This window comes from Somniosus microcephalus, chromosome 4 (genome assembly GCF_052327205.1).
Source record: "Somniosus microcephalus isolate GS21.2 chromosome 4, FLI_Smic_1.0, whole genome shotgun sequence".
In the NCBI taxonomy this organism is placed as follows: Eukaryota; Metazoa; Chordata; class Chondrichthyes; order Squaliformes; family Somniosidae; genus Somniosus; species Somniosus microcephalus.
In genome coordinates, this window is record NC_140990.1 from 54,886,234 (window position 1) to 55,028,577 (window position 142,344).

General features: G+C 50.5%; 3 protein-coding genes and 1 pseudogene across 3 annotated transcripts in view; 1 reads left to right on the forward strand and 3 right to left on the reverse strand.

The window, feature by feature from the left end:
- The first annotated feature begins 2,387 nt into the window (after positions 1 to 2,387).
- LOC147118928 (uncharacterized) lies at positions 2,388 to 4,043 on the forward strand (annotated as a pseudogene).
- A 22,995-nt stretch (positions 4,044 to 27,038) lies between these two features.
- On the reverse strand, positions 27,039 to 77,167 carry LOC147118929 (uncharacterized; the record flags this gene model as incomplete). The annotated part of the gene is made up of 4 exons (XM_085983998.1): positions 27,039 to 27,872; positions 29,437 to 29,487; positions 44,791 to 45,240; positions 76,745 to 77,167. Coding segments are annotated over 4 exons (1,740 nt in total), but the record flags the coding sequence as incomplete, so codon positions are not given.
- Positions 77,168 to 78,344: 1,177 nt separating this feature from the next.
- On the reverse strand, positions 78,345 to 86,687 carry LOC147118930 (uncharacterized). The gene has a single exon (XM_085984654.1). It carries the CDS (start codon positions 86,589 to 86,591, stop codon positions 85,359 to 85,361), a length of 1,233 nt encoding a protein of 410 aa, XP_085840780.1. The 5' UTR covers positions 86,592 to 86,687; the 3' UTR covers positions 78,345 to 85,358.
- Positions 86,688 to 142,144: 55,457 nt separating this feature from the next.
- Positions 142,145 to 142,344, reverse strand: part of LOC147118931 (uncharacterized) — a 56,431-nt gene continuing 56,231 nt past the window's right edge. Inside the window, exon 5 of the mRNA XM_085983999.1 lies at positions 142,145 to 142,344. This exon is cut by the window's right edge and continues 1,090 nt beyond it. Within this exon, the coding sequence (XP_085840125.1) occupies positions 142,175 to 142,344 (170 nt within the window). The 3' untranslated portion in view covers positions 142,145 to 142,174.

The window sequence follows — 142,344 nt, forward strand, 5'->3', positions numbered from 1 at the left end:
TGGCCATTGGATTTGGTGTCTCAGTGTAAGTGGTCCCTGGATTTGGTGTCTCAGTGTAAGTGGTCCCTGGATTTGGTGTCTCAGTGTAAGTGGTCCCTGGATTTGGTGTCTCAGTGTAAGTGGTCCCTGGATTTGGTGTCTCAATGTAAGTGGTCCTTGGATTTGGTGTCTCAGTGTAAGTGATTCCCCCCATAGAGTTGGTTCCCAAGGCCCCGCCCCACATAGAGTGGGTTTCCTCATGTGGCCTGCTGGGTCAGGTTATAAAGAGACCGCGCGCTGTTCCTCCTCCAGTGGGCAGTGGCTTGGGGCAATGGGGCAGATATTTAAATGGACCGTGACCCCTTTACTTTGCATATTTATAGTTAAAGGGACAGTCTGGTTTATCTTGGAGTGTCGGAGCACTTCACTGACGGAGCTCCTGTTAACAGTCGCTCCCTTCTGTACTCATGCAGTGATTGTAAACCTGTCTATTTTAGTGACTTGAGCTTTTCTAAAATGTCTCACTACTTTTTGCTTGTTCAATTTTGAAAGACTTCAGAATTTTGCAGTTTAATGAAGGTTTCCTTTAAAGGTGGAGCAACATTCCTTTCAAAATATTCTGTTCTAACCCTCCCCCAAATTTTAAAACACTTTGCACAACAGACTGGGAAGATCCCAAGTTCAGTCCTGTTAGTTGATCTCAGCCAAGACAGCACAGGGGTGATAATTGGCCTCGGTACCACTGGGCTAAATAAGAGTAAAAATCCCCCGCGGCAGAATGTGTCCAATCAATGACCACAGGAGCCCAGTGCGCAGGCGCAGGACCAAGCTGTACTCTGAGCATGCGCAGTGCGAGTGGTGGCTGTAGTGTATGTACTTGGCAGAAGGAACTATATTCTGCAGCCCCTGTATACTGCAGTACCAGTAGTGACCACCCCTGTATATAAGCCTGTGTAATAACTTTGCATAGTTAGTTCCAGTTTGTCTCCACTCAGTAAAGACCTGTTATAACCAACTCCTGCAGTCCGTGTCTCAATTACACACGGACATAATAGTGGCGATGGTCTGAAGCGAAAGACATGCTTTTAGCAAGCACTAATACTCTTTTTCTCCAGTTCTGACGAAAAGTCTTCGACCTGAAATGTTAACTCTATTTCTCTCTCCACGGATGCTGCCTGGCCTGCTGTGTTTTACCAGCATTTTCTCTGACCCCGACGCACTCTTATTATTTCGGATTTCCAGCATCCGCAGTATTTTGCTATTGTATTAGTGTTTGGTGGAATGCCCACCTTGAAGAAGTTCTGCTCTTCTCTTCGACGGGATTTCCGTTTGTCTTCAACCTTGTTCCTGCTTTGTTCCTGCTTTCTATCCTATCACTGACCGCCCCCTTTTCCCAGCCCCTCCATTTCCTGCTTTTTTCCAGTTCTGACGAAAGGTCTTCGACCTGAAACGTTAACTCTGTTTCTCTCTCCATGGATGCTGCCTGGCCTGCTGAGTTTTTCCAGCGTTTTCTCTGACCCCGAACGCACTCTGTTGTTATCTTGGCCAGGAACAAAGAGTGGGCGGGGCTTCAGGGTCCCTGTTCCCAACCGGGTCTCAGTGCCCGGGAGATGGAGCATCCTGGGCAACAGGTTTTTAATCACCTTCACCCACTCCCAGGCCGCATGTGATGTTTGCGGCATAGAGGAGTCCATGGGCCGTGTATATATTCAGTGTGAGAGGTTGCAGCCCCTGTATAGTTACCTGAAGGGGCTGCTCCTCAACTCTTGGTTACACTTTAGCTCCACACTCCTAATCTTTGCCCGCCCGGTGTGGAGGGGGGTGGGTAAGTTGGACGAGCTTCTCCTGGACCTGCTCTTGGGCCTGGCGAAAACAGCAATTTGTAGGCCCAGGATGGACGGGGCCCATGAGGGGTCACTCTGGCTGCCTGCCTCTCTCCCGTGGTCTTGTCCCTGCCCAGGTGGCCCTGGAGAGGGAGCAGGCGGTGTCCACCGGTTCACTGGATACCTTCCTCGACCGGTGGGCACCTCGGGGTACAGAGTGTCTCTCAGACACTGGGAACAACATTCTGGTTTAATTGGGAAGGTTCCCTTTGCTTTTGTTGGGACTTTGTTGCTTATTTTGGCTTCTTTTAGTTTGATTGGACCACATGTTTGGGGGAACAAGAGAGGAAAGAATGTTCCATAGGAGCTGGAATTGTCTGTTCTGAATTTCTATCCTGTACTTCCAGTGATGACTTTTGTAAACTCCTTTTACAGGGTGTTAGAAGGGGAGGATTTACAGACGGGAAACTCAAACCAAACATCACATCAAGATCTGACAGAGTCCCTCCATTCATCAGGACCTGAATATCATCGGCCTTTGAATGTGGAAGGAGAAATGTTTGTTTGTTCTGCCTGTGGGAAAAGATTTCAAACATCAGTGTGACTGGAAAAGCAGAGACACACACACCCGAGTGAGAGTGTTCCAGTGCACTGACTGTAGAAAGAGCTTTGACCAGTTACACAGCCTGAAAAAACATCGCACCATTCACAGCGGGGAGAAACCGTACACGTGTTCTGTGTGTGGACGAGGCTTCAACTGATCATCCAACCTGGAGAGACACAAGGACACCCGCACCATGGAGAAACTGTGGAAATGTGGGGACTGTGGGAAGGGATTCAGTTCCCCGTCCCGGGTGGAAACTCATCGGCGCAGTCACACTGGGGAGAGGCCGTTTGTCTGCTCTGTGTGTGGGAAGGGGTTCACTCAGTCATCCCACCTTCTGACACACCAGTGAGTTCACACTAGGGAGAAACCGTTCACCTGCACTGTGTGTGGGAAAGGATTTGCTCGATTGACCAGCCTCACTGAACACCAACTTGTTCACACTGAAAAGAGACCCTTGAAATGTTCTGAGTGTGGAAAGAGCTTTAAAAGCAGGAGAGATCTGCTGACACACCATCACACACACGCTGGGGCGAGGCCGTTCACCTGCTCCATGTGTGGGAAGGGATTCACTCGGTCATCCAACCTGCTGAGACACCAGCGAGTTCACACTGGGGAAAGACCATTCACCTGCACTGTGTGTGGGAAAGGATTTGCTCGATTGACCAGCCTCACTGAACACCAACTTGTTCACACTGAAAAGAAACCGTTCAAATGTTCTGAGTGTGGGAAGAGCTTTAAAAGCAGAAGAGATCTGCTGACACACCAACACACTCACACTGGGGAGAGACCGTTCACCTGCTCCGTGTGTGGGAAGGGATTCACTGATTCATCCACCCTGCTGAGACACCAGCGAGTTCACACTGGGGAAAGGCCGTTCACCTGCACTGTGTGTGGGAAGGGATTCACACAGTCATTCCACCAGCTGAGACACCAGCGAGTTCACACTGGGGAAAGGCCGTTCACCTGCACTGTGTGTGGGAAGGGATTCACACAGTCATTCCACCAGCTGAGACACCAGCGAGTTCACAAGTGACTGCGGGGGTTCGCTTCTGCAATTATTGCTGCTGTTAATCACATCCAGGGCTGAACCATGTTCATTCTGACAGTTGGGGTTTGTTTCTGCTGATGAGAATAACTCCTGTAACTGGGCTGGAGTTTAATATTCTGGATAAATGTCAAATTAGCAGTGTGTCGAGTATTTGTTTCCTCCAAGATAAGAGGAGACTAATTGATGTCCTGTTACCGACTGTTCCATTTTTGGGCCTTTTCTCCTTTCTAACTCCAGATTATCTCAGTTCTAACACCTTCAGTTACTCTCAAGTCCCAGCTCCCCACACCTTCCAGAGAGCCTGTAATAGAAAATGACTGAAGATTTGTCCCAGTGTTATCGAAGGAAAAAGGCTTGTATTTCTATCGCACCTTTCACAACCTCAGGACGTCCCAAAGCACTTTACAGACAAGGAAGTACTTTTGAAGTGTAGTCACTGTTCTAATGTAGGAAATTTCTGCACAGCAAGCTCCCACAAACAGCAATGTGGTATTGACCAGATAATCTATTTCTCAATGACGTTGATTGAGGATGGAAGGGGATGTGTAAAGAGATGGTCTGTGTATGGAGATGTGAAACAAGGAAACAGTGGCCTAGAAATTCAGTATAGCCATGTTTGGGGCGCTAAAGTCGGGCGGCCGCTAAAGTTTGCGCCCGGCGCAAAGTCGCGCCACCTTCACCGATATTCAGTCGCATCGCCCCAAGAGGTTGCTGCTGCGCTAAAACAGGCGATGCACGACTATCATTAGGCGCTAAGCCGGTGGTGCTGAGCGATACCCCCGAGGCCAGGCGCAGCGCCGGTGCGGCGAGTTGTTGATTGACGGCAGACACTCTGGCGCCGGTCAGCTCTTAAAGGGGGAGGGTGGATTTGTTTGCCTGCCACGCCCTGCACACTGCAGCCCTCAACCTAGGCCTGACCACTTCAGCTTCACCTGTACAACGCCCAGGGCTATGGAGAAGGCCAGGGAGAGAGCGCAGCACTTCAGCGACGGTGACCTGAGGGTGTTGGTTGGCGGAGTGGAGCGCAGGCGCCATGTTCTGTTCCCAGAAGGTGGCAGGAGGCCGCTGCCCAGCGCCTACCGGAAAGCCTGGAGGGAGGTCTCAAACAGGGTGTCTTCCAACAGCGTGGTTGCCAGGACTCCTGTGCAATGCCGGAAATAGTTCAACGACCTCACTCGGGTTGTTAGAGTGAGTACCCTTTCCAGTGTCCTCCTCATCCCTGCATGTGCACCTCACTTTATGGGCAAAGGGACCTGAAAGCCCTAATGGCCAGCCCTCATCCAGCAGCTATGGGACTGTCATGAAAATCACTTGCACATTCAGCACTTTACACACTGTACAAGCTATTCGACCATGGGAGGCAGTGCAGACAAGATCAGGGCTTCACACTGTCAGGGCTATTCCACCATGGGAGGCAGTGCAGGCGAGGTCAAGGCTTGACTCTGTCAGGGCTATTCGACCATGGGAGGCAGTGCAGACAAGATCAGCGCTTGACACTGTCAGGGCTATTCCACCATGGGAGGCAGTGCAGACAAGATCAGGGCTTGACACTGTCAGGGCTATTCCACCATGGGAGGCAGTGCAGGCGAGGTCAAGGCTTGACTCTGTCAGGGCTATTCCACCATGGGAGGCAGTGCAGGCAAGATCAGGGCTTGACACTGTACTTAGAGGCCATCCTTTCTCTTGCAGGCCAAGGTGGCGCACAACCGGCGGAAACGAAGTGAGACCGGGGGAGGCCGTCCTGACGTAAAAGAGCTCTCCGACCTCGACCAGCGTGTGGAGCGCATTATGGGAGGCCGGCTGATTGGACCCGTCGCCAGTGGAGATGCCGACCCTGTTCTGGGCACCATGGTGAGGGCATCACCTTTTTGACCTCTCTCATTCCACTTGCGCCTCAGATCAGCATCCTTTGCCACTGTCCGACCAATGCAGTGAATGGCAGCACTCATGCCTCCCTCGCTGCCGCCCTGTCCTCACTCTAAAGCTACTCTTGTGCCTTCCTGCTTTCAGATGGTGAATCGCCAGGTGAGGAGGCGGGCCCTCAAGCTGCCACTGTCAGCGCTTCGGAATACGAGGAGGAGGAAGAGGAAGCCGGCCCATCAGTGCCACCCTCAGCCGCGCCAGCCCATGGCGATGTAGGGGACACGTCTTCCCTGGAGGGGAGCCGGGGGGAAGGGTCGGAGGAGAGTGAAGCTCCGGGGCCCAGCGGCCTGCAGCAACGCAGGAGGGGTGGGGAAGCTCGGCGGACTTCTCCCCAGAGGGTGAGTGCGGCCTCCAGTCCTGCGACGGTCAGCACAGAGGAGGTGCGGCTCCTGGAGGAAATGGCCGTCCAGGCTGAGCGTAGGCACAATGAGCTCATGGCTGCAGTGGCAAGGATGCCTGACTCCATTGAGTCTTTGTCAAGGAGTGTGCAGCAATTTGGAGCAGCACAGGCCAGGAGTCTGGATCAATTCAGTGCAGCACAGGCCAGGAGTCTACAGGACTTCGCGGCAGCACAGGCGGCGTCGAGCCAAGTGCTCAGTCGTGCCGTCCATTCACTGGCTGTTGTCATGCGGACACAGACCAGGGCCACACGGGCACTAACTGCTGCCACCCTCGCTGGATCAGCCAGGCATCGCCAGGGCACTCGCCGCGCAGCAGCAGCCCAGCAGTCTGTTCTTCAGCTGTTTGCTGCGCATGCTGCAGTGCTGGCCCGTGCGAGTGCCACTGTATCAGGCGACCAGCGAGCACCTGCGATCTGCCAGGTTGGCACCATTCCTGCAGCCGACACTGCCACTCCGCCATTGCAGCTGCCACGAGCCGCTGGACAGACTGCTGCCGCCCAGCCAGAGTTGGAGCAGTCAGCAGCCGGCCACTCCAAGGCCAGAGCTGGTGCAGGCCGACCCCCAAGGGCATCTGCCGTCTCGCCATCTGCCCCTCAGCAGCCTTCCCCCAGCCTTGCTGCAGCCACTGGGCTCCCATTGAGGAGGAGCTGCAGGGCGGGCAGGGGCCAGGCAAGGATGCGAAAGGCATCGCCCTCGCAGGGCAAAAAGTAGAAGGTATGCACAAATGCCTGGTGCTTTTTGTAAGGCCGAGATTGGTGCAGTTGTGTTTTTGTAAGGCCGAGACTGGTGTCTTTCTTTCTTTTTGTAAGGCCGTGACTGTTAGTTTTGTGTTTTTGGAGGGGGCTTCTCCACATGAGGTTGTAATGTGGGAAGGGAAGAGGTTTGCAATAAATTATTGTTGTTAAATTGCACTGTGCATGGTTTTTTTGGCAAGTCCTGGTTGCCCTGCTCGGCTGAGGGCTTGTAGAGCGGCTACATTCATCTGCTGACATTGGCACAAGCCATTCCCTGAGAGGGGGCCTAGAACCGACGTTCAATAAGCCGGCGACGGGCGGCCCTTGCACTTTCTGCCTCCCTCCTGTGCTGGTCCTCCTCCTCCTCCTCCTCCTCCTCCTCAGGTGGTCCTCCAATCTCTGGTGGCAGTGGCTGAGTCCTGCGGATAGCCAGGTTGTGCAGCATGCAGCACACGACCACGAAATGGGAGACTCGCTCCGGCGAATATTGTAGGGCTCCACCGGAATGATCCAGACAGCGGAACCGTTGCTTCAGGACGCCGATTGTTTGCTCAATGATGTTCCTGGTCACTTGATGGCTCTCGTTGTATCCCTCTTCAGCAGGGGTGCTGGGCGCACGGAGCGGGGTCATCAGCCAGGTACACAAAGGATAGCCTTTGTCCCCGAGAAGCCATCCTCGTGGGTGAGGCTGGGCCTGGAACATGTCTGCCACAGAAGTCTGGCGCAGGATGAAGGCATCGTGGCTGCTGCCTGGAAAGCGGGCATTGACAGCTAGGATGAGCTGCCTGTGGTCACACACCAGCTGGACGTTCAGCGAATGGTAGCCCTTCCGGTTGCGGTAATCCTTGGAATTCTCCAGAGGTGCCCGCAAAGCCACATGCGTGCAGTCAATGGCGCCCTGCACCATGGGGAAGCCCGCGAATGCTGCAAAGCCCATTGCACGCTGTTGCTGCTTGGCAAGGGCCATGGAGAAGGAGATGAACTGACGTCTCCTTTTGAAAAGGGCATTGGTCACCTGGCGGATGCAGCAATGCACGGCGAACTGGGAGATGTTGGAAATGTCCCCAGTAGCGGATTGGAAGGAGCCGGTGGCATAGATGTTGAGAGCCACCGTCACCTTCACTGCCACTGACAGAGACGTCCTGCTCCTCAGCTGTGGCTGCAGATCACCGCCAAGCAGGTGGCAGATCTCTGTGACCACCTCCCTTCGGAATCGCAGCCTCCGAACACACTGCTCCTCAGACATGTTGAGATAGGAGAACTGCTGGCGGTATACCCTGGGTGGGTAAGGCCTCCGTTCCTGACGCCTGTTGCCCCCTCTCCGTCTAGCCAGGACTGCCACTCTCTCACGGCGTCTGTGAGCCCTTTGGATGCAATGGAGAAGGCCAGCGTTTGCACCCATTGCAGCCCCCATTATATGTTAGCAAACAATGATATGTCAATGAAGGCAAAGACAAGTGGAAAGCTGTGGCCTGAAGCCACAAGTACCTGTCCGAGTGTTGAGCCAAAGCAGAAAGCTCTCTACGTTGGTCTCTCTGCAAAGATCCGTCTCTCAAGAAGGAGTGCTGCGAAATGGCAGCCTTTTCTAGTGCAGGAGGAGTGCCCTTTAATTTGCGCCCCCCGCGCCCCGCATCGACTGAGCACCGTTCCACTCTACCAGTCGCTAGGGGCGCCAGGCGCACAAGAGGGCGTCGCGACTGAATTTCCGGTTTGGGGCGCACAAAGGGCGTTGCATGAAGAAATGACGTCAGGACCTGCGCGCGCAGCTGAGCACGCGCAAAGACTTTGCGCCGCCGCTAAATCGTGAGTGAAGTTGGGGAGAGGCGCAGATCGCGCTGCGCCCGGCCGCTAGCCGCCTAGCGCCCGACATCTACTCCTCCTAAGGCGCTACCGGCTGGCGCAACCAACTGAATTTCTAGGCCAGTGTGTGTGTGAGACAGTGACACAGCCTTGTGGTCACAGTCAGAACAATGCACAGATATCCTTGTGGTTATGGTTTGGGCAGGGCCAGGTCAATAATGTAGTAAACAAGTTAAATATAAATGTCGCCAGTGTAGTCGCAGCTTGTTAGAACAGACCTGGGGAGAAGAGAGCCCTGAATCCACTGTATTATCTCTGTTCTCCGGATCGGGTAACTATACTCTGTCTGTATCTTTGCACTGCTGTTAATAAAGTCAGTGAAAGACAATCTGTTGTTGTGAGCTTGATTATCTGGTGTCTGAAACCACAAGACTCAAATTTTAGAGTCAACAAGATGAACAAGTAAACCCATCATGACCCAATTCTCCAGCTCTATATTCACAGGAGAAAGTCTGTTATCACACTCCTCGAGTGGACAGAATAAAGAAAGATCCCAACTCAGAACCTCTAGAATCATTTGTAAATCTCTTTCAAATCCTGACTGACATCAAATGTCAGTGTACGTTCCATGGAAGACAAGAGAGGGGCTGGAGAGTAGGGGTGAAAGAGGAGTTGGGGTGAGGGTTGGAGAGTAGGGGTGAAAGAGGAGTTGGGGTGAGGGGGGTTGGAGAGTAGGGGTGAAAGAGGAGTTGGGGTGAGGGGGGATGGCGAGTAGGGGTGAAAGAGGAGTTGGGATGAGGGGGTTGGAGAGTAGGGGTGAAAGAGGAGTTGGGGTGAGGGGGTTGGAGAGTAGGGGTGAAAGAGGAGTTGGGTGAGGGGGGTTGGAGAGTAGGGGTGCAAGAGGAGTTGGGGTGAGGGGGTTGGAGAGTAGGGGTGAAAGAGGAGTTGGGGTGAGGGGGGTTGGAGAGTAGGGGTGAAAGAGGAGTTGGGGTGAGGGGGGGTTGGAGAGCAGGGGTGAAAGAGGAGTTGGGGTGAGGGGGGTTGGAGAGTAGGGGTGAAAGAGGAGTTGGGGTGAGGGGTTGGAGAGTAGGGGTGAAAGAGGAGTTGGGGTGAGGGGGGTTGGAGAGTAGGGGTGAAATGAGTTGGGGTGAGGGGGGTTGGAGGGTAGGGGTGAAATGAGTTGGGGTGAGGGGGGTTGGAGAGTAGGGGTGAAAGAGGAGTTGGGGTGAGGGGGGTTGGAGAGTAGGGGTGAAAGAGGAGTTGGGGTGAGGGGGGTTGGAGAGTAGGGGTGAAAGAGGAGTTGGGTTGAGTGGGGTTGGAGAGTAGGGGGTGAAAGAGGAGTTGGGGTGAGGGGGGTTGGAGAGTAGGGGTGAAAGAGGAATTGGGGTGAGGGGGGTTGGAGAGTAGGGGTGAAAGAGGAGTTGGGGTGAGGGGGGTTGGAGAGTAAGGGTGAAAGAGGAGTTGGGGTGAGGGGTTGGAGAGTAGGGGTGAAAGAGGAGTTGGGGTGAGGGGGGTTGGAGAGTAGGGGTGAAAGAGGAGTTGGGGTGAGGGTGGTTGGAGAGTAGGGGTGAAAGAGGAGTTGGGGTGAGGGGGGTTGGAGTAAGGGTGAAAGAGGAGTTGGGGTGAGGGGTTGGAGAGTTGGTGTGAAAGAGTAGTTGGGGTGAGGGGGGTTGGAGAGTAGGGGTGAAAGAGGAGTTGGGGTGAGGGGGGTTGGAGAGTAGGGGTGAAAGAGGAGTTGGGGTGTGGGGGGTTGGAGAGTAGGGGTGAAAGAGGAGTTGGGGTGAGGGGGGTTGGAGAGTAGGGGTGAAAGAGGAGTTGGTGTGAGGGGGGTTGGAGAGTAAGGGTGAAATGAGTTGGGGTGAGGGGGGTTGGAGAGTAGGGGTGAAAGAGGAGTTGGGGTGAGGGGGTTGGAGAGTAGGGGTGAAAGAGGAGTTGGGGTGAGCGGGGTTGGAGAGTAGGGGTGAAAGAGGAGTTGGGGTGAGGGGGGTTGGAGAGTAGGGGTGAAAGAGGAGTTGGGGTGAGGGGGGTTGGAGAGTAGGGGTGAAAGAGGAGTTGGGGTGAGGGGGGTTGGAGAGTAGGGGTGAAAGAGGAGTTGGGGTGAGTGGGGTTGGAGAGTAGGGGGTGAAAGAGGAGTTGGGGTGAGTGGGGTTGGAGAGTAGGGGTGAAAGAGGAGTTGGGGTGAGTTGGTTGGAGAGTAGGGGTGAAAGAGGAGTTGTAGGTGAGGGGGGTTGGAGAGTAGGGGTGAAAGAGTAGTTGGGGTGAGGGGGGTTGGAGAGTAGGGGTGAAAGAGGGGTTGGGGTGAGGGGGTTGGAGAGTAGGGGTGAGAGAGGAGTTGGGGTGAGGGGGGTTCGAGTGTAGGGGTGAGAGAGGAGTTGGGGTGAGGGGGGTTGGAGAGTAGGGGTGAAAGAGGAGTTGGGGTGAGGGGGTTGGAGAGTAGGGGTGAAAGAGGAGTTGGGGTGAGGTGGTTTGGAGAGTAGGGGTGAAAGAGGAGTTGGGGTGAGGGGGGTTGGAGAGTAGGGGTGAAAGAGGAGTTGGGGTGAGGGGGGTTGGAGGGTAGGGGTGAAAGAGGAGTTGGGGTGAGGGGGTTGGAGAGTAGGGGTGAAAGACTAGTTGGGGTGAGGGGGGTTGAAGAGTAGGGGTGAAAGAGGAGTTGGGGTGAGGGGGGTTGGAGAGTAGGGGTGAAAGACCAGTTGGGGTGAGGGGGGGTTGGAGAGTAGGGGTGTAGAGGAGTTGGGGTGAGGGGGTTGGAGAGTAGGGTTGAAAGAGTAGTTGGGGTGAGGGGGGTTGGAGAGCAGGGGTGAGACAGGAGTTGGGGTGAGGGGGGTTGGAGAGTAGGGGTGAAAGAGGAGTTGGGGTGAGGGGAGTGGGAGAGTAGGGGTGAAAGAGGAGTTGGGGTGAAGGGGGTTGGAGAGCAGGGGTGAAAGAGGAGTTGGGGTGAGGGGGGTTGGAGAGTAGGGGTGAAAGAGGAGTTGGGGTGAGGGGGGTTGGAGAGTAGGGGTGAAAGAGGAGTTGGGGTGAGGGGGGTTGGAGAGTAGGGGTGAAAGAGGAGTTGGGGTGAGGGGGTTGGAGAGTAGGGGGTGAAAGAGGAGTTGGGGTGAGGGGGGTTGGAGAGTAGGGGTGAAAGACTAGTTGGGGTGAGGGGGGTTGGAGAGTAGGGGTGAAAGAGGAGTTGGGGTGAGGGGGTTGGAGAGTAGGGGTGAAAGAGGAGTTGGGGTGAGGGGGTTGGAGAGTAGGGGGTGAAAGAGGAGTTGGGGTGAGGGGGGTTGGAGAGCAGGGGTGAAAGACTAGTTGGGGTGAGGGGGGTTGGAGAGTAGGGGTGAAAGAGGAGTTGGGGTGAGGGGGGTTTGAGTGTAGGGGTGAGGGAGGAGTTGGGGTGAGGGGGGTTGGAGAGTAGGTGTGAAAGAATAGTTGGGGTGAGGGGGGTTGGAGAGTAGGGGTGAAAGAGGAGTTGGGGTGAGGGGGTTGGAGAGTAGGGGTGAGAGAGGAGTTGGGGTGAGGGGGGTTCGAGTGTAGGGGTGAGAGAGGAGTTGGGGTGAGGGGGGTTGGAGTGTAGGGGTGAGCGAGGAGTTGGGGTGAGGGGTTGGAGAGTAGGGGTGAAAGAGTAGTTGGGGTGAGGGGGGTTGGAGAGTAGGGGTGAAAGAGGAGTTGGGGTGAGGGGGGTTGGAGAGTAGGGGTGAAAGAGGAGTTGGGGTGAGGGGGGTTCGAGTGTAGGGGTGAGAGAGGAGTTGGGGTCAGGGGGGTTGGAGAGTAGGGGTGAAAGAGGAGTTGGGGTGAGGGGGTTGGGGAGTAGGGGTGAAAGAGGAGTTGGGGTGAGGGGGGTTGGAGTGTAGGGGTGAGAGAGGAGTTGTGGTGAGGGGGGTTGGAGAGTAGGGGTGAAAGAGTAGTTGGGGTGAGGGGGGTTGGAGAGTAGGGGTGAAAGAGGAGTTGGGGTGAGGGGGTTGGAGAGTAGGGGTGAAAGAGGAGTTGGGGTGAGGGGGTTGGAGAGTAGGGATGAAAGAGGAGTTGGGGTGAGGGGGGTTCGAGTGTAGGGGTGAGAGAGGAGTTGGGGTGAGGGGGGTTGGAGAGTAGGGGTGAGAGAAGAGTTAGGGTGAGGGGGGTTGGAGAGTAGGGGTGAAAGAGGAGTTGGGGTGAGGGGGGTTGGAGAGTAGGGATGAAAGAGGAGTTGGGGTGAGGGGTGTTGGAGAGTAGGGGTGAAAGAGGAGTTGGGGTGAGGGGGGTTGGAGAGTAGGGGTGAAAGAGGAGTTGGGGTGAGGGGGCGTTGGAGAGTAGGGGTGAAAGAGGAGTTGGGGTGAGGGGAGTTGGAGAGTAGGGGTGAAAGAGGAGTTGGGGTGAGGGGGGTCGGGGAGTAGGGGTGAAAGAAGAGTTGGGGTGAGGGGTGTTGGAGAGTAGGGGTGAAAGAGGATTTGGGGTGAGGGGGTTGGAGAGTAGGGGTGAAAGAGGAGTTGGGGTGAGTGGGTTGGAGAGTAGGGGTGAAAGAGGAGTTGGGTTGAGGGGGTTGGAGAGCAGGGGTGAAAGAGGAGTTGGGGTGAGGGGGTTGGAGAGCAGGGGTGAAAGTGGAGTTGCGGTGAGGGGGTTGGAGAGTAGGGGTGAAAGAGGAGTTGGGCTGAGTGGGTTGGAGAGCAGGGGTGAAAGAGGAGTTGGGGTGAGGGGCGTCGGAGAGTAGGTGTGAAAGAGGAGTTGGGGTGAGGGGGGTTGGAGAGCAGGGGTGAAAGAGGAGTTGGGGTGAAGGGGGTTGGAGAGTAGGGGTGAAAGAGGAGTTGGGGTGAGGGGGGTTGGAGAGTAGGGGTGAAAGAGGAGTTGGGGTGAGGGGGTTGGAGAGTAGGGGGTGAAAGAGGAGTTGGGGTGAGGGGGGTTGGAGAGTAGGGGTGAAAGACTAGTTGGGGTGAGGGGGGTTGGAGAGTAGGGGTGAAAGAGGAGTTGGGGTGAGGGGGTTGGAGAGTAGGGGTGAAAGAGGAGTTGGGGTGAGGAGGTTGGAGAGTAGGGGGTGAAAGAGGAGTTGGGGTGAGGGGGGTTGGAGAGTAGGGGTGAAAGACTAGTTGGGGTGAGGGGGGTTGGAGAGTAGGGGTGAAAGAGGAGTTGGGGTGAGGGGGGTTGGAGAGTAGGGGTGAAAAAGGAGTTGGGATGAGGTGGGTTGGAGAGTGGGAGTGAAAGAGGTGTTGGGGTGAGGGGGGTTGGAGAGTAGGGGTGAAAGAGGAGTTGGGGTGAGGGGGGTTGGAGAGTAGGGGTGAAAAAGAAGTTGGGGTGAGGCGGGTTGGAGAGTGGGAGTGAAAGAGGTGTTGGGGTGAGGGGGGTTGGAGAGTAGGGGTGAAAGAGGAGTTGGGGTGAGGCGGGTTGGAGAGCAGGGGTGAAAGAGGTGTTGGGGTGATGGGGGTTGGAGAGTAGGGGTGAAGGAGGAGTTGGGGTGAGGGGGGTTGGAGAGTAGGGGTGAAAGAGGAGTTGGGGTGAGGGGGGTGGAGAGTAGGGGTGAAGGAGGAGTTGGGGTGAGGGGGGGTTGGAGAGTAGGGTTGAAAGAGGAGTTGGGGTGAGGGGTGTTGGAGAATAGGGGTGAAAGAGGAGTTGGGGTGAGGGGGTTGGAGAGTATGGGTGAAAGAGGAGTTGGGGTGAGGGGGTTGGGGAGTAGGGGTGAAAGAGGAGTTGGGGTGAGGGGGGTTGGAGAGTAGTGGTGAAGGAGGAGTTGGGGTGAGGGGGGTTGGAGAGTAGGGGTGAAAGAGGATTTGGGCTGAGGGGGTTGGAGAGTAGGGGTGAAAGAGGAGTTGGGGTGACGGGGGTTGGAGTGAAATGGTGAAGGAGGAGTTGGGGTGAGGGGGCTTGGAGATTAGGGGTGAAAGAGGAGTTGGGGTGAGGGGGGTTGGAGAGTAGGGGTGAAAGAGGAGTTGGGGTGAGCGGGGTTGGAAAGTAGGGGTGAAAGAGGAGGTGGGGTGAGGGGGGTTGGAGAGCAGGGGTGAAAGAGGAGTTGGGGTGAGGGGGATTGGAGAGTAGGGGTGAAAGTGGAGTTGGGGTGAGGGGGTTGGAGAGTAGGGGTGAAAGAGGAGTTGGGGTGAGGGGGGTTGGAGAGTAGGGGTGAAAGAGGAGTTTGGGTGACGGGGGTTGGAGAGTGGGGTGAAAGAGTAGTTGGGGAGACGGGGGTTGGAGAGGAGGGGTGAAAGGAGAGTTGAGGTGAGGGGAGTTGGAGAGTAGGGGTGAAAGTGGAGTTGGGGTGAGGGGGGTTGGAGAGGAGGGGTGAAAGAGTAGTTGGGGAGACGGGGGTTGGAGAATAGGGGTGAAAGGAGAGTTGAGGTGAGGGGAGTTGGAGAGTAGGGGTGAAAGTGGAGTTGGTGTGAGGGGGGTTGGAGAGGAGGGGTGAAAGAGGAGTTGGGGAGACGGGGGTTGGAGAGTAGGGGTGAGAGAGGAGTTGGGGTGAGGTGGTTGGAGAGTAGGGGTGAAAGAGGAGTTGGGGTGAGGGGGGTTGGAGAGTAGGGGTGAAAGAGGAGTTGGGGTGAGGGGGGTGGAGAGTAGGGGTGAAGGAGGAGTTGTGGTGAGGGGGGTTGGAGATTAGGGTTGAAAGAGGAGTTGGGGTGAGCGGGTTTGAGAGTAGGGGTGAAAGAGGAGTTGGGGTAAGGGGGTTTGAGAGTAGGGGTGAAAGAGGAGTTGGGGTGAGGGGGTTGGACAGTAGGGGTGAAAGAGGAGTTGGGCTGAAAGAGGAGTTGGGGTGAGGGGGTTGGACAGTAGGGGAGAAAGAGGATTTGGGGTGAGGGGGGTTGGAGAGTAGGGGTGAAAGAGGAATTGGGGTGAGGGGGGTTGGAGAGTAGGGGTGAAAGAGGAATTGGGGTGAGGGGGTTGGTGATTAGGGGTGAAAGAGGAGTTGGGGTGAGGGGGGTTGGAGAGTAGGGGTGAAAGAGGAATTGGGGTGAGGGGGTTGGAGATTAGGGGTGAAAGAGGAGTTGGGGTGAGGGGGTTAGAGAGTAGGGGTGAAAGAGGAGTTGGGCTGAGGGGTTTGGAGAGTAGGGGTGAAAGAGGAGTTGGGCTGAGGGGGGTTGGAGAGTAGGGGTGAAAGAGGAGTTGGGGTGAGGGGGGTTAGAGAGTAGGGGTGAAAGAGGAGTTGGGGTGAGGGGGTTGGAGAGTAGGGGTGAAAGAGGAGTTGGGGTGAGGGGGTTGGAGAGTAGGGGTGAAAGAGGAGTTGGGGTGAGGGGGTTGGAGAGTAGGGGTGAAAGAGGAGTTGGGGTGAGGGGGTTTGGAGAGTAGGGGTGAAAGAGGAGTTGGGGTGAGGGGGGTTTGAGAGTAGGGGTGAAAGAGAAGTTGGGGTGATGGGGTTGGAGAGTAGGGGTGAAAGAGGAGTTGGGTTGAGGGGGTTGGAGATTAGGGGTGAAAGAGACATTGGGGTGAGGGGGTTGGAGAGTAGGAGTGAAAGAGGAGTTGGGTTGAGTGGGTTGGAGAGTAGGGGTGAAAGAGGAGTTGGGGTGAGGGGGGTTGGAGGGTAGGGGTGAAAGAGGAGTTGTGGTGAGGGGGGTTGGAGAGTAGGGGTGAAAGAGGAGTTGGGGTGAGGGGGGTCGGGGAGTAGGGGTGAAAGAGGATTTGGGGTGAGGGGGGTTGGAGAGTAGGGGTGAAAGAGGAGTTGGGGTGAGGGGTTTGGAGAGTAGGGGTGAAAGAGGAGTTGGGGTGAGGGGGTTGGAGAGTAGGGGTGAAAGAGGAGTTGGGGTGATGGGGTTGGAGAGTAGGGGTGAAAGAGGAGTTGGGGTGAGTGGGTTGGAGAGTAGGGGTGAAAGAGGAGTTGTGGTGAGGGGGTTGGAGAGTAGGGGTGAAAGAGGAGTTGGGGTGAGGGGGTTGGAGAGTAGGGGTGAAAGTGGAGTTGGGGTGAGGGGGTTGGAGAGTAGGGGTGAAAGAGGAGTTGGGGTGAGTGGGTTGGAGAGTAGGGGTGAAAGAGGAGTTGGGGTGAGGGGCGTTGGAGAGTAGGGGTGAAAGAGGAGTTGGGGTGAGGGGGGTTGGAGAGTAGGGGTGAAAGAGGAGTTGGGGTGAGGCGGGTTGGAGAGTGGGAGTGAAAGAGGTGTTGGGGTGAGGGGGTTGGAGAGTAGGTGTGAAAGAGGAGTTGCGGTGAGGGGGGTTGGAGAGTAGGGGTGAAAGAGGAGTTGGGGTGAGGGGGGTTGGAGAGTAGGGGTGAAAGAGGAGTTGGGGTGAGGGGGGTTGGAGAGTCGGGGTGAAAAAGGAGTTGGGGTGAGGTGGGTTGGAAAGTGGGAGTGAAAGAGTTGTTGGGGTGAGGGGGGTTGGAGAGTAGGGGTGAAAGAGGAGTTCGGGTGAGGGGGTTGGAGAGTAGGGGTGAAAGGTGTTGGGGTGAGGGGGGTTGGAGAGTAGGGGTGATGGAGGAGTTGGGGTGAGGGGGGTTGGAGAGTAGGGGTGAAAGAGGAGTTGGGGTGAGGGGGGTTGGAGAGTAGGGGTGAAAGAGGAGTTGGGGTGAGGGGGGTTGGAGAGTAGGGGTGAAAGACGAGTTGGGGTGAGGGGTGTTGGAGAGTAGGGGTGAAAGAGGAGTTGGGCTGAGGGGGTTGGAGAGTAGTGGTGAAAGAGGAGTTGGGGTGAGGGGGGTTGGAGAGTCGGGGTGAAGGAGGAGTTGGGGTGAGGGGGTTGGAGAGTTGGGGTGAAAGAGGAGTTGGGGTGAGGGGGTTGGGGAGTAGGGGTGAAAGAGGAGTTGGGGTGAGGGGGTTGGAGAGTAGGGGTGAAAGAGGAGTTGGGGTGAGGGGGGTTGGAGAGTAGGGGTGAAAGAGGAGTTGGGGTGAGGGGTTTGGAGAGTAGGGGTGAAAGAGGAGTTGGGGTGAGGGGGGTTGGAGAGTTGGGGTGAAAGAGGAGTTGGGGTGAGGGGGGTTGGAGAGTAGGGGTGAAAGAGGAGTTGGGCTGAGGGGGTTGGAGAGTAGGGGTGAAAGAGGAGTTGGGGTGAGGGGGGTTGGAGAGTAAGGGTGAAAGAGGAGTTGGGGTGAGGGGCTTGGAGAGTAATGGTGAAAGAGGAGTTGAGGTGAGGGGGGTTGGAGAGTAGGGGTGAAAGGGGAGTTGGGGTGAGGTGTTTGGAGAGTAGGGGTGAAAGAGGAGTTGGGGTGAGGGGGGTTGGAGCGTCGGTGTGAAAGAGGAGTTGGGGTGAGGGGGCTGGAGAGTAGGGGTGAAAGAGGAGTTGGAGTGAGGGGGTTGGAGAGTAGGGGTGAAAGAGGCGTTGGAGTGAGGGGGGTTGGAGAGTAGGGGTGAGGGGGTTGGAGAGTAGTGGTGAAAGAGGAGTTGGGGTGAGGGGGGTTGGAGAGTAGGGGTGAAAGAGGAGTTGGGTTGAGGGATGTTGGAGAGTAGGGGTGAAAGAGGAGTTGCGATGACGGGGGTTGGAGAATAGGAGTGAAAGGGGATTTGGGGTGAGGGGGTTGGAGAGAAGGGGTGAAAGAGGAGTTGGGCTGAGGGGGCTTGGAGAGTAGGGGTGAAAGAGGAGTTGGGGTGGAAGGGGTTGGAGAGTAGGGGTGAAGGAGGAGTTGGGGTGAGGTGTTTGGAGAGTAGGGGTGAAAGAGGAGTTGGGGTGAGGGGGGTTGGCGAATAGGGGTGAAAGAGGAGTTGGGGTGAGGGGGGTTGGAGAGTATGGGTGAAAGAGGAGTTGGGGTGAGGGGGGTTGGAGAGTAGGGGTGAAAGAGGAGTTGGGGTGAGGGGGGTTGGAGAGTAGAGGTGAAAGAGGAGTTGGGGTGAGGGGGGTTGGCGAGTAGGGGTGAAAGAGGAGTTGGGGTGAGGGGGTTGGAGAGTAGGGGTGAAAGAGGAGTTGGGGTGAGGGGAGTTGGAGAGTAGGGTTGAAAGAGGAGTTGGGGTGAGGGAGGTTGTAGAGTAGGGGTGAAAGAGGAGTTGGGGTGAGAGGGTTGGAGAGTAGGGGTGAAAGATGAGTTGGGGTGAGGGGGGTTGGAGAGTAGGGGTGAAAGAGGAGTTGGGGTGAGGGGGTTGGAGAGTAGGGGTGAAAGAGGAGTTGGGGTGAGGGGGGTTGGAGAGTACGAGGTGAATGAGGAGTTGGGGTGAGGGGGTTGGAGAGTAGGGGTGAAAGAGGAGTTGGTGTGAGGGGTTTGGAGAGTAGGGGTGGAAGAGGAGTTGGGGTGAGGGGTTTGGAGAGTAGGGGTGAAAGAGGAGTTGGGGTTAGGGGCTTGGAGAGTAGGGGTGAAAGAGGAGTTGGGGTGAGGGTGGTTGGAGAGTAGGGGTGAAAGAGGAGTTGGGGTGAGGGTGTTGGAGAGTAGGGGTGAAAGAGGAGTTGGGGTTAGGGGCTTGGAGAGTAGGGGTGAAAGAGGAGTTGGGATGAGGGGGGTTGGAGAGTAGGGGTGAAAGAGGAGTTGGGGTGAGGGGGGTTGGAGAGTAGGGGTGAAAGAGGAGTTGGGGTGAGGGGGGTTGGAGAGTAGGGATGAAAGAGGAGTTGGGGTGATGGGCGTTGGAGAGTAGGGATGAAAGAGGAGTTGGGGTGAGGGGGTTTGGAGAGTAAGGGTGAAAGAGGTGTTGGGGTGAGGGGGTGTGAGAGTAGGGGTTAAAGAGGAGTGGGGTGAGGGGGGTTGGAGAGCAGGGGTGAAAGAGGATTTGGGGTGAGGGGGTTGGAGAGTAGGGGTGAAAGAGGAGTTGGGGTGAGGGGGTTGGAGAGTAGGGGTGAAAGAGGAGTTGGGGTGGGGGGTTGGAGAGTAGAGGTGAAAGAGGAGTTGGGGTGAGGGGTTTGGAGAGTAGGGGTGAAAGAGGAGTTGGGGTGAGGGGGGTTGGAGAGTAGGGGTGAAAGAGGAGTTGGGGTGAGGGGTTTGGAGAGTAGGGGTGAAAGAGGAGTTGGGGAGAGGGGCGTTGGAGAGTAGGGGTGAAAGAGGAGTTGGGGTGAGGGGGGTTGGACAGTAGGGGTGAAAGAGGAGTTGGGGTGAGGGGGGTTGGAGAGTAGGGGTGAAGAGGAGTTGGGGTGAGGGGGGTTGGAGAGTAGGGGTGAAGAGGAGTTGGGGTGAGGGGGTTGGAGAGTAGGGGTGAAAGAGGAGTTGGGGTGAGGGGCTTGGAGAGTAATGGTGAAAGAGGGGTTGGGGTGAGGGGGGTTGGAGAGTAGGGGTGAAAGAGGAGTTGGGGTGAGGGGGTTGGAGAGTAGGGGTGAAAGAGGAGTTGGGGTGAGGGGGTTGGAGAGTAGGGGTGAAAGAGGAGTTGGGGTGACGGGGGTTGGAGAGTCGGGGTGAAAGAGGAGTTGGGGTGAGGGGGGTTGGAGAGTAGGGGTGAAAGAGGAGTTGGGGTGAGTGGGGTTGGAGAGGGGGTGAAAGAGGAGTTGGGGTGAGGGGGTGTTGGAGAGTAGGGGTGAAAGAGGAGTTGGGGTGAGGGGGGTTGGAGAGGGGGTGAAAGAGGAGTTGGGGTGAGGGGGGTTGGAGAGTAGGGGTGAAAGAGGAGCTGGGGTGAGGGGGGTTGGAGAGTAGGGGTGAAAGAGGTGTTGGAGTGAGGGGGGTTGGAGAGTAGGGGTGAAAGAGGAGTTGGGGTGAGGGGGGTTGGAGAGTAGGGGTGAAAGTGGAGTTGGTGTGAGGGGGGTTGGAGAGTAGGGGTGAAAGAGGAGTTGGGGTGAGGGGGGTTGGAGAGTAGGGGTGAAAGAGGAGTTGGGGTGAGGGGGTTGGAGAGTAGGGGTGAAAGAGGAGTTGGGGTGAGGGGGGGTTGGAGAGTAGGGGTGAAAGAGGAGTTGGGGTGAGGGGGGTTGGAGAGTAGGGGTGAAAGAGGAGTTGGGGTGAGGGGGGTTGGAGAGTAGGGGTGAAAGAGGAGTTGGGCTGAGGGGGGTCGGAGAGTAGGGGTGAAAGAGGAGTTGGGGTGAGGGGGGTGTTGGATAGTAGGGGTGAAAGATGAGTTGGGGTGAGGGGGGTTGGAGAGTAGGGGTGAAAGAGGAGTTGTGGTGAGGGGGGTTGGAGAGTAGGGGTGAAAGAGGAGTTGGGGTGAGGGGGGTTGGGGAGTAGGGGTGAAAGAGGAGTTGGGGTGAGGGTGTTGGAGAGTAGGGGGGAAAGAGGAGTTGGGGTGAGGGGGGTTGGGGAGTGGGGGTGAAGGAGGAGTTGGGGTGAGGGGGTTGGAGAGTGGGGGTGAAAGAGGAGTTGGGGTGAGGGGGTTGGAGAGTAGGGGTGAAAGAGGAGTTGGGGTGAGGGGGTTGGAGAGTAGGGGGGAAAGAGGAGTTGGGGTGAGGGGGTTGGAGAGTAGGGGTGAAAGAGGAGTTGGGGTGAGGGGGTTGGGGAGTAGGGGTGAAAGAGGAGTTGGGGTGAGGGTGTTGGAGAGTAGGGGGGAAAGAGGAGTTGGGGTGAGGGGGGTTGGAGAGTAGGGGGGAAGAGGAGTTGGGGTGAGGGGGTTGGAGAGTAGGGGTGAAAGAGGAGTTGGGGTGAGGGGGTTGGGGAGTAGGGGTGAAAGAGGAGTTGGGGTGAGGGTGTTGGAGAGTAGGGGGGAAAGAGGAGTTGGGGTGAGGGGTGTTGGAGAGTAGGGGTGAAAGAGGAGTTGGGGTGAGGGGGGTTGGAGAGTAGGGGTGAAAGAGGAGTTGGGGTGAGGGGGGTTGGAGAGTAGGGGTGAAAGAGGAGTTGGGGTGAGGGGGTTGGGGAGTAGGGGTGAAAGAGGAGTTGGGGTGAGGGGGTTGGGGAGTAGGGGTGAAAGAGGAGTTGGGGTGAGGGTGTTGGAGAGTAGGGGGGAAAGAGGAGTTGGGGTGAGGGGGGTTGGAGAGTAGGGGTGAAAGAGGAGTTGGGGTGAGGGGTGTTGGAGAGTCGGGGTGAAAGAGGAGTTGGGGTGAGGGGGGTTGGAGAGTAGGGGTGAAAGAGGAGTTGGGGTGAGGGGGTTGGAGAGTAGGGGTGAAAGAGGAGTTGTGGTGAGGGGGTTGGAGAGTAGGGGGGAAAGAGGAGTTGGGGTGAGGGGGGTTTGAGAGTGGGGGTGAAAGAGGAGTTGGGGTGAGGGGGGTTGGAGAGTAGGGGTGAAAGAGGAGTTGGGGTGAAGGGGGTTGGAGAGTAGGGGTGAAAGAGGAGTTGGGGTGAAGGGGGTTGGAGAGTAGGGGTGAAAGAGGAGTTGGGGTGAAGGGGGTTGGAGAGTAGGGGGGAAAGAGGAGTTGGGGTGAGGGGGTTGGAGAGTAGGGGTGAAAGAGGAGTTGGGGTGAGGGGGGTTGGAGAGTAGGGGTGAAAGAGGAGTTGGGGTGAAGGGGGTTGGAGAGTAGGGGTGAAAGAGGAGTTGGGGTGAGGGGGTTGGAGAGTAGGGGTGAAAGAGGAGTTGGGGTGAGGGGGTTGGAGAGTAGGGGTGAAAGAGGAGTTGGGGTGAGGGGGGTTGGAGAGTAGGGGTGAAAGAGGAGTTGGGGTGAGGGGGTTGGAGAGTAGGGGGGAAAGAGGAGTTGGGGTGAGGGGGGTTGGAGAGTAGGGGTGAAAGAGGAGTTGGGGTGAGGGGGTTGGAGAGTAGGGGGGAAAGAGGAGTTGGGGTGAGGGGGTTGGAGAGTAGGGGTGAAAGAGGAGTTGGGGTGAGGGGGGTTGGAGAGTAGGGGTGAAAGAGGAGTTGGGGTGAGGGGGTTGGAGAGTAGGGGGGAAAGAGGAGTTGGGGTGAGGGGGGTTTGAGAGTGGGGGTGAAAGAGGAGTTGGGGTGAGGGGGTTGGAGAGTAGGGGTGAAAGAGGAGTTGGGGTGAGGGGGGTTGGAGAGTAGGGGTGAAAGAGGAGTTGGGGTGAGGGGGGTTGGAGAGTAGGGGTGAAAGAGGAGTTGGGGTGAAGGGGGTTGGAGAGTAGGGGTGAAAGAGGAGTTGGGGTGAGGGGGTTGGAGAGTAGGGGTGAAGAGGAGTTGGGGTGAAGGGGGTTGGAGAGTAGGGGTGAAAGAGGAGTTGGGGTGAGGGGGGTTGGAGAGTAGGGGTGAAAGAGGAGTTGGGGTGAGGGGGGTGTTGGAGAGTAGGGGGAAAGAGGAGTTGGGGTGAAGGGGGTTGGAGAGTAGGGGTGAAGAGGAGTTGGGGTGAGGTGGGTTGGAGAGTAGGGGTGAAAGAGGAGTTGGGGTGAAGGGGGTTGGAGAGTAGGGGTGAAGAGGAGTTGGGGTGAGGGGGTTGGAGAGTAGGGGTGAAAGAGGAGTTGGGGTGAAGGGGGTTGGAGAGTAGGGGTGAAAGAGGAGTTGGGGTGAGGTGGGTTGGAGAGTAGGGGTGAAAGAGGAGTTGGGGTGAAGGGGGTTGGAGAGTAGGGGTGAAAGAGGAGTTGGGGTGAGGTGGGTTGGAGAGTAGGGGTGAAAGAGGAGTTGGGGTGAAGGGGGTTGGAGAGTAGGGGTGAAAGAGGAGTTGGGGTGAGGGGGTTGGAGAGTAGGGGTGAAAGAGGAGTTGGGGTGAGGGGGTTGGAGAGTAGGGGTGAAAGAGGAGTTGGGGTGAGGGGGGTTGGAGAGTAGGGGGGAAAGAGGAGTTGGGGTGAGGGTGTTGGAGAGTAGGGGTGAAAGAGGAGTTGGGGTGAGGGGGTTGGAGAGTAGGGGTGAAAGAGGAGTTGGGGTGAGGGGGTTGGAGAGTAGGGGTGAAAGAGGAGTTGGGGTGAGGGGGTTGGAGAGTAGGGGTGAAAGAGGAGTTGGGGTGAGGGGGTTGGAGAGTAGGGGTGAAAGAGGAGTTGGGGTGAGGGGGTTGGAGAGTAGGGGTGAAAGAGGAGTTGGGGTGAGGGGGTTGGAGAGTAGGGGTGAAAGAGGAGTTGGGGTGAGGGGGGTTGGAGAGTAGGGGTGAAAGAGGAGTTGGGGTGAGGGGGTTGGAGAGTAGGGGTAAAGAGGAGTTGGGGTGAGGGGTGTTGGAGAGTAGGGGTGAAAGAGGAGTTGGGGTGAGGGGGTTGGAGAGTAGGGGGGAAAGAGGAGTTGGGGTGAAGGGTTGGAGAGTAGCGGTGAAAGTGGAGTTGGGGTGAGGGGGGTTGGAGAGTGGGGGTGAAAGAGGAGTTGGGGTGAGGGGGGTTTGAGAGTGGGGGTGAAAGTGGAGTTGGGGTGAGGGGGTTGGAGAGTAGGGGTGAAAGAGGAGTTGGGGTGAGGGGGGTTGGAGAGTAGGAGTGAAAGAGGAGTTGGGGTGAGGGGGTTTGGAGATTAGGGGTGAAAGAGGAGTTGGGGTGAGGGGGGTTGGAGAGTAACAACAACAACTTGCATTTAGATAGCACCTTTAACGCAGTAAAACATCCCAAGGTGCTTCACTGTAGGATTATCAAACTATATTTGACTCTGAGCCACATGAGGAGATATTTGGGCCGATGACCAAAAGCTTGTTCAAAGAGGTAGGTTTTAAGGAATGTCTTAAAGGAGGAACGAGAGGTGGAGAGGTTTCGGGAGGGAATTCCAGAGCTTGGGGCCTCGACAGCTGAAGGCACAGCCGCCAATGGTGGAGCGTTTAAAATCGGGGATGTGCAAGAGGCCAGAATTGGAGGAGTGCAGAGATCTCAGAGGTTGTAGGGCTGGAGGAGTTTACAGAGATAAGGAGAGGGGAGGCCATGGAGGATTCCTCTGGTGCTGGAATCAAGAACAAGAGGCCAGAATCTTAAAGTTAGAGCTCGGCCATTCAGGGGTGAAATCAGGCAGCACTTTTTCACACACAGGGTAGTAGAAATGTGGAACTCTCTCCCCCAAAAGGCTGTGGATGCTGGGGGTCGATTGGAGCTTTCAAGACTGAGATGGTCGATTTTTGTGAGGTAATTGTTCCAAGGGATGTGGAATAAAGGCGGGTAAATGGAGTTAAGATACGGATCAGCCCTGATCTAATTGAATGGTGGAGCAGGCTCAGGGGCTGAATGGCCTCCCCCTGTTCCTAATGTTCCTGTGACATACTCAGAAATGCCCCGGAGCAGTGAAATCCCACTGGGCCCCAGCACATGCTCAACGGAAAGCCCAGGTCAAGGGCAAACCCAGCGTGCCCTCTCTGAACCTGGTTTGCTGCTCCCTCTGTGCCCAGCACTGCCTGCACCCCCGGCGCACGGCAGTGGAATTTCAGCCTCAGTGTTACAAGTTTCATCGGTTACAGGCTGGAGAGAGGAATCATTCAATCTGACACCGAGTCGTGTGATTGGTTCAGTCTCCACTAATATTGACTGTCAGAAATGCCCAAGAAGCAGTTTTTGACCAATATCAGCTCCCACAGGGATGAGGAATTCACAGAGTTACAGAGAGTCTGCAGCACAGAAACAGGCCATTCGGCCCAACTGGTCCGTGCCGGTGTTTCTGCTCCACACGAGCCTCCTCCTGCTCCTCTTCATCCAAACCTATCAGCAGATCCTTCTATTCCTTTCTCCCTCGTGTACTTCTCGAGCTTCCCCTGAAATGTATCCGTGCTTTTCACCACAACCACTCCATGTGGCAGCGAGTCCCACATTCTCACCACTCTCTGGGTAAAGAATTCCACATTGGATTTATTGGTGGCTGTTGTATATTTATGGCCCCTAGTTTTGGATTCCCCCTCAGAAGGAAACATCTTCTCTATGTCCACCCTTTCAAACCTCTTCACAGTTTTAAACACCTCTATCATAAGAAACATGAGAATTAGGAGCAGGACTAGGCCATACGGCCCCTCGAGCCTGCTCCGCCATTCAATAAGATCAGGGCTGATCATCGACCTCAACTCCACTTTCCCACCTGATCCACATAACCCTTAATTGCCCTAGAGTCCAACAATCTCTCTCTCTCAGCCTTGAATATATTCAAAGACTCAGCAATCACAGCCCTCTGGTATCGAGAATTCCAAAGATTCACAACCCTCTGAGTGAAGAAATTCCTCCTCATCTCAGTCTTAAATGGCCGACCCCTTATCCTGAGACTATGCCCCCTAGTTCTGGACACTCCAGCCAGGGGAAACAACCTCTCAGCATCTACCCTGTCAATCCCCTTCAGAATCTTGTATGTTTCAATGAGATCACCTCTCATTCTTCTAAACTCCAGAGAGTATCGGCCCATTCTACACAATCTCTCATCATAGGACAGCCCTCTCATCCCAGGAATCAATCTAGTGAACCTTCGTTGCACCGCCTCCAAGGCAAGTATATCCTTCCTTAGATAAGGAGACCAGAACTGTGCACAGTACTCCAGGTGTGGTCTCACCAAGGCCCTGTACAATTGTAGCAAGACTTCCTTACTCTTATACTCCAACCCCCTTGCAATAAAGGCCAACATGCCATTTGCCTTCCTCATTGCTTGCTGTACCTGCACGCTAGCTTTCTGTGTTTCTTGCATGAGGGCACCCAAATCTCTCTGAACACCAACATTTGAAAGTTTCTCACCATTTAAAAATATTATGTTTTTCTATTCTTCCTACCAAAGTGAATAACCTCACATTTCCCCACATTATACTTCATCTGCCACCTTACTGCCCACTCACTTAGTCTATCTATATCACTTTGCAGACTCTGTGTGTTCTCCTCACAGCTTACTGTCCCACCTAGCTTTGTATCATCAGCAAACTTGGATACATTACACTCGGTCCCTTCATCTAGGTCATTAATATAGATTGTAAATAGCTGAGGCCCCAACACTGATCCTTGCGGCACCCCACTAGTTACAGCGTGCCAACCTGAAAAAGATCCGTTTATCCCGACTCTCTGTTTTCTGCCCGTTAACCAACCCTCTATCCATGCTACTCAGGTCTCGAGAAAACAGCCCCAGACTGATCAGTTTTTCCTGATAAGTATATCCCCTCAGTTCTGGCATCATCCCTGTGAATCTTTTTTGCACCCTATCCAGTGCCTCTGCATCCTTTGATAACATGGAGACCAGAACTGTGCAGAGTGCTCCAAGTGTGGTCTAACCAAGGTTCGAAACAAGTTTAACAGAACTTCTCCGCTGTTCAATTCTATCCCTCTAGAAATGAAGCCCAGCGCTTGGATTGTTTTTTTAACGGCCTTATTAACCTGTTCAATCAGAAATCTCAGGGTAAACCTCTCTGAACCCGGTTTGCTGCTCCCTCTGTGCCCAGCACTGCCTGCACCCCCGGCGCACGGCAGTGGAATTTCAAAAGAAGGAAGGAATCTGTCAGCATTTAAAAGGCTTTTAGAAAGAATTCAAGGTGTTTTCAGAGAGTTGGAATCTTTCTCTGTTCTCGGGGAGTTAGATATCAGCCTTTCTCCTGTGAATATCGACCTGCCTTATAGGGCTGTGATCATCTTTGAAAGAGCTGCCAATTCGTCCCACGCCCGGCCCTTTCCCCAGAGCCCTGCAAACTTTTCCTTCAAGTAGATCCAATTCCCTTTTGAAAATTACTGTTGAATCTGCATCCACCCCCTTTCAGACAGTGCATTCCAGATCACAACAACTCACGGAGTGAAAAATGGCTCATCTCCCCTCTGGCTTTTTGCCAATGATTTGATGTGATGTGTTTACTTGTTAAATACATTTGCTGAGTGGAATTAAATTTAAAACCAGGTTCTGAGGCGTGATGCTCTATTCACACATCGAAGGTGAGAGAGATGCTGTGGGACACACGCTAAGTCCAGTAGCTGACAGTGATTAACAGACTGGGTTTTGTGTTCAGTGATCCCGGGCGTGTTACCGATACCTTCCCTGGATACCAAGGCTAGGAGAGGCACTCTGGAATGTATGGCGAGCTGGGACTTGTCCATGAGAGTAACCGAAGGTGTGAGAACTGAAATAATCTAGAGTTAGAAAGGAGGAAAGGCCCAAAATGGAGCAGTCAGTAACAGGGCATCAATTAGTCTCCTCTTACCTTGGAGAAATCAAGGACTCGACACACTGTGTGTTTGATACAAAGCTGATTTATTTGACATATCAGAATATTAAACTCCAGCCCAGTTATAGGGGTTATTAACATCAGCAGAAACAAACCCGAACTGCCAGAATGAACATGGTTCAGTCCTGGATGTGATTAACAGCAGCAATAACAGCAGAATCCAACCCCTGCAGTCGATCGTGAACGCACTGGTGTGTTAGCAGGTTGAATGACTGAGTGAATCCCTTCCCACACATGGAGCAGGTGAATGGCCTCTCCCCAGTATGAACTCGCTGATGTCTCAGATGGTGAAATGATTTAATGAATCCCTTCCCACACACGGAGCAGGTGAATGGCCTCTCCCCAGTGTGAACTTGCTTGTGTACAGTGAGGTGGGATGACTGAGTGAATCCCTTCTCACACACGGACCAGGTGAACGGCCTCTCCCCAGTGTGAACTCGCTGGTGTCTCAGATGTTGGGAAGAACAAATGAACCCCTTCCCACACACGGAGCAGTTGAACGGCCTCTCCCCAGTATGAACTCGCTGGTGTACAATGAGGTTGCAAGAATACCTGAACCTCTTCCCACAGTGAGTGCAACTGAACGGTCTCTCGTCAGTGTGAACTCGCTGATGTTGAATTAGTCCCGCAGAACTTTTAAAGCAGTTCGCACAATCAGCGCATTTAAAAGGTCTCTCATCACTGTGAACTCGCTGGTGTGATCGGAGGGCAGATGAGTGAGTGAATCCCTTCCCACACACAGAGCAGGTGAATGGCCTCTCCCCATTGTGACTGCGTCGATGAGTTTCCAGTTGGGATGGGTAATTGAATCCTTTCCCACAGACCCCACATTTCCACAGTTTCTCCGTTGTGCAGGTGTCCTTGTGTCTCTCCAGGTTGGACGATCGGCTAAAGCCTCGTCCACACACAGAACACGTGTACGGTTTCTCCCCGCTGTAAATGGTGCAATGTTTTTTCAGGCTGTGTAACTGGTTAAAGCTCTTTCCACAGTCAGTGCACTGGAACACTCTCACTCGGGTGTGTGTGTCTCGGTGCTTTTCCAGTCACACTGATGTTTGAAATCTTTTCCAAGATAGAACAGACAGAAATTCCTCCTTCCACATTCAAAGATCGATGATATTCAGCTCCTGATGAATGGAATGTCTCTATCAGATATTGGGGTGATGTTTGGTTCAAGTTTCCCGTTTGCAAATCCTCCCCTTCTAATACCCTGTAAAAGGAGTTTACAAAAGTCATCACTGTGAGTACAGGATAGAAATTCAGAACAGACAATTCTAGTTTCTATGGAACATTCTTTCCTCTCTTGTTCCCCCAAAGCTGTAAATCCCTGTCCCACACACTCTCCCTCCTCCCTGTGCTGAAATCCAAACCCATCGCACCATCTCCAACATTTCTTTCTTCCACTCCCAGTTTTCCCCCTCTCTCTACTCTGGTTGGGTTCAGTTCTCCACCCGCTGTGTGCAGGGTGAGAATAAAATCAATGAGTCAATGATTGGCTCTCCTGGTCACTGGGACCCTGAAGCCCTGCCCACTGGTCTGTCTTTCCTCTACGAAGATGGCGGCGCGTAACCCGGGCCTATCACCAAGAAAAAGCCTCACCGCTGCCGTCCGGTGGAACACAGACCGGGCCGCTGGATCTCATTCTGGCCTGAGGCCATTCTCCAACTTTATAAACCCTGCGGCGCGGCCTACCCACAGTTTATTAATCACCCGATCCCACTGCCGCCGACCTGCAGCTCTGCCCGGCGAACGCACAGAGCCTGTCCCGCGCCTGCGCGCTGGGCTTCTGACATCCTCCCCAGAAAACCTGAAAGAGGAATCTGGATTGTCCCCATCACTCATTCTTAAAGGGACAGCACCCTGTGTCTGGACAGCTGCCATTAAAGGCACAGACACAGATTCACCCTTCTCTATTATAAATAAAAACAGGAATTACTCAGCAGGTCAGGCAGCATCTATGGAGAGATGTGAGAAGTCACACAACACCAAGTTATAGTCCAACAGCTTTATTTGAAATAACAAGCTTTTGGAGCGCTGCTCCTTCGTCAGGTAAAGTGAAGAGATGCATACAGGCACAGCATATATAGTCAGAGAACACTGCCAGATGATTACAGGTAATCTTTCTAACTGCCCTTTATCACACCTCGGCAGAGAGATAATCACAGAAATCAAAGGTGTGAATGGTGTCCAAACAGTCAGGTCAGTCAGTCCAACACCGGCTTCTCCACACCTGTGGAGAGAGAATCAGCGTTAATAGATAGATCTTCCCTAACCAACTTCTTAGACTTTTTTGAAAGAGATGACATCCCGAATTAAATGGGGCGTATCCCAAATTAAATGGTGTAGTGTACCTGGACATCAAAAAGGCCTTTGACAAAGTATAGCATGAGAGACTTCTTTACAAACTAAGGTCTGTAGGTTTCAAGGTGAAACATGCATATTGATTAATTACTGTCGAAGTGAAGCTGGGTTGCAAAGGGAGGATACTGAGTGGGTTACCCCAGGGGTCCATGCTGGGAATCCCTCCTGGTCTTGGTCTACAAAGGTGACCTGGAATCATAATCATAATATAAAGCAGTTACATTTGGAGATGACACCAAGCTAGGAAAGAATGTGAATTCAGATGAGGCAAGTAAGATCTTATAAAGGGAGCTTTCAAAGAATGACCATTGGCAGATGAAACTCAATATAGAAAAAGGCAAGATACTGCTTATTATGGAAAAATGGAAATCGGTGGGATAGAACTTGTCAAGCGGGAAGTAGAGACAAACCTTAGGGTGTTAGATGAGTCACCACTCATCATTCCTAAAAGATGTGGCCCATTAATAAACAAATGAAATAGCATGCTGGATCATATTGTCAAATCAGTTCAGTTCAAATACCTAGAGCTAATGTCGAAGCTGCCCTGGTCACATTGCACTTGATATGCTGCATATAGTCCTGGTCACCGTGATATTATGGGAGCCATCCAGGTCTTACTGGCAACCCAGAAGAAAGCAACAAGCCCTGATCCACGGTGTTAGAGGGAAGAGTTATGATGTACAACTTGATCAGCAAGTCCTCTTCTTCAACCTCAAGAAGACAAGTCTTAGAAGCAACAGTAATAGAGGTATATAACATAGAAACATAGAAGATAGGAGCAGGAGTAGGCCATTCGGCCCCTTCGAGCCTGCTCCACTATTCAATGAGATCATGGCTGATCATCCAAACTCAGTACCCTGTCCCTGCCTTCTCCCCATATCCATTGATTCCTTTAGCCTTAAGAAATATATCTAACTCCTTCTTGAATATATTTAATGAATTGGCCTCAACTGCCTTCTGTGGTAGAGAATTCCATAGGTTCACCACTCTCTGGGTGAAGAAATTCCTCCTCATTTCTGTCCTAAATGGCCTACCCCTTATCCTTAGGCTGTGACCCTTGGTTCTGGACTCCCCCACCATCGGGAACATCCTTCCTGCATCTAGTCTGTCTAGTCCTGTTAGAATTTTATAAGTTTCAATGAGATACCCTCTCATTCTTCTAAACTCCAGCGAGCATAAGCCCAATCAACCCAATCTCTCCTCGTACATCATTCCTGCCATCCCAGGTATCAGGCTGGTGAATCTTCGCTGCACTCCCTCCATGGCAAGAATATCCTTCCTCAGATAAGGCGACCAAAACTGCACAGAATACTCAAGGTGTGGTCTCACCAAGGCCCTGTACAACTGCAGCAAGACATCCTTGTTCATGTACTCGAACCCTCTCGCTCCTATCTTCTATGTTTCTATGTTTCTATGCTACGAAGGCCAACATACCATTTGCCTTCTTAACCGCCTGCTGCACCTGCATGCTTACCTTCAGCGACTGGTGCACAAGGACACCCAGGTCTCGTTTCACTTCCCCTTCTCCCAATCTATTGCCCATCAGATAATAATCTGCCTTCCTGTTTTTGCCACCAAAGTGGATAACCTCGCATTTATCCACATTATACTGCATCTGCCATGCATTTGCCCAATCACCCAACCTGTCAAAATCATACTGGAGTTTCTCGGCATCCTCCTCACAGCACACACGCCCACCCAGCTTTGTGTTATCTGCAAACTTGGAGATATTACATCTAGTTCCTTTGTCTAGATCATTAATATATATTGTGAATAGTTGGGGTCCTAGGACCGATCCCTGCGGTACCCCACTAGTCACTGCCTGCCACTCGGAAAAAGACCCGTTTATTCCAACTCTTTGCTTCCTGTCTGCCAACCAGTTCTCTATCCAAGTCAGTACCTTGCCCCCAATCCCATGTGCCTTAACTTTACACACTAATCTCTCATGAGGGACCTTATCGAATGCCTTCTGAAAGTCCAAATACACCACATCCACTGGTTCTCCCTAATCTATTTTACTAGTTACATCCTCAAAAAATTCCAGTAGATTAGTCAAGCACGATTTACCTTTTGTAAATCCATGTTGACTTTGTCACTTGCCTGGATAGAGAAAGTAAATCTGGAACAATACTTTCAGATACATCTGGGCAGCAGGACATGAGGGCACAGGGTTCATGGGTGTGAAGAGCAAATTTAGGATAGACGGCAGGAAATCTTTCTTTACTCAGAGGGTGATCAACAGCTGAAATGGGTTGCCAGCAGGGTGGTTTATGCTGGGACACTGGAGTAATTAAGAAACAGATGCTGTAATGGAAAGATGGTAAGGTTGGTATTCTAGAAGGAGATTAAATGGGCTGAAGGGCCATCTTCATCCAAACCTATCCTGTGATCTTGTACAAATAAATTTTAGAATATTCCACCATGAATTGTACAAGATAAACTACTGTTTGCTTTAAATGCCAATAAGTCAGGCATCTCCTTAAAGCTGCTAATAGCCAATGTGTACCATCTGTCTAAATATAAGAACATTATAGCAAACGATTTTATGGTTTTCACAGAAAGAAATGGATGAATTGCAGAATTCAGCCTCGAAAACTCTGGTAACATTCCCAGAATCCCATGTAGTAAAAATAGAACTTGCCTTGTTCGGTCGCCAGTAGTCAGTGGTCCTGTGGGTGTTCCCTCCTCCTTCGAGCAACATTACATTTGGTTATTAGTCTCCCACAGGGCCACGATATCTGTAGCCAAAATTCCCATGTCGTCACATCATTGCCAGTCACTCTCACAGCTTGCTGTTTGAAATCCTCATAACCTCGGGTTTAGTTTGCAGCCACTTTACAAGGCTGTTTTATGTTGTGTCAGCGAACATGAAGGGCTGTATTTAGTTTATTTTATATTTGATGTTAACATGATCATTGAACTGCTTTATGCACCTGTTCCCATTAAATAAGCAAGTGTGACTTTATGCACAAAATATGGTGCAGCATCACTGATTAAATTATCTGCATTGCTCTGTGGAGGAAGGATCCCTTCCTGTCATTGTATGTCCCAAAAGAGCAGCGAGGTTCTGCTAAAACTGTATACAACACTAGTTAGGACACAGCTAGAGTACTGAGTAGAGTTCTGGTCACCACATTACACGAAGATGTGATTGCACTCGAGAAGGTGCAGAGGAGATTCACGAGGATGTTGCCAGGACTGGGGAATTTTAGCTTTGAGGAAAGATTGGATAGGCTGGGGTTGTTTTCTTTAGAACAGAGGAGGCTGAGAGGAGATTTAATTGAGGTGTACAAATTATGAGGGTCCTAGATACAGTGGATAGGAAGGACATATTCCTCCTAGCAGAGAGGTCAATAAACAGGGGGCATAGATTTAAAGTAATTGGTAGAAGGATTAGAGGGGAGGGGAGTTGTTTTCACCCAGAGGGTGGTGGGGGTCTGGAACTCACTGCCTGAAAGGGTGGTCGAGGCAGGAACCCTCATCACATTTAAAAGGTATTCCGATATGCACTTGCAGTGCTGTAACCTACAAGGCTACGGACCAAGAGCTAGACAGGGGGATTAGGCTGGGTAGCTCTTTTTCGGCCGACACAGACACGATGGGCCGAATGGCCCCCTTCTGTGCCGTAACTTTCTATGATTCCGATGATTCTATTAACGTTTCAGGTCGATTAACTTTCGTCAGAACTGGAAAAAGTTAGAGATGCAACAGGTTTTATGAAATTACAGAGGCAGGGAAAGGGGGAGGAGGAAAGAACAAAACAGAAGGTCTGCGATAGGATGGAAGACAGGAGAGATTAAATGACAAAATGGATGTTGGTGCAAGGCAAAAGGAGATGGTAAAGGGACAAGTGAAGAAACAAAAGATGGGTCTCGAGGAGGTGTGAATGGGAATATCAGAATCATCAGCAACAACTGCCATCAGAAAAAATGGGGGCAGAGGTTGTGATCTGAAATTGTTGAACTCAATGTTGAGTCTGGAAGGCTGTAGAGTTCCTGATAGAAAGATGAGGTGTTGTTCCTCGAGCTTACGTTGAGCTTCATTGGAACAGTGTAGGAGGCAGAGGACGGAGAGTTCACCGTTATAGTGGGGTGGAGAATTAACCCTTCTCTATGTTGTGTGTTTTTTTGGGGTAAAGGTAGAGTGCCTCTGCTTGCCTGTGGGAGTGAGGTCATTTTTTAAAGAGACAGTGTGTGGGAAGCGATTCACTCAGTCATGCACCAATGTTTGCACATTGATAGACCAGCTGGTTCACACTGGTGATGGACCTTTTAAAGGTCTGGACTGTGAGAAGAGCTTCAAAAGCAAAAACAATCTGCAGACACACCAACACACTCACACAAGGGAGAGGCCATTCACCTGCTCTGTGTGTGGGAAATAAATTACTCGTTCATCCAACCTGCTGACACACCAGCGAGTTCACATGTGATGGCAGGGGTTGGAAGCTGCTGTTATTGCTGCTCTTATCAAATCTCGGACTGAACCATGTTCATTCTGACAGTTCAGGTATGTTTCTGCTGATATTAATAACCCCTATAACTGGGCTGGAGTTTAATATTCTGGGTATATATCAAATTAATCAAAGGGTGAAGGGTCAGGTAAAAATTCTGCTGATTGTGTTTGCCTTCAATGGAGTTTATTTTTACTTTTGCCGAATCCTTCACGTTTTAAAGGGTTTTCTTCAAATACTGAAAACTACCACAATGCAGCTACTATCAGACTCACCGATAAATGGAAAGTTTCTCCTTCTCCACGGTTTCGAACCCTGACATAATTTTAAAGGCCTCTAACAGGTCTCCTCTTAGTCGTCTCTTTACCAGAGTAAAGAGCCCCAGCTTGCTCAATCTTGTTTGCTAGTTGCATCCTCTCTGGTGACACCTTTGTAAATCTATTCTGCACTTTCTTCAGTGCTTCAATATCCTTTGTTATACAGAGACCAGAACTGCCCACAGCACTTCAAGTGTGGTCTAACCAAGGTTCTATATAAATGTAACATTACCTCCCTGCATTGTTATTATATTCCTCTAGAAATGAACCACAGTGTTTTCTTTCCACGCTTTATGGCCTTATCAACTTGCGTTACTACTTTTAGCAATTTATGTGTGTGTATTTCCAGATTTCTTTGCTACTTTACTCCATTTAGTTTCTTACCTTCTTAGGAATAGGTGGCCTCCTTATTCCTCCCACCAAAATGAACCACCTCACATTTCACTATATTGAATTTCATTTCCCATTTATCTGCACAGTCTGCAAGCCTGTTTATGTATTCCTGTATTTCTGTGCAGTCAAAATTATTAGCTATATATCACCCAATTTGGCGTCATCTTCAAATTGCGACAATATACCTCCAATTTCTGAGTGCAGTTTATGGTAAACAAATATTTACAATTGGGGCTTTCCATAGTGGGGCGTTTACCCAGAATCCCCCGCGTGGCAGAATGTGCCCCATCAATGACCACAGGAGCTCAGTGCGCAGGCGCAAGACTGGACGGTGCTCTGAGCATGCGCAGTGCCAGTGGAGGCTTTGGGCTGATGAAGAAGAGACGGTTCCAGGAGGCGGTAGGAGATTGTGGGCTCGGGGTAGAATTGGACCCGCGGCTGGGCTGGAAAGCTGCATAAACACCTGGTGTAGGCCTCAGGCCCCGAATAAGAGCCCACAGGCCCCGTGTTTGTCCCACGGTGACAGGCCCGGCCGCCCGGGTCAGCGGGGGTCACTGGCCGCCATCTTGGACAGGGCGGGGTCACTGCGCATGTGTGGCCATCTTGGTACAGAGAGTGGGTGGGGCTTCAGGGTGCCAGTGAGCAGGAGAGACAATCATTGACTCATTGATTTTATTCTCACTCTGCACACAGTGGGTGGAGAACTGAACCCAACCAGAGTAGAGGGAGGGGGAAAACTGGGAGTGGAGGAAAGAAATGTTGGAGATGGTGCGATGGGTTTGGATTTCAGCACAGGGAGGAGGAAGAGTGTGTGGGACGGGGATTTACAGCTTTGGGGTTAAAATGTGTTATTTTGGTCATATTTCTAGATTTGCCATTTTCTGCCCACAGGGCAATCACAGTGCACTGACCAACACCTCAGTTTGTCAGAATAGGGCAGGTGGAACTGAGCCAGAGGCAGCTCTGGGACTTCATCTTCTGAGCATTGGGTTGGGAAACAAGAATTCCATTGTTTATTGGGCCCTGGCGAGCACTGCCCTCCCTCCCACAATTTTAATATTTTGATGCATCTGTCTATTTATATACTAGGAATGTTTTAATTGCTTTCACAGCAAAATGTATTTAATATTAAACCTTCACAGAAGGCAACTGTGGTAACAATGAAATAAAACTCAGAGACTTGTCAGGATCTGGCACGCTCTTCCTGAAAAGGTCATGAGCTGATTCCATCAATGATTTTAAAAGGGAGTTGGGCGGGTACTTGAGGATGAGGATCTTACAGGGTTACGGACAACAAGCAGGGATGTGGGACTAAGCACGAGTGCTCATTCTAAGAGCCAGCACAGGCCCGATGGGCCGAATGGCCTCCTTCGTGCTGTACTTTTCCATGATTCTATGAAAACTAACAGAACCAAACAAAGAAATGATCTTCCTTGGTTATTGATCATTTCACAAAATTTCAACAGAGTACTCTATACACCAACAACAATTTACATTTATATAGAGCTTTTAAAACATCTCACGGCACTTTACAGTAATGCAGTCAGACAATACTCGACACACATACTTTGTTTGTGGTCCAGTGCACTTACACAAAGTTCCTTCACAACTGTAACAATTTTATTACGGTTGCTGTGAAGGCTGCGCTCGCTCTGCTCGTACACCTGGTCTCCAAAGGAGGCAAAACAGGACTAATGCTGCCGAGCTCAGCTCTTTTTGATCAGAAAATATCAACTGTTTCGCCTCGCCAGGAAATGCACAAAAGAGGCAGCAGTGCTGATTGGCTGCCCAGGAAAGTCCTATTTAGATTAAACTCCTTCACCCAGAGAGTGCTGAGAATGTGGAACTTGCTGCCACAGGGAGTAGTTGAGGCGAAGAGCAGGGATGTATTTAAGGGGAAGCTGGATAAACACATGGGAGAAAGGAATAGAAGGAGATGCTGATAGGGTGAAATGGAGAGAGATGGGAGGAGGCTCGTGTGGAGCATAAACACCGCATGGACCAGTTGGGCCGAATGGCCTGTTTCTGTGCTGTACAATCTATGTAATTCTATGTAATAAGAGAGGAAAGAATGTTCCATAGAAACTGGAACTATCTGTTCTGCATTTTTATCCTCAACTTACAGTGATGTCTTTTGTAAACTGCTTTTACAGGGAATATCATCGGCCTTTGAATGTGGAAGGAGAAATGTTAGCCTGTTCTGTCTGTGGGAAAAGATTTCAAACATCAGTGTGACTGGAAAAGCACCGAGACACACACACCCGAGTGAGAGTGTTCCAGTGCACTGACTGTGGAAAGAGCTTTAACCAGTTACACAGTCTGAAAAACATCGCACCATTCACAGCGGGGAGAAACCGTACACGTGTTCTGTGTGTGGACGAGGCTTCAACTGATCGTCCAACCTGGAGAGACACAAGGACACCCGCACCACGGAGAAACCGTGGAAATGTGGGGACTGTGGGAAGGGATTCAGCTCCCCGTCCTGGCTGGAAATTCATCGACGCAGTCACACCGGGGAGAGGCCGTTCACCTGCTCCGTGTGTGAGACGGGATTCACTAATTCCTCCGACCTTCTGAGACACCATCGCATTCACACTGGGGAGAGGCCGTTCACCTGCTCCGTGTGTGGGAAAGGATTCATTCGGTCATCCCACCTGCTGACACACCGGCGAGTTCACACTGGGGAGATGCCATTCACCTGCTCCATGTGTGGGAAGGGATTCACTCAGTCATCCAACCTGCTGACACACCAGCGAGTTCTCACTGGGGAGAGGCCGTTCACCTGCTCAGTGTGTGAGAAGGGATTCACTCGGTCCTCCCACATGCTGAGACACCAGCGAGTTCACAAGTGAGTGCAGGGGTTGGATTCTGCTGTTATTGCTGCTGTTAATCACATCCAGGACTGAACCATGTTCATTCTGACAGTCGGAGTTTGTTTCTGCTGATGTTAATAACCCCTATAACTTGGCTGGAGTTTAATATTCTGGATATATAGCTGATTGACTTGTCGGGGCTGCAGTGTTCATTTAAGAACCACTGTCTGATCGTTCCCCTTAATTTCTGATGAGAGTCCCTGAATTATTTTACAATAAAATTATGAACTTTTACTTCAATCGTATATTAATCTTTAGTATAAAATCTACAATTCAGTGCCTGAAAAGTTCCACTGATTAACATCTCCAATTAGAAAGTGCTGATTAATCCTCGCTGACAATTCTTACTGACTTGCACATTACACACAGTGGCACCTCCATTATCCACCAGAAAGAAGGGGAATGGGAATTGGTGGAGAATCGAGAGTCCCCAAATGTTGCCCCTCCCGTCTGGTACAGCAATCCTCTCGGCACGGGAATGGAGACAAGTCCAGTTATAGTGACGGGATGAGTTAAAGGTATTTACTCAGACGGGCGGAAGGTGGGAAGTGGTGTTCCAAGGGGGTCGGTGCTGGGACCACTGTTGTTCACCATTTACATGAATGATTTGGACTTGGGAATCAGAAGTACAATTTCAAAATTTGCAGATGACACTAAATTGGGGGGGGTTTAGTTAATACTGAGGAAGACTGCGATAGCATCCTTGTAGAATTATTCAGTTGTGTTCAGTAAATAGCAGCATCTTTTAAGTTGCTTTGACTGATCACATCATTATATAGTTATGTGAAAAACAGAAATCATTAACAGCTCCCAATTTCAGAATTGTCAGATTGAAACTCAACTTCTTCCAAGTACAATCTAACATTCAAAAATTGTAATGGATGTAGGTGAGATATTAGGACTGTTGTCTAACACAATCCAAACACAGTGGCACACAGACAGATGGGCAGGTGTAGCTTCACAGCGAATCCTTTCAAGCCTCACTAAAAAGCGGCAGACTGGCAATCCATTGTTCACTAATGGAGTTGTGATCTTTGTAAATTAAGAAAGGAAATGCATGGAAATGTGTCAAAGAGTTGATTAACAGAGTGGGGCATCATCTCCCATTGATTTCTATTTCTGACACCAGGCAACAGAAAAAGGTCATTACAACACGACATAAACAGACTCTTCAGGTGTGAGACATCAGACTTCAGAACAACACGTCTGCCAGCTCTGGCCACAAAGCTCAGTACAGTCAACCTTTCAGCAGCTGCAGCCCTGATTAAATAACTAGTAGTTTAACATGTCTAGTAGAGCTTTTGTATTTATATTCAAAATAGAACAAAATCTATTTGTGACACACACACAAAGGTCGCTACAAACTTCCCTGAACTCCAACCCTCTGATTTCTGTTTTGTAGCCATCTTTCCATCCATTCTGCTGCCTGGCCCTTCACTCCACACGGCCTGACCTTGGCCATCTTGTTGATCTTACAAACTGTTTATGGATAGCAAGCTGGTCACAAAACAGGAAACAGAGAGTAGGGGTTAGGAGTAGCTACTCAGACTGGCAAAAGGTGGGAAGTGGTGTTCCACAGGGATCAGTGCTAGGATCACTGTTGTTCATAAACAATTTGGACTCGGGAATCAGAAGTACAATTTCAAAGTTTGTCGATAACACCAAATTGGGAGGTAGAGTTAATACTGAGGAAGACAAAATGCAAGAAGGCATTAATAAATTTCAGAATGGGCGTGTAATTGGCAAATGAATTTCACTATAGATCAGTGTGAGGTGGTGTGTTTTGGTGGGAAGAATAAGGAGGCCACACACTACTTGGACAAGGGGGTGAAATTGGGTTGCTTCGTGCCTCCCGCGATATTCAGCGGGAGGTTAGCGGCGGCAGTAGCCGGTAGCTCCCCGCGGCACTGCACCGCCGGCAATGACGTCATCGCCGTGCGCAGCAGCCTGGCTGCAACCTTGGGTTGTGACCCCTGACCTATCGCCGAACGATATGTCCGACAGGGTCAGGGGTCGTTCCTGCAGCCGCGGCGGTGCCACTTAAAGGGCAGGTGCCGGGCGGCAACTTTTTATTTTGGCCGACTGCCAGCACCTGCCCCTTCCCCTTTCTTCTTCGGGGTGCCGGCCGCGATCGCTCAGCCCGGCGCTCCTCTTGATCCGACACCCCGCTCCCCGGTGGTCCAGCAGGGCCCCGGTGTGCGCAGTGCTAGGCTCCTCCCCTTTAATCAGGGAGGGAGGTCTGCTATGATGCGGTGCTATGTGCCGATGGGCGTGGCACTGTTACACGAAGCGAAATTCACTGGTAGCACCTCAAGAGGGAGGGGAGCGCTTCCAGTAGCACCCTGCCTCCTGCCTGGGGCACTACCACTGAATTTAATGCACAGGGCACTAACTTTTTCGGGGCGCTAAAATTAGCCCCGGTGACGTTAGTGACCCAAAGGGGGTGCAACCAAATTTTTCCTCCTAAGAGTCTAAATGGGCTGGAGGAGCAGAGGGATCCAGGGATACAGATACATAAATCACTAAAAGTAACGACACAGGTTAATAAGGCCATTAAAAAAAAAGCACTGGGGTACATTCCTAAAGGAGCCTTCTGTTCCGTGCCTAGGATCTCTGAACCATGGCAGAGAGCGGCTGGGACACGTTTCTTACACGCCTCGAGATTAACCCACACGGGGACTGTGATGAAATATGCCATTCATCAGGCACTCTGTATTCTCTGTGTTTGATTGTGCCTGTGACTGTGACAAGCAAGGGAGTTTAGTTTCAGTTTCATTTCCTTACCTGTATTGTATTGTGTGTAGGGCTCCGCCCATACCTGGCCCCTACTTAAGCAGGCCCCAGCGTGTCTCACAGGCAGTACAGCAGATCTCTGGATGAGAGACACTTCTCCACTGTGTATTACTTTCTGAGTTAATAAAAGCCTTGCTTTGCTCCGTTAACGTTGAGTCTCGGATTCATTGAGGCACATCAATTTTATTAACTCAATTTTCAATGCAATGGATCAACTCTTGAAACCCGAACGTTTGGGTTTGGACCCGCATGCTTCGGACGTATCGGCATGATTCGGACACTGGTTTAAGTGTATGGAATTCTTCCTGGACAATTCCGCAGCCATCACAGACGCTACGGACGCTGAAAGCATGAAACTCGGAATCCTGCGGAATTGGGTAAGCCACCGGGTTTACCCCCTCATCCAAGACGCCGACACATACCTGGCCACCTGCGACATCCTAAAGGCGCATTACCAGCAGCCTACGAACGAGGTGTACGCTAGGCATCTGCTCGCTACTCGCACACAGCGACCTGGGGAATCGCTGGATGAGTTCCTAGTCACCCTGAAAACGCTTGGCAAAGACTGCAAGTGCCAAGATGTAAAAGCCGCTGTGTACACTGACGAGCTTGTTCGTGATGCCTTTATCACAGGCCTCAGCTCCACTTACATCCGGCAGAGACTACTGGAAAAAACGGGATTGGACCTGAAACAGGCTGTGGACACAGCGCGATCCCTGGATGTGGCCCAGAGAAACTCGGACGCCTACTCTTCAGCCCGCGCCGCCCACGCCGCCACGTGTGCACCAAGGGCGCCGCCATCTTGGAAGGCATCTTCCCCGCCCGGCAGCCCGACACCGTCGGGGTCCCGCTCTCCCCCCAGAAGCCCTACGACAGCCGCGACGCGTCGGGGCCCCAACTGCTACTTCTGCGGGCAGCCGAAGCACACCAGAAACCTGTGCCCGGCGAAAGGCACCACCTGCTTTAAGTGCGGTAAGAAGGGGCACTTCGGGAAGGTGTGCAGAGGGAACCCCGCTGGAAAACCCGCCACCGCCGCGTGTGCGCCGTGGGAGCGGCCATCTTGGACGCCATCTTGCCCGACCTCGTGGGGTCCGCCATCTTGTGAGCAGACAGCGTGGACGCCATCTTGTCTCGATCAGGGCCCTACAGTGGCATCGGTCACAGTGGACCAGACCAGACCGCACCCGCTATCCAAGTCAATGGTGGACGTCGAGGTAAACGGGTGCGGGGTTAAATGTTTAATTGACAGTGGCAGCACGGAGAGTTTTATTCACCCTGAACTAGCACAACAACTCTCTCTAACGGTGGTCCCTGCTCGGGGCACCATCTCTATGGCTGATAAAACCCAGACATCGACCATTATGGGTTACTGCGTGGTACAATTGTCCGTTAACGGAACTGTATACGATAATTTTAAATGACTAATCATGAAGAGTCTATGTGCGAGCGTGATCTTGGGCCTGGATTTCCAGTGCCACCACCAAAGCATCACGCTCAATTACGGTGGGTCCCAGCTGCCCCTCACAGTGTGCGGTCTGGCTACCCTGAAGGTAAAACCGCCTTCGCTATTCACGAACCTTACTCCCAACTGCCGGCCAATAGCGACCAAAAGCAGGAGGTACAGCTGGGAGGACAGGCGGTTTATCGTGACCGAGGTGGACAGGCTGCTGAGGGAGCGCGTTATTGAATGCAGCAACAGCCCGTGGCACGCCCAAGTGGTGGTGGTGAGGGGTAGCGAGAAGAAACGGATGGTGATCGACTATAGCCAAACGATCAACATGTACACCCAACTAGACGCCTACCCGCTACCCCGCATATCAGAAATGGTGAACCAAATTGCCCAATACCGGGTGTTCTCCACCATCGACCTCAAGTCAGCGTACCACCAGCTCCCTATCAGACCAGAGGACCGCCTGTACACCGCCTTCGAGGTGAACGGACGCCTCTACCAATTCCTCAGAGTCCCCTTTGGGGTGACGAATGGGGTCTCGGTCTTCCAGAGGGAGATGGACCGCATGGTCGATGACCACCACTTGCAGGCAACCTTCCCCTACCTCGACGACGTCACCATCTGCGGTCACAACCAGCAGGATCACGACTCGAACCTCGAGAGGTTCCTGAAAACCGCACAAAAACTCAACCTCACTTACAACGAGGACAAGTGCATTTTCAACACCATGCGCCTCTGCATACTAGGCAGCGTGGTGAAGAATGGGGAAATTGGACCAGACCCCGACCGATTGCGCCCCCTACGGGAGCTGCCCCTGCCCAACACTCCCAAAGCCCTGAAAAGGTGCCTGGGGTTATTTTCTTATTATGCCCAATGGGTCCCCAACTACTCCGACAAAGCCCGCCCCCTCTTGAAAGCATCCTCTTTTCCGCTCTCTGCTGAGGCCCATGCCGCCTTCAAAAGCATTAAGCGGGATATTGAACGGGCCACGCTACAGGCAGTGGATGAGAACACTACCTTTCAAGTGGAAAGTGATGCGTCTGACTTTGCCTTGGCGGCCACCCTCAACCAGGCGGGGCGGCCCGTAGCTTTCTTCTCGAGGACCCTCCAAGGGCCCGAGATCAGACACTCCTCCGTGGAAAAGGAGGCCCAAGCCATCGTGGAGGCAGTGCGCCACTGGCACCACTACCTAGCCGGCAAACGCTTCACCCTACTTACCGATCAGCGGTCGGTAGCGTTTATGTTTAATAATAAACAGAGGGGGACGATTAAAAATGATAAGATTCTCAGGTGGCGGATCGAGCTCTCCACCTTCGAGTATGACATCATTTACCGGCCAGGGGCCCTTAACGAATCACCCGACGCCCTCTCATGAGGGATGTGTGCCAGCGCCGCCGGGGATCGGCTACAGGCCCTCCACAACGACCTCTGCCACCCAGGGGTCACACGGCTGTTCCACTTCATAAAGTCCCGCAACTTACCCTACTCGATTGAGGAAGTTTGGTCTCTGACCAGGAACTGCCGCACTTGCGCTGAGTGCAAGCCTCGGTTCTACCGCCCAGATAGAGCCCACTTAATCAAAGCTACACGGCCCTTTGAGCGGCTCAGCTTAGATTTCAAGGGCCCCCTCCTGTCAGTCGACCGCAATGTTTACTTCCTGAACATTGTGGACGAATACTCCCATTTCCCATTCACCTTCCCCTGCCCAGACATGACCAGCGCCACGGTCATTAAATGCCTCAACAGCCTGTTCTGCCTGTTCGGTATGCCGAGCTACATCCATACGGATAGGGGGGCGTCCTTCATGAGTGAAGAGCTACGCCAGTACATGCTGTCCAGGGGGATCGCCACGAGCTGTACCACCAGCTACAACCCCCAGGGTAACAGCCAGGTGGAGCGAGAGAACGGGACAGTATGGAAAGCAGTCACTCTAGCTCTAAGGACCAAGGGCCTCCCTATCTCCCGCTGGCAGGAAGTCCTCCCAGATGTGCTCCATTCGATACGGTCACTATTGTGTACTGCCACTAATGCCACGCCTCATGAACGAATGTTTGTCTTTCCCCGGAAATCCACCTCAGGCGTATCCATGCCGTCATGGCTCTCCGCCCCAGGTCCGGTATTTGTACGAAGGCATGTGAGGGGCCACAAGACGGACCCTCTCGTGGAGTCAGTGCACCTACGCCACGCCAACCCCCAATACGCGTATGTCCGGCACGCCGACAGAAGGGAGGACACCGTATCCATAAAAGGCATCGCCCCAGCCGGTAACAACAACAACCACGACAACAACAGCAACAACGATCACAGCAACTCTTACCCACCCACTATCCTTTCATCACCCCCGGAAGAACATCGACCAATGGTGCCCCCACCAACTACCCCTTCAACAACCCTGGCGGCGCCCCCGGCAGAGACCCAGGAGGCCACTGGGGACACCCAGCCGACACCCGCGACACCACAACAGCTACATCGGTCACAGAGGATTATCAAACCCCCGAACAGACTAAATCTGTAGAAGGGGTGAATGTGATGAAATATGCCATTCATCAGGCACTCTGTATTCTCTGTGTTTGATTGTGCCTGTGACTGTGACAAGCAGGGGAGTTTAGTTTCAGTTTCATTTCCTTACCTGTATTGTATTGTGTGTAGGGCTCCGCCCATACCTGGCCCCTACTTAAGCAGGCCCCAGCGTGTCTCACAGGCAGTACAGCAGAGCTCTGGATGAGAGACACTTCTCCACTGTGTATTACTTTCTGAGTTAATAAAAGCCTTGCTTTGCTCCGTTAACGTTGAGTCTCGGATTCATTGAGGCACATCAGGGACTTTGCTGTCAGTGAAGAGAGACGAGAAAGACCAAAGTGCCATTTGCCCCTCTCAGTGTGGCCCTGAAGGACTGTGTCCAGGCTGGAGTTCTGTTCCTGCCGTACGATCCTCCCCCAGATTGTCCTTTCTGAGCTCCAGCCAGGTGATGCTAAACACTCAGGTGGGAAAGAAGAAAATCTACAACAATGTGTTTAACACAAAGCTGGTTTATTTGACATATATCCAGAATATTAAACTCCAGCCCAGTTATAGAGGTTAGTAACATCAGCAGAAACAAACCCCAACTGTCAGAATGAACATGGTTCAGTCCTGGATGTGATTAACAGCAACAATAACAGCAGAATCCAACCCGTGCAGTTACTTGTAAACTCGCTGGTGTCTCAGCAGGTTGGATGACTGAGTGAATCCCTTCCCACACACGGAGCAGGTGAACGGTCTCTCCCCGGTGTGAACGTGCTGGTGTTTCAGCAGGGTGGATAACTGAGTGAATCCCTCCCCACACACGGAGCAGGTGAACGGCCTCTCCCCGGTGTGACCTCGCTGGTGTTTCAGTAGGTTGGATGACTGAGTGAATCCCTTCCCACACACCGAGCAGGTGAATGGCCTCTCCCCAGTGTGAACTCGTTGGTGTCTCAGCAGGGTGGATGACTGAGTGAATCCCTTCCCACACACAGAGCAGGTGAATGGCCTCGCCCCAGTGTGAACTCGCTGGTGTCTCAGTAGGTGAAATGAATTAGTGAATCCCTTCCCACACTCAGAGCAGATGAACGGCCTCTCTCCAGTGTGAATGCACTTGTGTCGATAGGCCAAAGATTGGCTGAAGCCTCGTCCACACACAGAACACGTGTACGGTTTCTCCCCGCTGTGAACGGTGCTTTTTGCTTCCATGTTCAGAGGCCGGTGATTTTCAGATACGATGAGTCGAGTGAGTCTGTCAGACCTTGGCATGATGTTTGGTTTGAGCTTACCATCTGTAAATTCCTCCCCTTCTAATACCCTGTAAAATTAATTTAAAACGGGGAGCGTGAGAGAGAACCCACAAAAAACCAAAGCCAGGTTGTGAAATTGAGTTTAATGAATCTGGTCATTTGTGGGGCCGGCACTAGAAAAAAGTGACCATGAAAGCTGCCGGATTGTCATAAAAACCCAACTGGTTCACTAATATCCCTCAGGGAAGGTAATCCACCATCCGGTCTGGGCCTACACACGACTCTGGCCTCTATGGGAGGAGAGAGAGAGAGAGGTGGGAGGGGGGCGAAGGAGATGGACTTTATACATCTGCAACTCGACCAGAACTTTGACAGAACATCCAAAACCCACAACCTTCACCACCTAGAAGAGCAGCTGTTGCATGGGAGCACCATCATCTCCAAGTTACTCTCCAAGTCACACACCATCCTGACTTAAGACATATATCACCATTCCTTCATCGTTGCTGGGTCAAAATCCTGGAATTCCTTACCTAACAACATTGTGGGAGTACCTTCACCACACGGACTGCAGGAGTTCAAGAAGGCGACTCACCGCCACCTTCTCAACGGGCAACTGGGGATTGGCCATATTTGCTGCTCTTGCGAGCGGCACCCACATCCCAAGAATGAATTAAAGCAAATCTGTAGATGTAAACTTGATTAAAAGCCTCTACAGAAATACTTGTTCCTAAAACAATAATCTTTACATTGTAGGGACAGTGTCTGCTTAGCAACCTAATCTCCCCCAGAATCCACCTCTCACAGTCCCACATTGGAAATTGTTGGGTCCTCCTGTGCTCAGAAGTACTGGGTGTTAAACCCAGCAGCTTCTCCTCCATCTCCACTCCAGCTCAAACTGAAGCAACAAAAAGACCTACACAGGTGACCAGGGACCGACTTCCGTCAGCCTGCAATAAAACTCTTCCCCACAGCCACTGACTAATGGCGGCCGCAGCACCCACAATTCCCCGCGCCCCAGAAACCGCTCTATCCAATGCACTGATTTCCCCGCTGAGAGCGCGCATGCTCCCCGGGGCCGCGGGCCATTCTGGGAGCCTGGCTCCTGTCCTTTTCCTGAGTCGGACTTGGTGGAACCGGCTGAAGAAACCGGGAAGCGGAGGCTCGGATGGGAGAGGCGCTGCACCCTGGGTTTCCTGGCGCCGGGGCCTTGGCCGCACGTCCGCCGGGCCCGGCCGCTCTGATTGAGTTTTTTGATGAGGTAACAGAGAGGGTTGATGAGGGTAATGCGGTTAACGTGGTGGACATGGATTTCCAAAAGGTGTTCGACAAGGGCCACATAATAGGCTTGCCAGCAAAGTTGAAGTCCATGGAATAAAAGGGACAGTGGCAGCATGGATACGGAATTGGCTAAGTGACAGAAAACAGAGAGTAGTGGTGAACGGTTGTTTTTCGGACTGGAGGAAGGTACACAGTGGTGTTCCCCAGGGGTCGGTACTAGGACCACTGCTTTTCTTGATATATATTAATGACTTGGACTTGGGTGTACAGGACACAATTTCAAAATTTGCAGATGTCACAAAACTTTGAAGTATAGTGAACAGTGAGGAGGATAGTGATAGACTTCAAGAGGACACAGACAGGCTGGTGGAATGGGCGGACACGTGGCAGATGAAATTTAACGCAGAAAAGTGCGAAGTGGTACATTTTGGTAGGAAGAACGAGGAGAGGCAATATAAACTAAAGGGTACAATCCTAAAGTGGGTGCATGAACAGAGAGACCTGGGGGTATGTGTGCACAAATCATTGAAGGTGGCAGGGCAGGTTGAGAAAGGGTTAAAAAAGCATACGGGATCCTGGGCTTTATAAATAGAGGCATAGAGTCAAAAAGCAAGGAAGTTATGATGAACCTTTATAAAACACTGGTTCGGCCCCAACTGGAGTATTGTGTCCAATTCTGGGCACCGCACTTTATGAAGGATGTGAAGGCCTTAGAGAGGGTGCAGAATAGATTTACAAGAATGGTTCCAGGGATAAGGGATGAGGGACTTCAGTTACGTGGATAGACTGGAGAAGCTGGGGTTGTTCTCCTTAGAGCAGAGAAGGTTGAGAGGAGATTTGATGGAGGTGTTCAAAATCATGAGGGGTCTGGACAGAGTAGATAGAGAGAAACTGTTCCCATTGGCGGAAGGGTCGAGAACCAGAGGACACAGATTTAAGGGGATTGGCAGAAGAACCAAAGGCGACATGAGGAAAAACTTTTTTACGCAGCGAGTGGTTAGGATCTGGAATGCACGGCCTGAAAGGGTGGTGGAGGCAGATTCAATCACCGCTTTCAAAAGGGAATTGGATAAGTACCATTAAATATATTCAAGAAGGAGTTAGATATATTTCTTCAGGCAAAAGGGATCAAGGGATATGCAGAGAAGGCAGGAACAGGGTACTGAGTTCGGATGATCAACCATGATCTTATTGAATGGCGGAGCAGGCTCGATGGGCCGAATGGCCTCCTTCTGTGCTGTATCCATTCTATGATTCTATAAAATATTTAAAAGTTTGCTCTACAGAAGCACGAGGTTTATCTGCTTTTATTCATGAATTTAAAAAGTCTCTATTAAAACCTGAGCCAGTGTGTTGTGAGACAAAAAGCCTTGCATCCAATAAGGGGAATAAAGGCCCACAGCCTCCCCTGGCCCCGGGCCCTGAACAAGGGACTGGAGAAACTCGCTGCCCTGCGGATCAGACGATCAGCTGGCGCTACTCCCGCCCCTCGGGCTCCCCGATTGGTTGGAGGACCCGCCGCTGGCTCGCTCCTCCAGTCCCGGCTCCTCACTCCCTATTGGTCGGAAGCTCCCGTCAATCAGGCCGTGGACCCGGGACACGTGTCCCTCACCGACTTTACAAAGAAAGCCTGGCGCGGTCGCCGGGCGGAGCTGCAGGTAGGCGGGAGCGGGGTCGGGCGATTAATAAACTGCGGGTAGGCCACGCCGCAGGGTTTATAAAGCCGGAGGACAGCCTGAGGCCCGAATTAGATTCAGCGGCCCGGTCTGTGTACCACCGGACGGCAGCGGTGAGGCTTTTACACGGTGACAGGCCCAGGCTACGCGCCGCCATCTTGGTGGAGGAAAGACAGGCCCGTTCCACCTGCAGCGCAGCGCATGCGCGGCCATCTTGGTACAGGAACAGGGAGTGGCCGGGGCTTCAGGGTCCCAGTGGCCTTTCCCCGGAATGCCCCGCGCCGACTCCGTCCGACAGGATCTGAGTGTGCAGGCGCAGCTCCGAGTGGGGGAAGGGGGTTGGTCTACTCTCGGCATGCGCGTTTATTACCCTTGGTGACCAGGAGGGGTTGCTGTGCCGGACTCGGCCGAAACCGCCGACCCGCCTGCGCATGCGCGGACTCTCGGCTGTCAATCAACCGTCAGCCAGCAGAGGTCACTGGTGAGACCAGTGAAGGAAGAAAGACTTGCATTTATATAGCACCTTTCACCACCACCGGACGTCCCAAAGCGCTTTACAGCCAATGAAGTACTTTTGAAGTGTTGTCACTGTTGTAATGTAAGAAACGCAGCAGTCAATTAGCGCACAGCAAGCTCCCACAAACAGCAATCTGATAATCTATCATTTCATTATGTTAATTGAGGGATAACCATAGAAACATAGAAGATGGGAGCAGGAGTGGCCATTCAGCCCCTCGAGCCTGCTCCGCCATTCAATTAGATCATGGCTGATCATCCAAACTCAGTATCCTGTCCCTGCCTTCTCCCCATATCCCTTGATCCCTTTAGCCTTAAGAAATATATCTAACTCCTTCTTGAATATATTTAATGAATTGGCCTCAACTGCCTTCTGTGGTAGAGAATTCCACAGGTTCACCACTCTCTGGGTGAAGGAATTCCTCCTCATCTCTGTCTTAAATGGCTTACCCCTTATCCTTAGACTGTGACCCCTGGTTTGGACTCCCCGACCATCGGGAACATCCTTCCTACATCTAGTCTGTCTAGTCCTGTTAGGATTTTATAAGTTTCAATGAGATCCCCTCTCATTCTTCTAAACTCCAGCGAGTACAAGCCCAATCGACCCAATCTCTACTCATACATCATTCCTGCCATTCCAGGTATCAGTCTGGTGAATCTTCGCTGCACTCCCTCCATGGCAAGAACATCCTTCCTCAGATAAGGCGACCAAAACTGCACACAATACTCAAGGTGTGGTCTCACCAAGGCCCTGTACAACTGCAGCAAGACATCCTTGTTCCTGTACTCGAACCTTCTTGCTACGAAGGCCAACATACCATTTGCCTTCTTAACCGCCTGCTGCACCCGTATATTTACCTTCAGCGACTGGTGCACAAGGACACCCAGGTCTCGTTGCACTTCCCCTTCTCCCAATCTATTGCCGTTCAGATAATAATCTGCCTTCCTGTTTTTGCCACCAAAGTGGATAATCTCGCATTTATCCACATTATACTGCATCTGCCATGCATCTGCCAAATCACCCAACCTGTCCAAATCATACTGGAGTTTCACGGCATCCTCCTCACAGCACACACGCCCATCCAGCTTTGTGTCGTCTGCAAACTTGGAGATATTACATCTAGTTCTTTGCATAGGAGCAGGAGAGGGCCATTCGGCCCCTCGAGCCTGCTCTGCCATTAAATGAGATCATCGCTGATCATCACCTCAGCCCCATTCACCAGCCCTATTGCCATATCGCTTGATGCCCTTACTGGTCAGAAATCTATCGGCTTCTGTTTTGAATATACCCAATGACTGAGCCTCCACAGCCATCTGAGGTAGAGAATTCCAAAGATTCACCACCCTCTGTGTGAAGAAATTTCTTCTCATCTCAGTCCTGAATGGCCGACCCTTTATCCTAAGGCTGTGGCCCCGGTTCTAGACTCCCCAGCCAAGGGAAACATTCTCCCAGCAGCCACCCTATCAAGCCCTGTAATAATTTTGTATGCTTCAATGAGATCCCCTCTGATTCTTCTGAATTCAAGAGAATACAGGCCTAGTTTGCTCAATCTCTTCTCATACGGCAGTCCCGCCATCCCAGGAATCAATCTCGTGAACCTTCATTGCACTCCCTCTGTGGCAAGTATATCCTTCCTTAGGTAAGGAGACCAAAATTGTACACAGTACTCCAGGTGTGGTCTCACCAAGGCCCTATATAATTGGAGTAAGACTTCTTTATCCTGTACTCAAATCCTCTTGTAATGTCAATCAACCAACAATCAGAAGAGGTCGCTGGTGAGACCATTGAAGAAAGAAAGACGTGCATTTATATAGTGCCTTTCACCACCATTGGACATCCCAAAGTGTTTTACAGTACTTTTGAAGTGTAGTCACTGTTGTAATGTAAGAAATGCGGCAGTCAATTAGCACACAGCAAGCTTCCTCAAACAGCAATGTTATAATGACCAGATAATCTATCTTTTTATGTTGATTGAGAGATAAACATTGGCTCGGAGACTGGGGATAACTGCCCTGCTCTTTCCCACATTACAACAGTGACTACTTCATTGTAGTACTTCATTGGCTGTAAAGCACTTCAAGACATCTGGTGGTCATGAAAGCACGATATAAATGCAAGTCTTTGTTTCTTGAAATTGTGCCATTGGATCTTTTACATCCACCTGAGCAAGCAGACGGCGCCTCAGTTTAATGTCTCATCCGAAAGACGGCACCTCCGACAGTGCAGCACTCCCTCAGCACTGCACTGGAGTGTCAGCCTAGATTTTTGTGCTCAAGTCTCTGGGCTGGGACTTGAACCCACAACCTTATGCCTCAGAGGTGAGAGTGCTACCAACTGAGCCACAGCTGACACTAAAGAACAAGCAGTTCTGACGAAGGGTCATCGACCTGAAACATTAACTCTGTTTCTCTCTCCACAGATGTTGCCTGACCTGCTGAGTATTTCCAGCATTTTCTGTTTTTATTAAAGAAACGAGGGAGTGATTGCTGACAGGAAGAATATTGGGTCGTCCCGCACATGTGCACCTCCCTGGCGGCTGAGGCGAAACACCGACTCGCCTCCACCTGAGCCACGCACGCGTACCAGGTGTTGCGGCTCCGCATGCGCGCCCGGTGTTCCGACCGCGGGGTTTTGTGCGCTGAGCAGGCACGTTGCGGACCGATTGGGACGGGCAATTGTGGAGCAGGAGGGAGAGCACGGGGGCCATGAGCACATGCGCGGGACTCAGAGTCAACAGAGTGCTTTCTGGAGCACGGGGGCTTGTGGGTATTGCAGCCGCCATTACTGCTGATCCTTTCAACCAACCTGTGCAGCAGCTGGGGCCTTAAAATCAGCTTCACTGCCCCTGGGGTCGGAAAGGGGAAAATTGAACAACAGTTTGTCTCTGATCCTTTTCTGATCTCAATTTACAGGGTTATAGAAGTGGAGCAGTTACAGGTGGGAAGCTCAGACCAAAAGTCACATCACAGAGTCGCTCGATTCATCAGGACCTGAATATCATCGGCCTTTGCACATGGAAGGAGAAAGCAGCGATCGCAGCGATGACAAACCGCACATGTGTTCAGTGTGTGGACGCGGATTCAGCCGATCGCCTGACCTGATGAGACACGTGCACCATCACACCGGGGAGAAACCGGGTAAAGGTGGGGACGGCGGGAAGGGATTCAGTTCCCCATCTGAATTGGAAGTTCAATGGCGCAGTCACACCAGGGACAGTCCGTTCGCCTGCTCCGAGTGTGGAAAGGGATTTGTTTGTTCATCCCATCTGCAAACACACCAGTGAGTTCACACTGGGGAGAGACCATTTCATTGTTCTGACTGTGGGAAGAACTTTAAAAGCCCTGGGGATCTGAAGCAACACCAGCGAGTTCACACTGAGGCGAGACCATTTCAGTGTTCTGACTGTGGGAAGAGCTTTAAAAGCCCCGGGGAGCTGAAGGAACACCAGCGAGCTCACACTGATGAGAGACCATTTCAGTGTTCTGACTGTGGGAAGAGCCTTAAAAGCCCCGGGGAACTGAAGGAACACCAGCGAGCTCACACTGACGAGAGACCATTTCAGTGTCCTAACTGTGGGAAGAGCTTTAAAAGCACCAGGGAACTGAAGGGACACCAGCTTGTTGACACTGATGAGAGACCATTTCAGTGTTCTGACTGTGGGAAGAGCTTAAAAACTCTGGGGAACTGAAGCGACACCAGCTTGTTCACACTGATGAGAGAGCATTTCAATGTTCTGACTGTGGGAAGAGCTTTAAAAGCCCCCAGGATCTGAAGCGACACCAGCTTGTTCACACTGATGAGAGACCATTTTAGTGTCCTAATTGTGGGAAGAGCTTTAAAAGCCCCGGTCATCTGAAGCGACACCAGCGAGCTCACACTGATGAGAGACCATTTCAATGTTCTGACTGTGGGAAGAGCTTTAAAAGCCCCGGGGAACTGAAGGAACACCAGCTTGTTCACACTGATGAGAGACCATTTCAGTGTTCTGACTGTGGGAAGAGCTTTAAAAGTTCCGGGGAACTGAAGCGACACCAGCTTGTTCACACTGATGAGAGAGCATTTCAATGTTCTGACTGTGGGAAGAGCTTTAAAAGCCCCCAGGATCTGAAGGGACACCAGCTTGTTCACACTGGGGAAAGACCATTTCAGTGTCCTAACTGTGGGAAGAGCTTTAAAAGCGCCAGGGAACTGAAGGGACACCAGCTTGTTCACACTGATGAGAGACCATTTCAATGTTCTGACTGTGGGAAGAGTTTTAAAAGCCCCCAGTATCTGAAGGAACACCAGCTTGTTCACACTGATGAGAGACCATTTCAGTGTTCTGACTGTGGGAAGAGCTTTAAAAGCTCCGGGGAACTGAAGGGACACCAGCTTGTTCACACTGATGAGAGACCATTTCAATGTTCTGACTGTGGGAAGAGCTTTAAAAGCCCCCAGGATCTGAAGCGACACCAGCTTGTTCACACTGATGAGAGACCATTTTAGTGTCCTAATTGTGGGAAGAGCTTTAAAAGCGCCAGGGAACTGAAGGGACACCAGCGAGTTCACACTGATGAGAGAGCATTTCAGTGTTCTGACTGTGGGAAGAGCTTTAAAAGCCCCGGTCATCTGAAGCGACACCAGCGAGCTCACACTGATGAGAGACCATTTCAATGTTCTGACTGTGGGAAGAGCTTTAAAAGCCCCGGGGAACTGAAGGAACACCAGCTTGTTCACACTGATGAGAGACCATTTCAGTGTTCTGACTGTGGGAAGAGCTTTAAAAGTTCCGGGGAACTGAAGTGACACCAGCTTGTTCACACTGATGAGAGAGCATTTCAATGTTCTGACTGTGGGAAGAGCTTTAAAAGCCCCCAGGATCTGAAGGGACACCAGCTTGTTCACACTGGGGAAAGACCATTTCAGTGTCCTAACTGTGGGAAGAGCTTTAAAAGCGCCAGGGAACTGAAGGGACACCAGCTTGTTCACACTGATGAGAGACCATTTCAATGTTCTGACTGTGGGAAGAGTTTTAAAAGCCCCCAGTATCTGAAGGAACACCAGCTTGTTCACACTGATGAGAGACCATTTCAGTGTTCTGACTGTGGGAAGAGCTTTAAAAGCTCCGGGGAACTGAAGGGACACCAGCTTGTTCACACTGATGAGAGACCATTTCAATGTCCTGACTGTGGGAAGAGCTTTAAAAGCCGCAGGGAACTGAAGGGACACCAGCTTGTTCACACTGGGGAAAGATCATTTCAGTGTTCTGACTGTGGGAAGAGCTTTAAAAGCCCCCAGTATCTGAAGCATCACCAGCGAGCTCACACTGATGAGAGACCCTTTAAATGTTCTGACTGTGGGAAGAGCTTTAAAAGCTCCGGGGAGCTGAAGATACACTAGCGAGTTCACACTGGTGAGAGGCCGTTCACCTGCTCCGTGTGTGGGAAGGGATTCACTCAGTCATCCACCCTCCTGTCACACCAGCTTGTTCACACCGACGAGAGACCCTTTAAATGTTCTGACTGTGGGAAGAGTTTTAAAAGCTCTGGGGAGCTGAAGAGACACCAACTCCTCCACACTGGTGAGCGACCGTTCACCTGCTCCATGTGTGGGAAGGGATTCGCTCGGTCATCCACCCTCCTGTCGCACCAGCTTGTTCACACTGACGAGAGACCCTTTAAATGTTCTGACTGTGGGAAGAGCTTTAAAAGCTCGAAGAACCTTAAGAGACATGAGCGTCTTCACACTGATCATAGAATCTAACAGCACAGAAGGAGGTGATTCGGCCCATCGTGTCTGTGCCGGCTCTTTGAAAGAGCTGTCCAATTTAATCCCAAACCCCAGCTTTATCCCCAGAACTCTGCAAACTAGTCCTCTTCAAGTACATGTCCAGTTACCGTTTGAAAGTTCCTGTGGAACCTGATTCCAGCATCCTTTCAGATGGTGCGTTTCAGATCTTAACAACCCTCTGTGTGAAAACAATTCTCATTTTCCTCTAGTTCTTTTAGCAACTATTTTAAGTCTGTGACCTTTGGTTACCGACCCACCTGCCAGAGTGAACAGTTTCTCCCTACTTGCTCGATCAAAACCGCTCATCATTTACGCGCCGCCATCTTGGTGGAGCGAAGACAGACCAGTTCCACCTGCAGCACGGCGCATGTACGGCCATCTTGGTACAGGAACAGAGAGTGGGCGGGGCTTCAGGGTCCCAGTGACCAGGAGAGACAATCATTGACTCATTGATTTTATTCTCACTCTGCACACTGTGGGTGGAGAACTGACCCCAACCAGAGTACAGGGAGGGGGAAAACTGGGAGTGGAGGAACGAAATGTTGGAGATGGTGCGATGGGTTTGGATTTCAGCACAGGGAGGAGGGAGAGTGTGTGGGATGGGGATTTACAGCTTTGGGGGAACAAGAGAGGAAATAATGTTCCATAGAAACTAGAATTGTCTGTTCTGAATTTCTATCCTGTACTTACAGTGATGACTTTTCTAAACTCCTTTTACAGGGTATTAGAAGGGGAGGATTTACAGATGGGAAACTCAAACCAAACATCACATCAAGATCTGACAGTCACTCCATTCATCAGGACCTGAATATCATCGGCCTTTGAATGTGGAAGGGGTAATGTTTGTCTGTTCTGTCTGTGGGAAAAGATTTCAAACATCAGTGTGACTGGAAAAGCACCGAGACACCCACACCCAAGTGAGAGTGTTCCAGAGCACTGACTGTGGAAAAAGCTTTAACCAGTTACACAAGCTGAAAAAACATCGCACCATTCACAGCGGGGAGAAACCGTACACGTGTTCTGTGTGTGGACGAGGCTTCAACCGATCGTCCAACCTGGAGAGACACAAGGACACCCACACCACGGAGAAACGGTGGAAATGTGGGGACTGTGGGAAGAGATTCAATTATCCATCCAAGCTGGAAACTCATCGGCGCACTCACTCCGGGGAGAGGCCGTTCACCTGCTCCGTGTGTGGGAAGGGATTCGCAGAGTTATCCAAGCTCCAGATACACCAGCGAGTTCACACTGAGGAGTGGCCGTTCACACGTATTGAATGTGGGAAGGGATTCACTCAGTCATCCAGCCTCCATAGACACCAGCGAGTTCACACTGGGGAGAAACCGTTCTCCTGCTCCATGTGTGGGAAGGGATTCGCAGAGTTATCCAAGCTCCAGATACACCAGAGAGTTCATACTGGCAAGGGGCTGTTCACGTGCATTGATTGTGGGAAGGGATTCACTCAGTTATACCATCTCCAGATACACTAGCGAGTTCACACTGGGGAGAGGCTGTTCACCTGCTGTGTGTGTGGGAGGGATTCACTCAGTCATCCATCTTCTGACTCACCAACTTGTTCACACTGTTAAGAGACCATTCAGATGTTCTGACTGTGAGAAGAGCTTTAAAAACACAAGCGACCTGCTGACCCACTAACGCACCACACTGGGGAGAGACCATTCACCTGCTCCGTGTGTGGGAAGGGATTCACTCAGTCATGCACTCTGCTGAGACACCAGTGAGTTCACCAGTGATTGCAGAGGTTGGATTCTGCTGTTATTGCTGCTGTTAATCACATCCAGGACTGAACCATGTTCACTCTGGCAATTGGGCTTTGTTTCTGCTGATGTTAATAACTAGAATAACTGGGCTTGAGATTAATATTCTGGACAAATATTAAATAAATCAGCTTTGTTTCAAACACACAGTGTGTCTAATATTTGATTTCTCCATGATAAGAGGAGACTAATTGATGTTCTGTTACTGACTGTTCCATTTTTGGGCCTTTTCTTACTCTGGATTATTTCAGTTCTCATCTAGTTCACCTTCTACCACATCAAACTCCAAACTTGTTCCGTTTGAGTACACAGCTTGTGGGTGTCATAGACTGAACTGTAGTGTCTCAATTTACACTCATCTGAAATTCCTTTGAACCACCCCTTTACAGAACTACCTTGCATAAGATTTGAAATCTGTTATTTTCTGTATCATTTAACATCTCTTGGATCCGATTAAAAAAAAAACTCCACACATACTGCATGTGACAGCCTTAGAAATGTTCTGATCTTTGTAATTGTCATTCCTGATTTTGATGGTCTCTTTGAATTAATCTCTTGTAACTAACATACCTTGCACTATTTCTTTAATCGAGATAAATGTTTCAAATACTTCTGTTATCAGCTCTTTAGCTCCTCCATTGATCCCTGTCAATAATCCTTGGTCAGGGGCTGGGGTTAAGGTGTAGGATTGGGGTTAGTGGTTGGGGCTAGTGGATATTGGTTAGGGTTGGAGTTAGTGGTTGGAGCTAGTGGTTATTCGTTAGGATTGGGGTTAGTTGTTGGGGCTAGTGGTTATTGGTTAGGATTGGGGTTAGTGGTTGGGGCCAGTGGTTATTGGTTAGGATTGGGGTTAGTGGTTGGGGCTAGTGGTTATTGGTTAGGATTGGGGTCAGTGGTTGGGGCTAGTGGTTACTGGTTAGGATTAGGGTTAGTGGTTGGGGCCAGTGGTTATTGGTTAGGATTGGGGTTAGTGGTTGGGGCTCGTGGTTATTGGTTAGGATTGGGTTTAGTGGTTGGGGCGAGTGGTTATTGGTTAGGATTGGGGTTAGTGGTTGGGGCTCGTGGTTATTGGTTAGGATTGGGTTTAGTGGTTGGGGCTCGTGGTTATTGGTTAAGATTGGGGTTAGTGGTTGGGGGCTCATGGTTATTGGTTAGGATTGGGGTTAGTGGTTATTGGTTAGAATTGGGGTTAATGGTTGGGGCCACTGCTTATTGGTTTGGATTGGGGTTAGTGGTTGGGGCTAGTGGTTATTGGTTAGGATTGGGGTTAGTAGTTGCGGCTCGTGGTTATTGGTTAGGATTGGGGTTAGTGGTTGGTGCTAGTGGTTATTGGTTAGGATTGGGGCTCGTGGTTATTGGTTAGGATTGGGGTTAATGGTTGGGGCCAGTGCTTATTGGTTAGGATTGGGTTAGTGGTTGGGGCTAGTGGTTATTGGTTAGGATTGGGGTTAGTGGTTATTGGTTAGGATTGTGGTTAGTGGTTGGGGGTTGTGGTTATTGGTTAGGATTGGGGTTAGTGGTTGGGGCTAGTGGTTATTGGTTAGGATTGGGGTTAGTGGTTGGGGCCAGTGGTTATTGGTTAGGATTGGGGTTAGTGGTTGGGGCTAGTGGTTATTGGTTAGGATTGGGGTTAGTGGTTGGGGCTCGTGGTTATTGGTTAGGATTGGGGTTAGTGGTTGTGGCTCGTGGTTATTGGTTAGGATTGGGGTTAGTGGTTGGGGCCATTGGTTATTGGTTAGGATTGGGGTTAGTGGTTGGGGCTAGTGGTTATTGGTTAGGATTGGGGTTAGTGGTTGGGGCTAGTGGTTATTGGTTAGGATTGGGGTTAGTGGTTGGGACAAGTGGTTATTCGTTAGGATTGGGGTTAATGGTTGGGGCTAGTGGTTATTGGTTAGGATTGGGGCTTGTGGTTATTGGTTAGGATTGGGGTTAGTGGTTGGGGTTAGTGGTTATTGGTTAGGATTGGGTTTAGTGGTTGGGTTAGTGGTTATTGGTTAGGATTGGGGTTAGTGGTTGGGGTTAGTGGTTATTGGTTAGGATTGGGGTTAGTGGTTGGGTCTAGTAGTTATTGGTTAGGATTGGGGTTAGTGGTTGGGGCCAGTGGTTATTGTTAGAATTGGGTTTAGTGGTTGGGGCTACTAGTTATTGGTTTGGTTTGGGGTTAGTGGTTGGGGCTCTTGGTTAGTGGTTAGGATTGGGGTTACTGGTTGGGGCGAGTGGTTGATGTTTAGGATTGGGGTTAGTGGTTGTGGCCAGTGGTTATTGGTTAGGATTGGGGTTAGTGGTTGGGGCTAGTGGTTACTGGTTAGGATTGGGGTTAGTGGTTGGGGCTAGTGGTTAGTGGTTAGTATTGGGGTTAGTGGTTGGTGCTCGTGGTTATTGGTTAGGATTGGGGTTAGTGGTTGGGGCCAGTGGTTATTGGTTAGGATTGGGGTTGGTGGTTGTGGTTAGTGGTTATTAGTTAGGATTGGGGTTAGTGGTTGGGGCTAGTGGTTATTGGTTAGGATTGGGGTTAGTGGTTGGGGCCAGTCGTTATTGGTTAGGATTGGGGTTAGTGGATGGGGCTAGTGGTTATTGGTTACGATTGGGTTTAGTGGTTGAGGCTAGTGGTTATTGTTAAGGATTGGGGTTAGTGGTTGGGGCTGATGGTTATTGGTTAGGATTGGGGTTCGTGGTTGGTGTTAGTGGTTGGGCTAGTGGTTATTGGTTAGGATTGGGGTTAGTGGTTGGGGCCAGTGGTTATTGGTTAGGATTGTGGTTAGTGGTTGGGGCCAGTGGTTATTGGTTAGGATTGGGGTTAGTGGTTGGGACTCATGGTTATTGGTTAGGATTGGGGTTAGTGATTGGGGCCAGTGGTTATTAGTTAGGATTGGGGTTAGTGGTTGGGGTTGGTGGTTATTCGTTAGGACTGGGGTTAGTGGTTGGGGCCAGTCGTTATTGGTTAGGATTGGGGTTAGTGGTTGTGGTTAGTGGTTATTAGTTAGGATTGGGGTTAGTGGTTGGGGCTAGTGGTTATTGGTTAGTATTGGGGTTAGTGGATGGGGCTAGTGGTTATTGGTTACGATTGGGGTTAGTGGTTGGGGCTAGTGGTTATTGTTAAGGATTGGGGTTAGTGGTTGGGGCTGATGGTTATTGGTTAGGATTGGGGTTAGTGGTTGTGGTTAGTGGTTATTAGTTAGGATTGGGGTTAGTGGTTGGGGCTAGTGGTTATTGGTTAGGATTGGGGTTAGTGGTTGGGGCCAGTCGTTATTGGTTAGGATTGGGGTTAGTGGTTGTGGTTAGTGGTTATTAGTTAGGATTGGGGTTAGTGGTTGGGGCTAGTGGTTATTGGTTAGGATTGGGGTTAGTGGTTGGGGCCAGTCGTTATTGGTTAGGATTGGGGTTAGTGGATGGGGCTAATGGTTATTGGTTACGATTGGGGTTAGTGGTTGGGGCTAGTGGGTATTGTTAAGGATTGGGGTTAGTGGTTGGGGCTGATGGTTATTGGTTAGGATTGGGGTTAGTGGTTGGTGTTAGTGGTTGGGCTAGTGGTTATTGGTTAGGATTGGGGTTAGTGGTTGGGGCCAGTGGTTATTGGTTAGGATTGGGGTTAGTGGTTGGGACGCATGGTTATTGGTTAGGATTGGGGTTAGTGATTGGGGCCAGTGGTTATTAGTTAGGATTGGGGTCAGTGGTTGGGGCTGGTGGTTATTGGTTAGGATTGGGGTTAGTGGTTGGGGCCAGTGGTTTTTGGTTAGGATCGGGGTTAGTGGTTGTGGCTCGTGGATATTGGTTAGGATTGGAGTTAGTGGTTGGGGCTCGTAGTTATTGGTTAGGATTGGAGTTAGGGTTGGGGTTAGTGGTTATTGGTTTGGATTGGGGTTAGTGGTTGGGGCTCGTGGTTATTGATTAGGATTGGAGTTAGTGGTTGGGGTTAGTGGTTATTCGTTAGGATTGGGGTTAGTGGTTGGGGCCAATGGTTATTGTTTAGGATTGGAGTTAGTGGTTGGGGTTAGTGGTTATTGGTTAGGATTGGGGTTAGTGGTTGGGGCTCGTGGTTATTGGTTAGGATTGGAGTTAGTGGTTGGGGTTAGTGGTTGGGGTTAGTGGTTATTGGTTAGGATTGGGGTTAGTGGTTGTGGCCAGTGGTTATTGGTTAGCATTGGGGTTAGTGGTTGGGGCTCGTGGTTATTGGTTAGGATGGGGTTAGTGGTTGGGGCTTGTGGTTATTGGTTAGGATTGTGGTTAGTGGTTGGGGCTAGTGGTTATTGGTTAGGATTGGGGTTCGTGGTTGGGGCTAGTGGTTATTGGTTAGGATTGGGGTTAGCGGTTGGGGTTCATGGTTATTGGTTAGGATTGGGGTTAGTGGTTGGGGCTAGTAGTTATTGGTTAGGATTGGGGTTAGTGGTTGGGACGAGTGCTTATTGGTTAGGATTGGGGCTAGTGGTTGGGGCCAGTGGTTATTGGTCAGGATTGGGGTTAATGGTTGGGGCTCGTGGTTATTGGTTAGGATTGGGGTTAGTGCTTGGGGCTAGTGGTTATTGGTCAGGATTGGGGTTAGTGGTTGGGGCTAGTGGTTATTGGTTAGGATTGGGGTTCGTGGTTGGGGCTCGTGGTTATTGTTTAGGATTGGGGTTAGTGGTTGTGGCTCGTGGTTATTGGTTAGGATTGGGGTTAGTGGTTGGGACTAGCGGTTATTGGTTAGGATTGGGGTTAGTGGTTGGGGTTAGTGGTTATTGGTTAGGATTGGGGTTAGTGGTTGGGGCTAGTGGTTATTGGTTAGGATTGGGGTTAGTGGTTGGGGCTACTGGTTAATGGTTAGGATTGGGGTTAGTGGTTGCGGCCAGTGGTTATTGGTTAGGATTGGGGTTAGTGGTTGGGGCCATTGGTTATTGGTTAGGATTGGGCTTATTGGTTGGGGCCATTGGTTATTGGTTAGGATTGGGGTTAGTGGTTGGGGTTAGTGGTTATTGGTTAGGATTGGGGTTAGTGGTTGGGGTTAGTGGTTATTGGTTAGGATTGGGGTTAGTGGTTGGGGCTAGTGGTTATTGGTTAGGATTGGGGCTAGTGGTTATTGGTTAGGATTGGGGTTAGTGGTTGGGGCTAGTGGTTAATGGTTAGTATTGGGGTTAGTGGTTGCGGCCAGTGGTTATTGGTTAGAATTGGGGTTAGTGGTTATTGGTTAGGATTGGGGTTAGTGGTTGGGGTTAGTGGTTATTGGTTAGGATTGGGGTTAGTGGTTGGGTCTAGTAGTTATTGGTTAGGATTGGGGTTAGTGGTTGAGGCCAGTGGTTATTGTTAGAATTGGGTTTAGTGGTTGGGGCTACTAGTTATTGGTTAGGTTTGGGGTTAGTGGTTGGGGCTCTTGGTTAGTGGTTAGGATTGGGGTTACTGGTTGGGGCGAGTGGTTGATGTTTAGGATTGGGGTTAGTGGTTGTGGCCAGTGGTTATTGGTTAGGATTGGGGTTAGTGGTTGGGGCTAGTGGTTACTGGTTAGGATTGGGGTTAGTGGTTGGGGTTAGTGGTTAGGATTGGGGTTAGTGGTTGGTGCTCGTGGTTATTGGTTAGGATTGGGGTTAGTGGTTGGGGCCAGTGGTTATTGGTTAGGATTGGGGTTAGTGGTTGTGGTTAGTGGTTATTAGTTAGGATTGGGGTTAGTGGTTGGGGCCAGTGGTTATTGGTTAGGATTGGGGTTAGTGGTTGGGACTCATGGTTATTGGTTAGGATTGGGGTTAGTGATTGGGGCCAGTGGTTATTAGTTAGGATTGGGGTTAGTGGTTGGGGTTGGTGGTTATTCGTTAGGACTGGTGTTAGTGGTTGGGGCCAGTCGTTATTGGTTAGGATTGGGGTTAGTGGTTGTGGTTAGTGGTTATTAGTTAGGATTGGGGTTAGTGGTTGGGGCTAGTGGTTATTGGTTAGGATTGGGGTTAGTGGTTGGGGCCAGTCGTTATTGGTTAGGATTGGGGTTAGTGGATGGGGCTAGTGGTTATTGGTTACGATTGGGGTTAGTGGTTGGGGCTAGTGGTTATTGTAACGGATTGGGGTTAGTGGTTGGGGCTGATGGTTATTGGTTAGGATTGGGGTTAGTGGTTGGTGTTAGTGGTTGGACTAGTGGTTATTGGTTAGGATTGGGGTTAGTGGTTGGGGCCAGTGGTTATTGGTTAGGATTGTGGTTAGTGGTTGGGGCCAGTGGTTATTGGTTAGGATTGGGGTTAGTGGTTGGGGCCTGTGGTTATTGGTTAGGATTGGGGTTAGTGGTTGGGACTCATGGTTATTGGTTAGGATTGGGGTTAGTGATTGGGGCCAGTGGTTATTAGTTAGGATTGGGGTTAGTGGTTGGGGTTGGTGGTTATTCGTTAGGACTGGGGTTAGTGGTTGGGGCCAGTCGTTATTGGTTAGGATTGGGGTTAGTGGTTGTGGTTAGTGGTTATTAGTTAGGATTGGGGTTAGTGGTTGGGGCTAGTGGTTATTGGTTAGGATTGGGGTTAGTGGTTGGGGCCAGTCGTTATTGGTTAGGATTGGGGTTAGTGGATGGGGCTAGTGGTTATTGGTTACGATTGGGGTTAGTGGTTGGGGCTAGTGGTTATTGTTAAGGATTGGGGTTAGTGGTTGGGGCTGATGGTTATTGGTTAGGATTGGGGTTAGTGGTTGGTGTTAGTGTTTGGGCTAGTGGTTATTGGTTACGATTGGGGTTAGTGGTTGGGGCCAGTGGTTATTGGTTAGGATTGTGGTTAGTGGTTGGGGCCAGTGGTTATTGGTTAGGATTGGGGTTAGTGGTTGGGGCCTGTGGTTATTGGTTAGGATTGGGGTTAGTGGTTGGGACTCATGGTTATTGGTTAGGATTGGGGTTAGTGATTGGGGCCAGTGGTTATTAGTTAGGATTGGGGTTAGTGGTTGGGGTTGGTGGTTATTGGTTAGGATTGGGGTTAGTGGTTGGGGCCAGTCGTTATTGGTTAGGATTGGGGCTAGTGCTTGGGGCTGGTGATTATTGGTTAGGATTGGGGTTAGTGGCTGGGGCCAGTGGTTTTTGGTTAGGATCGGGGTTAGTGGTTGTGGCTCGTGGATATTGGTTAGGATTGGAGTTAGTGGTTGGGGCTAGTGGTTATTGGTTAGGATTGGGGTTAGTGGTTGGGGCCAGTGGTTATTGGTTAGGATTGGGGTTAGGGTTGGGGTTAGTGGTTGGGGCTAGTGGTTATTGGTTAGGATAGGGCTTAGTGATTGGGGCCAGTGGTTATTGGTTAGGTTTGAGGTTAATGGTTGGGGCCAGTGGTTATTGGTTTGGATTGGGGTTAGTGGTTGGGGCTCGTGGTTATTGGTTAGGATTGGAGTTAGTGGTTGGGGTTAGTGGTTATTGGTTAGGATTGGGGTTAGTGGTTGGGGCCAATGGTTATTGTTTAGGATTGGGGTTAGTGTTTGCGGCTCGTGGTTATTGGTTAGGATTGGGGTTAGTGGTTGGGGCTAGTGGTTATTGGTTAGGATTGGAGTTAGTGGTTGGGGTTAGTGGTTATTGGTTAGGATTGGGGTTAGTGGTTGGGGTTAGTGGTTATTGGTTAGGATTGGGGTTAGTGGTTGTGGCCAGTGGTTATTGGTTAGGATTGGGGTTAGTGGTTGGGGCTCGTGGTTATTGGTTAGGATGGGGTTAGTGGTTGGGGCTTGTGGTTATTGGTTAGGATTGTGGTTAGTGGTTGGGGCTAGTGGTTATTGGTTAGGATTGGGGTTCGTGGTTGGGGCTAGTGGTTATTGGTTAGGATTGGGGTTAGCGGTTGGGGTTCATGGTTATTGGTTAGGATTGGTGTTAGTGGTTGGGGCTAGTAGTTATTGGTTAGGATTGGGGTTAGTGGTTGGGACTAGTGCTTATTGGCTAGGATTGGGGCTAGTGGTTGGGGCTAGTGGTTATTGGTTAGGATTGGGGTTAGTGGTTGGGGCCAGTGGTTATTGGTTAGAATTGGGGTTAGTGGTTGTGGCTCGTGGTTATTGGTTAGGATTGGGGTTAGTAGTTGGGGCTAGTGGTTATTGTTAAGGATTGGGGTTAGTGGTTGGGGCTTGATGGTTATTGGTTAGGATTGGGGTTAGTGGTTGGTGTTAGTGGTTGGGCTAGTGGTTATTGGTTAGGATTGGGGTTAGTGGTTGGGGCCAGTGGTTATTGGTTAGGATTGTGGTTAGTGGTTGGGGCCAGTGGTTATTGGTTAGGATTGGGGATAGTGGTTGGGACTCATGGTTATTGGTTAGGATTGGGGTTAGTGATTGGGGCCAGTGGTTATTGGTTAGGATTGGGGCTAGTGCTTGGGGCCGGTGGTTATTGGTTAGGATTGGGGTTAGTGGTTGGGGCCAATGGTTTTTGGTTAGGATCGGGGTTAGTGGTTGTGGCTCGTGGATATTGGTTAGGATTAGGGTTAGTGATTGGGGTTAGTGGTTATTGGTTAGGATTGGGGTTAGTGGTTGGGGCCAGTGGTTATTGGTTAGGATTGGGGTTAGTGGTTGGGGCCAGTGGTTATTGGTTAGGTTTGGGGTTAGTGGTTGGGGCCAGTGGTTATTGGTTTGGATTGGGGTTAGTGGTTGGGGCTCGTGGTTATTGTTTAGGATTGGAGTTAGTGGTTGGGGTTAGTGGTTATTGGTTAGGATTGGGGTTAGTGGTTGGGGCCAATGGTTATTGTTTAGGATTGGGGTTAGTGTTTGCGGCTCGTGGTTATTGGTTAGGATTGGAGTTAGTGGTTGGGGTTCGTGGTTATTGGTTAGGATTGGAGTTAGTGGTTGGGGTTAGTGGTTATTGGTTAGGATTGGGGTTAGTGGTTGGGGCCAGTGGTTATTGGTTAGGATTGGGGTTAGTGGTTGGGGCTCGTGGTTATTGGTTAGGATGGGGTTAGTGGTTGGGGCTTGTGGTTATTGGTTAGGATTGTGGTTAGTGGTTGGGGCTAGTGGTTATTGGTTCGGATTGGGGTTAGTGGTTGGGGCTCATGGTTATTGGTTAGGATTGGGGTTAACATAGAAACATAGAAGATAGGAGCAGGAGTAGGCCATTCGGCCCCTCGAGCCTGCTCTGCCATTCAATGAGATCATGGCTGATCATCTAAATTCAGTACCCTGTCCCTGCCCTCTCCCCATACCCCTTGATCCCTTCAGCCTTAAGAAATATATCCAACTCTTTCTTGAATATATTTAATGAACTGGCCTCCACCACCCTCTGTGGTAGAGAATTCCACAGGTTCACCACTCTCTGGGTGAAATAAAGAATAGATTGCCTTTCAAAAGCTAGGCTTTATTAGCCTTAAAAACCAACAAGTACATGTTGAGCACCCAGTCTCAACCACTGTAGAAAACTGAATTTAAGATGGCCACCACAGGTCACATGGAATCAACTAACCAATAAGTTTACAGCATATATCTCAAGGCAGGAAAACAGGCAACCAATTACAATGCTTCTTATAAAACAAGAATAATCACCACACTGGGTGAAGACATTCCTCCTCATTTCAGTCCTAAATGGCTTACCCCTTATCCTTAGAGTATGACCCCTGGTTCTGGACTCCCCGGCCATCAGGAACATCCTTCCTGCATCTAGTCTGTCCAGGCCTGACAGAATTTTACAGGTTTCGATAAGATCCCCTCTCAGTCTTCTAAACTCCAGTGAGTATAAGCCCAATTGACACAATCTCTCCTCATATGCCATTCCTGCCATCCCAGGTATCAGCCTGGTGAATCTTCGCTGCATTCCCTCGATGGCAAGAATGTCCTTCTCCAGGTAAGGCGACCAAAGCTGCACACAATACTCAACGTGTGGTCTCACCAAGGCCCTGTACAACTGTAGCAAGACATCCTTGTTCCTGTACTCGAACCCTCTTGCTACGAAGGCTAACATACCGTTCGCCTTCTTAACCGCCTGCTGCACCTGCATGCTTACCTTCAGCGACTGGTGCGCAAGAACATCGAGGTCTCGTTGCACTTCCCCTTCTCCCTATCTATTGCCATTCAGATAATAATCTGCCTTCCTGTTTTTGCCACCAAAGTGGATAACCTCACATTTATCCACATTATAGTGCATTTGCCATGTTTCTGCCCAATCATCCAACCTGTCCAAATCGTACTGGAGTTTCACGACATCCTCCTCACAGCTTACCCTCCCACCCAGCTTTGTGTCATCTGCAAATTTGGAGATATTACATCCAATTCCCTCGTCCAGATCATTAATATATATTGTGAACAGCTGGGGTCCTAGGACCGATCCTTGCGGTACCCCACTAGTCACTGCCTGCCACTCAGAAAACGACCCGTTGATTCCAACTCTTTGCTTTCTGTCCGCCAACCAGTTCTCTATCCAAGTCAATACCTTGCCCCCAATCCCATGTGCCTTAATTTTGCACGCTAATCTCTTATTTGGGACCTTATCGAAAGCCTTCTGAAAGTCTAAATACACCACATCCACTGGTTCTCCCTTATCTATTTTACCAGTTACATCCTCAAAAAATTCCAGTAGATTAGTCAAGCATGATTTACCTTTTGTAAATCCATGTTGACTTTGTCCGATCCTGTCACTGCTTTCCAAGTGCTCTGCTATTACATCTTTGATAATAGACTCAAGCATTTTCCCCACTACCGATGTCAGGCTTACCGGTCTATAATTCCCTGCTTTTTCTCTACCACCTTTTTTGAATAGTGGGGTAACATTAGCTACCCTCCAATCCATGGGTACTGTTCCAGAGTCTATCGAGTTCTGGAAGATGACCAGCAATGCATCTACTGGTCCTTAAGTACCCTGGGATGTAGATTATCAGGCCCTGGGGATTTATCGGCCTTCAGTCCCATCAATTTTTCTAACACCATTTCCCTACAAATACTGATTTCTTTCAGTTCCACCCATTCATCAGACCCTATGTTCCCCGGCATCTCTGGGAGGTTATTTGTGTCCTCCTTTGTGAAGTCAGAGCCAAAGTATGAATTTAGTTGGTCTGCCATTTCTGTTTCCCATTATAAATTCTCCTGATTCTGACTGCAAGGGACCTACGCTTGACTTAGAGTCATAGAGTCATAGAGTTATACAACACGGATAGAGGCCCTTCGGCCCATCGTGTCTGCACCGGCCATCAAGCCCTGTCTAATCTAATCCCATATTCCAGCATTTGGTCCGTAGCCTTGTATGCTATGGCATTTCAAGTGCTCATCCAAATGCTTCTTAAATGTTGTGAGGGTTTCTGCCTCCACAACCCTTTCAGGCAGTGAGTTCCAGACTCCAACCACCCTCTGGGTGAAAAAGTTCTTTCTCAAATCCCCTCTAAACCTCCCGCCCTTTACCTTGAATCTATGCCCCCTAGTTATTGACCCTTCTACTAAGGGAAAAAGCTCCTCAGTATCCATCCTATCTATGCCCCTCATAATTTTGTACACCTCAATCATGTCCCCCCTCAGCCTCCTCTGCTCCAAGGAAAACAAACCCAATCTGCCCAGTCTCTCTTCATAGCTGAAGCGCTCCAGCCCTGGTAACATCCTGGTGAATCTCCTCTGCACCCTCTCCAAAGCGTTCACATCCTTCCTGTAGTGTGGCGACCAGAACTGCACACAGTATTCCAGCTGTGGCCTAACCAGTGTTTTATACAGCTCCATCATAACCTCCTTGCTCTTATATTCTATGCCTCGGCTAATGAAGGCAAGTATCCCATATGCCTTTTTTACCACCTTATCCACCTGTTCCGCTGCCTTCAGGGATCTGTGTACTTGCACACCCAGATCCCTCTGACCCTTCGTCTTGCCTAGGGTCTTACCATTCATTGTGTATTCCCTTGCCTTGTTAGTCCCCCCAAAGTGCATCACCTCGCACTTTTCCGGGTTAAATTCCATTTGCCACTGTTCCGCCCATCTGACCAACCCATCTATATCGTCCTGCAGACTGAGGCTACCCTCCTCGCTATTTACCACCCTACCAATTTTTGTATCATCCGCGAACTTACTGATCATACCCTTTACATTCATATCCAAGTCATTAATGTAGACCACAAACAGCAAGGGACCCAGCACCGATCCCTGTGGTACCCCACTGGCCACAGGCTTCCAGTCACAAAAACAACCTTCGACCATCACCCTCTGCCTTCTGCCACTAAGCCAGTTTTGTATCCAATGTGCCAAGGCACCCTGGATTCCATGGGCTCTTACCTTCTTGACCAGTCTCCTGTGTGGGACTTTATCGAAGGCCTTACTGAAATCCATGCATTCCACATCCACTGCGTTACCCTCATCCACACACCTAGTCACCCCCTCAAAAAATTCAATCAAATTAGTCAGACATGATCTTCCCTTGACAAAGCCATGTTGACTATCCCCGATTAAGCCTTGCCTCTCCAAGTGGAGACTAATTTTGTCCCTCAGGATTTTTTCCAATAATTTTCCTACCACTGATGTTAGGCTCACTGGCCTGTAGTTCCCCGGTTTTTCCCTACTTCCCTTCTTGAATAATGGTACTACATTAGCGGTTCTCCAGTCCTCTGGCACATCCCCTGTGGCCAGAGAGGTCCTGAATATATGTGTTAGAGCCCCCGCAATCTCTTCCTTTGCCTCACACAGCAGCCTGGGATACATTTCGTCCGGGCCTGGGGATTTATCCATTTTTAGGCCTGCTAAAACCGCCAATACCTCCTCCCTCTCGATGTTAATATGTTCGAGCATATCACAGTCCCCCCGCCCTATTTCTATGTCTACATCGTCCTTCTCCATAGTGAAGACGGATGCAAAAAGTTCATTTAGAACCCCTCCTACATCTTCCGGCTCCACACACAGATTGCCACTTTTGTCCCTAATGGGCCCTATTTTTTCCCTAGTTATCCTCTTACCCTTAATATACTTATAAAACATCTTAGGATTTTCCTTTATTTTGCTCGCCAGTGTTATTTCATGGCCCCTCCTTGATCTCCTAATTTCTTTTTTAAGTATCCCCCTGCACTTTATGTACTCCTCTAGGGCTTCCTCCATCTTTAGCCTTTTGTATCTGCCAAAAGCCCTCCTTTTTTTCCTACTCCATTCTCATATATCCCTGACATCCAAGGTTCCCTGTGGTTTTTGGAACCACCCTTGACCTTTACGGGAACATGTTGCCATTGTATGATCTCAATCTCCCTTCTGAAAGCCTCCCATTGCTCCGATGAGGATTTTCCTACAAGTAGCTGATCCCAGTCCATTTTGGCCAGATCCTGCCTTATCCTATTAAAATCGGCCTTCCCCCAATTTAGAACCTTTATTTCCGGCCCATCCCTGTCCTTTTCCATGACCACCTTAAATCTCACCATATTATGGTCACTGTCACCAAAGTGCTCACCTACTAGCACTTTTTCCACTTGGCCGGCCACATTCCCTAGAATTAGGTCCAGTACCGCCCCCTCTCTTGTAGGACTTTCTACATGCTGGCTCAAAAAGCTTTCCTGGATGCACTTTAAGAATTCTACACCCTCTGAGCCTTTCACACTCTGACTATCCCAGTTAATATTGGGGAAGTTGAAATCCCCCATTATTATTACCCTATTATTTGCACATTTCTCTGAGATTTGCCTACATATCTGTTCCTCTATCTCCCCCTGACTGTTTGGAGGCCTATAGTACACTCCCAGCAAAGTGCTTGCCCCCTTTTTGCTTTTAAGCTCCACCCATATGGCCTCATTAGAGGAACCTGCTAATATATCATCCCTCCTTACTGCAGTAATTGACTCCTTAATTAATATTGCGACACCCCCTCCTCTTATACCTCCCCCTCTGTCTCGCCTGAAGATTCTGTACCCCAGAATATTGAGCTGCCAGTCTTGCCCCTCCCTCAACCATGTCTCCGTGATAGCAACAATATCATACTCCCATGTGTTTATCAACACCTTCAGTTCATCCACCTTATTTGCAAGACTCCTTGCATTAAAATAGATGTCATCCAGCCTTGTCCTTATATATTTGCCCTGTCTACCAAGCTGACTTGTTTTTTTCTCTATAATTGGCAGCACATCACCCCCTATTTCAGCTCCCCTCTGTGTCCCATCCCCCTGCCAAGTTAGTTTAAACCCCCCCCCCAACAGTGCTAGCAAACCTCCCCGCAAGGATATTTGTCCCGCTCTGGTTCAGGTGCAACCCGTCCGACTTGTACAAGTCCCACCTTTCCCAGAAGCAGGCCCAGTGATCCAGGAAAGTAAAACCCTCCCTCCTACACCAACTCTTTAGCCACGCATTCATCTGCTCTATCCTCCTATTCCTATACTCACTAGCACGTGGCACTGGGAGTAATCCAGAGATTACAACCTTTGAGGTCCTGCTCTTTAATCTGTTACCTAGCTACCTAAATTCTTGATGCAGGACCTCATCCCCCTTCCTACCTATGTCGTTGGTCCCAATGTGGACCACGACCTCTGCTTGCTCACCCTCCCCCTTAAGAATGCCCTGTAGCCGCTCAGTGACATCCATGACCCTGGCCCCAGGGAGGCAACAAACCATCCTGGAGTCACGTTTGCGGCCACAGAAACGCCTATCTGTTCCCCTTACGATAGAATCCCCTACCACTATTGCTCTCCCACTCTTTTTCCTCCCTTTCTGAGCAGCAGAAGTGTCCCTGGTGCCAGGAAGCTGGCTGCTGCTGCCTTCCCCTGGTGAGTCATCCCCCTCAACAGTATCCAACTTGGTATACCTGTTTGAAAGGGGGATGTCCGCAGGGGTTCCCTGCGCTTCCTGCCTGCCTCTGTTGCTCCGCCTGATGGTCACCCAATTTCTTTCTGCCTGTGCAGCCCTACTCTGCGGCGTGAACAACTCGCTAAACGTGCTATCCACGACCCTCTCAGCATCGCGCATGCTCCAAAACTCATCCACCCACAGCTCGAGCGCCACAATGCGGTCTACAAGTAGCTGCAGCTGGATGCATTTCCCACACACATGGTCGTCAGGGACACTGGCAGCATCCCTGACTTCCCACATGGAGCAAGAGGAGCAGAACACGGGTCTGAGCTCTCCTGCCATGACTTACTCCTTTAATTAATTAAAAAATTTATTCAACACCCCAGTTACAGGTATACTCTAGGGCGCTTTATTTACCAACTGTCCCCACTACAACACAGAGACCCTAGAAATTTAACACCACAGAATTCAAGCTTGTATTGAAAAGAGAGAAATACTCACCAACCAATCACTTACCTGCTTCCTGCTGATGTCACACTTGGATTACTTTTTACCTCTCCCGGAACCTGGATTGGTATGCCTCGGACTGCTCCCTCTTATACTCAGCCGCCTCGGGCTGCTCCTGCGCAGGTCCGCTGCTTCTCCGGTCTCGGGGCTGTGGGCCTCGCTGCCTCTGACTGCTCCCTTTTATCCTCCGCCGCCTCGGACTGCTCCCGCGCAGGTCCGCTGCTTCTCCGGTCTCGGGGCTGTGTTTGAACTCTCCTGGGTTTTGGCGCTCTCGCTCTGCTCCCGCTGAGCTTGAACTCTCCCGGGTTTTGGCGCTCTCGCTCTGCTTCCGCTGAGTTTGAACTCTCCTGGGTTTTGGCGCTCTCGCTCTGCTCCCGCTGAGTTTGAACTCTCCTGGGTTTTGGCGCTCTCGCTCTGCTCCCGCTGAGTTTGAACTCTCCCGGGTTTTGGGTTTCACCAATCTTTTTCTCTTCACATATCTATAAAAGCTTTTACAGTCAGTTTTTATGTTCCCTGAAAGCTTACTCTCATATTCTATTTTCCCTTTCTTAATTAATCCCTTTGTCCTCCTTTGCTGAATCCTAAACTGCTCCCAATCCTCAGGATTATTGCTTTTTCTGGCCAATTTATATGTCCTCTCCTTGGATCTTATGCTATCCCTAATTTCCCTTGTTAGCCATGATTGAGTCACCTTTTTTGTTTTATTTTAATGCCAAACTGGGATGAACAAATTCTGTAGCTCATCCATTCGGTCTTTGAATGTTTGCCATTGCCTATCCACCGTCAACCCTTTGAGTGCCATTCCCCAATCAATCCTACCCAACTCACACCTCAGACCATCGTAGTTTCCTTTATTTAAATTGAGGACCCTAGTCTCTGAGTCAACTACTTCATTCTCCATCTTAATGAAGAATTCGATCATATTATGATCGCTCCGACCCAAGGGGCCTCGTACAACAAGATTGCTAATTAATCCTTTCTCATTACATAATACCCAATCTAAGATGGCCTGATCTCTGGTAGGTTCCTCGACATATTGGTCCAAGAAACCATCCCGTAAACACTCCAGGAATTCCTCCTCCACAGTATTGTTACTAATTTGGTTGGCCCAATCTGTATGTAGATTAAAGTCACCCATGATGACTGCTGTGCCCTTATTGCACGCTTCTTTAATTTCCCTTTTAATGCCATCCCCAACCTCCGCCTTACTGTTTGGAGGTCTATATACCACTCCCACTCTTGTTTTTTTCCCCTTAGTATTTCTCAATTCTACCCATACAGATTCCACATCATCAGAGCTAATATCCTTCATTACAATTGTATTAATCCCTTCTTTACCCAGTAATGCTACCCCACCTCCCTTTCCTTTTTGCCTATCTTTCCCGAATATCGAATATCCCTGGATGTTGAGTTCCCAGCCTTGGCCATCCTTGAGCCACGTTTCCGTAATCCCAACCAAATCATTTTTGTTTACCTCTATTTGTGCTGCCAATTTGTCCACCTTATTACAAATGCTCCTCGCATTAAGACACAAAGACTTCAGGCTTGTTTTTTTAACGCTCTTAAACCTATTAGAATTAATATTTACTGTGGCCACGTTTGATTTAAACCGTTGATTTCTCTGACTGCCACTTTTGTTTTTCTCCTTCCTATCTTTTGCTTTTATCCCTGTTTCCCTTTCCTCTGTCTCCCTGCTCAGGTTCCCAACCCCCTGCCATTTTAGTTTAAACCCCCCCGAACAGTGTTAGCAAACCTCCCTGCAAGGATATTTGTCCCGCTCTGGTTCAGGTGCAACCCGTCGGACTTGTACAATCCCACCTTCCCCAGAAACAGGCCCAGTGATCCAGGAAATGAAAGCCCTCCCTCCTGCACCAACTCTTTAGTCATGCATTCATCTGCTCTATCCTCCTATTCCTATACTCACTAGCACGTGGCAGAGGGAGTAATCCAGAGATTACAACCTTTGAGCTCCTGCTCTTTAATCTGCTACCCTTTAATCTGCTACCTAGCTCCCTAAATTCTTGCTGCAGGACCTCATCCCTCTTCCTACCCATGTCATTGGTCCCAATGTGAACCACGACCTCTGACTGTTCACCCTCCCCCTTTAGAATGCCCTGCAGCCGTTCAGTGACATCCTTGACCCTGGCACCAGGGAGGCAACAAACCATCCTGGAGTCACGTCTACGGCCACAGAAACGCCTATCTGTTCCTCTTACGATAGAATCCCCTACCACCATTGCTCTCCCACTCTTTTTCCTCCCTTCCTGAGCAGCAGAAGCACCCCTGGTGCCAGGAAGTTGGCTGCTGCTGCCTTCCCCTGGTAAGTCATCCCCCTTAGTGGTTGGGCTACTGGTTATTGGTTAGGATTGGGGTTAGTGGTTGGGGCTAGTGGTTATTGGTTAGGATTGGGGTTAGTGGTTGGGGCCAGTGGTTATTGGTTAGGATTGGGGTTAGTGGTTGGTGCTAGTGGTTATGATTGGGGTTAGTGGTTGGGGCTAGTGGTTATTGGTTAGGATTGGGGTTAGTGGTTGGGGCTAGTGGTTATTGGTTAGGATTGGGGTTAGTGGTTGGGGCTAGTGGTTATTGGTTAGGATTGGGGTTAGTGGTTGGGGCTAGTGGTTATTGGTTAGGATTGGGGTTAATGGTTGGGGCTAGTGGTTATTGGTTAGGATTGGGGTTAGTGGTTGGGGCTAGTAGTTATTGGTCAGGATTGGGGTCAGTGGTTTGGGGCTAGTGGTTAGTGGTCAGGATTGGGGTTAGTGGTTGGGGCCAGTGGTTGGGGGTAGTTGATAGGATATTAGGCTTAGGAGATAGTGATTAAGGTTAGAACCCACTATTGACAACGCCAGTGTCACTAGACGTGTCCTTTTTCATTTCATGTTTTTAACCTCACGTAGACGAGTCACAAAACAGCCTCATGAATTGTTCATTCAAGGAACCTTCTTTCTGGCCCGAGCCTGATTTCTTCCCTTCTTTCACATCTCGACACTTCCCACAGAAATAGACATCAGGGACATTAGACTTTGTGATTTGGGTCAAGAACAGGTGGATCCAGGTATTGTGCAGATTACATCCAATCATCAGTCTGCCTGAAAAGGGCTTCTGACAATAACCTGTCACCAGGCCCCACCAATCACCATCTGATTCCACCATCATATCTTCATCCATTACCCGCCTTTCACCCTCACTGGAGCTGGTTTCACCACCATGACCATTCTCCACACTGAGGCTCTCTGATTCCCATTTATAGCCTCAGTGTAAGTGGTCCCTGGATTTGGTGTCACAGTGTAAGTGGTCCCTGGATTTGGTGTCTCAGTGTAAGTGGTCCCTGGATTTGGTGTCTCAGTGTAAGTGGTCCCTGGATTTGGTGTCTCAGTGTAAGTGGTCCGTGGATTTGGTGTCACAGTGTAAGTGGTCCCTGGATTTGGTGTCACAGTGTAAGTGGTCCCTGGATTTGGTGTCACAGTGTAAGTGGTCACAGGATTTGGTGTCTCAGTGTAAGTGGTCCCTGGATTTGGTGTCTCAGTGTAAGTGGTCCCTGGATTTGGTGTCTCAGTGTAAGTGGTCCCTGGATTTGGTGTCTCAGTGTAAGTGGTCCCTGGATTTGGTGTCTCAGTGTAAGTGGTCCCTGGATTTGGTGTCTCAGTGTAAGTGGTCCCTGGATTTGGTGTCACAGTGTAAGTGGTCCCTGGATTTGGTGTCTCAGTGTAAGTGGTCCCTGGATTTGGTGTCTACTTCAGTCACCTCTTCAAAAAATTCAATCAGGTTCAGCAGAACATGACCGACCCTTTACAAATCCATGCTGGCTCTCTCTAATCAACTGAAAATTTTCAAGGTGTTCAGTCACCCTGTCTTTAATTACAGACTCCAGTCATTTCCCCACAACTGGTCTCTAATTCCCCGGTTTCCCTCTCTCACCATTCTCAAATAGCGGAGCGACATGCGCAATTTTTAAATCTGATGAAATGGTTACCAAATCAAGAGAACTTTGGAAGATTATAGTTTGGGCATCTGCAATGTTCTCACCTACTTCCTTTAAAACCTTGGCTTGGAAACCATCTGGTCTGGGGGATTTGCTACTCTTTAGTGCCATTATTTTCTTCATTACTGTTATTTTGGTGAGTCCCCGTCCCTGATTCAATATTAGTGTCCTTGGGATGTCCGGCCTGCTATCCTCTTCCACTCTGTCAATACTGACACAAAATAATTATTCAACATGTCCGCCTTTTTATTATCATTTACAATGTCACCATTATCAGTTTTCAAGGGGCCTGACCACCCTCTTTTTCCTAATATAATTGTAATAAAAATTGTGTTGATTTTGATAATCCTTACAAGTTTCTTTTCGTATTCCTTTTGTAGCTCTTACTATCTGTTTGTCACCCTTTGTTGTTCTTTGTATTTCTCCCAATCACCAGGATTTGTGCTATTTATTGCATTTTTGTATGCTTTTTCTTTTAGTTTTATGTTGTCTCTTACCTCTTTAGTCGTCCATGGCTGTGTTGTTTTGTCAAGTAGAGCTCTTGCCCCTCAGGTTCTGTATCACCTTAAATTCATTTTTGAACACGTCCCACTGATCTTCTGTCATTTTACCCATTAACAGATTTTCCCAGTTTACTGTGGACAGTCTCTGTCTCATCCTGTTGAAGTTGCCCTGAACTAACACTAGAACCTTAGTAGCTGTTTCGCGTTTCTCCCTTTCAAATATAATGTGGAACTCGATCATGTTATGATCGCTGTTAGATAAATGTTCACACACCTTGAGGCTGTTGACTAAATCTGGCTCATTACTCAATCTAATATGGCCTGCCCCCTTGTAGGTTCTAGGACATATTGTTGCAGAAAATTATTTAAACACGTGAGAAATTCACCCGAGAAGATGATAGAGACCAAAGTACCATTTTCCCCTCTCAGTGTGGCCCTGAAGGACTGTGTCCAGGCTGAAGTTCTGTTCCCACCGTACGATCCTCCCCCAGATTGTCCTTTCTGAGCTCCAGCCAGGTGATGCTGAACACTCAGGTGGGAAAGACAAAAATCTACAACAATGTGTTTTAAACAAAGCTGATTTATTTGACATCTATCCAGAGTATTAAAATCCAGCCCAGTTACAGGAGTTATTAACATCAACAGAAACAAACCCCAACTGTCAGAATGAACATGGTTCAGTCCTGGATGTGATTAACAGCAGCAAAACTAGCAGAATCCAATCCCTGCAGTCACTTGTGAACTCACTGGTGTCTCAGCAGGTTGGATGACTGAATGAATCCCTTCCCACACTCAGAGCAGGTGAATGGCTGCTCCCCAGTGTGAAGTCGCTGGTGTCAGCAGGCTGGAGTGCTGAGTGTATCCCTTCCCACACACAGAGCAAGTGAAAGGCCACTCCCCAGTGTGAAGTTGCTGGTGTGTCAGCAGGCTGGAGTGCTGAGTGTATCCCTTCCCACACATGGAGCAAGTGAACGGCCACTCCCCAGTGTGAAGTCGCTGGTGTGTTAGCAGGCTGGAGTGCTGAGTGTATCCCTTCCCACACACGGAGCAAGTGAACGGCCACTCCCCAGTGTGAAGTCGCTGGAGTGTCAGCAGGCTGGAGTGCTGAGTGAATCCCTTCCCACACACGGAGCAAGTGAACGGCCACTCCCCAGTGTGAAGTCGCTGGTGTGTCAGCAGGCTGGAGTGCCGAGTGTATCCCTTCCCACACACGGAGCAAGTGAACGGTCACTCCCCAGTGTGAACTCGTTGATGTCTCAGCAGGTTGCCTACCAGAGTGAATCCCTTCTCACATACAGAGCAAGTAACCGGCCTCTCCCCAGTGTTAACTCGGTGGTGTGTCAAAAGGTCAGATGACTGAGTGAATCTCTTCTCACAGACGGAGCAGGTGAATGGCCTCTCCCCAGTGTGAACTTGCTGGTGTCTTACCAGCTCTACAGAAGTTTTAAAGCTGTCCCCCACAGTCAGAGCATTAAAAGGTCTCTCCCCAGTGTGAATGAGCTGGTGTGTTTGGAGCGGGGGTGAGTGAGTGAATCCCTTCCCACACACGGGGCAGGTGAACGGCCTCTCCCCAGTGTGACTGCATCAATGAGTTTCCAGCTGGTACGGGTAATAGAATCGCTTCCCACAGTCCTCATATTTCCATGGTTTCTCCGTGGTGCAGGTGTCCTTGTGTCTCTCCAGGTTGGACGATCAGTTGAAGCCTCGTCCACACACAGAACACGTCAATGGAGCGATGATTTTTCAGGCTGTGTAACTGGTTAAAGTTCTTTCCAGGCAGGGCACTGGAACACTCTCACGGGGGTGTGTGTTTCTCGGTGCTTTTCCAGTCACACTGATGTTTGAAATCTTTTCCCACTGACAGAACAGACAAACATTTCTCCTTCCACATTCAAAGAAGATATTCAGGTCCTGATGAATGGAGTGACTCTGTCAGATCTTGATGTGATGATTGGTTTGAGTTTGCGGTGTGTAAATGCTGCCCTTCTCACAGCCTGTAAAAGGAGTTTACAAAAGCCATCACTGTGAGTCCAGGATAGAAATTGACAAGATTCTCTCCTCCTGGTTCCTGGCCAAGGGGGCCGCGCATGCGCCCTGCTGCCCCGAGCCTCTCAAGATGGTGGCCATTAACCCGGGCCTGTCACCGGGAGAAAGCCCCGCAGCTGCCGCCCCACTCGGGGCAAACGCCCGGCCCGGAGGCTCTTGTTCAGGGCCTGAGGCCCACCCCGGGTGTTTGTGAAGCGGATAATGTTCAGTGTTTTAATAATGGGGCCTGGGGCCGCACTCGGGGTGTATGCAGCCCGCGCCGGGGTTTATATTTTTTTGAGTCAAACATATTTATTTAAACATGGTAGTACTTGTTACAAATCATCAATTACATAATAAATCCATAACATTCATTAGCCGCAATAAAACAAAGCCTCAAAAACAGCTTTATTATTAACAATATAAATACAATAATAAATTTTTACAGGTAAATCAATAATATTTACAGTACAAACTGCCACTATATAATAAACCAAGAAAAGAAAGAACCCATATACGCCAGTCCTACTGGCATCGCTCAATCATTCAGTCATTCATTCCTCCATTCGTTAGCTCAAGCGTAAATTACATTGTGCATGTCTGCGTGCGTGCGTGTCATTTGTCTACCTGCGTACATGCGTGCGTTCATTCATCCGTCCAGACAGGCCTCACGCTCACCCAGTAGGATGCCCACTTTCATCCTAGGGAGTGAAGGCCCTTCATTCGGTCAAACGTAAGATCCATTGTGTATGCGTGTGTGCATGCATATTATTTGTGTCCGCATGCGTGCGTTCACTTGAGCGTTCGTTCGTTCGATCGTTCGTACATTAAGGAAAGCTTTAACACTTATTAACACCACAATATACAAAGTCCCATAACCATATCAGAAATCAGTTAAAGCTTCAAGTAAACTACTTTTAACCAGAACCCAAAACTTCTTCAACAAAACAAGTTCTACGCCAGTCCTATTGGCACTCTAATAACTCCTCGCCTTCACTTGATGTTATCTAACCATATAATGTCATGATCCTTGACCACAGTCTTCAACTCTCAAATTCCGTAAAAGCAAAATGACTCAAATTTCCTTCTTCTTGCTGTTATCACTCACAGGGCCCAGCCATCAAGACATTCATTATGCCTTGCCGATATTACTTTGTTTTGCCTTTTATCTTCCTTTTATTTTCCTTTTTCACTTTTATCCCATTCTCTTTTCCCATCTTATGGCCGCTCAAGCGCCATACTATAGATGGGAACAGTCTGTCTTTCCTCCACCAAATGGCGGCACACAAACCCGATCCCATCACCGAAACAAAGCCTCACAGCTGCCACCAGATGGAGCACAGGCGGGGCCGCTGGAACTCATTCGGGCCGGAGACCGTTCTTCACCTTTAGAAACCGTGCAGCATGCTCACCCACAGCATCTCCCGACTCCGCTTCTGTCAACCAGCCGCTCCGCCCTACGCCCCCCGCCTGGGGTCCTCCGTGCTGGGCCTCCCACCTAGGACAGTATCCTCTGGGTCTTCCAGCCTGGGCCTTCTGCACTGGGCCCTTCGCACTGGTATTCCTCGTGAGCAGCCGGGGTATGGAGCAGCCCGTTCACACAGCACCGAGCAGAGCTGAGCTGCTGAGAATCTCGCAGCCTCCCCTGGGATTCATGAACCCGCTCACTGAGCTCGGGGTGTGAGCGGCCCGCGGCCCCCCGGGGTTCATGAACCCGCTCCCTGAGCTCGGGGTGTGAGCGGCCCGCGTCCCCCCGGGGTTCATGAACCCGCTCCCTGAGCTCGGGGTGTGAGCGGCCCGCGTCCCCCCGGGGTTCATGAACCCGCTCGGGGTGTGAGCGGCCCGCGTCCCCCCGGGGTTCATGAACCCGCTCCCTGAGCTCGGGGTGTGAGCGGCCCGCGTCCCCCCGGGGTTCATGAACCCGCTCCCTGAGCTCTCTCACCTGATGTGTCAGCAGCTGCTGCCAAGGTCCGCGCATGCTCAGCTCACACTGCCCGGGTGATTGACGGGAGCGTGAACCAATAGGAAGAGCGGGGCGGGGCTGGAGGCCCGAGCGGGCGGCGGATCCTCCAACCAATGGCGGTGCAGCAAGGGGGCGGGACTTGTTGACCAGCTCAGGTGCGCTGGGGCCGATTGTGACGCGCTGTCCCCAGGTGAGAGCAGCTCAGTCAGCACAGAGCTGGGGCTGGAATCTGGGAGAGGGGCTCCAGTCAGCACAGAGCTGGGGCTGGAATCTGGGAGAGGGGCCACAGTCAGCACAGAGCTGGGGCTGGAATCTGGGAGAGGGGCTCCAGTCAGCACAGAGCTGGGGCTGGAATCTGGGAGAGGGGCCACAGTCAGCACAGAGCTGGGGCTGGAATCTGGGAGAGGGGCCACAGTCAGCACAGAGCTGGGGCTGGAATCTGGGAGAGGGGCTCCAGTCAGCACAGAGCTGGGGCTGGAATCTGGGAGAGGGGCCCCAGTCAGCACAGAGCTGGGGCTGGAATCTGGGAGAGGGGCCACAGTCAGCACAGAGCTGGGGCTGGAATCTGGGAGAGGGGCCACAGTCAGCACAGAGCTGGGGCTGGAATCTGGGAGAGGAGCCACAGTCAGCACAGAGCTGGGGCGGAATCTGGGAGAGGGGCCCCAGTCAGCACAGAGCTGGGGCTGGAATCTGGGAGAGGAGCCACAGTCAGCACAGAGCTGGGGCTGGAATCTGGGAGAGGGGCCTCAGTCAGCACAGAGCTGGGGCTGGAATCTGGGAGAGAGGCCACAGTCAGCGGGCCTGGCAAAGTGCCAGATCCACAGCAGCTTCACTAAAGAAGCTTTTTAAAAACAAATTTCCTGCAGTTTCACAGACAGCCTTGGTCATTACAAAAATCTGAAATGTTTAATCATTAAATCAAAAGCATCAAAAAGGAAGAGAGCAGCAAAAGTAAAGAAAGACTTGCATTTATATAGCGCCATTCACGACCACCAGACATCTCAAAAGCACTTTACAGTCAATGAAGTACTTTTTGAAGTGGAGTCACTGTTGTAATGTGGGAAACACGGCAGTCAATTTGCACCCAGCAAGCTCCCACAAGCAGCAATGTGATAATGACCAGATAATCTGTTTTTGTTATGCTGGTTGTGGGATAAATATTGGCCAGGACACCGGGGATAACTCCCCTACTCTTCGAAATAGTGCCATGGGATCTTTTACATCCACCCGAGAGCAGACGGGGCCTCGGTTTAACGTTTCATCAGAAAGACGGCACCTCTGACAGTGCAGCACTCCCTCAGCACTGCACTGGAGTGTCAACCTAGGTTTATGTGCTCAAGTCCCTTGAGTGGGACTTGAACCCACCACCCTTTGACCCAGAGGCGAGTGTGCTACCAACTGAGCTACAACTGACAATGTTGGTCCCTGAGAGGTAGAGACAGGAGAAATTATTATGGGGAATAAGGAAATGGCAGAAACGTTAAACAAATATTTTGTATCTGTCTCACAGTAGAAGACACAAAAGCATACCAAAAATGATGGGAAACCGAGGGTCTAATGAGGGTGAGGAACTTAATGTAATTAATATAAATACTACAGTAGTAGAGAAAATAATGGCACTAAAAGCCGACAATTCCCCTGGACCTGACGGCCTACATCCTAGGGTTCTAAAAGAGGTGGCTGAAGAGATAGTGGATGCATTGGTTTTGATCTTCCAAAATTCCCTAGATTCTAGAACGGTCCCAGCGGATTGGAAGGTCACAAATGTAACACCGCTATTAAAGAAAGGAGGGAGAGAAAACAGGGAATGACGGGCCAGTTAGCCTGACATCAGTCGTTGGGAAAATGCTGGAATTTCTTGCTCCGGAAGTTGTATCAGGGCACTTAGAAAATCATAAAACCATGTTGACTCAGCCTAATCATGTTATGAAAGGGAAATCATGTTTGACAAATTTATTCGAGTTTTTTGAGGATGTAACTAGCAGGGTAAAGGGGAACCAGTGGATGTAGTATATTTGGATTTCCAAAAAGCATTCGATAAGGTGCCACATATAAGGTTATTACACAAGATTAGGGCTCACGGGGTTGGGGGTAATATAGTAGCATGGACAGAGGATTGGTTAACGGACAGAAAACAGAGATTATGAATAAACAGATCTTTTTCAGGTTGGCAGGCTGAGACTAGTGGGGTGCCGCAAGAATCAGTGTTGGGGCCTCAGCTATTTACAATCTATATTAATGACCTAGATGAAGGGACCGAGAGTAATGTGTCCAAGTTTGCTGATGATACAAAGCTAGGTGGGACAGTAAGCTGTGAGGAGAACACAGAGTCTGCAAAGGGAGATAGATAGACTAGTGAGTGGGCAGTAAGGTGACAGATGGAGTATAATGTGGGGAAATGTGAGGTTATTCACTTTGGTAGGAAGAATAGAAAAACAGAATATTGTTTAAATGGTGAGAAACTTTCAAATGTTGGTGTTCAGAGAGATTTGGGTGTCCTTGTGCAAGAAACACAGAAAGCGAGCATGCAGGTACAGCAAGCAATGAGGAAGGCAAATGGCATGTTGGCCTTTATTGCAAGGGGGTTGGAGTATAAGAGTAAGGAAGTCTTGCTCCAATTGTACAGGGCCTTGGTGAGACCACACCTGGAGTACTGTGCACAGTTTTGGTCTCCTTATCTAAGGAAGGATATACTTGCCTTGAAGGCGGTGCAACGAAGGTTCACTAGATTGATTCCTGTGATGAGAGGGCTGTCCTATGATGAGAGATTGTGTAGAATGGGCCGATACTCTCTGGAGTTTAGAAGAATGAGAGGTGGTCTCATTGAAACATACAAGATTCTGAAGGGGATTGACAGGGTAGATGCTGAGAGGTTGTTTCCCTTGGCTGGAGTGTCTAGAACTAGGGGGCATAGACTCAGGATAAGGGGTCGGCCATTTAAGACTAAGATGAGGAGGAATTTCTTCACTCAGAGGGTTGTGAATCTTTGGAATTCTCTGCCCCAGAGGGCTGTGAATGCTGAGTCCTTGAGTATATTCAAGGCTGAGACAGATAGATTTTTGGACTCTCGGGGAGTTGAGGTCAATGATCAGCCCTGATCTTATTGAATGGCAGAGCAGGCTCGAGGGGCTGTGTGGCCCACTCCTGCTATTATTTCTTATGGACTTTCAAAAGGCATTTGATAAAGTACCACATAAGAGACTTACTCGGAAAATAGAAGCACAGGGAATTAAAGGGCTGATGGTAATTTGGGTATAATTGGCTAAGGGAGGGGAGGCAGTGAGCAGTGCTGAGGGATGTTTTTCTGACTGGAGGGAAGTATGCAGTGGGTTCCCCAGGGGTCGGTATTTGGACCATTGCTTTTCTTGTTATATATAACTGACCTGGACTTGGGCATAGGTGTGCAAGTTTGAAGTTTACAGATGATACAAAACTTGGCAATGTTGTACAGGAAACTTTGAGATATCAGGCACCGACGGGACCGAGCTGCTGCCATCCCATCAAAACAGCCGGACAAACCAGAGCTAATGTTGAAACATACGGAGCTTTTCAGCTCCGTGTGAATCAACAAACCATGTTGCTTCGCAACAGCTTCTAAACAGTCGGCCATACCTTGCAAGCGTCTCTGTAGCTTAGCAACAGCTTCTGTGAGACCTTGCAGAGCCTGACTGGTGAAAAAAAAGCCACGAGAAGAAAAAAAACCAAACGAAACAGCTCCTGATTTTTGCCGGTGGATCGAGCATTCCGGACAATTAACCTCCGGATAAACCAAAGTTTCCTGTAAATAGTGAGCATAGCAGTAGCAGACTTCAGAAGGACAGAAACAGACTGTGAAATGAGCAGACACAAGACAGATTAAATTAAATGAGGATAAGTGTGAAGTGGTGCACTTTGGGAGAAACAACAGGGAGAGGCCGTATAATCTAAATGGGACTATTTTGAGGGGGTGCAAGAGCAGAGGGACCTGGGGATCCATATTCACAAATCTTTGAAAGTGCCACGGCAAGTTGGTGAGGCGGTTCAGAAAGCGTATGGGATACTTGGCTTTGTAAACAGGGCCATTGAATACAAAAACAAGGAAGTTATACTAAACCTTTACAAATCACGAGTTAGGAACATAGGACAGGAGGAGGCCATTCAGCCCCTCGAGCCTGTTCCACCATTCAATGAGATCATGGCTGATCTGCGACCTAACTCCATACACCCGCCTTTGGCCCATATCCCTTAATACCTTTGGGTAACAAAAACCTATCAATCTCAGATTTAAAATTAACAATTGTTCTAACATCAATTGCCGTTTGCAGAAGAGAGTTCCAAACTTCTACCACCCTTTGTGTGTAGAAGTGTTTCCTAATTTCACTCCTGAAAGGTTTGTCTCTAATTTTTAGACTATGCCCCCAGTCCTAGAATCCCCAACCAGCGGAAATAGTTTCTCTCTATCTACCCTATCTGTTCCCCTTAATATCCTGAAAACCTCGATCAGATCACACCTTAACCTTCTAAATTCCAGGGAATACAACCCTAATTTGTGTAATCTCTCCCCGTAACTTAACCCTTGAAGTCCGGGTATCATTCTGGTAAACCTACGCTGCACTCCCTCCAAGGCCAATATATCCTTCCTAAGGTGTGGTGCCCAGAACTGCTCACAGTACTCCAGGTGTGGTCTAACCAGGGTTTTGTACAGCTGCAGGGTTTTGGCCTCAGCTGGAGTCTTGTGTACAGTTCTGGGCACCACACTTTAGGAAGGATGTCAAGGCCTTGGAGAGGGTACAGAGGAGGTTGACCAGGATGGTACCAGGGATGAGGGACTTCAGTTAGGTGGAGAGATTGGAGAAGCTGGGATTGTTCCCCTTCGAGCAGAGAAGGTTAAGAGGAGACCTAATAGAGGTGTTCAAAATGATGAGCGGTTTTGATCGAGCAAGTAGGGAGAAACTGTTCACTCTGGCAAGTGGGTCGGTAACCAAAGTTCACAGATTTAAAATAGTTGCTAAAAGAACTAGAGGGAAATGAGGAGAATTGTTTTCACACAGAGGGTTGTTAAGATCTGGAACACACCATCTGAAAGGATGCTGGAATCAGGTTCCACAGGAACTTTCAAATGGTAATTGTACATGTACTTGAAGAGGACTAGTTTGCAGAGTTCTGGGGATAAAGCTGGGGTTTGGGACTAAATTGGACAGCTCTTTCAAAGAGCCGGCACAGACACGATGGGCCGAATCACCTCCTTCTGTGCTGTTAGATTCTATGATCAGTGTGAACACGCTGGTGACTCTTAAGGTTCTTAGAGCTTTTAAAGCTCTTCCCACAGTCAGAACATTTAAAGGGTCTCTCGTCAGTGTGAACAAGCTGGTGTGACAGGAGGGTGGATGACTGAGTGAATCCCTTCCCACACACGGAGCAGGTGAACGGCCTCTCACCAGTGTGAACTCGCTAGTGTATCTTCAGCTCCCCGGAGCTTTTAAATCTCTTCCCAGTCAGAACATTTAAAGGGGTTCTCTCGTCAATGTGAACTCGCTGATGTGTCAGCAGGTGGGATGACTGAGTGAATCCCTTCCCACACACGTAGCAGGTGAACGGTCTCTCCCCAGTGTGAACTCGCTGGTGTACCAGCAGGTTGGAGGACTGAGCGAATCCCTTCCCACATTCGGAGCAGGTGAACGGCCTCTCCCCAGTGTGGAGGAGCCAGTGTTTCTTCAGATCCCCGGAGCTTTTAAAACTCTTCCCACAGTCAGAACATTTAAAGGGTCTCTCGTCAGTGTGAACTCGCTGGTGTCCCTTCAGAACCCCGGAGCTTTTAAAGCTCTTCCCACAGTCAGAACATTTAAAGGGTCGCTCGTCAGTGTGAACTCGCTGATGTGTCTGCAGGGTGAATGAATCAGTGAATCCCTTCCCACACACGGAGCAGATGAATATCCTCTCCCCAGTGTGGAGGCGCTGATGTGTCAGCAGGTTGGAGGACCGAGCGAATCCCTTCCCACACACTAAGCAGGTGAACGGCCTCTCCCCAGTGTGAACTCGCTGGTGTTGCTTGAGTTCCCAGGGGCTTTTAAAGCTCTTCCCACAGTGAGAACAGTTAAATGGCCTCTCATCAGTGTGAACTCGCTGATGTCCCTTCAGTTCCCCGGGGCTTTTAAAGCTCTTCCCACAGTCAGGACAGTTAAATGGCCTCTCATCAGTGTGAACAAGCTGGTGTCCCTTCAGATCCCAGGGGCTTTTAAAGCTCTTCCCACAGTCAGAACACTGAAATGGTCGCTCATCAGTGTGAACTCGCTGGTGTGTTTGCAGGTGGGATGAACAAACAAATCCCTTTCCACACACGGAGCAGGTGAACAGACTGTCCCTGGTGCGACTGCGCCGTTGAACTTCCAATGCAGGCGGGGAACTGAATCCCTTCTCGCCGTCCCCACCTTTACCCGGTTTCTCCCCGGTGTGACAGTGCATGTGTCTCGCCACGTCAGGCGATCGGCTGAATCTGCGATTGCTGCTTTCTCCTTCCATGTGCAAAGGCCGATGATATTCAGGTCCTGATGAATCGAATGACTTTGTCAGAGCTTGACGTGATGTTTGGTCTGAGCTTCCCGCCTGTAACTGCTCCACTTCTATAACCCTGTAAATTGAGTTCAGAAAATGATCAGAGGCAAACTGTTGTTTAATTTTCCCCATTCCGACCCTAGGGGCAGTGAAGCTGATTTTCAGGCCCCAGCTGCTGCACAGGTTGGTTGAAAGGATCAGCAGTAATGGTGGCTGTAATACCCACAAGCCCCTGCGCTGCAGAAAGCGCTCTGTTGACGCTGAGTCCCGCGCATGTGCTCATGGCCCCCACGCTCACCCTCCTGCTCCACAATCGCCCATCCCGATCGGTCCGCAATGGGCATAGTCAGCACACAAAACCCTGCGGTTGGAACATCGGGCGCGTATACGGAGCCGCAACATCTGGTACGTGTGCGCGGCTCAGGTGGGGGCGAGTCGGTGTTTCGCCTCAGCTGTCAGGGAGGTGCGCATGCGCAGGACGACCCAACATTCTTCCCGTCAGCAATCACTCCCTTGTTTCTTTAATAAAAACAGAGAATGCTGGAAATACTCAGCAGGTCAGGCAGCATCTGTGGAGAGAGAAACAGAGTTAATGTTTCAGGTCGATGACCTTTCGTCAGAACTGCTTGTTCTTTAGTGTCAGCCAGTGGCTCAGTTGGTAGCACTCTCGCCTCTGAGTCAAGAAAGTTGTGGGTTCAAGTCCCAGCCCAGAGACTTGAGCACAAAAATCTAGGCTGACACTCCAGTGCAGTGCTGAGGGAGTGCGGCACTGTCGGAGGTGCCGATTTTTGGAGCAGACGTTAAACCGAGGCCCCGTCTGCTCTCTCAGGTGGATGTCAAAGATCCTACGGCACTATTTCGAAGAAGAAAAGCAAAGAGAGGGCATGAAAAAAATATTGGCAAGGAAAACAAGTGGAGCCTATTAGGGACTATAAAGGTAACCTGTGTGTGGAAGCGGAAGACATGAACATGGTTTTTAATTAATACTTTGCACCTGTTTTCACAAAAGAGAGGGACGATGCAGACATTGCAATCAGGGAGAAGGAGTGTTGCAGTGGGGAAAGAGTTAAACTGACATCGCTGGCAGTTTCACTGAATGGTGTAATAAAGACCATACTTTGCAGTAATAAGATTTTTCTAAGTTGCTGAATTGGCAGTTGAGATAACATAGCCGGACACGGAACCATAGGAGGCCGAGAGGATGTAAGTTCTGTTCTGGCAGGAAAGTAAAACAATGAGTTGGAAGTAAAAGAGGCCGAGAGAGGCAGGAAAGGAGGACAACGAGTCAGAAGTACAATGTTGATGAGACCCCATCTGGCATAAATAGAGGTCATAGTTGCAACAACAGCTTGTGGGATAACGGACATATACTTTTCCGATAATAAAGACAGTACTTTAATGTAACGTGGCATAGGCAACCAATCAGTGAAGATGCATGCGGGCCGGGATCCAATCGGGTGGCAGGAATGAATTGTGCATGAGATGGCCATGTGTATTGTAATGTATAAAAATGTAGTGTTTGCTGTGGCAATTTGGAAAGGTCTGGCTAAGACAGAGCAGACTGTTTCCCCACCGGTGCAATAAAACAACTTGACTATCGATCTAAAACCTTGTGTCGAGTGTTGGTTTAAAATACTCCACAACAATTGGCGTCACGAACAGGATTCGAACCTGTGCGGGGATAGACAGTATACATGGACCAGGGTCCTGCAGCGGTTCCACAATAGTGCAAATATATTCCACCGTGCACTGAGTCAAGCCTTAGACGGGTTAGACCTATCAAAGTACCAGAGCGCCCTACTCCAATATGTCAATGACATAATGATTGCATCAGAGGATGCCAAAGGACACATGGGAGCAGTACTAGCCACCCTCCAGACACTTCAGAAAGCTGGCTTTAAATTGAGCCCCAAAAAGGCACAGGTTGGACTGTCCAAAGTAAAGTATCTGGGGCACGAAATGAGCCAGGGGTATAAGGCACTCCCGCAGGAAGGAAAGGCAGCCATAAAAGACATGCCAAGGCCAGTGACCGTCCGGGGAGTGAGGAAAGTGTTGGGACTGTTTAACAACTGCAGGAATTTTATATCAGACTTTGCAGGGAAAGCAGAGCCGATTCAATGGTTAGTTAAAGGGGGAGACCCACCACTGATAAGATAGAATGGGAATCGGAGCAGGACGAGGCTTATGCAAAATTAAAAGCAGCCCCGACGTCTGCACCCGCACTAGGATTGCCAAATATAGTCAAACCATTCCATATATACTATAGTATATAGACGGGAACTTCTATAACGCTGTAGTCACCCAAGAGTACGGGGGAGATATGAGGCCAATTGCCTATTACTCCACCCAACACACCCCCGTGGCTATTAGTGGCGAGATGTGTGGCGACCCTTGACTGAGCCGCATGGGCGGTGCGGATATGTGAGCCCGTCACTATGTCAGGACAGCTGATATTACACACGCAACACACAGTGTGGACCTGCTAAACACAGGCAAAATGAAGGCTGTATCAGACAGAAGGAGGGCGGCTTGGGAAGCAGTATTGATACCCAAGGACAGATCAGTCCAGATTATAAGGGAACATAGAGTCAACCCCGCAGAGGGAATGCTAACAGAGGGTGAGGCACACGAGTGTCAGTTAGTAATCGAAGAAGAGGTCAGAGGAACCGTATCAGAATCGCCTCTTGAAAATCCCAAACACACCTTTTATGTAGACGGATCTCGCCGATATATAAATGGGGAGCCACACACGGTTGGGCAGTAGTATCCGAGAATGGAGAAACAGTCGCAAAGGGAGGGCTTGAAGGAGGAACCTCAGCTCAAGTAGCAGAACCAGTGGCTCTCACGGAAGCACTGAAATTGGCAAAGGGAAAATGAGTAAATATATACACATAGTGGGTATGCGTTTGGGGTAGTACATGATTATATGATAGCGTGGAATAGGAGAGGGTATGTAACCTCCGGAGGAAGACAAATACAGCACGAGGAGGTAGTGAGAGACCTAGTAGAAGCGGTAAAAGGAGCAGAAGAGGGAGCAGTGATTAAAATAAAGGCACACCGCAAGATAGTGAGTGAGCAACAAAAAGGAAATATGCTGGCTGATCAGGCAGCAAGAGCAGCAGGTAGGATAACAGCAGAGGAAGTGAACACTAAAAGAATCCAAGAGGAGACCGAAATGGAGGAGCAGGAGCAGTGGACAAAGAGAGGCGCAGCCAAAGGTAGAGATGGAATATGGAAAAAGGATCACAGGGTGACCGGACTGACACCATATGAACTCAGGACTGGACGAGCAATGTGTCTGCCGGAAGGAGTAGCATCTGGTAGCGAGGGACTAGGACACTTAAAAGATAAAATGAGGAAATACATACAAACATTGGATAATCAATTGAAGGAGCTCAAACAAGAAGTTAAAGAACAGCAAGACATCAGAGGTAAAAATACACAAAAGCAGGGGGCCTCGGAGCCCCTACCCAAGGTGGGCGAGCAGGTATTTGTTAAAATATTGCCAGAGAGATCGGGATTTACCCAGCAATGTGGAAAATTGCCCAAGTATGTCCTGTCTACAAAAAGCAGGACAAATCCGACCCGACCAATTACCGTCCCATCAATCTACTCTCAATCATCAGCAAAGTGATGGAAGGTGTCGTCGACAGTGCTATCAAGCGGCACTTACTCAGCAATAACTTGCTGATGCCCAGTTTGGGTTCCGCCAGGGCCACTCAGCCCCTCACCTCATTACAGCCTTGGTCCAAACATGGACAAAAGAGCTGAACTCAAGAGGTGAGGTGAGAGTGACTGCCCTTGACATCAAGGCAGCATTTGATCGAGTGTGGCATCAAGGAGCCCTAGCAAAACTGAAGTCAATGGGAATCAAGCGGAAAACTCTCCATTGGTTGGAATCATACCGAGCACAAAGGAAGTTGGCTGTGGTTGTTGGAGGTCATTCATCTCAATCACATGACATCACTGCAGGAGTTCCTCAGGGCAGTGTCCTAGGCCCAACCATCTTCAGCTGTTTCATCAATGACCTTCCCTCCATCATAAGGTCAGAAGTGGGGATGTTCGCTGATGATTGCACACTGTTCAGCACCATTCGAGACTCGTCAGATACTGACGCAGTCCGTGTCCATATGCAGCAAGACCTGGACAACATTCAGACTTGGGCTGACAAGTGGCAAGTAACATTCGCACCACACAAGTGCCAGGCAATGACCATCTCCAACAAGCGAGACTCTAACCATCTCCCCTTGACATTCAATAGCATTACCATCGCTGAATCCCCCACTATCAACATCCTGGGGGTTACCATTGATCAGAAACTGAACTGGACCAGCCATATAAATACTGTGGCTACAAGAGCAGGCCAGAGGCTGGGAATTCTGCGGCGAGTGTCTCACCTCCTGACTCCCCAAAGCCTTTCCACCATCTACAAGGCACAAGTCAGGAGTGTGATGGAATACTCTCCACTTGCCTGGATGAGTGCAGCTCCAACAACACTCAAGAAGCTCGACACCATTCAGGATAAAGCAGCCCGCTTGATTGGCGCTCCATCTACCACCTTCAACATTCACTCCCTCCACCACTGGCGCACTGTGGCTGCAGTGTGTACCATCTACAAGATACACTGCAGCAACTCGCCAAAGCTCCTTCAACAGCACCTTCCAAACCCGCGACCTCTACCACTTAGAAGGACAAGGGCAGCAGACGCATGGGAACATCACCACCTACAAGTTCCCCTCCAAGCCACATACCATCCTGACTTGGACCTGTATCGCCGTTCCTTCACTGTAGCTGGGCCAAAATCTTGGAACTCCCTTCCCAACAGCATTGTGGGTGTACCTACACCATATGGACTGCAGCGGTTCAAGGCGGCGGCTCACCACCATCTTCTCAAGGGCAATTAGGGATGGGTACGAAATGCAGGCCTAGCCAGCCAGCAACGCCCACATCCCATCAATGAATAAAAAAAATTCTCACCTAGATGGACTGGACCATTTCAGGTTATCATGACCAGTGATACGTGCGCATGTATAGATATGAGGGGAAAGGGTAGATAGAAACATCGGACCCAATTAAAACGATAAAGCAATAACCCATCGGATCTTAAATCCCACAGGAACACTGGAATAAACACCGGAGATAAACTAACCTCTGGTGACGACCAGGCTTCTGCTTAATTTACAGGGAAACTTCACCATGAAGGTGGGATTACTGCTGGGACATACCACATTACACGACAAGTACATGATGAAGAAGCACCATGTTTTAATGGAACAATCACATTCGGAGTCTCATCCACGGCTCCCAATACACAGAAAGAAGAGACAAAAGACCAGGTAGGCCTCAGGGCGGCGAGAGCGGCGGAGGGAATCTCGGACTTGCAGTGATATAAAGAGGCCCCAGAGACCAGGTAGGCCTCAGAGCAGCGGCGGGAATCTCGGACTTGCGGTGATATAAAGAGGCCCCAGAGACCAGGTAGGCCCCAGAGCGGCGGCAGGAATCTCGGAGGAGCGGTGATATAAAGAGGCCCCAGAGACCAGGTAGGCCCCAGAGCGGCGGCGGGAATCTCGGACTTGCGGTGATATAAAGAGGCCCCAGAGACCAGGTAGGCCCCAGAGCGGCGGCGGGAATCTTGGACTTGCAGTGATATAAAGAGGCCCAGAGACCAGGTAGGCCCCAGAGCGGCGGCCGGAATCTTGGACTTGCGGTGATATAAAGAGGCCCCAAAGACCAGGTAGGCCCCAGAGCGGCGGCAGGAATCTCGGAGGAGCGGTGATATAAAGAGGCCCCAGAGCGGTGGCGGGAATCTCGGAGGAGCGGTGATATAAAGAGGCCCCAGAGACCAGGTAGGCCCCAGAGCGGCGGTGGGAATCTCGGACTTGCGGTGATATAAAGAGGCCCCAGAGACCAGGTAGGCCCCAGAGCGGTGGCGGGAATCTCGGAGGAGCGGTGATATAAAGAGGCCCCAGATACCAGGTAGGCCCCAGAGCGGCGGCAGGAATCTCGGACTTGCGGTGATATAAAGAGGCCCCAGATACCAGGTAGGCCCCACAGCGGCGGCAGGAATCTCAGACTTGTGGTGATATAAAGATGCCCCAGCGACCAGGTAGGCCCCAGAGCGGCGGCAGGAATCTCGGAGGAGCGGTGATATAAAGAGGCCCCAGAGACCAGGTAGGCCCCAGAGCAGTGGCGGGAATCTCGGAGGAGCAGTGATATAAAGAGGCCCCAGAGACCAGGTAGGCCCCAGAGCGGTGGCGGGAATCTCGGAGGAGCGGTGATATAAAGAGGCCCCAGAGACCAGGTAGGCCCCAGAGTGGTGGCGGGAATCTCGGAGGAGCGGTGATATAAAGAGGCCCCAGAGACCAGGTAGGCCCCAGAGCGGTGGCGGGAATCTTGGAGGAGTGGTGATATAAAGAGGCCCCAGAGACCAGGTAGGCCCCAGAGCGGCGGCGGTAATCTCGGACTTGCGGTGATATAAAGAGGCCCCAGAGACCAGGTAGGTTTACTAATCTCTGAACTCAGAGAGGGAGAGAAGTAAAAAGTAATCGAAGTGTGATGTCACCAGAAAGCAGGTAAGTGATTGGTTGGAGAGTATTTCTCTCTTTTTAAACCTTAACTCTGTGGTTTATAGTTTCTAAGGTCTCTGTGGTGTAGCGGGGACTGTTGGTAAACCAGGACCCTTAAATATGCCATTTAACTGTAGTGTAACTGGTGGGATTGATTTGATTTAATTTAATTTCAATTAATTAAAGGGTAAGTCATGACAGGAGAGCCCGGCCCTGTGGCATGCTCCTCCTGTGCTATGTGGGAACTCAGGGACACTTCCTGTGTCCCTGACAACTATGTGCGCAGGAAGTGTGTCCAGTTGCAGCTACTGGCAGACCGCATTGCGGCGCTAGAGCTGCGATTGGATACATACTGGACCATTCGCGATGCTGGGAAGTCGTGAATAACACGTTTAAGCAGTTGGTCACACCGCAGGCAAAGGTTGGACAGGCAGAAAGGGAAGGGGTGACCAACAGGCAAAGTACTAGGCGCACGCAGGTAGTGCAGGGGTCCCCTGTGGACATCCCCCTCTCAAACAGATACACCACTTTGAGTACTGCTGGGGGGGATGGCTTATCAGAGGAAGGCAGCAGCAGCCAGCTTCCTGGCACCAGGGGTGGCTCTGCTGCACAGGGCGGGAGGAAAGAGGGGTAGAGCTATAGTAATAGGGGATTCTATTTTAAGGGGAATAGATAGGAGTTTCTGCTGCTGCAAACGAGACTCCAGGATTGTGTGTTGCCTCCCTGGTGCAAGGGTCAAGGATATCTCAGGGTGGCTGCAGAACATTTTGGAAGGGGAGGGTGAACAGCCAGTTGTCATGGTGCATATAGGTACCAATGATATAGGTAAAAAAACAGGATGAGGTCCTAAAAGCTGAATATAGGGAGTTAGGAGGTAAATTAAAAAATAGGACCTCAAAGGTAGTAATCTCAGGATTGCTACCAGTGCCACATGCTAGTCAGAGTAGAAATAGAAGGATATTTCAGATGAATACGTGGCTAGAGGAATGGTGCGAGGGGGAGGGATTCCAATTCCTGGGACACTGGAACCGGTTCTGGGGGAGGTGGGACCAGTTCAAACCAGACGGTTTACACCTGGGCAGGGCCGGGACTGATGTCCTAGGGGGAGTGTTTGCCAATGCTCTGGGGGAGGGTTTAAACTAAAATGGCAGGGGGTTGGGAACCTGAGCAGGGGGACGGGAACCTGAGCAGGGGGACAGAGGAAAGGGAAACAAGGATAAAAGCAAAAGATAGGAAGGAAAAAAACAAAAGTGGCAGTCAGAGAAATCAACGGTTTACATCAAACATGGCCACAGTAAATAATAATTCTAGTAGGTCGAAGAGCGTTAAAAAAACAAGCCGGAAGGCCTTGTGTCTTAATGCAAGGAGCATTCGTAATAAGGTGGATGAATTAGCTCCGCAAATAGAGCTAAACGAATATGATTTGATTGGGATTACGGAAACATGGCTCCAGGGTGGCCAAGGCTGGGAACTCAACATCCAGGGGTATTCAATATTCAGGAAAGATAGGCAAAAAGGAAAGGGAGGTGGGGTAGCATTGCTGGTTAAAGAAGGGATTAACACAATTGTAAGGAAGGATATTGCTCTGATGATGTGGAATCTGTATGGGTAGAACCGAGAAATACCAAGGGGCAGAAAACGTTAGTGGCAGTGGTATATAGACCTGCAAACAGTAATGCAGAGGTTGGGGATGGCATTAAAAGGGAAATTAGAGAAGCGTGCAATAAGGGCACAGCAGTCATCATGGGTGACTTTAATCTACATATAGATTGGGCTAACCAAATTAGTAACAATGCTGTGGAGGAGGAATTCCTGGAGTGTTTACGGGATGGTTTCCTGGACCAATATGTCGAGGAACCAGCCAGAGATCAGGCCATCTTAGACTGGGTATTATGTAACGAGAAAGGATTAATTAGCAATCTTGTTGTACGAGGCCCCTTGGGTCGGAGCGATCATAATACAGTATGATCGAATTCTTCATTAAGATGGAGAATGAAGTAGTTGACTCAGAGACTAGGGTCCTGAATTTAAATAAAGGAAACTATGATGGTCTGAGACGCGAGTTGGGTAGGATTGATTGGGGAATGTCACTCAAAGGGTTGATGGTGGATAGGCAATGGCAAACATTCAAAGACCGCATGGATGAACTACAGAATTTGTTCATCCCAGTTTGGCATAAAAATAAAAAAAAGGTGACTCAATCATGGCTAACAAGGGAAATTAGGGATAGCATAATATCCAAGGAGAGGACATATAAATTGGCCAGAAAAAGCAGTAAACCTGAGGATTGGGAGCAGTTTAGGATTCAACAAAGGAGGACAAAGGGATTAATTAAGAAGGGGAAAATTGAATATGAGAGTAAGCTTGCAGGGAACATAAAAACTGACTGTAAAAGCTTTTATAGATTTGTGAAGAGAAAAAGATTGGTGAAGTCAAGCATAGGTCCCTTGCAGTCAGAATCAGGGGAATTTATAATGGGGAACAAAGAAATGGCTGACCAATTAAATACATATTTTGGTTCTGTCTTCACAAAGGAGAACACAAATAACCTCCCAGACATGTTGGGGAACATAGGGTCTGATGAAAGGGAGGAACTGAAAGAAATCAGTATTTGTAGGGAAATGGTGTTAGGGAAATTGATGGGATTGAAGGTCGATAAATCCCCAGCGCCTGATAATCTACATCCTAGGGTACTTAAGGAAGTGGCCCTAGAAATAGTTGATGCATTGCTGATCATCTTCCAACATTCGATGGAATCTGGAACAGTACCCATGGATTGGAGGGTAGTTAATGTTACCCCACTATTCAAAAAGGTGGTGGAGAGAAAACGGGGAATTACAGACCGGTAAGCCTGACATCGGTAGTGGGGAAAATGCTAGAATCCATTATAAAGGATGTAATAGCAGAGCACTTGGAAAACAGTGACAACATCGGACAAATTCAACATGGATTTACAAAAGGTAAATCGTGCTTGACTAATCTACTGGAATTTTATGAGGATGTAACTGGTAAAATAGATAAGGGAGAACCAGTGGATGCGGTGTATTTGGACTTTCAGAAGGCTTTTGATAAGGTCCCGCATAAGAGATTAGCGTGTAAAGTTAAGGCACATGGGATTGGGGGTAAGGTATTGACTTGGATAGAGAACTGGTTGGCAGACAGAAAGCAAAGAGTTGGAATAAACGGGTCTTTTTCCGAGTGGCAGGCAGTGACTAGTGGGGTACCGCAAGGATCGGTCCTTGGACCCCAGCTGTTCACAATATATATTAATGATCTAGACAAGGGAACTAGATGTAATATCTCCAAGTTTGCAGAAAACACAAAGCTGGGTGGGCGTGTGTGCTGTGAGGAGGATGCCGAGAAACTCCAGGATGATTTAGACAGGTTGGGTGATTGGGCAAAAAGCATGGCAGATGCAATATAACGTGGATAAATGTGAGGTTATCCACTTTGGTGTCAAAAACAGGAAGGCAGATTATCTGAATGGCAATAGATTGGGAGAAGGGGAAGTGCAACGAGACCTGGGTGTCCTTGTGCACCAGTCGCTGAAGGTAAGCATGCAGGTGCAGCAGGCGGTTAAGAAGGCAAATGGTATGTTGGCCTTCGTAGCGAGAGGGTTTGAGTACAAGAACAAGGATGTCTTGCTGCAGTTGTACAGGGCCTTGGTGAGACCACATCTTGAGCATTGTGTGCAGTTTTGTTCGCCTTATCTGAGGAAGGATGTTCTTGCCATGGAAGGAGTGCAACGAAGATTCATCAGGCTGATACCTGGGATGGCAGGAATGATGTATGAGGAGAGATTGGGACGATTGGGCTTGTACTCGCTGGAGTTTAGAAGAATGAGAAGGGATCTTATTGAAACGTATAAAATTCTGACAGGACTGGACAGACTAGATGCAGGAAGGATGTTCCCGATGGTCGGGGAGTCCAGAACCAGGGGTCACAGTCTAAAGATAAGGGGTAAGCCATTTAGGACAGAAATGAGGAGGAATTTCTTCACCCAGAGAGTGGTGAACCTGTGGAATTCTCTACCACAGAAGGCAGTAGAGGCCAATTCATTAAATATATTTAAGAAGGAGTTGGATATATTTCTTAAGGCTAAAGGGATCAAGGGGTATGGGGAGAAAGCAGGGACCAGGTACTGAATTTGGATGATCAGCCATGATCTCATTGAATGGCGGAGCAGGCTCGAAGGGCCGAATGGCCTACTCCTGCTCCTATCTTCTATATTTCTAGTGAAGCAGGATGCTACAATGTCCAGATATGAAACCTGGACCCATGAATGGACCAGTATTATTTACCGAGGGAGAACAATTGTATGGTAACGGGAGACACGAAATTGTACCGGTGCTAATGAACTTAACCATGTTATAATGGCCAGGATATTGTGAAAGGTTTACTAAAACTAGAGAATTGTAAGCATATAAATGTAGCCAAGTGGGGAAAATGCAGTGAATATTTAAGTCCACTAGATGGCGCGGTTCATTTTCCCCTTTAGTAATTTGAACAAGGAGAAAAGGATTATGGGTAGGACCATGTGATGCCAAAGGAACCTCCCCTTTCCTCACAGCCTCCATTTTCTACATCCAGCGTGAGAGATTTCTCTGAGAAAGCTGGGGTGAATATGACTTTTGAAATGAATTATTCTGTGTAAAGTACAACTAAAACAGTATTAAATGTAACCCAGACATAGTTTTAAAGTGATATTGTTTCCCAAATCACTCGATACCACGGGGATGCTTGCAGATTGTCCCACCATGTGCTGGTGTTAACACTTGCTAAAATTGTTGTTGAGTCCTTGGGGACTACGTTGTGAATGAGTTTAATATTCTGTGTTTTCTTGTAAGATGTAACAAGTGATAACGGGACATAAGAATGTATTGTACTATTGGTTTTGTTTTGTATAATGAGTGTTAGCTAACTAACTAACTGCACCTGTGGTTTGTCTTGTGTTCTGTTCTACAGCAAGCCACTGCCGTATTTTATCGACTGTGTTTTCTTGTATTTGCCGTATTTCCGTCTTTTCCGTATTTTATACAATTAAATGTGGTTTTATGTATTTACAACTACATCCTAAGCCGAGAGCCCAAGTTATCTATTCAGAATTAAAAAAAACAGAAAAAAAGAAAGCTCTGTGTCCTGTGCTGCTCCATTTCGCCAGGCTACACATTTTGGTACCAGGAGTGGAGTCTGTTAGCTTGGAGTTTCTCAGGCTCGGTAAAGAAAAAGTACATAAAATACGGCAGTGGGGGAAGAGCGGTGTGGTGCCAAGTGGACCTGGAGACGGACGGAGAGTGCTGCCTGGGGTTGCTAAGGAGGACCAGACCAGACAGACGGGATCCAGAGGGCACCAGGACCAATCTGGGAGAGGACCCATCAAGGCACCAAGGAGGGACACCATTGGAGAAGAATCGTCGCAGCTGCCATCCCATTCAGTGGCTTTCAGGGACTTGTGAACTGAGTCAAAATGTTAGAGTCTCCTGATGAGGAGGTTGGAGCTCACACTTCGGATGGTGAGGACAATACCTCTAGTGTGGGTGAGGGCAACCGGATAGATGAACTCAAGTCACAGATTTCAGAGTTGAAAAAAAACCATGACCAAGCAATGGCAATTATTGCCACTCTAGGTAATGGGGCAACCAAGTCATATGTGTATGTACCTAGAGAGCGTCAGATCCAACCATTCAGTGGTGAGGTATCTAAAGATAGTCGTTCAGTTGATGAGTTCATTGAAGAGGTTGAAAGTGTACTACGAGCTAGAGATCAGACTCCTGCAGAGCAGGTAGACTTCATTCGATCTTTGTTGAGGGGGGCAGCCCTACAGGAAATTAGGTTACGGTTGGGTGGAGAGTCTAAGCAGCCCAGTGACCTGTTCAGTTACCTAAGGGGGGCTTTCACCGAAAAACGCAGTGAGTCTCAGCTGTTAGAAACTTTCTATGGACGCAAGCAAGAAGAGGGTGAAGGTTTCCAAGAATACTCACATGCACTCTCTCAGATTATTGGAGCTGTGGCAAAGCAATCACCAGATGCTGTGCCGAACACAAAACGGGTTGTCAGAAACAGATTTGTTGATGGTGTTAGAGATCCCTCACTCCGGAGAGAGTTGCGCAAGTTTGTACGAGGCAACCCCCAGTCTACCCTGTTTGATGTACGTGAGGAAGCTGTCTTATGGTCCTTAGAAGACCAGCCCTGTAGCACTAAAGTTGCAAAGAGCAAGAATGTAGTGTGTGACAGTACGGGAAGGGATCTTCAGTGTTCTGCCATTGGGGTACCAGGCAGCCAGGCTGTCACTTTACAGGATGTTCTTAAAGTGGTGGCGGAGCAGGGTAAAGCTATCGGGGAACTAACAGAGGCAGAACGGGGTCTTGCTCTACAGAAGGAAAACACTGGTAATGACAAGGTTGGGAAACCTAGAGCCAAGCCAAAGTTCACTGATGAAGGTCAGCCTATTTGCTTTAAGTGTAACGGGGCAGGACACATTGCCAAACAGTGTCCTCAGAAGCACAAGGTAGCAAACACATCCACCGATACCGGCTGGGGTGCAGGAAAACTAGCTCCCTCGATTGCCATGAGCCGGGCAATGTGAGGAAAACCTGTAGGCTCTCAGAACAGTACTTGTATTCGTGACAGATTTCTTGACCGTGCAATAGGTAAATGTCCAGTAGTAGATCTCAAGATTGGGGGGGGGGGTGATACGCTTATCAATTACTCCATAAAAGGCGATGAATTAGGAAAGTAATGAAAAGGTTTTTATTAACTAAAGAACAGAGCATGCCTCTCGTGGACGACCGTTTCCAAGAAGGAAGTGGGTTGCCGGGCAGCCACCTTTATACCAGGTCATGTAGGCGGAGTCAGCTGAGACATGCATTGGTACACAGTGAGTAGCAGGAGGTAACAATGTGCAATAACGATAACGGTAGTGAACGACAGTGAAAACAATAACAGTGGTTTACCACATTCACCCCTTCTTCAAAGTTGAGTCCGGCGGGGTGAAGTGTACTAAGGGTTCGTGTAGGTAAGACTATCAGGGGGCCTTGTATGCCATCCTGATCGTCGTAGCAGCGGCGGCGATGCTGCAGTATCCAACTTCGAATCTGGATCTAAAAATGGCGGCGCGCACGGACGCAGCGGCTTTGTCTCTCCCGAGACTGAACGTTTTCACCCTCCTCCTGAGTCTCTTCTGGACTCTGCTGATCCGGGAATTAAAGGCTGACCTACTGTACAGCCGGCAGACGCTCCTAGACATCGGGGCCGACTGTGTAAAGCTTAAATTCGGCGACATCGATCTGCCTCCCAACATCGCCCGACCCCCGGGACCAGTGTGGCGTCCTTCCCCAGCCGGAAGTCAGCGCAGACCGCGCAGGGAACGCAAGCAGAAGCGGGGTAAGAGAGCAGGGATCCAAAACAGGCTGAAGAGGGTCCCACACAAACCCTCCCTCCCAAGTATTTTCCTGGCCAACGTCAGGTCACTGGAGAACAAAATGGATGAGATCAAACTGGATCTCACCACACAGAAAAGGACAAAGGAATGCTGCGCCATGATCTTCACAGAAACCTGGCTGAACAACGGCATCCCTGACACCACCATCCAACTAGAAGGACGCACGGTCTTCCGTGCCGACAGAACTGCAGACTCCGGTAAGAGCAAGGGAGGCGGTTTGTGCATTTACACTAACAATGCCTGGTGCACTAACACGGACATAATCGATAGATCCTGCTCGGCTGATTTGGAATTCCTCATGGTAAGGTGCAGACCCTTCTACCTGCCTCGGGAATTCACGAATGTTATCATCACTGCGGTCTACATCCCACCACACGCTAATGCCAAACTAGCACTGAAGGACCTTTACAGGGCCATCAGCGAACAACAAACTGCGCACCCAAACGGAGCTTTTATCGTCGCAGGGGACTTCAATCACACAAACCTAAAAACTGTACTACCGAAATTCCACCAGAATGTCTCCTGCCCCACAAGAGGGGAGAACACACTGGATCAAGTCTACACGAGCATTGTAGACGCTTACAAGGCCATTCCCTGCCCCCACCTTGGGAAGTCTGACCACCTCTCCCTGTTTCTAGCCCCGGCATACAAACCGCTCATCAAAAGAGGGAGAACATCAGTGAGAGCAGTGAAAGTATGGCCAGAGGGGGCAGTATCGGAGCTACAGGATTGCTTCGAACGCACTGATTGGGGCATGTTTGCCCATAATGACATCGAGGAATACGCATCCACAGTGCTATTCTACATCAACAGCTGCGTCGAGGTCGTCACGACCCATAAAAATATCAGGACATACCCCAACCAGAAACCCTGGATGAACGGAGAGGTCCGCTCACTGTTGAAAGCACGCGACACGGCGGCTTACGGTGCAGCTAGGACCAACCTAAAAAAGGGTATCAGGACTGCCAAAAGGAAACAGACACTGCGGATAGAGGATCACTTCCGCAACAACTCGGACCCCCGGCGCATGTGGCAAGGCATCCAGTCCATCACTGACTACAAGGGCAAAAACACCAGTCCCCCGGTCAGCGACGCCTCCCTTCCGGAGGAGCTTAACAACTTCTACGCTCGCTTCGACAGGGACAACAAGGAGCCGGCTACCAAAGCCTTGCCACCCCCGGAAGACCAGGTGCTCACTCTGTCGACCTCCGACGTAAGGGGCGCTCTACGCAGAGTGAACACACGAAAGGCTGCTGGACTGGATAGCATCCCTGGATGGGTACTCAAGGAATGTGCTGATCAGCTGGCTGATGTCTTCACCGCCATCTTCAATCTGTCATTGGCCCAGGCGGTAGTCCCTACATGCTTCAAGACAGCCACCATCATTCCTGTGCCTAAACAAGCGGCTGTGACGTGTCTGAACGACTATCGACCTGTCGCACACACACCCATCATAATGAAGTGTTTCGAGAGACTGGTCTTAGCCCACATCAAAGCCAGTGTTCCTGCCTCCCTTGACCAACACCAGTTTGCCTATCGTGCAAACAGATCAACGGAGGATGCAATCACAACTGCTCTACACTCGGCACTGAATCACCTAGATGGTAAGGAGACCTACATCAGAATGTTGTTTATAGACTACAGCTCAGCATTCAACACTATCGTCCCCAACAAGCTGGCCACCAAACTCCAAACTCTTGGCCTGAACACTTCCCTCTGCAACTGGACCCTGGACTTCCTAACAAACAGACCCCAGTCTGTCAAATTAGGTAACCACACCTGCCCCCCCCGACCCTGAACACGGGGGCCCCACAAGGATGTGTGCTGAGCCCCCTCCTCTACTCCCTCTTCACCCACGACAGTGTGGCTGTTAACGGTTCCAACACCATCATCAAGTTTGCAGATGACACCACGGTAGTAGGCCAGATCACCAACAACGATGAGTCAGCCTACAGGGAGGAGGTCCAGCATCTCGTGAAGTGGTGCGCCGACAACAACCTGGCCCTTAACACCAAGAAAACAAAGGAAATAATCGTGGACTTCAGGAAGTCCAAAGGCGGAAGTCACACCCCCATCCACATCAATGGGGCGGAGGTGGAAAGGGTGGCCAGCTTTAAGTTCCTCGGAGTCCACATCACGGAAGACCTCTCCTGGTCCCTCAACACCTCCTCTCTGGTGAAGAAGGCCCAGCAGCGCCTATATTTCTTGAGGAGGCTGAAGGGATGTAATCTGTCACCCCTGATCCTCTCTAACTTCTACCGCTGCACTATAGAGAGCATCCTGACAAACTGTATCATGGTATGGTATGGCAGCTGTAGCTCCCATGACCGGAAAGCCGTGCAGCAGGTAGTCAAGGCTGCCCAACGCATTACCGGCACCCGGCTGCCGACCGTAGAGCATATATATCAGAAACGCTGCCTACGGAGGGCACGGTCCATCATCAAAGACCCTACCCACCCCAGCCACAGTCTGTTCGCCCGCCTACCATCTGGAAGATGCTACAGATGCATTCGCACCCGTACGACCAGATTTAGGAACAGCTTCTTTCCCAGGGCTGTCATCCTACTGAACTCCACAAATAAACACTAAAGCCTGCACATCTGCCAACGCACTTTATTATGGTCATATTTATGCTAATATACTGCAAGCCAAATGTATAAATGTATGTTGAATGTTTAAGTGTCCTAATCCAAATTGTACACTCTCGGGAGCCGCAAGCCTACATTTCGTTGTACTGCACTTGTGCACTAACAATGACAATAAAAGTTGATTTTGATTTTTGATTTGATTTGGTGTCTGAGTGGTCGACGAAGGGTCCTGTGGCTCCGGCATGCCGTCTACAGGGTTTGGGTTGGGAGAAGTGGTGGATAATAACGGTGGTGGTTCAGGGGCGCCCGAGGGTGCGAGGTCTCGTATGGAGACCGTGTCCTCCCGCCCGTCTGGGTATGCCACATAGGCATACTGGGGGTTGGCGTGTAGGAGTTTCACCCTCTCGACCAGGGGGTCCATTTTATGGGTCCTCACGTGCCTCCGCAGTAGGACGGGCCCAGGAGAAGTCAGCCATGTCAGTAGCGAGGTTCCCGATGTGGACTTCCTGGGGAAAACGAACATTTGCTCATGAGGGGTGGCATTAGTGGCAGTACAAAGCAGTGACCGGATGGAGTGGAGCGGCACAGGGAGGGCCTCCTGCCAGCGAGAGGTCGGAAGGCCCTTAGATTTTAAGGCTAAGAGGACGGCCTTCCAAACCGTCGCGTTCTCTCTTTCCACCTGGCCGTTCCCCCGGGGGTTGTAGCTGGTGGTCCTGCTCGTAGCAATACCTCTCGCGAGCAGGTACTGACGAAGTTCGTCGCTCATGAAGGATGAGCCCCGGTCGCTATGTATATAGCTAGGGAACCCGAACAAGGCGAAGAGGTCATTCAGGCATTTGATGACCGTGGTACTGGTCATGTCTGGGCAAGGGGTGGTGAACGGGAAACGGGAGTACTCATCAACAATGTTGAGGAAGTACACGTTGCGGTCAGAGGAAGGGAGGGGCCCCTTAAAGTTGATGCTCAAGCGCTCGAAGGGGCGGGTGGCCTTGATCAGGCTTGCTCTGTCTGGCCTATAAAAGTGCGGTTTGCATTCGGCACAGATTTGGCAGTTCCTGGTCATAGTCCTGACCTCCTCGACGGAGTAAGGCAGGTTGTGGGACTTAATGAAGTGGCAGAATCTGGTGACCCCGGGGTGGCAGAGGTCATTGTGGAGGGTCCGCAGTCTATCAACTTGCGCGTTGGCGCACGTACCTCGTGATAGAGCATCTGGGGGCTCATTGAGTTTCCCGGGCCGGTACAAGATATCGTAATTGTAGGTGGAGAGTTCAATTCTCCACCTCAAGATCTTGTCGTTCTTGATTTTGCCCCTCTGCTTATTATTGAACATAAAAGCAACTGAACGCTGGTCAGTGAGAAGGGTAAATCGTTTTCCGGCCAGGTAATGCCTCCAGTGTCGCACCGCTTCCACAATAGCCTGGGCCTCCTTTTCGACAGAGGAGTGTCAAATCTCGGGGCCCTGGGGGGTCCTTGAGAAAAAGGCCACGGGTCTCCCCGCCTGGTTAAGGGTTGCAGCTAGGGCGAAGTCGGACGCATCGCTCTCCACTTGGAAAGGGATGGATTCATCCACTGCGTGCATTGTGGCCTTCGCAATATCACTCTTGATAAAAGTGAAGGCTGCACCCGCCTCTGATGTCAGGGGGAAGGAGGTGGACTTGATGAGGGGTCTGGCTTTGTCTGCATAGTTGGGCACCCACTGAGCGTAGTAAGAGAAAAACCCCAGGCATCTCTTCAGTGCTTTTTGGCAGTGGGGGAGGGGGAGCTCCATAAGGGGGCGCATTCTGTCGGGGTCGGGCCCAATGACTCCGTTCTCCACTACGCAGCCGAGGATGGCAAGGCGCTTGGTGCGAAACATACATTTCTCCTTATTGTATGTTAGATTCAGCCGCTGGGCCGTGCGGAGGAATTTCGCTAGATTAACGTCATGATCCTGCTGGTCGTGGCCGCAGATGGTGACGTTATCCAGATAGGGAAAGGTGGCCTGCAGCGCGTTCTGGTCGACCAGCCGGTCCATCTCCCTTTGGAAGACCGAAACCCCGTTGGTGATGCCGAAAGGAACCCTAAGGAAGTGGTAGAGGCGGCTGTTTGCCTCGAAGGCAGTGTACTGGCGGTCCTCATGGCGGATAGGGAGTTGGTGGTATGCTGACTTAAGGTCAATGGTGGAGAATACCTTGTATTGCGCAATCTGATTGACCATATCAGATATGCGGGGAAGGGGGTATGCGTCCAGCTGGGTGTACCGGTTTATGGTTTGACTGTAGTCAATGACCAGGCGGCGTTTATCGGCGGTCTTAACGACTACTACCTGGGCTCGCCAGGGGCTGGTGCTCCCTTCGATAATGCCCTCCTTCAGGAGCCACTCCACCTCAGTGCTAATAAAAGCTCTGTCCCCGGCGCTGTACCGCCTGCTCTTGGTAGCGATGGGTTTACAGTCACGGGTGAGGTTAGCGAACAGCGGGGGGGGGGGACTTTGAGTGTGGAAAGACTGCAAGTGGTGCGCGGCGGGGGATTTAAAAACTGTTGGTTGCAGACTGTGAGTGGGGGGAGGGGTCCACCGTATGCCAATGTGACACTTTTGAGGTGGCACCGAAAATCCAACCCTAGCAGAACGGCAGCGCAAAGACGGGGCAGGACAAGAAGTTTAAAATTTTTATATTCGGTGCCCCTAACCGAAAGGGTCACCACACAGTAGCCGCCGACGTCCGTTGAATGGGACTTGGACGCCATAGAAATCCGATGGCGCGTTGGCAGGACCGTGAGGGAGTGGCTATGCACCGTGTCGGGGTGAATAAAACTCTCCGTGCTCCCGCTGTCAAACAGGCAAGTAGTGGCGCGGCCGTTTACCGTAATGTCCATCATGGACCTGGACAGATGATGAGGGAGAGCTTGATCCAGCGTAACGGAGGCCAGTGTATGGCTGAGTGAGCCGATATGGTCGTCAGACGAGACGGTGGTCGAGTCCGGAGACAAAATGGCGGTTGAGTGCGGCGGGCAAAATGGCGGCGGCCATGATTCCGATCCCCACGCGGCCGGAGGTGCACAAAATGGCGAAGAAGATGGCTGCCCCCACTGTTCACACGCGGCGCTGCTGGCGTTCGTGGGTTTCCCTCTGCAGGCGTTGGCGTAATGGCCTTTCTTCCCGCAGCCAGAGCAGGTAACGATCTTCGCCGGGCAGCGCGCTCTAGGGTGTTTTAACTGGCCACAGAAGTAGCATTTTTGGGCCTGGTTACGGGACATTGCTGCAGTAGTTGGTACCGGGGGCAGCGGTCCCATGTCCCAAGGTCGCGATGGCCATGGCGCGGCACCGTTACGTGAGTATGCTTCGCGGTTTCGGTGGGCCGCATCTAGTGAGAGCGCGAGGGCTACGGCCGTCTTCAGGTTGAGCTCCTTGCTTTCGAGCAGTCTCTGCCGGGAGTAGTCGGACTGGAGGCCCTTAATGAAGGCATCACAGATAAGTCCCTCCGCGTGCGCCGCAGCCGTTACGGCCTTACAGTCGCAGTCCCTGCAGAATGTCTGTAACGCCCGTAAAAATGTCTCTACCGATTCCCCCGGTTGCTGCCTGCGGGATCCCAGGAGGTGTCTGGCGTAAATCGTATTCACTGGGCGCTTGTATTGTCCTTTTAGCAGGTCGAGAGCCGCCGTGTACGTAGTAGCGTCCCGGATGAGTGTATATACTTGAGGGCTCACCTGGGCGGTCAGAACTTTTAATTTGTTCTCCTCCGATGTCACGGCGGAGGCTTCTAGGAAGGATTCAAAGCAGCTCAGCCAGTGTTCGAAATTGGTAGCTGAACCCGCCGCTTGGGGGTCGAGGTCCAGGCATGCTGGTCTGAGGGCTCACAGCAACACCTGCTGTTGTTGCTGCTCAGTTCCGGACATTTTACTTTTAGTTAATAAAATTGATACGCTGATCAATTACTCCATAAAAGGCGATGAATTAGGAAAGTAATGAAAAGGTTTTTATTAACTAAAGAACAGAGCATGCCTCTCGTGGACGACCGGTTCCAAGAAGGAAGTGGGTTGCCGGGCAGCCACCTTTATACCAGGTCATGTAGGCGGAGTCAGCTGAGGCATGCATTGGTACACAGTGAGTAGCAGGAGGTAACAATGTGCAATAACGATAACGGTAGTGAACGACAGTGAAAACAATAACAGTGGTTTACCACAGGGGGTTACTGCTGTTTACTGGATACCGGGAGCCAAGTCAGCACTATTTCTGAAGGTTTTTTCAGAGAGCACCTACTTGGGAGGGATGAGGATATGCTGTCTACAACCGGGTGGCTTAAGATCACTGCCGCCAACGGGTTGGACATTCCCTACTTGGGCTACCTTGAGTTAGACGTTGAAACTATGGGCATAACCTTACCCGAGTGTGGTTTCCTGGTAGTCAAAGAGCATCAGCAGTCACAGCCTGCAGCACCAGGTCTTATTGGTATGAACATCATCAGCCGATGCAGACAACTAGTTGATGCTGAGTTTGACACTACTCTAGGGGGAAAGTTAGATTCAGATTGGAGGGAAGCATTTCAGCAAGTACAACAGTGTAACATCACTCCAAAGTCATCTTCTGTCCGTGTAGCTGGTAGGGGTTCTGTACATGTGCCTGCGTCTTCCATAGCTAGTCTATGTAAAGGGACTTAAAATTCAGTCAGGTGACAGCACTAAAATGCTGTTGGAGCCAGGTAACACACCATTGCCCGGTGGCCTGGTAGTTGTCCCCACTCTAGTTGAATCAAAGGGACATTTATTTCCAGTGCAGGTGGTAAATTTCTCTGAGGAGGATGTGTGGTTAAGCCCCAGGACCAGGCTTGGTATTCCGACTCAGGCAGAGTGTGTAGACAAGGACTCCTGTGAGGTGCGATTTCAACGCATCTCCGCTGACACAGAGGAAGTAACTGTTGGCAGAAAAGAAGGACAGATGACAGACCAAGACATTCAGTTGCTTTTGGACAAACTACACATAGATGGTACACAGGGCCAACAAGCAGAGTTAGGTGCACTTTTAGCCAGGTATTCGGAAGTATTTGCTTTTAAGGACGAGGACCTAGGCTACACTGATAAAGTTGAGCATGAGATTAACTTGGTAGATGACGTACCAGTTACAGAGCCATACCGTCGTGTCCCACCTACACTGTACAAAGAGGTGAGGGACCACATCACTAAGCTTCTAAGAAAGCGTGTCATCCAGGAGAGCAATAGTTCATACGCTTCACCCATAGTGGTAGTTCGTAAGACTGATGGAGACATACGACTATGTGTTGGCTTTAGGAAACGAAACTCAAAAACCAGACGTGACGCATTTCCTTTGCCCCGCATTGACGAGAGTTTTGATGCCCTTCATGGTGCAAAGTTCTTCTCGACCATTGATCTTGCAAGTGGGTACCACCAGGTTGCTGTTTGTGAAAGTGACAGGCCTAAGACTGCTTTTACAACTCCTTTTGGCCTTTTTGAGTACCTCAGAATGCCTTTTGGTGTCTGTAATGGACCTGCGACTTTTCAACGACTTATGCAAGCGACTATGAGCGACTTAGTGTTCCACATCCTATTGGTGTATTTAGATGACATCCTTGTGTTCTCGCAGACCTTCCCGGACCATTTAGAGAGGCTTGAGACAGCTCTAAGATGACTGAAAGAGACAGGCTTGAAAGTAAAGCTTGAAAAGTGTCACTTCCTGCAGCAGGAAGTCAGGTTCCTTGGGCATCAAATTTCAGGGGAGGGTATAGGGACAGATCCAGAGAAAATTGCCGCCGTAAAGAAGTGGCAGGTCCCCAGTACAGTCTAAGATCTGAGGTCATTTCTTGGCTTCTGTAGTTATTACAGGAGGTTCATTGAGGATTTTTCTAAATGAGCTGGCCCTCTCCATGACGTAGTCAATGCATGCCTTAGGGAAGACAGCCCAGCAAAAGCAAAACGGTTGTTTGAAGGTTCATGGACAGCTGAGTGCCAAGCTGCTTTCGAACAGTTGAAAGAAAAGCTGATCAGTGCTCCAGTGTTAGGTTACGCAGATTTCACTCAGCCTTTCATTGTAGAGACGGATGCCAGTAACCTAGGATTAGGTGCCATCCTCCACCAGCAGCAGGGAGATAGGAAGAGAGTGATAGCATATGCCAGTAGGAGGCTCCGTAATGCTGAAAGAAATGACAGAAACTACAGCAGTATGAAACCAGAGCTCCTCGCCCTCAAATGGGCTGTTTCAGAGAAATTTCGAGGTTACCTTCTAGGTTCCAAGTTCACTGTCATAACAGATAACAACCCCCTGTGTCACCTTTCTACAGCTAAGTTAGGTGCTGTTGAGCAAAGATGGGTGGCTCAGTTAGCTGTTTTTGACTTTGACGTCAAGTACCGCCCAGGCCGCTGTAATGCAGCAGCAGATGCCCTCTCTAGGCAGCCGTTAGCAGGGGAGCCCGAGTCAGACAGTGGGGATGCAGACTATGATGATTGTGTGGCCATATGTAATGTCATTCACAAGGGAACAGCTCTAGGACCAGACTTAGTGACAGCAGGAGTCAAGTGCTGTAAAGTCAGACAGATCCGTGTTTCAGACGCAGAAGTACTGAGCGTAGTGAGTCGCAGGGTAACACACCAACACTTCCCGGTTACTCTAAAGAGGAACTACGTAAGTTTCAGGACACAGACCCCACCCTCAGCGTGTTTAGGAAGTTTTGGGGTGAGCAGCGAAAGCCAACTTACAAGGAGAGGTCGCAGTTATCCAAGCTAGTATTATCCATGTTAAAGCAGTGGCACCGTATTTGTGAGCAAGATGGCTTGTTGTACCGTGTAATCGAGGATGTCCATGTTGGTGAATGTCACCAGCTACTACTGCCCTCTTGTTTGAAAGAAGTCGTGCTTGAAGGTGTGCATGATCGTATGGGCCATCAGGGAATAGAGCGCACACAGAACCTTTTGAGACAGAGATGTTTTTGGGTTGGGATGTATGAGGATGTGGAACAGTGGGTCAAGAAATGCGAGAGGTGTGTTTTGACAAAAATGCCCCACCCCAAGATACATGCCCCTATGAAATCATTTCTAGCCTCCCGGCCCCTTGAAGTAGTTGCTGTCGATTTCACCATGCTGGAACCGGCCTCTGATGGTCGTGAGAATGTGTTAGTGGTGACAGATGTTTTCACTAAATTCACACAAGCCTTCCCTACTCGGGACCAAAAGGCTGATACCACGGCAAAAGTCCTTCTCAAAGAGTGGTTCATGAAGTATGGGGTCCCAGAAAGATTGCATTCAGAGGTCGAAATTTTGAGAGTGAAATCATTGCCGAGCTGTGTAAGCTTTATGGTGTAAAGAAAACCCGCACTACCCCACACCACCCGGAAGGAAATGCTCAATGTGAGAGATTCAACAGATCTTTACATGATCTTTTGCGTACACTGCCTCCAGAAAAGAAACGCCGCTGGCCTGAGCACTTGTCTGAGTTGGTGTATGCCTACAATGTAACACCCCATGCTACGACTGGCTACTCACCGTACTATCTGCTTTTCGGGGTTCATCCACACCTTCCTGTAGATGCTTTATTAGGTCAGGAGCAAGTGTTAGACAAGAAACATGAGTGGTTGGTTGTCCAACAAGAGCGTTTGAAGGAGGCACATGCAAGGGCAAGAGAGTACACTGAAAAGAAATCAGCTCAAAGAATTGAACTTAACAAAGACAAAGTGTACTGTCCAACCATTGAGGTGGGTCAGCTGGTATACTTACGACACAGGCCTTTGGGTAGGAACAAAATTCAGGATGCTTGGGGTCCTACTGTGTACAGAGTGGTGGAGGTACAGGGCACTACACATGCAGTTGAGCCTTTAGAGGGCGGTCCTTTAAAAAGGGTCCATAGAGTTAATCTTAGGCCATGTGTTACCCCTGTCCCTGAGCCTAGGCGGATGAGAACCAAGTCCCCTGTCACCGTACCCCCTGTCACTCTTTTGACAGAATCGTTGCCAGAGCCCTCGGATACTGAGTTTGTTGTGGTAGAGGAAGTCACCTATCCAGAGTTAACTCAGGAGGAAAAAGTAAACAATGATCCTGTTGGTAACGCCCAAGAGGTACAGGAATCAGAGGCTGTTTCTGAGCCAAAGCATTCAGATCCTTCTGAGTGTGGGACTGAGGTTGAGGTACCCATTCCGGCTCCTTGCAGAACTAAAAGAGCCAATGCTGGGGTAAACCCTAACCCGTACCATTTGCCTCAGTCAGCCTGTAATGCAGTCTCACTCAGTCCTGAGGTGTTCTCTCATGTTTTATCTAGTCTGGGTGCTGCATTTTTTCGAGAAGTTGTAAAAGAAGTGAAAAACTGGTGCTAAGTCACCGAGGACGTTGACTTTAAAGCAGGGGAGAATGTAGCCAAGTGGGGAAAATGCAGTGAATATTTAAGTCCACTAGATGGCGCGGTTCATTTTCCCCTTTAGTAATTTGAACAAGGAGAAAAGGATTATGGGTAGGACCATGTGATGCCAAAGGAACCTCCCCTTTCTTCACAGTCTCCATTTTCTACATCCAGCGTGAGAGATTTCTCTGAGAAAGCTGGGGTGAATATGACTTTTGAAATGAACTTATTCTGTGTAAAGTACAACTAAAACAGTATTAAATGTAACCCAGACATAGTTTTAAAGTGATATTGTTTCCCAAATCACTCGATACCACGGGGATGCTTGCAGATTGTCCCACCATGTGCTGGTGTTAACACTTGCTAAAATTGTTGTTGAGTCCTTGGGGGCTACGTTGTGAATGAGTTTAATATTCTGTGTTTTCTTGTAAGATGTAACAAGTGATAACAGGACATAAGAATGTATTGTACTATTGGTTTTGTTTTGTATAATGAGTGTTCGCTAACTAACTAACTGCACCTGTGGTTTGCCTTGTGTTCTGTTCTACAGCAAGCCACTGCCATATTTTATCGACTGTGTTTTCTTGTATTTGCCGTATTTCCGTCTTTTCCGTATTTTATACAATTAAATGTGGTTTTATGTATTTACAACTACATCCTAAGCCTAGAACCCAAGTTATCAATTCAGAATAAAAAACCCCAGAAAAAAAGAAAGTTCTGTGTCCTGTGCTGCTCCATTTCGCCAGGCTACACATGATAAAGAATGTAATTACCAAGCTGCTGATGCGACAGGGGCGACTAATTTTAGGGGACATGCTGCATTCCACCAAAGGATTAAGAGGAGCTTAGGAACCGATATACTCACGGGAATAAACACGGGGACATCATTCATTAATGCCCTAGATATACAAGGAGTCCAGAGTCATGTGGAACAACTACAAAGGGTAATACAGCAGATTTTAGAGAAGGAAACTGGTTTGGTTCGACAAGGATCAGAGTTGGGAGGACATACGATACGGAAATTACTCGAGGGAATCAAAGTTATAGAGGATCATGCCAGCATTATCAACAAACTAAACCATAGAGATGAGGAACAGGCAAAAGACGAGGTAGGGAGAGGCTTGTGTCATGCCTATGGCCAATGGATCACCGGACAGTTAAAACATAATCTGGCACAGATACAGGAAGGTGAGGTACCAGACTGGATTAACAGCACACAGCTCTATAGCCTGAGCCAGAATCCAGGCCCTCTGAGTGCTTGTACCCTCAAAGGGATGACCAGAGTATATCCAGTGATACAAAAATGTAAAGCAGAAGTGACAGCAATGATAGGCATGGTACTCCTGATACTAGTGGTGGGACTAGGCATGACTCCATACCCACAGTACCAGGTAACAAACATAGGCATAGTGAGGGGTGAGACATACCTACAATACTATCCAATTGATACCTATGCCATCAGGAAGAATGGTACTATGATTGGAGTCTCCCTAAATGGATGCCATGGGAAAGGCACGCTTACGATATGCCCACATCCGGTAGGAGAAGGCCCTAAGGATGAGTGCGGCTATAATAAGACAGAGGGGTGTGTGTTGGAATTATCACATGTTGATCACCATCACACCCGCTCGGGATATAGAGGTGAAGAGGAATATTGTATAGTCACCACAGAGACTGAGTACCAATATAGTAACCTTGTATGTGCAATCACAATGCCTAACTTTTGCTTTATGCCAAAGATCCCTGTGACAATTGGACACACCAGATTGGTGTATGTACATTCAAGGGAGGAGATAAAACTAAATGTGCCAGATAGTCTAAAGGATGAGTTGGTTAATTATGAAGATCTGGTCGGGGCCCCAATACCCCACCTGCAAGAGGATCTGCAAGAAATGAAAGAGGATTTAAGTAAGATGGTGAAACAATACATAGTGTTGCAAAGGAATCTTGGGGAATTAGAAAGGGACATAGAGGTAGAGCTACAGGAAGTCCCGTGGTATGAGAAGCTGTGGGATTGGGGAATGAATGTCAACATACGCCCATGGATCTGCATCATTTCTCATATATTAGTGATAGTACAGTTAGTCATGGCTATAGGATGGGGAATAGCAGCATGCACCGCTTGTAAAAAGAAACGGACAAAACAAAGAGCTAAAGCGAGACGGAAAACACAAGTTTGCTCTAAACATGATGGGTATGCAGGGCCTCCCGAACCAGCGCCTGATCACCGCATGGAGCAGGAGGCACAGCGACGCTTATACATGTGGTTTAACTTGGGCAAGGGCCAAGTACCAAAAGGGGGGATTGCAGTGGGGAAAGAGTTAAACTGACATCGCTGGCAATTTCACTGAATGGTGTAATAAAGACAATAATCTAATGGGCCTTTTGCAGTAGTAAGCTTTTTCTAAGTTGATAACACAGTCGGATGTGGAAACCATAAGAGACCTAAGAGGATGTAAGTTCTGTTCTGGCAGGAAAGTAAAACAATGAAAGAGGCCGAGAGAGGTAGGAAAGGAGGACAATGAGTCAGAAGTACAATGTTGATGAGACCCATCTGGCATAAACAAAGGTCAGAGGTGCAACAACAGCTTGTGGGATAACGGCCGATAATAAAGGCGGTACTTTAATGTAACGCGGCATAGGCAACCAATCAGTGAAGATGCATGCGGGCCAAGGTCCAATCAAGTGGTAGGAATGAATTTAACATGAGATGGCCATGTGTATTGTAATGTATAAAAATGTAGTGTTTGCTGCACCAATTTGGAAAGGTCTGGCTAAGACAGAGCAGACTGTTTCCCCACCGGTGCAATAAAGACAACTTGACTATCGATCTAAAACCTTGTGTCGACTGTTGGTTTAAAATACTCCACAACAGTGTAGTCACGGACAAATTATTCTAAAGAGCTTTTAAAAGCTACAAGATACGGGACTGAAGACGTTCCTCAAACGGAGGGGGAACAAATCCCAGGGACATGATGGTTTCCATCCGAGGATTCTGAGGGAAGCCAGGGGAAGGAATAAAGAAGGGTCCCCGAGTATAAACTGGCTGGCGCCTTTCCCTACATTACAACAGTGACAGCAATTCAAAATCAATGAATTGGCCGTGAAGCACGTTGGGCATCCTGGGGTCGTGAAGGGCGGCAAATAAATGCACCCTCGCCCCTGAGTCAGAGGTTGTGGGTTCAAGTCCCACTCCAGAGACTTGAGAGCAAAAATCCAGGCTGACACTCCAGTGCAGTGCTGAGGGAGTGCTGCACTGTCAGAGGTGCCATCTTTCAGAGGAGACGTTAAACCGACGCCTCGTCTGCTCTCTCGGATGGACGTAAATTATCCCATGGCACTACTTCGAAGATGATTAGGGGAATTATCCCCGGTGTCCTGGCCAATATCTATCCCCCAATCAACATCACTAAAAAAAAACAGATTATCTAGTCATCATCACATTGCATAGAAACATAGAAAAATAGGAGCAGGAGTTGGCCATTCGGCCCTTCGAGCCTGCTCCGCCATTCAATATGATCATGGCTGATCCTCTATCTCAGTATCATATGCCCGCTCTCTCCCCATACCCCTTGATGCCTTTTGTGTCTAGAAATCTATCTATCTCCTTCTTAAATATATTCAGTGACTTGGCCTCCACAGCCTGCTGTGGTAGAGAATTCCACAGGTTCACCACCCTCTGAGTAAAGAAATTTCTCCTCATCTCAATCCTAATCAAATCAAATCAAATCAACTTTTATTGTCATTGTTAGTGCACAAGTGCAGTACAACGAAATGTAGGCTTGCGGCTCCCGAGTGTGTACATTTGGATTCGGACATTTAAACATTCAACATACATTTGGCTTGTAGTATATTAACATAAATATGACCATAATAAAGTGCATTGGCAGATGTGCAGGCTTTAGTGTTTATTTGTGGAGTTCAGTAGGATGACAGCCCTGGGAAAGAAGCTGTTCCTAAATCTGGTCGCACGGGTGCGAATGCATCTGTAGCGTCTCCCAGATGGCAGGAGGGTGAACAGACTGTGGCTGGGGTGGGTAGGGTCTTTGATGATGGACCGTGACCTCCGTAGACAGCGTTTCTGGTATATGTGCTCTATGTTCGGTAGCCGGGTGCCGGTAATGCGTTGGGCAGTTTTGACTACCTGCTGCAGGGCTTTCCGGTCATAGTAGCTACAGCTGCCATACCATACTGTGATACAGTTTGTCAGGATGCTCTCTATAGTGCAGCGGTAAAAGTTAGAGAGGATCAGGGGTGACAGGTTACATCCCTTCAGCCTCCTTAGGAAATATAGGCGCTGCTGGGCCTTCTTCGCCAGAGAGGAGGTGTTGAGGGACCAGGAGAGGTCTTCCGTGATGTGGACTCCGAGGAACTTAAAGCTGTCCACCCTTTCCACCACAGCCCCATTGATGTGGATGGGGGTGTGACTTCCGACTTTGGACTTCCTGAAGTCCACAATGATTTCTTTGGTTTTCTTGATCTTAAGGGCCAGGTTGTTATCGGCGCACCACTTCACGAGATGCTGGACCTCCTCCCTGTAGGCTGACTCATCGTTGTTGGTGATCTGGCCTACTACCGTGGTGTCATCCGCAAACTTGATGATGGTGTTGGAACCATTAACAGCCACACAGTCGTGGGTGAAGAGGGAGTGGAGGAGGGGGCTCAGCACACATCCTTGTGGGGCCCCCGTGTTCAGGGTCGGGGGGGGGAGGTGTGGTTACCTAATTTGACAGACTGGGGTCTGTTTGTTAGGAAGTCCAGGGTCCAGTTGCAGAGGGAAGTGTTCAGGCCAAGAGTTTGGAGTTTGGTGGCCAGCTTGTTGGGGACGATAGTGTTGAATGCTGAGCTGTAGTCTATGAACAGCATTCTGATGTAGACCTCCTTACCATTTAGGTGATTCAGTGCCGAGTGTAGAGCAGTTGTGATTGCATCCTCTGTTGATCTGTTTGCACGATAGGCAAACTGGTGTTGGTCAAGAGAGGCAGGAACACTGGCTTTGATGTGGGCTAAGACCAGTCTCTCGAAACACTTCATTATGATGGGTGTGAGTGCGACAGGTTGATAGTCGTTCAGGCACGTCACAGCCGTTTGCTTTGGCACAGGAATAATGGTAGCGGTCTTGAAGCATGTAGGGACTACTGCCTGGGCCAATGACAGATTGAAGATGGCGGTGAAGACATCAGCCAGCTGATCGGCACATTCCTTGAGTACCCGTCCAGGGATGCTATCCGGTCCAGCAGCCTTTCATGTGTTCACTCCGCGTAGAACACCCCTTACGTCGGAGGTCGACAGAGTGAGCACCTGATCTTCCGGCGGTGGCAAGGCTTTGGTAGCCGGCTCCCTGTTGTCCCTGTCGAAGCGAGCGTAGAAGTTGTTAAGCTCCTCTGGGAGGGAGGCATCGCTAACCGGGGGGCTGGTGTTTTTGCCCTTGTAGTCAGTGATGGACTGGATGCCTTGCCACATGCGCCGGGGGTCCGAGTTGTTGCGGAAGTGATCCTCTATCCGCAGTGTCTGTTTCCTTTTGGCAGCCCTGATACCCTTTTTTAGGTTGGTCCTAGCTGCACTGTAAGCTGCGTCGTGTGCTTTCAACAGTGAGTGGACCTCTCCGTTCATCCAGGGTTTCTGTTTGGGGTATGTCCCGATATTTTTATGGGTCGTGATGACCTCGACGCAGCTGTTGATGTAGAATAGCACTGTGGATGTGTATTCCTCGATGTCATTATGGGCAAACATGCCCCAATCAGTGCGTTCGAAGCAATCCTGTAGCTCCGATACTGCCCCCTCTGGCCATACTTTCACTGCTCTCACTGATGTTCTCCCTCTTTTGATGAGCGGTTTGTATGCCGGGGCTAGAAACAGGGAGAGGTGGTCAGACTTCCCAAGGTGGGGGCAGGGAATGGCCTTATATGCATCTACAATGCTCGTGTAGACTTGATCCAGTGTGTTCTCCCCTCTTGTGGGGCAGGAGACATTCTGGTGGAATTTCGGTAGTAGTTTTTAGGTTTATGTGATTGAAGTCCCCCACGACGATAAAAGCTCCGTCTGGGTGCGCAGTTTGTTGTTCGCTGATGGCCCTGTAGAGGTCCTTCAGTGCTAGTTTGGCATTGGCGTGTGGTGGGATGTAGACCGCAGTGATGATAACAGCCGTGAATTCCCGAGGCAGGTAGAAGGGTCTGCACCTTACCATGAGGAATTCCAAATCAGCCGAGCAGGATCTATCGATTATGTCCGTGTTAGTGCACCAGGCATTGTTAGTGTAAATGCACAAACCGCCTCCCTTGCTCTTACCGGAGTCTGCAGTTCTGTCGGCGCGGAAGACCGTGCATCCTTCTAGTTGGATGGTGGTGTCAGGGATGCCGTTGTTCAACCAGGTCTCTGTGAAGATCATGGCGCAGCATTCCTTTGTCCTTTTCTGTGTGGAGAGATCCAGTTTGATCTCATCCATTTTGTTTTCCAGTGACCTGACGTTGGCCAGTAAAATACTTGGGAGGGAGGGTTTGTGTGGGGCCCTCTTCAGCCTGTTTTGGATTCCGGCCCTCTTACCCCGCTTCTGCTTGCGTTCTCTGCGCGGTCTGCATCGAATTCCGGCTGGGGAAGGACGCCACGCTGGTCCCGGGGGTCGGGCGATGTCGGGAGGCAGATCGATGCCGCCGAGTGTGAGCCGCACGCAGTCGGCCCCGATGTCTAGGAGCGTCTGCCGGCTGTACGGTAGGTCAGCCTTTAATTCCCTAATCAGCAGAGTCCAGAAGAGACTCAGGAGGGTGAAAACGCTCAGTCTCGGGAGAGACAAAGCCGCTGCGTCCGTGCGCGCCGCCATCTTGGAATCAAGCGGCCGACCCCGTATCCTGAGACTGTGACCCCTGGTTCTAAACCCCCAGCCAGGGGAAACATCCTCCCTGCATCCAGTCTGTCTAGCCCTGTCAGAATTTTATATGTTTCAATGAGATCCCCTCTCATTCTTCTAAACTCTAGTGAATACAGGCCTAGTCGACCCAATCTCTCCTCATACGACAGTCCTGCCATCCCAGGAATCAGTCTGGTGAACCTTCGCTGCACTCCCTCTATGGCAAGTACATCCTTTCTTAGGTAACGAGACCAAAACTGCACACAGTACTCCAGGCGTGGCCTCACCAAGGCCCTGTATAACTGCAATAAGACATCCTTGCTCCTGTACTCAAATCCTCTTGCAATGAAGGCCAACATACCATTTGCCTTCCTAACTGCTTCCTGCACCTGCATGTTTGCTTTCAGTGACTGGTGTACAAGTACACCCAGGTCCCTCTGTACATCAACATTTCCCAATCCATCACCATTTAAATAATACTCTGCCTTTCTGTTTTTTCTACCGAAGTGGATAACTTCACATTTATCCACGTTGTACTGCATCTGCCATGTATTTGCCCACTCACTCAACTTGTCTAAATCACCTTGAAGCCTCTTTGCATCCTCCTCACAACTCACAATCCCACCTAGTTTCGTGTCGTCAGCAAACTTGGAAATATTACATTTGGTTCCCTCATCCAAATCATTGATATATATTGTGAATAGCTGGGGCCCAAGCACTGATCCCTGCGGTATCCCACTAGTCACCGCCGGCCACCCCGAAAAAGACCCATTTATTCCTACTCTCTGTTTCCTGTCTGTTCTCAATTTTCAATCCATGCCAGTATATTACCCCCAATCCCATGTGCTTTCATTTTGCACACTAAACTCTTATGTGGGACTTTATCAAAGGCCTTCTGAAAATCCAAATACACCACATCCACTGGTTCTCCCTTGTCTATTCTACCAGTTATATCCTCAAAAAACTCCAGTAGGTTTGTCAAACACGATTTCCCTTTCATAAATCCATGTTGACGCTGTCTAATCCCATTGATATTTTCGAAGTGTCCTGTTACCACATCCTTTATAATCGAGTCTAGCATTTTCCCTACTACTGATGTTAGGCTAACCGGTTTGTAGTTCCCTGTTTTCTCTCTCCCTCCTTTTTTAAATAGTGGGGTTACATTTGCCACCCTCCAATCTGCAGGAACTGTTCCATAACCTATAGAATTTTGGAATTGCTGTTTGTGGGAGCTTGCTGAGCACAAATTGGCTGCTGCTTTTCCTACATTACAACAGTGACTCCACTTCATTGGCTGTAAAGCGCTTTGGGACGTCCGATGGTCGTGAAAGGCGCTATATAAATGCAAGTCTTTCTTTTCTTTCTTTAAGTTCTTTGTTTCTCTTTTTCACTCCATCTTGACCCAGACTGTCTAGCAATGGAGGGGTTATCATAGAATCACAGAAATTTAGGGCACAGAAGGAGGCCATTCGGCCCATCATGCCTGAGCCGGCCGAAAAACAGCTTTCCAGCCTAATCTCACTTTCCAGCTCTTGGTCCGTAGCCCTGCAGGTTACCGCACTTCATCTGCATATCCAAGTACTTTTTAACTGAGATGAGGGTTTCTGCCTCTACCAATCTTTCAGGCAGAAAATTCCAGACCCCGACCACCCTCTGAGTGAAAAAAGTTCTCCTCAACTGCCCTAGAGTCAGAGTTATACAGCACAGAAAGAGAACCTTCGGCCCATCGTGTCCGCGCCGGCCATCAAGCCCTGTCTATTCTAATCCCATTTTCCAGCACTTGGTCCGTAGCCTTGTATGCTATGGCATTTCAAGTGCTCATCTAACTGCTTCTACCAATTACTTTAAATCTATGGCCCCTGGTTATTGACCTCGCTGCTAAGGAAAATAGGTCCCTCCTACCCACTCTATCCAGGCCCCTCATAATTTTATACACCAAAGAGCAGTTAGTAACAGAGATTGGAGAAGTTTGGGGCTTTTTGTTTTGCACTGAAGCAGCGAAGGATGAGGGTAGGCTTATGGAGGTCCTCAAGACCATGAGGGTAATTGATCAAAGGCAAATGACAGATTCCACTCTGGGCACCTCAACGTCCGCATGCGCTGCTCTTGTTGGGGTTTAGAACGCGCATGCTCGGGGGCAGCAGTGTCCCAGGACCAGCTGCTAGTGGGCATGCTCAGGGGCCCAGAGTCCCAGGACCAGCTGCTAGTGGGCATGCTCAGGGGCAGAGTCCCAGGACCAGCTGCTAGTGCGCATGCTCAGAGGGCAGCAGAGTCCCAGGGCCAGCTGCTAGTGCGCATGCTCAGGGGAAGCAGTGTCCCAGAACCAGCTGCTAGTGGGCATGCTAAGGGGCAGAGTCTCAGGACCAGCTGCTAGTGGGCATGCTCAGGGGCAGAGTCCCAGGACCAGCTGCTAGTGCGCATGCTCAGGGGCAGAGTCCCAGGGCCAGCTGCTAGTGGGCATGCTCAGGGGCAGAGTCCCAGGGCCAGCTGTTAGTGGGCATGCTCAGGGGGCAGCAGAGTCCCAGGACCAGCTGTTAGTGGGCATGCTCAGGGGCCCAGAGTCCCAGGACCAGCTGCTAGTGGGCATGCTCAGGGCAGCAGAGTCCCAGAACCAGCAGCTAGTGCGCATGCTCGGGGGCAGCGGAGTCCCAGGACCAGCTGCTAGTCACAGAAATCACAGAAACCCCACAGTGCAGATAGAGGCCATTTCGGCCCATCGAGCCTGCACCGACACATATCCCACCCAATCTCCGTAACCCCTACACCAACACATATCCCACCCTATCCCCGTAACCCCACGTAGTTAATCCCCCTAACACTAAGGGTCAATTTATCATAGCCAATCAACCTAACCCGCACATCTTTGGACTGTGGGAGGAAACCGGAGCACCTGGAGGAAACCCACGCAAACACGGGGAGAATGTGCAAACTCCACACAGACAGTCGCCCGAGGCCGGATTCGAACCCGGGTCCCTGGCGCTGTGAGGGAACAGTGCTAACCACTATGCTCAGAGGCAGAGGCCCAGGACCAGCTGCTAGTGCGCATGCTCTGGGCAGCAGAGTCCCAGGACCAGCTGCAAGTGCGCATGCTCTGGGCAGCAGAGTCCCAGGACCAGCTGCTAGTGCGCATGCTCGGGGGCAGAGTCCCAGGACCAGCTGCTAGTGGGCATGCTCAGGGGCAGCAGAGTCCCAGGACCAGCTGCTAGTGGGCATGCTCAGGGGACAGCAGAGTCCCAGGACCATCTGCTAGTGCGCATGCTCAGGGGCAGAGTCCCATGACCAGCTGCTAGTGGGCATGCTCAGGGGCAGAGTCCCAGAACCAGCTGCTAGTGCGCATGCTCAGGGGCAGCAGAGTCCCAAGACCAGCTGCTAGTGGGCATGCTCAGGGGCAGCAGAGTCCCCGGACCAGCTGCTAGTGGGCATGCTCAGGGGCAGCAGAGTCCCAGGACCAGTTGCTAGTGGGCATGCTCAGGGGCAGCAGAGTCCCAGGACCAGCTGCTAGTGGGCATGCTCAGGGGCAGCATCCCAGGACCAGCTGCTAGTGGGCATGCTCAGGGGCAGCAGCATCCGAGGACCAGCTGCTAGTGCGCATGCTCAGGGGCAGCAGAGTCCCAGGACCAGCAGCTAGTGTGCATGCTCAGGGGCAGAGTCCCAGGACCAGCTGCTAGTGGGCATGCCCAGGGGCAGAGTTCCAGGACCAGCTGCTAGTGCGCATGCTCAGGGGAAGCAGTGTCCCAGAACCAGCTGCTAGTGGGCATGCTCAGGGGCAGCAGCATCCGAGGACCAGCTGCTAGTGCGCATGCTCAGGGGCAGCAGAGTCCCAGGACCAGCAGCTAGTGCGCATGCTCAGGGGCAGAGTCCCAGGACCAGCTGCTAGTGGGCATGCCCAGGGGCAGAGTTCCAGGACCAGCTGCTAGTGCGCATGCTCAGGGGAAGCAGTGTCCCAGAACCAGCTGCTAGTGGGCATGCTCAGGGGCAGAGTCCCAGGGCCAGCTGCTAGTGGGCATGCTCAGGGGGCAGCAGAGTCCCAGGACCAGCTATTAGTGGGCATGCTCAGGGGTGGAGTCCCAGGACCAGCTGCTAGTGGGCATGCTCAGGGGGCAGCAGAGTCCCAGGACCAGCTATTAGTGGGCATGCTCAGGGGCAGAGTCCCAGGACCAGCTGCTAGTGGGCATGCTCAGGGGCAGAGTCCCAGGACCAGCTGCTAGTGCGCATGTTCTGTGCAGCAGAGTCCCAGGACCAGCTGCTAGTGCGCATGCTCGGGGGCAGAGTCCCAGAACCAGCTGCTAGTGCGCATGTTCGGGGGCAGCAGAGTCCCAGGACCAGCTGCTATTGGGCATGCTCAGGGGCGGAGTCCCAGGACCAGCTGCTAGTGGGCATGCTCAGGGGCCCAGAGTCCCAGGACCAGCTGCTAGTGGGCATGCTCAGGGGCAGCAGAGTCCCAGGACCATCTGCTAGTGGGCATGCTCAGGGGCAGAGTCCCAGAAGCAGCTGCTAGTGCGCATGCTCAGGGGCAGCAGAGTCCCAAGACCAGCTGCTAGTGGGCATACTTAGGGGCAGCAGAGTCCCCGGACCAGCTGCTAGTGGGCATGCTCAGGGGCAGCAGAGTCCCCGGACCAGCTGCTAGTGGGCATGCTCAGGGGCAGCAGAGTCCCAGGACCAGCTGCTAGTGGGCATGCTCAGGGGCAGCATCCCAGGACCAGCTGCTAGTGGGCATGCTCAGGGGCAGCAGCATCCGAGGACCAGCTGCTAGTGCGCATGCTCAGGGGCAGCAGAGTCCCAGGACCAGCAGCTAGTGCACATGCTCTGGGGGCAGCGGAGTCCCAGGACCAGCTGCTAGTGCACATGCTCAGGGGCAGAGTCCCAGGACCAGCTGCTAGTGCGCATGTTCTGTGCAGCAGAGTCCCAGGACCAGCTGCTAGTGCGCATGCTCGGGGGCAGAGTCCCAGAACCAGCTGCTAGTGCGCATGTTCGGGGGCAGCAGAGTCCCAGGACCAGCTGCTAGTGGGCACGCTCAGGGGCGGAGTCCCAGGACCAGCTGCTAGTGGGCATGCTCGGGGGCCCAGAGTCCCAGGACCAGCTGCTAGTGGGCATGCTCAGGGGCAGCAGAGTCCCAAGACCAGCTGCTAGTGGGCATGCTCAGGGGCATCAGAGTCCCCGGACCAGCTGCTAGTGGGCATGCTCAGGGGCAGCAGAGTCCCCGGACCAGCTGCTAGTGGGCATGCTCAGGGGCAGCATCCCAGAACCAGCTGCTAGTGGGCATGCTCAGGGGCAGCAGCATCCGAGGACCAGCTGCTAGTGCGCATGCTCAGGGGCAGCAGAGTCCCAGGACCAGCAGCTGGTGCGCATGCTCAGGGGCAGAGTCCCAGGACCAGCTGCTAGTGGGCATGCCCAGGGGCAGAGTTCCAGGACCAGCTGCTAGTGCGCATGCTCAGGGGAAGCAGAGTCCCAGAAACAGCTGCTAGTGGGCATGCTCAGGGGCAGCAGAGTCCCAGGACCAGCTGCTAGTGCGCATGCTCAGGGGCAGAGTCCCAGGGCCAGCTGCTAGTGGGCATGCTCAGGGGCAGCAGAGTCCCAGGACCAGCTGCTAGTGCGCATGCTCAGGGGCAGAGTCCCAGGGCCAGCTGTTAGTGGGCATGCTCAGGGCAGCAGAGTCCCAGGACCAGCTGTTAGTGGGCATGCTCAGGGGCCCAGAGTCCCAGGACCAGCAGCTAGTGGGCATGCTCAGGGCAGCAGAGTCCCAGAACCAGCAGCTAGTGCTCTTGCTCGGGGGCAGCGGAGTCCCAGGACCAGCTGCTAGTGCACATGCTCAGGGGCAGAGTCCCAGGACCAGCTGCTAGTGCGCATGTTCGGGGGCAGCAGAGTCCCAGGACCAGCTGCTAGTGGGCATGCTCAGGGGCGGAGTCCCAGGAACAGCTGCTAGTGGGCATGCTCAGGGGCCCAGAGTCCCAGGACCAGCTGCTAGTGGGCATGCTCAGGGGCAGAGTCCCACGACCAGCTGCTAGTGGGCATGCTCAGGGGGCAGAGTCCCAGGACCAGCTGCTAGTGCGCATGCTCGGGGGCAGATTCCCAGAACCAGCTGCTAGTGCGCATGTTCGGGGGCAGCAGAGTCCCAGGACCAGCTGCTATTGGGCATGCTCAGGGGCGGAGTCCCAGGACCAGCTGCTAGTGGGCATGCTCAGGGGCCCAGAGTCCCAGGACCAGCTGCTAGTGGGCATGCTCAGGGGCAGCAGAGTCCCAGGACCATCTGCTAGTGGGCATGCTCAGGGGCAGAGTCCCAGAAGCAGCTGCTAGTGCGCATGCTCAGGGGCAGCAGAGTCCCAAGACCAGCTGCTAGTGGGCATACTTAGGGGCAGCAGAGTCCCCGGACCAGCTGCTAGTGGGCATGCTCAGGGGCAGCAGAGTCCCCGGACCAGCTGCTAGTGGGCATGCTCAGGGGCAGCAGAGTCCCAGGACCAGCTGCTAGTGGGCATGCTCAGGGGCAGCATCCCAGGACCAGCTGCTAGTGGGCATGCTCAGGGGCAGCAGAGTCCCAGGACCAGCAGCTAGTGCACATGCTCTGGGGGCAGCGGAGTCCCAGGACCAGCTGCTAGTGCACATGCTCAGGGGCAGAGTCCCAGGACCAGCTGCTAGTGCGCATGCTCTGGGCAGCAGAGTCCCACGACCAGCTGCTAGTGGGCATGCTCAGGGGGCAGAGTCCCAGGACCAGCTGCTAGTGCGCATTCTCGGGGGCAGCAGACTCCCAGAACCAGCTGCTAGTGCGCATGCTCGGGGGCAGCAGACTCCCAGGACCAGCTGCTAGTGGGCATGCTCAGCGGCAGAGTCCCAGGACCAGGAAGGTATGGAGTAAAAGGTAAAGTAATAAAAAGGGCAAAAGCAGGAACTAAGTGTCACAAAACATCTTTGAAAGTTCTCTATCTGAATGCATGTAGCATTCGTAACAAAATAGATGAGTTAATGGCACAAATAACTACATATGGATATGATCTTGTGGCCATTACAGAAACATGGCTGCAGGGTGACAATGCCTGGGAATTAAACATACCAGGTTATTTAACGATCAGGAAGGACAGGCAGGAAGGAAGGGGAGGTGGGGTGGCTATGTTAATAAAGGAAGGAATCACTGTAATACAGAGAAATGATATTGGGTCAAAAGATCAGGATAATGAAACAGTTTGGGTGGAGGTAAGGAATAATAAGGGGAAAAAAACACTAGTGGGTGTAGTCTTTCGGCCTCCGAACAGTGGCAACAGTGTTGGACGGAGTATCAATCAGGAAATAGTTGAGGCTTGTAATAAGGGAACATCTATAATTATGGGGGATTTCAACTATCATATTAATTGGACAAATCAAATTGGGCAGAGCAGCCTTGAGGATGAGTTCATTGAGTGTATTAGGGATGGGTTTCTTGAGCAGTATGTAACTGAACCGACCAGGGGGCAAGCAACCTTAGATCTGGTCCTGTGTAACGAGACGGGATTAATTAAAAATGTCCTAGTAAAGGATCCCCTTGGAATGAGTGACCATAACATGGTTGAATTCCATATTCAATTAGAGGGTGAGAAGGTTGGATCGCAAACAAGCGTGCTAAGCTTGAATGAAGGAGACTATGAAGGTATGAGAGCGGAATTGAGTAGAGTGGATTGGGAAAATAGATTAAAGGGTAAGACGATACATGATCAGTGGTGTACATTCAAGGAGTTATTTTACAACTTCCAAAAAAAATATATTCCACTGAGAAGAAAAGGGTGTAAAAGAAAAGACAGCCATCCGTGGCTAAGTAAAGAAATTAAGGATAGTATTCGACTAAAAACAAGGGCATATAAGGTAGCCAAATCTAGTGGGAGGATAGAGGATTGGGAAAACTTTAAAAGACAGCAAAAAATAACAAAAAGATTGATTAAGAAAGGGAAGATAGATTATGAAAATAAATTAGCAAAAAATATAAAAACAGATAGTAAGAGTTTTTATAGTTATATAAAAAGAAAAAGGGTGGCTAAAGTAAATGTTGGTCCCTTAGAGGATGAGACCAGGAAATTAATGGTGGGAAATATGGAGATGGCAAAAACACTGAATGAATATTTTACATCAGTCTTTATAGTAGAAGACACTAAGAATATCCCAACACTGGACAAACAGGGGGCTAAAGGGGGGGGGAGGAGCTAAACACGATCAAAATCACTATGGAAGTGGTACTCGGTAAAATAATGGGACTCAAGGCGGATAAATCACCTGGACCTGATGGCTTACATCCTAGGGTCTTGAGGGAAGTGGCGGTAGGGATTGTGGATGCATTGGTAATAATTTTCCAAAACTCCCTGGACTCGGCAAAGGTCCCGGCAGACTGGAAAACTGCTAATGTAACACCCTTATTTAAAAAGGGCAGTAGACAGAAGGCTGGAAACTATAGACCGGTTAGCCTAACATCTGTGGTCGGTAAAATTTTGGAGTCCATTATTAAGGAGACAGTAACAGGACATTTGGATAATCATAATTTAATAGGACAGTCAGCATGGTTTTATGAAGGGGAAGTCATGTTTGACAAATTTGCTGGAGTTCTTTGAGGAAGTAACGTATAGGGTGGATAAAGGGGAACCAGTGGACGTAGTGTATTTAGACTTCCAAAAGGCATTTGACAAGGTGCCACACAAAAGATTATTGCTTAAGATAAAAAATCACAGGATTGGGGGTAATATTCTGGCATGGATAGAGGATTGGCTATCTAACAGAAGGCAGCGAGTTGGGATAAATGGTTCATTCTCAGACTGGCAATCAGTAACTAGTGGTGTTCCGCAGGGGTCAGTGCTGGGTCCCCAACTCTTTACAATCTATATTAATGATTTGGAGGAGGGGACCGAGTGTAACAGATCAAAGTTTGCAGATGATACTAAGATGGGAGGGAAAGTAGTGAGTGAGGAGGACATAAAAAACCTGCAAGGGGACATCAACAGGCTAAGTAAGTGGGCAGAGATTTGGCAGATGGAATACAATACTGGAAAGTGTGAGGTTATGCACTTTGGCAGGAAAAGTCGTAGAGCAAGTTATTATCTTAATGGCAAGAAACTGGAAAGTACTGAAGTACAAAGGGATCTGGGGGTCCTGGTGCACGAAACTGAAAAGGTTAGTATGCAGGTGCAGCAAGTGATTAAGGCGGCCAATGGAATGTTGGCTTTCATTGCTAGGGGGATAGAATATAAAAATAGGGAGGTATTGCTTCAGTTGTACAAGGTATTGGTGAGGCCGCACCTGGAATACTGCGTACAGTTTTGGTGTCCATACTTAAGAAAGGACATACTTGCTCTCGAGTCAGTACAAAGAAGGTTCACTCGGTTAATCCCGGGGATGAGGGGGTGGACATATGAGGAGAGGTTGAGTAGATTGGGACTCTACTCATTGGAGTTCAGAAGAAAGAGAGGCGATCTTATTGAAACATATAAGATTGTGAAGGGGTTGGATCGGGTGGATGCGGGGAAGATGTTCCCGATGATGGGTGAAACTAGAACTAGGGGGCATAGTCTTAGAATAAGGGGCTGCTCTTTCAAAACTGAGATGAGGAGGAACTACTTCGCTCAGAGGGTGGTAGGTCCATGGAATATGCTGCCCCAAAAAGCTGTAGAAGCTACATCATTACATAAATTTAAAACAGAAATAGACAGTTTCCTAGAAGTAAAGGGAATTAAGGGTTACGGGGAGCGGGCAGGAATTTGGACATGAGTCTAGGTTCGGATCGGTCATGGCCCTGTGGGTAGCGGAGCAGGCTCAGGGGCCGTGTAGCCTGATCCTGCTCCTATTTCGTGTGTCTAATTCTGTTAGATTCAGGAGATGGTTCTGTGATAGTGGATTGGCGGTTAGGATCAGATCAGCCATGATCTTATTGAATGGCGGAGCAGGCTCGAGGGGCCGATTGGCCTACTCCTGCTCCTATTTCTTATGTTCTTATGTTCTCAGGGGCAGAGTCGCAGGACCAGCTGCTAGTGCGCATGCTCAGGGGCAGAGTCCCAGGGCCAGCTGCTAGTGGGCATGCACAGGGGCAGAGTACCAGGGCCAGCTGCTAGTGGGCATGCGCAGGGGGCAGCAGAGTCCCAGGACCAGCTGCTAGTGGGCAAGCTCAGGGGCAGAGTCCCAGGACCAGCTGCTAGTGGGCATGCTTGGGGGTAGCAGAGTCCCAGGACCAGCTGCTAGTGGTCATGCTCAGGGGTAGCAGAGTCCCAGGACCAGCTGCTAGTGGGCATGCTCAGGGGTAGCAGAGTCCCAGGACCAGCTGCTAGTGGGCATGCTCAGGGGCAGAGTCCCAGGACCAGCTGCTAGTGGGCATGCTCAGGGGGCAGCGGAGTTCCAGGACCAGCTGCTAGTGGGCATGCTCAGGGGGCAGCGGAGTCCCAGGACCAGCTGCTAGTGCGCATGCTCAGGGGTAGCAGAGTCCCAGGACCAGCTGCTAGTGGGCATGCTCAGGGGTAGCAGAGTCCCAGGACCAGCTGCTAGTGCGCATGCTCGAAGCGACACTCTGGCTAATGGTTCTTAACGGTTGAAGAGTCGGAATTACCGGCGGAAAGCGAGTTTTCTCAGCTAGACGGACGAGCGGAGAGAGAAGGGGAAATAAATGACGGTAAACACAAACCTGGGAGTCCGAGAGTCCCGGGAAGCGAACCGAGCTGATTCATCCTCGTGTAGCGGTCAGACTTCCTCAGCGACACGTAACCGGGGCCTCAGTGAAGTATTCGCCTCATGGACACGTGGCCCGGGCCCACGGACTGATTGATGGGAGCTTCCGACCAATAGGGAACTAGTGGGGCGGGGCTGGAGGAGCGTGCCGGCGGCAGGTCCTCCACCCAATCAGGGAGCCCGAGGGGCGGGACTAGCGCCGGCTGATTGTCTGATCCGCAGGGCAGCGAGTTTCTCCAGTCCCTTGTTCAGGGCCCAGGGCCAGGGGAGGCTGTGGGCCTTTATTCCCCTTATTGGACACAAGGCTCTTTGTCTCACAACACACTGGCTCAGATTTTAATAGGGACTTTTTAAATTCATCAATAAAAGCAGATAAACCCCGTGCTTCTGTGGAACAAACTTTTTAATATTTGGGAGTAAAAGTACAAGTTTTTTTCCCTCTGGGGAATTTATTATTAGTTTCAGGAAACAACAACAACCACTTGTATTTATAAAGCGCCTTTAATGTTGTAAAACCTCCCAAGGCTCTTCACAGGATCGTTATAAAACAAAATTTTACACCGAGCCACATAAGGAGATATTAGGGCAGATGACCAAAAGCTTGGTCAAAGAGGTAGGTTTTAAGGAGCATCTTAAAGAAGGAGAGAGAGGTAGAGAGATGGAGAGGTTTAGGGAAGGAATTCCAGAGCTTAGGGCCCAGGCAACTGAAGGCACGGCCACCAATGGTGGAGCGATTAAAATCGGGGATGCTCAAGAGGCCAGAATTAGAGAAGCGCAAACATCTCGGGGGGTTGTGGGGCTGGAAGAGATTACAGAGATAGGGAGGGGCGAGGCCATGGTGGGATTTGAAAGCAAGGATGAGAATTTTAAGCATGAGACACTTGAGGAAAAGCAGGGAGTGGGGGAGGGTCAAGCCCTTATGGGACAGGGTCGTTAATTCTGTTCTGCGACAGTTACTGGGACAGACTGTATCTCCCCCTCTCCTCCACACAGGGATTTGTGGTAGTTAAAGGGACAGCGATTCTCCTTCTTCTGTGAGATTGTAATTAAAGGGACACTACTCTGAGATGGCTGCGAACTTTTAGTATCACCAGCCTTTCTAAAACATCTTCCTTTCTTTGAAGATCAGTGTGAACTTGCTGGTGACTCAGCAGGTTGGATGAACTCTGAAACCTCTTTACACAGTCAGAACATTCAAAGGGTCTCTCATCGGTTCTGGGGCAGGAGGGATCTGGTTAACAGTGATCACAATATTAGGTTTAAAGTAGTTATGGAAAGGGACAAAGAAAAATGAACGGTGAAAATACTCAGCTGGAAGAGAGCCAATTTCAGTAATTTCAGAAGGGATCGAGCTCAGGTGGACTGGAAACAAACATTGTCCAGGAAAACAGTGAATGACGAATGGCAGACCTTCAAGGCCGAGATAGTTCGGGTACAAACCAAACATATTCCCAGAAGGAGGAAAGATGGGCCATCCAAAGCTAGAGCTCCCGGTCACAAAGGATATCGAGGTTAGAATAAAACAGAGAAAGGAGGTTTACGACAAATGTCAGGTACAGAATACAGTCAAAAACCAGGCAGAATACAGAGAGTGCGGGGGAAATTGAAACAGGATATAAGGGCAAAGAGACAATATGAGAACAGATTAGGGGGTAACATAAAAGGGAACCCAAAATCTTCTATAAACATATGAAAAGTAAAAGGATAGTTAAAGGAATGGTGGGGCCGATTAGTGGAGCTCATCATAAGAACATAAGAAATAGGAGCAGGAGTCGGCCACTTGGCCCCTCGAGCCTGCTCCGCCATTTAATGAGATCATGGCTGATCTGATCTTGGGCTCAGCTCCATTTCCCTGCCCACTCCCCATAACCCTTCACTCCCTTATTGTTCAAAAATGTGTCTATCTCCACCTTAAATGTATTTAATGACCCAGCCTCCACAGCTCTCTGGGGCAGAGAATTCCACAGATTTACGACCCTCTGAGAGAAGAAATTCCTCCTCATCTCAGTTTTAAATGGGCGACCCTTTATTCTGAAACTATGCCCGAGTTCTAGATTTCCCCACGAGGGGAAACATCCTCTCTGCATCTACCCTGTCGAGCCCCTCAGTATCTTATATGTTTCAATAAGATCCCCTCTCATTCTTCTAAACTTCAATGAGTATAGGCCCAGCCTGCTCAACCTTTCTTCATAAGTCAACCCTTTCATCTCCGGAGTCAACCTCGTGAACCTTCTCTGAACTGCCTCCAATGCAAGTATATCCCTCCTTAAATAAGGAGACCAAAACTGTACGCAGTACTCCAGGTGTGGTCTCACCAATACCCTGTACAGTTGCAGCAGGACTTCCCTGCTTTTATACTCCAGCCCCCTTGCAATAAAGGCCAACATTTCATTTGCCTTCCTGATTACTTTTTGTGTTTCATGAACAAGGACCCCCAGGTCCCTCTGCACTGCAGCATTTTGTAATCTCTCTCAATTTAAATAATAATTTGCTTTTTTATTTTTCTTAGTTTGCCAACCTGAAAATGACCCATTTATCCCGACTCTCTGTTTTCTGTTAGTTAGCCAATCCTCTATCCATGCTAATATATTACCCCCAACCCTGTGAGCTCTTATCTTGTGTAGTAACCTTTTATGTGGCACCTTATCGAATGCCGTCTGGAAATCCAAATGCACCACGTCCACTGGTTCCCCTTTATCCACCCTGCTCGTTACATCCTCAAAGAACTCCAGCAAATTTGTCAACATGATTTCCCTTTCATAAAACCATGCTGACTCTGCTTGACTGTATTATGACCATACGGCGGCAGAGGGCATGGCTCAGTTACTGAATGAGTACTTAGCATCTGTCTTCACAAAAGAGGATGATGAAGTTAATGTCGCAGTAGAGGAGGGGGAAGTAGAGAAATTGGATAAAAATGGATAGAAAGGAGGTGCTAAATAGGTTGTCATCACTCAAAGTTAACAAGTCACAAGGTGGATGCATCCTAGATTGCTGAGGGAAGCTAGGGTGGAGATAGCAGAAGCTCCGACCAAAATCTTTCAATCTCCCTCAGATATATGGGAGTGGTGCCAGAGGACTGGAGGATTGCAAATGTTACACCCTATTTAAAAAAGGGGAGAGGGATAAACCTGGTAACCACAGGCCAATCAGTCTAATGTCAGCGGTGGGTGAACGACAAGAGACCATTGTCAAGGACGAAATTAATTCTCAATGATGGTGGAGCCCAGCACGTGAGTGCAAAAGACAAGGCTGAAGCATTTGCAACTATCTTCAGCCAGAAGTGCCGAGTGGATGATCCATCTCGGCCTCCTCCTGAGGTCCCCAGCATCACAGATGCCAGTCTTCAGCCCATTCAATTCACTCCACGTGATGTCAAGAAATGGCTGAAGACACTGGATACAGCAAAGGCTATGGGCCCTGACAACATTCCGGCAATAGTACTGAAGACTTGTGCTCCAGAACTAGCTGCGCCCCAAGCCAAGCTGTTCCAGTACAGCTACAACACTGGCATCTACCCGGCAATGTGGAAAATTGCCCAAGTATGTCCTGTCTACAAAAAGCAGGACAAATCCGACCCAGCCAATTACCGTCCCATCAGTCTACTCTCAATCATCAGCAAAGTGATGGAAGGTGTCGTCAACAGTGCTATCAAGCGGCACTTACTCAGCAATAACCTGCTAACTGACGCCCAGTTTAGGTTCTGCCAACACCACTCAGCTCCTGACCTCATTACAGCCTTGGTCCAAACATGGACAAAAGAGCTGAACTCAAGAGGTGAGGTGAGAGTGACTGCCCTTGACATCAAGGCAGCATTTGATCGAGTGTGGCATCAAGGAGCCCTAGCAAAACTGAAGTCAATGGGAATCAAGCGGAAAACTCTCCATTGGTTGGAATCATACCTAGCACAAAGGAAGTTGGCTGTGGTTGTTGGAGGTCATTCATCTCAATCACATGACATCACTGCAGGAGTTCCTCAGGGCAGTGTCCTAGGCCCAACCATCTTCAGCTGTTTCATCAATGACCTTCCCTCCATCATAAGGTCAGAAGTGGGGATGTCCGCTGATGATTGCACACTGTTCAGCACCATTCGAGACTCGTCAGATACTGACGCAGTCCGTGTCCATATGCAGCAAGACCTGGACAACATTCAGACTTGGGCTGACAAGTGGCAAGTAACATTCGCACCACACAAGTGCCAGGCAATGACCATCTCCAACAAGCGAGACTCTAACCATCTCCCCTTGACATTCAATGGCATTACCATCGCTGAATCCCCCACTATCAACATCCTGGGGGTTACCATTGATCAGAAACTGAACTGGACCAGCCATATAAATACTGTGGCTACAAGAGCAGGCCAGAGGCTGGGAATTCTGCAGCGAGTGTCTCACCTCCTGACTCCCCAAAGCCTTTCCACCATCTACAAGGCACAAGTCAGGAGTGTGATGGAATACTCTCCACTTGCCTGGATGAGTGCAGCTTCAACAACACTCAAGAAGCTCGACACCATTCAGGATAAAGCAGCCCGCTTGATTGGCACCCCATCCACCACCTTCAACATTCACTCCCTCCACCACCGGCGCACTGTGGCTGCAGTGTGTACCATCTACAAGATGCACTGCATTAACTCGCCAAAGCTCCTTCAACAGCACCTTCCAAACCCGCGACCTCTACCACTTAGAAGGGCAAGGGCAGCAGATGCATGGGAACATCACCACCTACAAGTTCCCCTCCAAGCCACATACCATCCTGACTTGGACCTGTATCGCCATTTCTTCACTGTCGCTGGGCCAAAATCCTGGAACTCCCTTCCTAACAGCATTGTGGGTGTACCTACACCATATGGACTGCAGCAGTTCAAGAAGGCGGCTCACCACCATCTTCTCAAGGGCAATTAGGGATGGGCACTAAATGCAGGCCTAGCCAGCCAGCGACACCCACATCCCATCGATGAATAAAAAAAAGCATGGGTTAATAAGGGGCAGCCAGTATGGATTTGTTAAAGGTAAATCGTGTCTGACTAACCTGATTGAGTTCTTTCATGAAGTAACAGAGGGTTGATGAAGGTAGTGCGGTAGATGTATATATGGATTTTTAAAAGTACCACATAAGAGACTTATTCGGAGAATAGAAGCACATGGTATTAAAGGGCTGATGGTAATTTGTGTATATAATTGGCTAAGGGATAGGAGACAGTGAGCAGTGCTGAGGGATGTTTTTCTGAATGGAGGGAAGTATGCAGTGGGTTCCCCCAGGGGTCGGGATTAGGACCATTGCTTTTCTCTGTTGTATATAACTGACCTGGACTTGGGTATAGGTGTAAAATTTCAAAGTTTACACATGATACAAAACTTGGCAACGTAGTAAATAGTGAGCATAGTAGTAGCAGACTTCAGAAGGACAGAGACAGACTGTGAAATGAGCAGACACAAGGCAGATGAAATTAAATGAGGATAAGTGTGAAGTGATGCACTTTGGGAGAAACAACAGGGCGACGCCGTATAATCTAAATGGGACTATTTTGAGGGGGTGCAAGAGCAGAGGGACCTGGGGGTCCATATTCACAAATCTTTGAAAGTGCCACGGCAAGTTGGTGAGGCGGTTCAGAAAGCGTATGGGATACTTGGCTTTGTAAATAGGGCCATTGAATACAAAAACAAGGAAGTTACACTAAACCTTTACAAATCACTAGTTAGGCCTCAGCTGGAGTCTTGTGTACAGTTCTGGGCACCACACTTTAGGAAGGATGTCAAGGCCTTGGAGAGGGTACAGAGGAGGTTGACCAGGATGGTACCAGGGATGAGGGACTTCAGTTATGTGGAGAGATTGTAGAAGCTGGGATTGTTCCCCTTAGAGCAGAGAAAGTTAAGAGGAGACCTAATAGAGGTGTTCAAAATGATGAGGGGTTTTGATCGAGCAAGTAGGGAGAAACTGTTCACTCTGGCAAGTGGGTCGGTAACCAAAGGTCAGAGATTTAAAATAGTTGCTAAAAGAACTAGAGGGGAAATGAGGAGAATTGTTTTCACACAGAGGGTTGTTAAGATCTGGAACGCACAATCTGAAAGGATGCTAGAATCAGGTTCCACAGGAACTTTCAAACGGTAATTGGACATGTCCTTGAAGAGGACTAGTTTGCAGAGTTCTGGGGATAAAGCTGGGGTTTGGGACAAAATTGGACAGCTCTTTCAAAGAGCCGGCACAGACACGATGGGCCAAATCACCACCTCCTGTGCTGTTAGATTCTATGATCAGTGTGAAGACGCTGGTGTCTCTTAAGGCTCTTAGAGCTTTTTAAGCTCTTCCCACAGTCAAAACATTTCACGGATCTCTCATCCGTGTGAACAACCTGGTGTGACAGGAGGGTGGATGAATGATTGAATCCCTTCCCACACACTGAGGTGAACGGCCACTCTCCAGTGTGAAATCGTTGGTGTCCATTCAGCTCCCGGGAGCTTTTAAATCTCTTCCCACAGTCAAAACATTTAAAGGGGTTCTCTCCAGTGTGAACTCGCTGATGTACCAGCAGGTTAGAGGACCGAGCGAATCCCTTCCCACACACAGAGCAGGTGAACGGTCTCTCCCCAGTGTGTAGGTGCTGGTGTCGCTTCAATTCCCGGGAGCGTTTAGAGCTCTTCCCACAGTTAGAACATTTAAAGGGTCTCTCGTCAGTGTGAACAAGCTAGTGTGACAGGAGGGTGGATGAATCAGTGAATCCCGTCACACACATGGAGCAGGTGAACGGACTCTCCCCAGTGTGGAGGTGCTGGTGTCTCAGCAGGTTGGTTGACCAAGTGTGGTAAACCACTGTTATTGTATATTGTTACCTCTGGGTGGCGCTGTGTACCAAGGCATGCCTCAGCTGACTCCGCCCACATGACCAGGTATAAAGGTGGGGGTTTCGCCGACTCACTTCCTTCTTGGAACCAGCCACCCACGAGAGGCATGCTCTGTTCTCTAGTTAATAAAAGCCTTTTCATCACCTTCCTGATTCATCGTCTTTTATGGAGTAATTGATACGCGTATCAATTTTATTAACTAGAAGTAAAATGGCGACACCTGAACAGCAACAACAGCAGGCGTTGCTGCGAGCCCTCAGACCGGCATGCCTGGACCTCGACCCTCAAGCAGCGGGTTCATCAACCAATTTCGAACACTGGCTGAGCTGCTTTGAATCCTTCCTAGAAGCCTCCGCCGTGACATCGGAGGAGAACAAACTAAAAGTTTTGACCGCCCAGGTGAGCCCTCAAGTATATACGCTCATCCGGGACGCTACTACGTACACGGCGGCCCTCGAACTACTAAAAGGGCAATACACGCGCCGAGTGAACACGATTTACGCCAGACACCTCTTGGGATCCCGCAGGCAGCAACCGGGGGAATCGGTAGAGGCATTTTTACGGGCGTTACAGACACTCTGCAGAGACTGCGACTGTAAGGAGGTAACGGCTGCGGGGCACGCGGAGGGACTTACTTGTGATGCCTTCGTCAGGGGCCTCCAGTCCGACTACTCCCGGCAGAGACTGCTCGAAAGCAAGGAGCTCGACCTGAAGATGGCCGTAGCCCTTGCGCTCTCGCTAGATGCGGCCCACCGAAACCTCGAAGCATACTCACGTAACGGCGCCGCGCCATGGCCATCGCGACCGTGGGACATGGGACCGCTGCCCCCGGCACCAACTGCTGCAGCGATGTCCCGAAATCAACTGGGACAGCCGCCCCCGGTAAGAACCGCAGCGATGCCCCGTAACCAGGCCCAAAAATGCTATTTCTGTGGCCAGTTAAAACACCCTAGAGCGCACTGCCCGGCTAAGACCGCTACCTGCTCGGGCTGCGGGAAAAAAGGCCATTACGCCAATGCCTCCAGGGGGAAACCAGCGAACGCCAGCAGCGCCGCGTGCGAACCATGGGGGCAGCCATCTTATCCGCCATTTTGTGCACCTCCGGCCGCATGGCCGCCGCCATTTTATTCGCCGCACTCAACCGCCACTTCGTCTCCGGACTCGACCACCGTCTCGTCGGACGACCATACCGACTCACTAAGCCATACACTGGCCTCCGTTACGCTGGATCAAGCCCTCCCTCATCATCTATCCAGCTCCATGATGGATATCACGGTAAACGGCCGCGCCACCACTTGCCTAATCGACAGCGGGAGCACAGAGAGTTTTATTCACCCAGACACGGTACGTAGCCACTCCCTCACGGTCCTGCCGACGCGCCATCGGATTTCTATGGCGTCCAAGTCCCATTCAATGGACGTCGGCGGCTACTGTGTGGTGACCCTTTCGGTTGGGGGCACAGAATATAAAAATTTTAAACTTCTAGTCCTGCCCCGTCTCTGCGCTGCCGTGCTGCTAGGGTTGGATTTTCAGTGCCACCTTAAAAGTGTCACATTAGCATACGGTGGACCCCTCCCCCCACTCACAGTCTGCAACCAACACCTTTTAAATCGCCCGCCGCAAACCACCTGCAGCCTTTCCACACTAAAAGTCCCCCCCCCTCCCTTGTTCGCTAACCTCACCCACGACTGTAAACCCATCGCTACCAAGAGCAGGCGGTACAGCGCCGGGGACAGAGCTTTCATTAGCTCTGAGGTGGAGCGGCTATTGAAGGAGGGCATTATCGAAGGGAGCACTAGCCCCTGGCGAGCCCAGGTTGTAGTCGTTAAAACCACTGATAAACGCCGCCTGGTCATTGACTACAGCCAAACCATAAACCGGTACACTCAGCTGGACGCATACCCCCTTCCTCGCATATCTGATATGGTCAACCAGATTGCGCAATACAAAGTATTCTCCACCATTGACCTTAAGTCAGCATACCACCAGCTACCCATCCGCCATGAGGACCGCCAGTATACTGCCTTCGAGGCGAACGGCCGCCTCTACCACTTCCTTAGGGTTCCCTTCGGCGTCACCAACGGGGTTTCGGTCTTCCAAAGGGAGATGGACCGGATGGTTGATGAGAATGCGCTGCAGGCCACCTTTCCCTATCTGGATAACGTCACCATCTGTGGCCACGACCAGCAGGACCATGACGTTAATCTAGAAAAATTCCTCCGTACGGCCCAACGGCTGAAGCTAACGTACAATAAAGAGAAATGTATGTTTCGCACCAAACGCCTCGCCATTCTCGGCTGCGTGGTGGAGAACGGAGTCATCGGGCCGGACCCCGACAGAATGCGCCCCCTAATGGAGCTACCCCTCCCCCACTGCCAAAAAGCACTGAAGAGATGCCTGGGGTTTTTCTCCTACTATGCCCAGTGGGTTCCCCACTATGCAGACAAAGCTAGACCCCTCATCAAATCCACCTCCTTCCCCCTGACACCAGAGGCGTGTGCAGCCTTCACTCTTATCAAGAGCGATATCGCGAAGGCCACAATGCACGCAGTGGATGAGTCGATGCCCTTCCAAGTGGAGAGCGATGCATCCGACTTCGCCCTGGCTGCGACCCTTAACCAGGCGGGCAGACCCGTGGCCTTTTTCTCAAGGACCCTCCAGGGCCCCGAGACCCGACACTCCTCTGTCGAAAAGGAGGCCCAGGCTATTGTGGAAGCGGTGCGTCACTGGAGGCATTACCTGGCCGGAAAACGGTTTACCCTGCTCACTGACCAGCGTTCAGTAGCTTTTATGTTTAATAATAAGCAGAGGGGCAAAATCAAGAACGACAAGATCTTGAGGTGGAGAATCGAACTCTCCACCTACAATTATGATATCTTGTACCGGCCCGGGAAACTAAATGAGCCCCCAGACGCCCTATCACGTGGTACATGCGCCAACGCGCAGGTTGATAGACTGCAGACCCTCCACAATGACCTCTGCCACCCGGGGGTCACCAGGTTCTTCCATTTCATCAAATCCCGTAACCTGCCCTACTCCATCGAGGAGGTCAGGACCATGACCAGGAACTGCCAAATCTGTGCCGAGTGCAAACCGCACTTTTATAGGCCGGACAGAGCAAGCCTGATCAAGGCCACTCGCCCCTTGGAGCGCCTGAGCGTCGATTTTAAAGGGCCCCTCCCCTCCTCTGACCGCAATGTGTACTTCCTCAACATAATTGATGAGTACTCCCGTTTCCCGTTTGCCATCCCTTGCCCAGACATGACCAGTACCACGGTCATCAAATGTCTGAATGACCTCTTCGCCTTGTTCGGGTTCCCTAGCTATATACATAGCAACAGGGGCTCATCTTTCATGAGCGACAAACTTCGGCAGTACCTGCTAGCGAGAGGTATTGCTACGAGCAGAACCACCAGCTACAACCCCCGGGGGAACGGCCAGGTGGAAAGAGAGAACGCGACGGTTTGGAAGGCCGTCCTCTTAGCCTTAAAATCTAAGGGCCTTCCGACCTCTTGCTGGCAGGAGGTCCTCCCTGCGGCGCTCCACTCCATCCGGTCACTGCTTTGTACTGCCACTAATGCCACCCCTCATGAGCAAATGTTCGTTTTCCCCAGGAAGTCCACATCGGGAACCTCGCTACCGGCATGGCTGACTTCTCCTGGGCCCGTCCTACTGCGGAGGCACGTAAGGACCCATAAAACGGACCCCCTGGTCGAGAGGGTGCACCTCCTACACGCCAACCCCCAGTATGCCTGGGTGACATACCCAGACGGGCGGGAGGACACGGTCTCCATACGAGATCTCGCACCCTCGGGTACCCCTGAACTACCACCGTTATCCCCCACCACCCCTCCCAATCCAACCCCTGTAGACGACATGCCGGAGCCCCAGGACCCTTCGTTGACCACCCAGACACCAGATCCGACGTTGGATGCTGCAACACCGCCGCCGCCACCACGACGATCAGGACGTCAGACAAGGCCTCCTGATAGACTTAACTACACGAACTTGTAGTACCCTTCACCCCGCCGGACTTAATTTTAAACAAGGGGTGAATGTGGTAAACCACTGTTATTGTATATTGTTACCTCTGGGTGGCGCTGTGTACCAAGGCATGCCTCAGCTGACTCCGCCCACATGACCAGGTATAAAGGTGGGGGTTTCGCCGACTCACTTCCTTCTTGGAACCAGCCACCCACGAGAGGCATGCTCTGTTCTCTAGTTAATAAAAGCCTTTTCATCACCTTCCTGATTCATCGTCTTTTATGGAGTAATTGATAAGCGTATCACCAAGTGAATCCCTTCCCACACAAAAGGCAGGTGAACCCCCTCTCCCCAGTGTGAGCTCGCTGGTGTCCCTTCAGCTCCCCCGGGCTTCTAAAGCTCATCCCACAGTGGGAACATTTAAATGGTCTCTCATCAGTGTGAGCAAGCTGGTGTCTCAGCAGGGTGGATGAACCAGTGAATCCCTTCCCACACATGGTGCAGGTGAACAGCCTCTCCGCAGTGTGAGCCCACTGGTGTGTCGTCAGAGCCCGGAAGCTTTTAAAGCTCTTACCAGTCAGAACATGGAAATGGTCTCTCATCAAAGTGAATAAGCTGGTGTCCCTTCAGATCCCCGGAACATTTAAAGCTCTTCCCACAGTCAGAGCATTTATACGGTCTCTCATCAGTGTGAACAAGCTGGTGTCTCAGCAGGGTGGATGACAGAGTGAATCCCTTTCCACACACGGAGCAGGTGAACGGACTGTCCCTAGTGCGACTGCGCCGTTGAACTTCTATTGCATTCGGGGAACTGAATCCCTTCCTGCCGTCCCCACCTTTACCTGGTTTCTCCCCAGTGTGACGGTGCACGTGTCTCGCCAGGTTAGGCAATCGGCTGAATCCGCATCCACACACTGAACACGTGTGCAGTTTGTCATCGCTGCTTTCTCCTTCCATGTGCAAAGGCCGATGATATTCAGATCTGGATCATTCGAGCGATTCCGATCTTGATGTGACGTTTGGTCTGAGCTTTCTGTCTGTAAATGCTCCACTTCTAAAACCCTGTAAGAGATTAGAAAGGGGTAAGAGGAGAATGTTGTGTCAGACACTGCGCATGCGCCACATGACCCCGTCCTCACCTGCTCCACCGGCCCGCACCGCGCATGCTCAGTACACCACCCCTCCCCCACCCATCCACAGATCGCTCTCCTGCGTTTGTGAAGCGGATAATGTTGAGTGTTTTAATAATGGGGCCTGGGGCCATACTTGGAGTGTGTGCAGCCTGCGTCCCCCCGGGGTTTATTAACCCGCTCCCTCCACCCATCTCTCACATGCTGCCTCACCCACATCCGCCACCGCTGCCCACGCATGCTCAGCTCACACTGCCCAGGTGATTGACGGGAGCTCTGGACCAATAGGAAGAGCGGGGCGTGGCTGGAGGACCGAGCGGGCGGCGGGTCCTCCAACCAATCGGAGTGTGTGAGGGGCGGGGCTTGCGGCACCCTGGGTCATGGGGACCACCATTAAACCATCACAATCTCAGGCAGCTGGTGAGAGAACCAACACGCGGGAATAACCTACTTGACCTCGCCCTCAGCAATCTACCTGTCGCAGATGCGTCTGTTTATGAGAGTATTGGTCAGAGTGACCACTGCACAGTTCTTGTGGAGACCGAATACTGTCCACACACTGAGGACACCCACCATCGTATCGTGTGGCACTACCACCGTGCAAAGTGGGATAGATTAAGAACAGATCTAGCAGCTCAAAACTGGGCATCCATGAGGCGATGTGGGCCCACAGCAGTAGCTGAATTGTGTTCCACCAAAATCTGTAAACTCGTGGCCCTCACTCCTCCATCACCATCAAGGCAGACAACCAGCCCTGGTCAATGAGGAGTGTAGAAGATTCAACCCGGCCAATTACCGTCCTGTCAGCCTGCTCTCAATCATCAGAGTGATGGAAAGAGTCATCAAGCAGCACTTAGTAACCAATAAGGGTTCGCAGTTTGCAGAGTTCTGGGGATAAAGCTGGGGTTTGGGACTAAATTGGACAGCTCTTTCAAAGAGCCGGCACAGACACGATGGGCCGAATCACCACCTTCTGTGCTGTTAGATTCTATGATCAGTATGAACACGCTGGTGTCTCTTAAGGATCTTAGAGCTTTCAAAGCTCTTCACACAGTCAGAACATTTAAAGGGTCTCTTGTCAGTGTGAACAAGCTGGTGTGACAGGAGGTTGGATGAATGAGTGAATCCCTTCCCACACACGGAGCAGGTGAACGGCCTCTCACCAGTGTGAACTCGCTGGTGTCTCTTCAGCGCCCCAGAGTTTTTAAAGCTCTTCCCACAGTCAGAACATTTAAAGGGTCTCTCGTCAGTGTGAACTCGCTGATGTACCAGCAGGTTGGAGGGCTGAGCGAATCCCTTCCCAGACACGGAGCAGGTGAATGGTCTCTTCCCAGTGTGAACTCGCTAGTGTCTCTTCAGCTCCCCGGAGCTTTTAAAGCTCTTCCCACAGTCAGAACATTTAAAGGGTCTCTCGTCAGTGTGAACTCGCTGGTGTCCCATCAGCTCCCCGGCACTTTTAAAGCTCTTCCCACAGTCAGAATACTGAAATGGTCTCTCATCAGTGTGAATTCGCT

Coding starts and splice junctions, on each gene's coding strand:
- LOC147118930 (XM_085984654.1), bottom strand. CDS start 86,591: ATGGGGAAAATTAAACAACAGTTTGCCTCTGATCATTTTCTGAACTCA.